Source organism: Acomys russatus, chromosome 12 (assembly GCF_903995435.1).
Source record: "Acomys russatus chromosome 12, mAcoRus1.1, whole genome shotgun sequence".
Classification (NCBI taxonomy): Eukaryota; Metazoa; Chordata; class Mammalia; order Rodentia; family Muridae; genus Acomys; species Acomys russatus.
The window spans coordinates 11,511,602-11,655,780 of record NC_067148.1 but is presented as its reverse complement, the minus strand read 5'-3'; the positions used below and the strand labels follow the sequence as shown (position 1 = coordinate 11,655,780).

The 144,179-nt window shown below is 43.2% G+C and overlaps 4 protein-coding genes and 1 long non-coding RNA gene across 5 annotated transcripts; 1 reads left to right on the top strand and 4 right to left on the bottom strand.

Moving 5' to 3' along the window:
* Window positions 1–36,529: 36,529 nt before the first annotated feature.
* LOC127196674 (uncharacterized) lies at window positions 36,530–37,258 on the bottom strand. The gene has a single exon (XM_051154524.1). The coding sequence runs from the start codon at window positions 37,256–37,258 to the stop codon at window positions 36,530–36,532; it is 729 nt and encodes a 242-aa protein (XP_051010481.1).
* A 16,135-nt stretch (window positions 37,259–53,393) lies between these two features.
* Maip1 (matrix AAA peptidase interacting protein 1) lies at window positions 53,394–61,584 on the bottom strand. Its single transcript, XM_051153841.1, has 5 exons — window positions 60,985–61,584; window positions 57,757–57,828; window positions 57,241–57,367; window positions 55,693–55,840; window positions 53,394–53,718 (listed from the first exon to the last, which is right to left on the bottom strand). The coding sequence occupies exons 1-5, from the start codon at window positions 61,432–61,434 to the stop codon at window positions 53,640–53,642; spliced, it is 876 nt and encodes a 291-aa protein (XP_051009798.1). The 5' UTR covers window positions 61,435–61,584; the 3' UTR covers window positions 53,394–53,639.
* A 37-nt stretch (window positions 61,585–61,621) lies between these two features.
* On the top strand, window positions 61,622–79,527 carry Tyw5 (tRNA-yW synthesizing protein 5). The gene is made up of 8 exons (XM_051153840.1): window positions 61,622–61,850; window positions 66,154–66,308; window positions 70,243–70,312; window positions 73,540–73,584; window positions 74,140–74,277; window positions 76,294–76,381; window positions 77,013–77,129; window positions 79,235–79,527. Exons 1-8 carry the CDS (start codon window positions 61,773–61,775, stop codon window positions 79,489–79,491), a joined length of 948 nt encoding a protein of 315 aa, XP_051009797.1. The 5' UTR covers window positions 61,622–61,772; the 3' UTR covers window positions 79,492–79,527.
* A 4,853-nt stretch (window positions 79,528–84,380) lies between these two features.
* Window positions 84,381–91,570, bottom strand: C12H2orf69 (chromosome 12 C2orf69 homolog). The gene is made up of 2 exons (XM_051153839.1): window positions 91,236–91,570; window positions 84,381–85,490 (listed from the first exon to the last, which is right to left on the bottom strand). The coding sequence occupies exons 1-2, from the start codon at window positions 91,515–91,517 to the stop codon at window positions 84,648–84,650; spliced, it is 1,125 nt and encodes a 374-aa protein (XP_051009796.1). The 5' UTR covers window positions 91,518–91,570; the 3' UTR covers window positions 84,381–84,647.
* On the bottom strand, window positions 86,869–87,571 carry LOC127196283 (uncharacterized). The gene is made up of 4 exons (XR_007831472.1): window positions 87,466–87,571; window positions 87,175–87,238; window positions 87,108–87,139; window positions 86,869–86,979 (listed from the first exon to the last, which is right to left on the bottom strand). It is a non-coding gene; the product is annotated as an uncharacterized LOC127196283 (long non-coding RNA).
* Window positions 91,571–144,179: the final 52,609 nt, after the last annotated feature.

The following is a 144,179-nucleotide window of genomic DNA, read 5'->3' as shown; positions in this document are numbered from 1 at the left end:
TGAAGAATTCCAGAGGTTTCGATCCTCAATGTCACTTTCGAACCATAGATTCTGCTACCCCTGGAGTTTTGTGTTCACTTTTTTTTTTCCTTCTTCCTCACAATCGCTGCCTTTGCTCCTTCTCAAACTAGCAACCCCCTTGCTAACAAGACGAACACAGCAACGCTCACGCAGACCTCGCGGAGAAGTTTCACCACAAAGAAAAGATAAGTTAAACAAAAATATGTCTGTGTTTTTTTTTTGTTGTTGTTGTTGTTTTTAAATTCTTACAGCAATTCTGGCCTGTTCGGGCCCTAGCGTACTACCATCTATTGGAATTTTCTGCTCTCATTCCTAACTAGTAATTCACGCCATGTGATCATGAAGAGCAAGTCAGTTCTCATGGTATGGCCCCTGGACACGTGCAAACGCTCCGGCTGTTGGACACTGGGTCACCCACTCCCATTGCTCTGTAGCGCTGAACCAACGTAAATTTTTTTTTTCAGAAATATCCATCTTACCACTTATCACTGGGGCTTACAAAGGGGAGAGCTTGCTATGACTAGCTTGAATTGCGTAACATTCTTCCTTAGGTTACAACTGCTCCGGAAGAGCTCACCAAGGAGCAGAGGCGACGGGCTCAAGTGCTAACAAAGACTCACAAGGAAGGACCAAGATTTGAACCATGGAGATGCCTTTAATGTGAGTGAGGAACGTAAACCAAAACCGTCCAATCAGGCATCTTTAACCAAATAAAAATGTTTCTATTCCACCAGTCTCCCATACATAATTTCTAAATAAGAAAAAAAAAAGTCCGTTGAAGTACCAAAAAACAAATGAGTGCAGTCCCTCCAAGTAAAGAATTATTGAGAGATACAAGCAGGCAGCCACCCCACACCAAATTGTCTAGCCACGTAATTTTACACAGCTGAAACAGAGCAAGCGAGGACTGTGCGAGCTCACCCTCCAGCTCTATCGCACCCTTGATGTGTCTTTAAAAACAAAAGAGGGGGCTGGCGAGATGGGTTGGAGCCTCCTTCCCTTGCAGAAACTCAAATTAAGTTCCTAGAACCCATGTTTGGTGTCACATTGGTCTATAGCTTTATCCCTGGGCACACACAGGCATGAACACAGACAACACACACACACACACACACACACACACACACACGAGAGAGAGAGAGAGAGAGAGAGAGAGAGAGAGAGAGAGAGACAGAGACAGAGACAGAGACAGAGACAGAGACAGAGACAGAGACAGAGAGGGATGGGGGAATGAAAACAGTTTTTAAATAAAAAATTAAGAGAGAGGAAAGAAGAAATAACAGGCTAGAAACAAGGAAGAGAAGGGAAGGGAAGAAAGAAAGGAAGCACATTTCTGAGCACCAGACTCAGGGACAGCAGCCATGGACAGAACTGGCTGGATGGGATGGGCTCTGGGTAAGGGTGGCTGCTCCAGCCTTGTCCTCAGAATTGCTAGCTGACTGAAATATCAGTCTACCATTTTCCAAATAAATGGAAACTTGAATATGTAGTATCTTCAGGATGGGAGTTGGCATCAGAAAGCCAGGGAAGCCCTGACAATATGTCATCGCTTTTCCATCCCAATGGAAAAAGAAGCAACTTGAGCAGCTACTGTGACACATCTCTCTGCCTTCATCAATTGGCCACAAAAGGTCCAAAGCCTGTGGTTGCTAGGAAAGCCGGGGATTCTCAGCTGGCCTAGGGAAATGAACCTAGCAAACAGTCCAGTTCGATATAGACCTTTAAAGAGGACAACTAGCAACTGTCAATCATTTTAAGGAAACAAACTCAGAGCTGAAGAACTAATTCTTTAAGAAATGGCATTAATAGCCAAGAGTCAGGAACTTTACATCACAAAAAGAACAGATGGCTGTGGGGGACCGTCTACTAGAACTTTTGCAAATTGAAAAAAAAATCACTAAAATTAAATAACAGATGGCCTAAAGAACAAAATTTACATAACATAAGATTGAAGTAGTAAATTAAAATGTGTGGCCAAAGAATTCTCTTAGGGTATAGTAAAAAATAATGAGCTGAAAATAAGTACAAAATCAAGATAGGAAAGACAGATGCAAGAGACCCAACATTCAACTAGTTGGAGTTCTAGAAGAGGAGAAAACCACTGCGCTTCTCTAATTATCAGAGAACCCCAAATCAAAATCCCAGAGACACCATTCCATACAATGTTGGGATAACTGGCTATGATTTATAAAAACAAAATCAAAAATAGAAAATGGCATATGTCTATTCTGACAGTAATACATACAATCTTGATAATTTTGGCTTTATAAACAACTTTACAATCAGATAGCATAAATTTCCCAGATTAGTGTCTTTTAAATGTTTTTAGCCTATTATTCTAAAATTTTAGTATTCTATACACATTTGAGTATGAACTTGACAAGCTCTACACAAAGCATGTTGGTATCTTATTGAAATCACATTGAATTTTTATACCATTTAAGGAAAGTGGCACGAAGTTTCCTCCTTCCTCCTGCCAAAGCTGCCCATACCCTAATTCTTGGAACTTGCAAATATGGCAGGGTATATGGCAAAGAGCAACTTCAGCTTGGTACTCAGCTGTCATGGAGGGTGACCTGGCTCATTCGGTGGGCTCAGAGTTGAGATTTACATCCATTAAATGTAGAAGAAGGAGAGAAAAGAGGAATCTAGAAGGATGCAATACAAAAAGAACTTGTCATGATGTCACTGGCTTGGAAGATGGAGAAGTACGTGAGGAAAAGAATGAGTGCTCTGTGGGAACTAGGAATGGTAAGGAAATTGCTTCATCCCCAGACACCACAGAAGGAATGCGCTCTTGATTTTATGAGGCCCGGATCAGAATTCAACCTACAGAGCTGTAAGATAATAAATGCGTGTTCTTTAAAACCTCTATGTTTATGGTGATTTGTCATGGCAGTCATGAAAGCAGACATAATTGATATCTTTGTGATATTAAAATTTCCAATCTACGACCATGGTGTGGCTCTTCCTTTATCTAGGTGTTCCCCAATTTCCTCTCTGTGGTGTTTTATAGCTGTCAGGCTGGCAGACTTGCGCATCTTTATGAACGTCATTTCTGGGTGCTTCAGATTTCTTGACGCATAGCATAGGTCTGCGTGTTTGAAGCAGAAGTCACTCAAGCTATGAGCTAGAAGAAACCACTTAAATAGCGCTTTGATAAATTGCTAGAGGCCGACTGTGGGCTAGCATGAGCAATTCCTCGGAACCATAGCATGGGAGGGCCCCTCCACCTTCGTAGTTGCTGTCTCCTGGAGTTCTAACAGGACAAAGTCAAGAAAAATCTCCTGGTGGCTGTCAAGGGAGGAGGGGAAGAAGAATAGCTGAAAAACTTGTGCAGAGGTTTCCCTGCAATGATGGCCCACGTGGCAAGGGAAGAGACTTTTTCAGAAACTTATCCCCATTTTAGAAAGGGCATCCATCCTTTCCACCGGAGCACTTGCTAATGTCTTGTATTGCGTACAGGAAGAAAACAGTCACTTGAGATCAAGGTGTCACAGAAATGGATGGGAAATGTTGCAATTGGGAGAAAGAATTGGGGAAAAGAATGAGAGAAAAGTTGTGCCACTGCAAAAACAAACAAACAAAACAAAACAAGACTTGCAAAATTATAGGTTCAAAAAGCCAGTGATTTAATCAGAACAGTGTAGATGACTCCCCACTTGCCACAGTTGACCACACTTTCAGGGTTCTAGTGTAACAATGGTGGACCACAGCTGAAAGAGTGTAAGGCAGTGCCCATTAAGAGAAAATATTTATGGTTACCTGAAGTCAAGACAAGAAAGAAAAACAAAAATACCGGAAGGGTTTGAAACCTCTATCAGCTTTACCTCTAGCAGATGGAATTGTTCAAATCGTGGGGTATCATAGATTCTCAAGTTAATACCCTATTTACCCACCTCCATACCTTAGAGGGCATGTCCAATTTCTCTCAGACCAGTTGTGGGAGGTCAGAGAAAAGAAGGTTGTTGCTTCCCACCCACAGGTCATGTTGTCTTCAAGAATCTCTCAGACTACTGACTATGCTGCCCACCTTCTACCATTGTCACTAGCCCGCCTGGCCCTTCCTCTATGAGGTTTTTCACAGGCCCTTCCCATCAGCCTGCCAATGTCCAGATTGAAGACGTACTCCAGAAGCTTCTGGAACCACTGTTTAGATGCGCATTCTATGTGTAAGGCACTCTTTCATCAGGGTCTCCTTGTGCCTGCCACTCTTCTACCCTCCCCTCTCTGTAACTTTCACATGATTTGAGCTTTTCTGGTATTGCATTAAAAGTGATGCATCTAAGTCCTTTATATCTTAGCTCTCTCCATTGTATTATTCTCTTCTTTTCTATTTCCCCTCATGTTCAGTGTGTTCTAGTTTGCTGTCTGTTGCTGTGATAAACAGCATGACCAAAGGCTACTAGAGTGCAAAGGATTTATTTATTTGTTTCTTTCCAGAGAATCTTTCATCACTGAGGGAATTCAGGGCAAGGACTATGGACAAGCATCTCTTTGTTTCTCTGTCTCTGTCTCTCTGTCTCTCTCTCTGTCTCTCTCTGACTGTCTCTCTTATGCCAACCAGGCCCACTTACCTAGGCATTGTGCTGCCCACAGAAGGCTGGGTCAGCCACATCAATCATCTGTCAGACATTTTTTTTTTGTCTTTCGAGACACTGTTTCTTTGTGTAGCCTTGGCTGTCCTGGACTCTCTTTATAGACCAGGCTGTCCTCGAACTCACCAAGATCTGCCTGCCTGTCTCTTTGAGTGCTGGAATTACAGGTGTGCACCAATTCTTTAGCTGGGGTTTTCTCTTCTGAAGGGACTCTGGGTTGTGTCAGGTGGGCAATATAATTAACCAGCAAGCAATGTTTATACCTTAGCTTGCTAATTGGACACACAATAATTGTTTTCATCATTCAGTGGTTCATGTAAGGGCTCTTGCCTTGGACCATTCACTATTTTCTCTAAGACTTCCTCTTAACAAGCCAAATGGAAGATTTATGCCTCTTACTGCGACATAAACACAGGAATAGACCATCTTTTGGATTCAAGAAGCCTTAAGGTCTAAATGAGAGACGCATGGGAGAACAGCAAAATAAAAGGATCCAGAGGGTCCTAGAAATCTACAAGTAGAACAATATGATAGGCAGATTTGGGCCCAGGGGTCCCGCTCAAACTAAGGCACCAGCCAAGGACAATACAGGAGGTAAACTTTAAACCCCTTCCCAGATCTAGCCAATGGTCAGAATATTCTCCACAGTTGAGTGGAGAGTGGGATATGACTTTCTCACATACTCTGGTGCCTCACATTTGACCATGTCCCCTGGAGGGGGAGACCTGGTGGCACTCAGAGGAAGGACAGCAAGTAGCCAAGAAGAGACTTGATACCCTATGAGAATATATAGGGGGACGTAATCCCCCTCAGGAACAGTCATAGGGGAGGGGAATAATGGGAAAATGGGGGGGGGGGGAGGAATGGGAGGATACAAGGGATGGGATAAACATTGAGATGTAACAAGAATAAATTAATAAAAAAAAAAAAAAAAAAAAAAAAAAAAAAAAAAAGAAGCCTTAAGGCACTGGGCAGTGGTGGTGCATGCTTTTAATTACAGCACTTGGGAGGCAGAGACAGGCGGATCTCCATGAGTTCAAGGCCAACCTCGACTACAAAGCAAGTTCCAGGACAGCCAGCGCTGTTACACAGAGAAACCTTGTCTCGAAAACCAAAACCAAACAAGCAAACAAAAAAGAAGCCTTATGGCTTTCTTTAAGGCTATGGACCATGTGTTTACTCCCTTATTCTACTGTTTTCCTCATTCTTCACCTGCCAATCAAAATCACAATAGATGGAAGGACTTTTCATTTACTAATGATTTTATGTCAAATCAACAACTTTAAAAAGAGACTAATTTAAGATTTCTTGGCCGCTCCTATGGTTTCACTTTTGAGCTGGATCAGCATGGGCCACGTACTAATAGAGCTTCTAAGCCATTTGTCTAAAATGACTTGGGACTTAAGCCAAAGGTATGGGATGGCATTTCTGGTGTCAGGTTTGAAACTCCGGCAAGAAAGTGTAAGTTGTTGCTGTCTTCAGAATTCTTGAAAATTACCATAGTGAACAGTTTAGTCATGCATGGCTACAAGAAAGAAAAAACTCACATACGCTAGATTAATTAAAGAGAGGCTTATTGCAAGGACATCAGAGCAGCTCGAGGAGTCCAGTTTTAGCAAGGACAGCAGAATTGTCCTTATCTGTATTACCAGTAGGCCCAGCTATCAATCAATCAAGACACAGACACTTGTTGTATTTTAAAATAGCCTTAGTTAACCTGGGACAGGACAGATATCAATCCTCTAAACTACCTCCCATAGTGGGACAGGCATGGGATCCCTGCCTCAATCTCATGCCATCTGTTTCTAATAACTTCTATCAAGCTATCTCCCATCCATAATCCCAAATATTTGCTAATGTTCTTCATCTGGGCTGTATTCTCCATCCACTCCGGCCATGTGCTTCTCCTCCATCTAACCCATGGCGGCCTTCCTCTCTTCACTTCAGGCCTCTCTCCTTTCTCCTCGTGATGGTCTCTCTTCTTTCCAGAATCCCTCTCTCCTAGCCCCACCTATCTCCACTGCCCTGCCAAGGTGGGATGGCTTTTTATTAAACAAAAGGTGGGTCACACAGACAGCAAGCAGTAATTAGCATCAAAATACATCAGACCATCCCCCAACACCAGACCATCACCAACATCCCTGTATGTCTGGTCCTGCTTCTCCCTTGTCCTCGCTCCTGGCCCCTGGCCTCTGCTTGTCTGCCCCACTGTGTTGTCACTGGGAACACACACCTTAGTCCTGCTACTTCTGACTACAGGTGCTTTTTTCCAGTCTGCACACCTGAAACCAGGAAAGACAATGTGAGATTGGCTGAGAGTCCAGCTTGGCTCTAATCAGCTCCTGCTGTCAAGCAGGCAAGGACAAATCATCCCAGTTGCCTGTTAGTGCCAAGGATGCCCTTGAATTAGGGGGTGTGGGTCTCAAATGGCAGCTGGACAGACTGTCTCGCCTCTCCAAATCAAGGTTGTGGTAAGCTGATTCATCTACTGATTGCTAATACCAAATTATATCAATAGAGATATAATCTTTGGTTTTGAAAAGTGGGACCAAATTACCTATGGATAGATGACTCATCTCTCCCCCAACTATTAAGAAAAAGTTAGTGTGCGTACATTTTGATTATACTTTCCTCTAAATTTACTTATTTGATGGATATTTTAGAACATAAGTAGATTCCATCCTCTATAAAAACTATCTCCCCGTTTTGGGGTTTTTTTTCCCCCTCTTCTCTTTTTTAAAGATGTATTTCTTTTATTTTCTGTGTATGGCTCCCTTGCCTGCATGCATGTATGTGCACTGTGTGTATTCCTGATGTCTACAGAGGTCAGAGAAGGCATCAGGTCCCCAGGAACTAGAGTTAGAGACAGCTGTGAACCATCACGTGAGAGATGGGAACCAAACTCAGGCCCTCTGCAAGAGCAGTAGAACTCTTTAGCTGTCTCACCAGCCCCATTTCCATTTTTAAGAGAAGGAGGAGCCTGAATAAATGCAGCCCTCAGTGCAGGAATTATGCAGTGAAGTTTCCCACATTTGCGAACTGCCTGGGTCAGAACAAGCCGAGTGCCCTGAGTGAGCCTCACCTTGGGAAAGCTACCTCTGTGGTTCTGTTGTCTCCCTTGCTTAGGTGTCCGTGCCTCAGGAAGATGCTTATTAAAGTCAAAAGATAACTGCTTTCATCTGAATGTATTCTTAGGTTTTGGTAAATCGAAACTAAGGCAGCTTTAGTTTAATAATTCATTGTGTGTCTTTCCCGAGACCTTATCAGTTAAATATGACAATTCTTTATGGATCTCTGAGGAATGATACGTCTTACCTTGATATGTTCTCTTGCCATGCAACATTCCAGTCACTTACTGGTCCTAGTTTTTTCCTTTAGAAGTAAAGGTCCTTACATATTAAAACCTAGAAAGGAGCTAAAGAGACTCTAGTTCCTATGTTCCTTTGTAATTCCCTTCCAGTGTTAACAAATTACCATAAAATTACCATAGAATTCCTCACTCCCTTCCATTTAATCATAAAAATCACAGGCACTGTACAGTTAGTTGGCCCCTAACACAAAGTATATGCTTAAACATAAAAAGCCTCAAGGGTCTGTCTGGAAAGTGCCACTGGTAATTTCCTGTGGCCCCTGGTTAAGCCCAGGCTGGTAAACCACTGCTCACCAACCCACCTGGGCCATCTCTCCCATTGCAGATTAGTGTGTGGCCAAGGGTAGCAAGCCTCTCTGAACAGGAACCCAGGCAGCCCACAATTAGGACAGGGCCACAGGGGAAGGAACTGACTGACTGCAGTCCCAAACCAAAGAGCAATGTGTTTTTCTCTGACCCGTCTGTGGGATTACCTCCACCCTTGCTCCCTTCTACTGGTGCAGGTGACTGGAGGAGTGGGGGGGTGGGGGTGGGAGGTGGGGAGGGGTGGCAGGTTGCAAACTAACTGCAGTTCCTAAAACCAGGAAAATCCATTCTCCTCAGTTTACTCCTTTGCGTATTCTGACCACTACAGAGCGAAGACTCACATTTTCAAAATAAATAAATAAATAAATAAATAAATAAATAAATAATTGTAGGTTATCAAACATGTCTTAAAATTATAAAACTAATTTAATATCATAGATATCATAGAAAAGACAGATTCTCCCATAAGAGACAATATCATCCTGACGTTCTGTGGTTCCCAGCTCTGACCCTGCATGGAAAGTGGGACACAGTTCAAAGCAAAGAAGAGAAAGTAAATACGCTTGGAGAGGCTCCATAATTGCTCATGCCCTGGCTCTTCTCAGCTCCTTGGTAAAAGTATTCACTTTGATCAACTTCAAAGCTTCCAATTACCCTGGGCTAAGACTTACAGACATCAATTTATGATTGTAATTTGGAAACTCCGAGCATTTAAACATAATGCTATACAATGAATGAGAATAATTAATATTGGCACTGCATGTTTATGGTGCTTCCATTTTCATCACTGAGTTCAACTCCCAAGCCCTCCTTTGTCAGGGTCTAGTCTTTTGTCATAAGGATCATATAATGTGCAGTGACTCAGGACATGAGGACTCATTGGCCAGTGCGGGGTGCTGAGCTCCCCAGAGAGCACCACTGACCACACGTCTCTCGTTCCTCATCACCTTTCTTGGAGGTTATAACCTTATTTTCTCAACTTCCTTCCACACACTCTCAGTTCTAGTCAAAATGGTCTTGCTATGGCTTAGCTGTGACCACTGATGTCTTTTTTTTTTTTTTTTTTTTTTTTTTTTTTTTTTGCCAAAAGTCCCTCCTCCTCTCTCAGTCTCTTGAATCTATTGAAATCTGCATTGTTTTAGATCAACATGACTTGAGAGGATTCTAAAGGGTTATAGATCAATGTGCTTAAAGCTTTTTGTGGTTTTCTGCTTTTGTCATTTTCTTCAATTTAATCATTTCCAAGTTGAATTCTACCTTTGCTGAGTGATTCAATTACCATTCCTACTTTTGGCACTTTGTTTGTTTGTTTGTTTGTTGTTTTGTTTCTTTTGTTGTGGAATAGTGTTTCTAGCTCATTAGCAGTTTTGTTTTGTTTTGGTTTTTTTTTTTTTTTTTTTTTTGGTTTTGGAGGGGTGTTTTGTTTGTTTGTTTAGTTTGGTTTGTCGAGACAGGGTTTCTCTGTCTATCCTTGGCTGTCCTGGACTAGCTTTGTAGACCAGGCTGGCCTCCAACTCACAGAGATCCACCTGCCTCTGCCTCCCTGAGTGCTGCGGTCACAGGCATGCACCACCACCGCCCAGCTCTTTAGCACATTTAGCCATTCTCTTTTTCCTCAATGAGTTGACGGTTTTCTAGTGGTTTTCATTATCCGAGAATGAGTAACTATTCTATCTTCTGTCCCTATGAATTTGACTACACTAAGTGCCCCTAACTGGCACCCCATGCCATTTATTGTGTTGCACATGGCTTGTCTCACTGACGCATGTTTTAGAGTTCCCAGTAGCTTCTCAGTGAGTTATTTGGTCTCTCTATAGCTCCACCACTGTTTGCGAGACCCTAGGCAAGTCGGGTTTCCTCTTAGGTGTAGAGAGAGAGAGAGAGAGAGAGAGAGAGAGAGAGAGAGAGAGAGAGAGAGAGAGAGAGTGTGTGTGTGTGTGTGTGTGTGTGTGTGGCGAGGGGTGCTAATAATAACTTCTCCTTAACAGAGCCACCTCGAGGACTGAAAAGTTAACATGTAAAGCTCTTTAATGTGTTTGGTGTGCATGTAACTATTAATATCTTAGAGCTCTCTTGCAGGAAAGAGGGTGAGAGTTCCAAGGTGCAGACATTCGCTATTGTGCAGGTGCTAAGATATTCAAGAAGAGAAAGCTACGCAGACCTTTGAAAACTTTAATCTGCCCATACATTTCTCTGAAAAATGTCATTGTCACTTTTGTGAGGATCCAGCAGAGATGATTTCTATTCAAGGAAGAGGCAGCAGCTCTGAACTCACTGAGGCTGTTTTCAGGAAAATCAAGAGGCTGTGCGTTGTAGAAAGGGTTTCCTTGTCATGCCTACCAAAGTCAATGGCAAAGGATGTCTTGTAGCATCCTTCTCAGACTGAGCCTGCAAAATGAACATTCCGTTGACCAGTTTCCATTGCTGCTGTATCTGCTGGTTTTTTTTTTTTTCCTCAGTTACATAAAGACCAAGTCGACAGGCTATTAGGGCAATGCTGAGCAGTCCATCTGCACTCGCTGGTTCACGCGTCACTTGATCAAAGGGTATGAACACCTTCACCCCACTTTAGACTTGACCAAACACATCCATGAATTGGGCCTCAAAATGACTGCATCACTGCAAGCTACATTAACCTAGGCAGCTTATGTTCGGGGCAGTAGTTTGTCTTTATTCTGAAATTAAACACATTGTCCTAAAAACTTGATATAGATCTCCTTTTTAAAAATGTGATGAGTTCCCTCATCGGATACGGCAGCCCAGAGACATTACTTACTGAAATGGATGCCTCTGTATAATGCACCTTATTGAATCGCAAGTATTTCCCAGTTGATTATTGGATGCATAAATCCAATCAAAATCATCACTGATTGAATTGGAAACAGTAAACTTACAAACCCAAATGGATCACCTAGCAAATCATAAATTCTGCCACAACGTTTACGTATTGGCACCCTGAGTTATTGGGAGAAACGTTAACTCTTTTAGGTGTCCTGGAAAATAGGCGGCAGTGTTCGCTAACATATGGCTCCATACCGCGGGGAACCACCCTGCCTTTACTTTGCAAAGGCACATTTTAAGTCATGGAGGATGGGGAGTCGCCTTCATCCTCCTTGCCCCATCCCTTCTCTGATGGAGCCTGTGACCTCCAGAACTGTCCACAATGCAGCTTTTCTGCTGCGTTTTCAACAAGTAGCATTGGAAGGTAAGCAGACATGCTTGGGTGGACATGAGGACGCTGGTGACGTTCATAGGAATGTAAAGTTGAACCGTCACTAATATGCTGTTGTTGCTTTGCTTTGGGGAGAGAGTTGAGTTTGGGGTTACCAGGAAAATGCAGCACCATCTCCGGAGAGAGGCAACGTGGCTTTTGTGGTATCATTTTACCTTTCAAGTGGCTGGTTGAGGCCTGCGTTACTCTTCTGCTCTGTGTGCCCTATCATGTTTTCTTCTGTGCTTTGTGTACGCTTCCATATGATGTGACCGAGCATCATACCTATACGTAGACACTTTGCTTTCAAACAAGCCATGCCATTTCCCCCATTCTCACATTCATACCAGGCCTCTGTCTTCATTCCCTTGTCATTAAGTGTGGCAGATATCTCACCCCATGGCTATTCTTTGCTATGGTTCCTATGGTAGTTAGCATTCTTCTGGTTGCAAGCGATATAAAGGCTCACTTGCTCAATTAAGTTTTTTTTTTTTTTAAAAAAATGTAATTTATTGAAGGGCTACAGAGGCAGCCTGCAGAAACAAAGAGGAGGCAGCAGCCAGCAAAGCCTCATCTGCAGCATGCCCTCCTCTCCTGGGCGGCATCGTGACGCAGTCAACTCCAAGGGATGCTGTTTTTGCATGCTCAAGTCACAGCTGCGCATTGGAGACTGCTGAGGGAATCTGACTGCTTTCTCCAGTCAGGTGTCCACAGATACAGGCTGAGATGTGGCCACAGAAGATCTCTCCTTTGTTTCATGGGGCAGTTTGCTCCCACAAAAGGTGACAAGAGGCCTCTAAAGCCAAGACCTCTCTCTGTCTACTGCTTTGCACAGAGCCATGCATATAAAGCATTTCCTTTACATTTTGCCATGATACATCCAACAATGACTATGGTTGGCATCTCTTCATTATACTTGTTCTTAAGTCCAAGTATTTCTGTGGCTTCAAAAGCATCATAAAGCTTTTGTCTTGAACAGGAGGGAGAATGCAAAGCAAAGGGTTGTGTTCTGGGTATGGGATGCCCCTGAAGGCTTGTGTGGTGAGTGTGCTGTCCTCAGTGCAATCGATGAGACTTTTGATGATGAGGACTGTGACCTCAGCAAGGCACTAATCTGTGAACAGACCCTTCAGTTGAGACATTATTGGGAGCTGGTGGAAACTGGGATGTATGGCTTCACTGGAGGAGAGAGATCACCTGAGATGAGATTTTAAAGGGTATATCTTGTCCTGGCCACTTCTCTCAGCTCTCTCTTCCCCCTGGGGTAAGGAGCTTGCCTTGGAAAATGTCTTTGCACAGGGATGTCCCCACCTCTCTATAGCCTTAAGACAATGGAGCAAACCAAACTCTGAAACCTTCAGAACTGTTAGCCAAAGTGACTCTTCCTCTCCTAAGGTGTTTTTCTAAGGCGCCCGGTGACAGTGATGAAAAGGTACTGACTGCACCACAGTCTCTCAGTGGGCTAAAATATACCTATGCTGTAACAGCGAATATTTGAAAAGGAAAGCCTCTGTAGCCAAGTAAGATAGATCCATTTCCCAAAAGATATGATTTAGGATGGAAGGAAGAAGGGCGCTTTTAAAATGCCAACTGGTTAGTTTACAGCCTCTATCAGCACCGTGGAGATGGAGAAGGGAGGTGTCAAAAAAGTCAAATAGTAGATTTACTATCTGTGAAAGATTAACAGCTCTGCCGAGCCTAGGCGAGAACAGAGGGAGAACCAAGCAAAATGCTCCCCTTGGACCCACACTGACAAAAAAGGGCTGGTTGAGCAGATTGACCCAACTTCTCTCCACTGTGGAAAAAACCTGTGGTCCATCATGACTGAGTCTCCTCAGGTGAAGGAGGCTTTTGAGGACCCAGATTGCCTGAGGTTCATTCTCTACATATTGAGGGAAACAAATTATTCTTGTTCTAAATAACAACCAAATTCTTTCCTCCTGTCAGCACTAGAGTCAGTCTCATGAAGAATTTATCAAAGTCTCCCTTTACGGCAAAATATTCAGAGGCTGAATTTTGGTGAAGGCAACCACCAGGAGAGGTGATAAAAAACCAAAGCAGTGTGGTGGTTTGAATAAGAACGTCCCCCATAGGCCCGTATATTTGAATGCTTAGTCATCAGAGAGTGGACTTGTTGAAGAAGGATCAGAAAAATTAGAAGGTGTTAGCCGGGCAGTGGTGGCGCACACCTTTAATCCCAGCACTTGCGAGGCAGAGGCAGGTGGATCACTGTGAGTTCGAGGCCAGCCTGGTCTACAAAGCTAGTCCAGGATAGTCAAGGCTACACAGAGAAACCTTGTCTCAAAAAAACCAAAAAAAAAAAAAAAAAGAAAAGAAAGAAAGAAAAGAAAAAATGAAAAATTAGGAGGTGTGGCCTTGTTGTAGGAAGCATGTCACTGGGGGTGGGGCTTTGATACTTCAAAAACCCACACCAGACCCAATCTTACTCTCTCGGCCTGCAGATCAAGATGTAGTTCCCAGCTACTGCTCCAGTGCCATGCATGCCAATATGCTTCCTGCCATGGTGATAACGGACTAAACCTCTGACATTATAAGCAAGGTCCCAATTAAATGCTTTCTTGAAAAAGAGTTACTTTGGTCATTGTGTCTCTTCACAGCAATTGAACAGTGACTAAGACACCCAGGAAAGAATAATTTGGCCAAGATGGGAGGCAAGCCAGAGACTGAGAACTGAGCATAACATAGCTGCCTCACACATGCCGAATCAAGGCCACTGACTGAAATACTCTGAAGTGGCCATACATACATGACTAAACTCTAGAGCAGATTAGAGCAAAAATGAACAAGCAAAGGTCATTCTAAAGCCGTCAAACCTGAGAACACCTTCTTTATTAGTGCCCTGTGAAAAATCTCAGTCTCATGGTTTCTAGAAAACCAGGTATCTGTCCTCCAATGAGAACTCATGTTTCTTTCTGCCAATGACCTTGGCTGCACATCCGCTGGATGAATACTCTTTCTCCTGCTCCATCTGCTCAGCTTCTGCCCTTGAGAGCTGTCTATCCTGTCTCCATCAGTTGTTTACCAAATGCTATCAGACACGTTACCTTTCAGAGCAAGGGTCTGACAGTGCCTCCCTTACTATATTCAGATTAAAGTCGCACAAAGATGGTAGCCCTTACCTTCGCATGTAATGGGCTTTTAAGCAATATGATGCCATAACTTTTGGTTAAAGAAGAAGCAAAAGAAAGGAAATGTCTGACAAAATAATAACACACTCTAATATTCAAACACAATGGCATTTGAAGCCAGAATGAAGTCAGAAGTCCGAATCGCTAAATAGAACTGTTACGATTTCTTCACCGGAATATGTCAACAGATAGGACGTTAGTGCTGGCAAGTCCAGGGCCCCACAAGAGAGCAGAAGGTCTGGGCTTGTGGGAGGAAGTGTATCACTGGAGGTGTGGGCTTTGAGGTTTCAAAGTACACTCCAGGTCCAGTATTGCTCTCTTGGCCTGTGCCTCAGGTTCTCAGCTACTTTTCTAGCACCACGAGGTTCACCATGCTCCTGGCCATACTGCTAATGGATGGAACTTCTGGAACTGTGAGTAAGGCCCCAGTTAAATGCTTTCTCTTATAAGAGTTGCTGTGGTCGTGGTGTCTCTTCACAGCAATAGAACAGTGACTAAGATACATGGATAACTAATTTTGGTTAACTCCCAGGAAAGTAAAAACAATCTCCTTTCTATTTATATTACACTCGTGGAAAGCTCTGCATATATTTAAACTATACTTAGCATTGTTTGTGTTTACAGAGACATGGAGTTGGGCTTTAAGCCCAGAACATGACAAACAGTCTTTCACTGATGTAGATGCCTTTAGGTTGGGGGAAACCCACACGATCATCTCAGTAGATACGGGAAAAGCATTTAACAAAACCCAGCATGCTTCCAATGGTAAAAGTCACAGAAATGTTTGACTAAAGGGAACCTACCTCAGATAACAAAAGACGACATGTGAGAAATGGACCGCCAACACCATCCTAAATGGGGAAAATCCTGAAACAATCTTGCTGATGTTAGGAAGGAAACAGCTGCCCACTATCCCCACTTCTTCTCAATATTGTGCTTAGAGCACAAACTGGGGTGAGAAGTCAAGAGAAGGAAACCAAAGTGGTACAAAGAGGAGAAAAACTCACGCCATGCCTGCTTGCAGGAGACGGGATGCTTCACGTTAGAGATCCTAAGCAGCCTTCCAGAAAGCATCTAGAAATGATAAATTCACCGCAGTGTCAAGATACAGATTCAATTTGCACAAATCAATAGGTTTCAGACACACAGAGGAGACCACGTACATACTCCCATTCATGATAGCATCAGAAGACAAAAATAAAACAACTAGTAATAAACCTAACCAAGGAAGTAATAGAAACACCAACCCTCTGACGAAAGAGAGAGAAAGGTACTTTTTAAAAAAATGGAAAGATACCTCATGCTTATGGACCAGCAGAATTAATATTGTGAAAATGATTGTTTTACCGAAAGCTATTTACAGATTCAGCGCAATCCCACTCAGTATCCCTTACTTATTCTTCACAGAAGTAGTATTTTTTTTTTTTAAATCCTGAAATTCATATGGAACCGAAAAGACCCTGGATAGTCAAAACAATCCTAAGCCAAAAGAATAGTGCCGGAGGCATTACCATTCCAGATCTGAAGATATTTACAAGGCCATGGTAATAAAAACAATATAGTGTTGGCACCGAAACAGATGTGTAGATCAATGGAATGTACTTGAAGACCCAGACATGAGTATATGTAACGTAAGCCATTTAATATCTGACAGAAATGCTGAAACCATATGCTGGGGAGATGAAAGCATCTTCAGCAAGCGGTGCTGGGGAAGCTGGGTGTCCACATGCAGAAGAATGCAGTTAGACCCGCACCCACTGCCCTCCACAGAACCAGCTCGAAACGCACCAGAGACCTGAATATGAAACCTGAAGCTTCTAGGAGAAAATAGGGGCAGTGTCCTATAGAATGCAGGTTTAGGAAAGGATTTTCCAAGTAGGTCTCTGCTTACCCAAGAATTAAAATGTACAACTGGCAAGCAAGACTTCATAAAACCCAAAAGCTTCTTTCAGCCAAAGAAATAATAGGTCGGGTGAGGAGGAAGCCCACAGAATAGAGAAGGATCTTGTTAGCTGTGCATTTGACAGAAGAGTAATATCTGGAATATATAAAGAATTGAAAAAAAAAAGAGTAAAAAATTCAAATGATTCATTTGGGAAAAAAAAAAATAAATGGGCGTGGGACTTGAAAAGAGAGTTCTCAAAAGAAGAAAAACATAGCTTTAAAGATGCTCTTTTTTTCCCTATCAGTTAAGGAAATGCAAATCGACCACCTGAGATTTTATCTTTCCCCAGTCCAAATGATAAAGATCAAACAAAACAGCCTACAAGGAATGCAGGGATGGGTGTGGGGGAAAAGGGAATCCTCATTTGCTCATGGTGGGATTGCAAGCTTGTCTAGCTACTCTGGAAATCAGCGTTGAGAGTTCTGTAGTACATGCAACTCTATATATGAATGTCCATGTAGCTTAAGTAAACATTTCCCATATGGATTGACAATATCCCCTCTAAGAGTCAAAGACCGTGCAACAAAAACTCCGCCATCAAGCGTGAGAAGCCCTCTGTTGAGCTGTTTGTCAAGGCTGCCCAAGAGATTCCCAAAACATTACAAGCTATTAATTGTGTCCTTGGCTGCCCCGCAGGGTAGAGGTAAGTCCCTATTGGTGAAGACAGTATGCCTTTCAGACACAAGGTGCAGAGGGCTTTGAACTGGAATTGACCTGAATGCCTCTTGCCTGCTTTCGTGGTATCAGAAGGTACCATATAAGCTTCCAAAGGTGGAAAGGTGAGGGGGCGGGGGAAGCAACCAACAGCCCTCTCCAGCTATGATGCCTATGGACCACTACAGCAACCAGCATGGCACAATGACCCTAAACATACAGCAGTGGTGCTCATACGTTACTAGTAACCAAGAGTTAAGACTTTCTCAACAAAAGGGAAATCATGTGTGATACTGAAAATCTAGCTCACCACCCAGAGCTAGTGAATTCACTGATCTTGAAGGAGAGCCTCCAACCACCACAATACTAAACCAGCATAGTCCTTAACTGCACTCTAAACATATGTTCTCTGTTGTTGTTGTTGTTGTTGTTGTTGTTGTTGCTGTTTTGTTTTGTTTTTGAGACAGGGTTTCTCTGTCCTGGAACTCACTCCGAAGACCAGGCTGGCCTTGAATTCACAGAGTTCCGCCTGCCTCTGCCTCTGTCCTTATACTCAAAGATAAGTGCAGTCCTCACCGCTCATCAGGGAAACTTCTCTTTGCCACAGACAGAGACCATTGCTGAAAATCACAACCAATCAAAGCATAGTTGTAGATCCCAGTCCCAATGGGTACATCTACAACACAACCCTTGTACCTAAGCTCAGCGATCATTGAGGAAGAGGGGGCGGAAAGACTGTAAGAGCCAGAATATCAGAGAGTTTGTTGTGAGATTGTGTCTTCTAGAGATATCAGAAGCTATGCCCATAGAGTGTCACCAAAGTGGCTGCCAAAATATAAGCATCAGTAGATATGCCAATGAGGATGGAGGCCTCAACCCCATACAAAGAACTATCAGCAACTAAGAGGTATTGAGAGTAGAAGCCAAAATCTTCCTCAGGGAAGAGCACACCACCTGGTTATCAGTACCAAAGGTCAACCCTGGGAACTTACCAACCACCAGCTTTTAACAAAATCTAAGGATGAAAAATGCTCCCTCATTTGGAGTTGCCTCATCTTTCTAATTGGCCACTAACATCATCATGTTAAACACACCATGCCTGTCCTTTCAAAAAAAAATGCTGTTTCTGCAAAACATTTCCACTATTTCTGACATAACTGAGCAGTAAACCCTTATCTGATGTGTTTCCTTACAGTAGCCGGTGAAAGGCCACAGACCGTTGACTACTCCCAGGAAGCAAGGGTCTGATGGTTAGTCTACTTGTAAGTTTTATGAGGTTTGAAGTCACCATGGAAATGGACTTCTGGACACGTCTGTAAGAGAGGTTCTAGACTGGGCTAATTAAGACTTACCCTAACTGTGGGTGTCATCATCCTATGGGCTGGGGTGTTGGACTGAAGAAAGAGGAGAAAGTTGCTTGAGTGCTGACTTCGTCACGCTCTGCTTCCTGGCTGTGGACCTCTGTGACCCCTGCTTCACAGCAGTCTTCTCCACCAGGACGGACTGCATCCTTTCAGGCTGTAAGCTGAAGCAAACTCTTCCTTTTTGAAGATGCTTTTTGCAAGGCGCTTTGTCATGGCAGTGAGACAAGGAAGTGATTAATACAAATGAAGAGCAGTGTGGTTGGAAAAATCAGGGAACAAAACCAAGGCCTTCTCAGGAACGTTTGCTATCTCTACAATGAAAAGCTGGGTGTGGTGGTGCACGCCTTTAATCCCAGCACTCCAGAAGGAGAGGCAGGTGGATCTTTGTGAGTTCGAGGCCAGCCTGGTCTACAAAGCGAGTCCAGAACAGCCAGGGCTCTGTTACACAGAGAAACCTTTTCTCAAACAAACAAACAAACAAACAAACAAACAAAAACACCCTTGCCAAAAAATAAGAAAAGTCTAGCAGCATGTGCCTAGCTGTGTTGAAAAACTGCTGTGAATCATTGACTACTATGTGTTTCCCATTCTCCTTCCTGACACAGGAGAGTGCTGGCTTGCTCTCCCTTTCCCCACATGATGCTGATGTATAGGACATGGAGAGCATTTATCCTTCTTGTCCCCAGACACTCGGCGCATGGGGCGGGGGCTGCTCTGTGAAGAGCGCTAACTGAGGAACCTCACTTAAGCTGGTCCTCAGTTAGACAGAAAACTCCCGCACAACCGAGTCTGGCCTCACAGTAGCATGAAGCTTTTGAGGGGGAGAGGTGGGCTCAACTAGGGCTTCTCAATAATGAAGCTGTTTGGGGGCCACCCACACTCTCGTAGACAACTCCTCATCCGTGCTCCCCCATAGGTAAGCTCCACTGGCTGATCAAGACAGACTTGGATAGAATCACACCCCTGGTCTGTCCGTGGTTCTCCATCTGGGATGAATACATGTTTGTTTGTTTGTTTGTTTTATCTCCCCCCAGCCAATAGGATTCATCACAGATTATTGCTGTGTATTTTTTCTAATGTTCATAGGTGTTTGTTCCTCTGTCGTCTGTACATGAGATGCATGGAGGGCTCTTGGAAGCCAGAAGAAGATGTCTGATCACCTGGAACGGGAGTTACAGAAGGTTGGGAGCCATGTGTGTGCTGGGAATCCAACCCAGACCCCTGGAAGAGCTGCAGGGGCCATTAACCATTTAAGCTCCAGCCTCCAGATTGTTAGTGTTTTAGCTGATAAAGAGAGAGAGAGCAGGTTGTTACACAGGACAGATACGCTGCCACAGTAACGGGACAGCCCAGTCAGACAGCTTCCTCTTCTCAGTCTCACCAAAGGTGCCAGCTTATCTGAAGAAACACAGCCCCTCTGCCTAGTGATGCATTTTACACATCTTTCATTACAATGAGTCTCCAATTTTGCTTATCAGATTCTGAGATAAAAATAAATAAATAAATAAATAAGTAAATAAATAAATAAATAAATAAATATAAATAAAGATAAATAAAAGGCTATCTGTGGCCCAGTACACCTACCTGACAGTTGAAGGCAGTTTCTCTAACTTTAATTTTTACTTTTGGCTTCTGAAATCTTTGGTAATGGATCATTTTGCGCACTGTAAAAGCTTTGGGATGTTAGCAAATTACATGTTTTTAGTTGACCCCTCTGCATTTCTCCCCATTATCCCGGCCAACGGCGAGGTACATGTGATTAAATACCATTAGCCAGCCAGCGCTAAATAAGCCACATGAACAGCCATGACAACCTTTGACCAGGTACAGATCTCAGACCCTTTCAGAAAAGGAAGGCTGGGGCACTCTGTCCACCATTCCGTTCTTGAACTAGATTGGGGTGATGTGGAGTGACGGGGGCACTGGAAGGGAATTAGATGGCTGGGGTTCCCACCCAGACTCTTCTTTCTGTCTGCTGGGGGATCTTGCAGTTAATTTTGTCTCACTAAGCCTAGCTTTTCCTGCCTGCTGATGGAAAGATGAAACCTATCCTGCCTCTCCCCAAAGGGTGAATGTGAGGAAGACCAAGGTAATGCTCTCAAGGGCTCATGGGATTGCAGGCTGGTGTGCACAGGTCAGCAATAGCAGGTGTTGCCTGCCCCCGAGGCTGTCCTTTTGCATGCATGGTCACAATCTGCTGCATCACTGTAGTGACAGGGTTTGTGCTGTGGCAAGAGAGGCAAAAGGCTCTTGCACAAAGCCCCCAAGTTCTGGTGCTCTGGCTGCTGAAGCACTTCTCTCCCACCCAGGCTCTGAGCGGGCTGTGCAGGGCCTCTTCTGTGTGTGTGTATTGTGTGTCCTCGTCCCATCAGGGCTGAAAACAGCATCTCTACACCTGCAGGGTGCACCTGAATAGAAAGGCCTGCTGTGCTCCTTTTATACCGGTAATAAGCGATTGTATAGGCCAGGGCAAGAAGACAAATGAAAACCCACATCCTCTTTACTTCCCAGTAGCGGAAAATATTAAGGATGATGACATATCATAGTCTTGTATCCTGAGCTATATATGGTTCGATGCCTCTTGTACTCCTTGTCTGTGCTCTGTCTACCCTTACGCCCCACAAACGCCCACCCTTTGTCACTGATTAGGCTGGAGAGTACAGAGGAGTGAGGCACATTCCAAACACTCCAGGTCCTGTACACTGGAGTGTGGTCCCAAAAGAAAAGCAGGGGCACAGTTGACTTTGTGCCCTCTGTGTGTTGCCAGTTTGTTGACCCTGACAGGATTCTGAAGACTATAGCTGTCCGATTGTCACCCTCAATCCAGCTTCAAAGTAAGGCATGGTCACAAAAAAGAATAATTTGGCAACTAGAGGTGACATGAAAGGATATTTTTAAATGAGCATGGTGTGTGCTCCATCCAATCACTCAGCCATTCTACAAGTAAAATCTATAAGCCACCTAGAACTGACATTGCCTTGAATCTGGCATTTATCTTCCGCAACTCGCTTCTCTTGCTATACCAGAAAGCTCAGGTATCTCTGCCTGCCTCAGTTAACTGGCTGGGGCTGACACCCTTCTCTGGCCCCAGTGTCTTTGACTGAGGAAGCCCCACAGGACGTCCTTTCCTGGGAGCTGTCCATTCATAGACACGTTCTATATTCTATGGCGGTGTCACTTATCCTATGGCTGCCCCCGCCCTCTGTGTGTTCCCTGGCAGGGTCAGAGTGTACTCTGGAGTTCTTCCACTACTTCCAGCCCTTGTCACTGGGCAGCAATTGGGTCTGCTGGATGGAGATAGATAAGGCTGAAGAAAACAATGAGAAGGGGGGAAGGGAGGCCCTGGTGCGAGCAGGCCCTACACCTGGGCCTCTGCCCTATCTGTTTCCTAGCAGATGCTCACCGTGGTCAGCTTTTGTGGCCAAGCAGAAGTCATGCCCTGACTTTATTTGGTCTGCACTCTAGAACACGTACTTGGAGCATCTGGCTAATCACATTCCTCCAGCCCTAGCTTGGTTTGTCTTTTACACACATACACACACACAAACAGAGAGAGAGAGAGAGAGACAGACAGACAGACAGACAGACAGACAGAGACAGAGAGACAAAAACAGAGACAAAGAGAGACAGAGAGACAGAGGCAGAGGGACAAAAACAGAGACAAAGAGAGACAGAGAGACAGAGGCAGAGGGACAAAAACGGAGACAGAGAGACAGAGGGCGCAAACAAGCAAGCGCCTACACCCCAGACACATATGGAGCATTCTGAGGGGAAGCCCAAACAGAAGCTCACATACCACAAGTCTAAATATTTGAAAGCTATACATTCAGCCAAGATAACGTTAAATAAAACATGTCTTAGTCTTTCTTTGACAAATACACCTTCACAGTGTCCTTGTAGAAATTGTAATCTATTGGATTCTTCCTGGTCTTACGTCAGATTGTGCAGACAGCAGAACTAGCCCCAGCATCCTCACCAAATCGTCCTTGTAAGGAGAGGCAAGAGCAGGCCTAGACAGCTCGCTCCCCACACCCAGATTCTATCCGTGCTCACTAGAAATAGTGGCCCTTGACTAGCCTGTCCTCAGATTGACCAGTCTCGGAAGCAATCTGGGGACCATCTGAACAGCTACCTCCGAGGGTGCTAGGTGCCTAGGTTGTTCTCCTCAAATGCAGAAGGTGGAGCCTTCTGGACAGGGACATTTCCGGCCTCTGGACTTCTTACCTAGGAGATGCCAAAATTCAGTGTGAGTGAAGGTCTCTCTCTAATACTTAACTCCAGATACAGGCTCCAGAGGGAGAGGGAAAGTGACTTTCAGACACACAGAGGACAAGACGCTGGAGAAACCCATGAGGGGTGAGCTGCAGGCCCTTGAGAATAGGAACGGAGTTTGATCAAAGAGCTGCACACAGTAGGAATCTGAGCATTGCAGAGCAAAGGGCAATGGATTAAATGAGGTTTCCTATACCAGCCGGAAGCTAGTAAAGGCAGCAGGGCCTCACAGTGTCCCGAAATCACTGTCTCTCACAGTGCAAATGTTGTTGCTGCTTTGTAATCAGCTGGCTTGTCAGGGGCACACTAGGGACATTTGAAGACACCTAGACAAACATATATATACATATTAGTGATATTTGTGAGTACCAAAAAATATTGGATCACCTGTTTATGTGATAGCAGTTTTAACTACAATCTGATGCCACAAACTTGACTGGCCCAGTCTCCTCCTGTCTGAATGCTATCTTTTATATTGTTTGAATAAAATTTTCTTACCTCATGGCTCAGTGCAGTTGACCAAGTTCCAGCCACCACTTCCATGTTCCAGGCAGCAGGAAAAATTAAGAGTATGTTTTCTCAGAAGTTTCTCTTGGCGGTTCTACGTCCATTTCACGGCCCTGAACTTAGACACATAACAATATCCAAATAGAAGAAGTCTGAAAGATAGAAGTATTATGGTTAGCCAGTATTTCCCTTGAGGATGAAAGATGTTTTCTATTAATATTAAAGAAATAGTGGGAGTTTGAGAGATTGTTCTTTGCCTCCGCCGTAGGTTGGAAGAAGAGTGTAAGAGTTGCCTCTGCTGGATGGTCTCTTGACTCGCCCTGGCCTTTCCCCCCTGTGTAGGAGGGTGTGGCTGAAGCCTTCCTTGCATCTATCTGCCTTTCTTCTCAGGTAAAGCCTGCAGCAGCAGGCCACTCTAGATACTGGGCGAGAGAGTCGCATCTTAATTTGTCCTTGCACAGCTCATCAAAGGCTATTTCTCTCTTTGAATAAGCTGGAGCCATTATGATGCCCGGGAAAGGCTGTGTGAAGTTTCCACGGATCAGCAGTTTCAGTGGTTGACTCTGCCTGATCAGATGTAGAGCAAATCATAAACTATTCACCACCTAAACACTGGAAGATGTGCTTTGCATGGCTAAGTCCTGGGAAGTGTGGGGAGCCCTGAAAGGCTTTAACCCCGCCCAGGAAGTGTGGGGAGCCCTGAGAAGCTTTAACCCCCGCCCAGGAAGTGTGGGGAGCCCTGAGAGGCTTTAACCCCGCCCAGGAAGTGTGGGGAGCCCTGAGAGGCTTTAACCCCTCCCAGACGGCAGTACATCCTGTCAACACAATGGAACAAAACTAGGAAAGAAGGCCCTAAAATAGGAGGAGCAGAGATAATGAGCAAGCTGCCTGCTGCCCATAAGTGAGCTGTGGAGAGAGGATTTCAGGTCTCCTGTCACCCCAAACTTCCTCATTTGGCTAAGTGCCATCTTAGCCCAGATGGCCTGGGTCTGGCCAGTCCAGAGTTGTCAGTTGACAGGCAGTGTAGAAACACCTCAGGGCCCTGACAAGCTCTCTGAGACTATCCACTGAAATCTAATGGCTGAACATAAAAGATTAATCTGTTCTTGAGTCAGAGAAGGATAGAGCTAACCGGAGAGACCCAACTTCTTTTTCTTCAGTGCCCCCCCCCTTTTTTTTCAGCTCAAAGCTCTCCTTGCCTTCTCGTTGGCCTCTTAGTTGGTAATGTCAACACGGACCAGAGCAACCTGCTTGCGCTGACTTCAGTCAACCAGGAGCCTTGACGCATCAGAAATAAAGGAATTTGGTCCTCAGCCTGCCTTGCTGCCTCTGTCTGGCTCAGGCCTCTGCCTAGCTTCCTCCTACTCCGTACAGTGGAGGATGTTTCCTGCAGTCTCCGCTCTGCCAAGCTGCAGCCCCACGCTTTCTGCTTCCCAGGAGACGGACATACTTTACCATATCATCTTGCGTTTAGTAAACGGATGGAAAGCCCAAGCTTTCTCCTGAGCAGACAGTGGGCAGCATCCCCTCAACTCCTACCACATTTCGCAAAACACCTCTGAAAGTGTGTTTTTCTCCTGTCTCTACTTCCTTCTTCCTGTTCAGCCATTACACTGCCCACCTTGCCCAGGTTCCATCCTTTTTTCTCTATTTCAACTGGTTTTTTTTGTTGTGGTGGTTTTTTGTTTGTTTGTTTGTTTGTTTTTAGTTTCTGTAGTTTCTCTTTTTAAAAATTTTTTATTAATTTATTCTTGTTTCATCTCAATGGTTATCCCATCCCTTGTATCCTCCCATTCTTCCCTCCCTCCCATTTTCCCCTTACTCCCCTCCCCTATGACTGTGACTGAGGGGGATTTCCTCCCCCTGTATATGCTCATAGGGTATCAAGTCTCTTCTTGGTAACCTGCTATCCTTCCTCTGTTTTTGTCATAACCCCAACTGTCCCCACACTGACAAGCCAGAGAATGTTTTCTATTTTCACGTTGCCTTTCAGTGTGCTGGTCATCTGTCGTCATTCCTCCAACCTTTTCCTCTCAGCCTGCTGTCTCCGGTCTTCTTCGCTCACCAGCCACCGTCTCTCTCAGTCTCATCTGATAGCATAGCTTCTTCCAAGCAGGCACTAATATTAAAGTCACTCATTGCTCAGCCCACAGGCTTGATGTCCTTCTCCATGCCTTATGAATTATTTACCTTTTCTGATACTGTGAGAAACCCTAAACAAGGAAGTAAAGATTTATTGAACTCAGGGTTCAGCTTATGGTCATCTTGCTCCTTCTTGAGAAGGCAAAACATCATGGCACCAGGAACTCAAGGGGGGAAGAAATCTGCTTAACCACAGTGGCCAGCACGCAGAAAAAGAAAAGGAACGAATACGCTCCAAAGTGGTGTCTCGGTGACCCACTCCTCCAGTTCAGGCTCATCTTCTAATATTCTATTTAGCTATGAACCTATCAATAGATCAGTCAATTGGTGAAACCTTTAAGGCCCAATAGCCCCACCAGCTTTGGGCTATGACTTCAACAAAGGATCCTTTTTGGGGGACATTTTATATCTAAACCATAAGATACTATAAGGGTCCAGATATGATAGATCCATTCTCATGAGTGTAAATATCATTAAATGTCATTTTCTATCTTGTTATTCCTTAATTCTTAAACCTTCTTCTGAGACCCATACTCAACTAATAAAGCTCACCATTGGATGGTTCATGGGTATTTTGAAGTGTTCAAAAATTGATCCTCTTATTCCATTCAAACCATAGTTTTCTTCACTCTTCCTCAGCCTAGCTCACAAAACTGTCGAGCTAGTTGCTCAGTCCAATAGTCATTGATAAATGTAAGCACCACACAACGAGAGTGACGCTGTCTCTGTTTACAATGGTATGTCCCAAACAACTAGAGCAGGGACTCACACATAGTAGACACTCAACACTTAGTTGCTGAATGAATAAGGCTTTTAATTTGTCTCATGCCCCATCCAATTTACCACAAACTCTAATACACTAATATACAACAACTGTTCCCTGCAGTGCCCATCACTCTTTACGTCTATGGCTGTTTTCTGGTCACTTGGCACTTGGATGTGGAGATGGCCTTTCTTACCAACTTGCTGCTTCCACTTCTGCTCCTTGTCGCTCTATTCTTTATAGCACAAAAACGATGTCATTGTAATTTTTAAAGTCCTTCCATCTTCTCTTTGGTCTTAAAAAAAAAAAAACATCCGGGGCATGGTGGGATGAAAACAATTAAATGCTTCTACCCAGCTGCCATGCCTGTGAAGTACAATTACCAGCATGGAAGATACGCCCAGTGGTGAAATAATGGCATCCAAATGCTGATGTTAACCAACAGCTGTGTAATTGAACTTCAGGTCCTGGCAACACCTAGACAGCTTCCTAGGGCTAGTGAGGGCATGACCGTTAGAAAAGAGTCTACCACCACAATTTTGTCAGACAAGCATAACTCCTTACGACATCCTAAATCTTATCTTTAACCCCTCAGATAAATGGAGCTACCACCCCTCATCAAAGAAGCTTTTATTTATAGCAAACAGAGACCGTCCTCCCAGAACTATAGCTGGATACAATAGAGAGATCAACAGACTGCGGGGAGCCCAGCTCTAAGGGACACGTCTATATGACAACTCTGCTGTCTATGGCTCAGGGACCATCTCAGAAGAGTGGGTGGAAAGACTGTAAGAACCAGTATACTAGGAAGTCTGCTCTAAGACAGTCTCCCCCAGAAAGGTCTGCATTAAAAAAAACTGCAGCAATGGCAATAGACATGTTAACCTGGAAAGGGAAAGCATCACAGGGTCTCGCTTCTGGACACGGAACTGCAGACAACCAATGTCTGTTGGGAGAAGAATATGAGTCCCCTTGTTGGTGGTCCAATCCCGAATGGCCAGTCTTGAAATCATATGTGTGTGTGTGTGTGTGTGTGTGTGTGTGTGTGTGTGTGTGTGTACTCACGTATATAAGTAGATGTATGTATGTAACAGAAATAATCAAAGAAAAAGGCTACCAATTTGAGGGTGAAGAGAAGATGGGAGGGGTTCAAGGGTAAGTAGGTGGGAGGGGCTGGATGGAGGAAAGGAATGTAATTCTATTTCTATTAAAAACATCATATAAAAAAATCTAAACTCCAATCCTGACCCAAAAAACCTTGAATACCGTTATCCAACTCAAAATCCTCACTCATGGCCGTTTCTAACTGTTCGATTAAATTTTAGTGATCGGAATCCCATGGACCTCTTTCTCTCTCAGAGCTTTTCCATGTGCCGCTTCCTCCTGGAATGTTCTTTTCTATGCTCACTGAGTGGAGGGTTCTTTCTGAGCCACTAGAGGTCAATAAAATCTTGTGACTTCACTCCCTACCCAAAACATCCCACTGTGGTATTTTCTTTTCTTTTTTTTTTTTTTTTTTTTTTTTTTTTTTTTTTTTTGTTTTGTTTTGTTTTGTTTTGTTTTTTTATTTTTTATTTTTTTATTTTTTTTATTTTTTTTTTATTAATTTATTGTTACATCTCAATGTTTATCCCATCCCTTGTATCCTCCCATTCCTCCCTGCCCCCCATTTTCCCATTATTCCCCTCCCCTATGACTGTTCCTGAGGGGGATTACGTCCCCCTATATATTCTCATAGGGTATCAAGTCTCTTCTTGGCTACTTGCTGTCCTTCCTCTGAGTGCCACCAGGTCTCCCCCTCCAGGGGACTTGGTCAAATGTGAGGCACAGAACTCCATTATCAACATCAAGTAGAAACTATCGTTACTTTCCATTTATGTGATTAAATGTTTATCATCTCTTACCCCTTTTCCTCCTGCCTCCTCCCCGACACTGCCAACTCTATACAGCTAGGGTCCTTTGTCTGTCTTATTTGCTGTCACACCTTACTCCTGGGACATAGCACTTGCTCTTCCTTCATCCAACGAATGATTAAAATAAGCGTCATCCGGACAGTGACATGCGGGTTCCTGGGATTGTCTCGTTCTATCTTACAGGCACGTGAATGCAGACAACCCAGATGTTACAGTTGCCTATTCTTTGAGATTTTCACATAGTGAAACAAAATATCCGATGACCTCCTTGGGATGTGTGTGAATTCTTGGCATCGTAATTTCTCAGAAGTGCTCTGGTTTTGATTTGCTTGCCCTGCAAATTCTTGGTCCTCGTTCACATCTTGACTCATGCAGCTGTTCTCAGCTTCCTGCTCCAACATATGGAGGCCACCCTTTCCCGCCTGTGTTGGCACCAGATGCAGTTGACCAGGCACTTGAGGATAAAACAGCATTCCCTTAAACTGTTGGCACGCTGACAGGGATGGAGAGAAGGCAGCAAGCCAACAGGATGTTCACACCACAACACTAGGAAATCAACAAGTTTTCTCAATATTAAGCATTTCGGCCCTTTAAAAGTCCTTCAGTCCTCACTAGCATTCTGCCACTAGTAACATGGGCTCTTTCCTTCTTCCTGTCCACAAAGCAGTTCCCTGTTCTCTCATACCAGAGATGTGTGCTCAAAAAGAAAGAAAAGAAACATTTACCTTTTAAATAAACATAAAGAAATCTGTTCCTAAGTATCTCAGAGCCTCAGCAGCAGAGGGGAGTTGAGCTGATGTGGCTTTGCTTGTGTTTTTTGTTTGTTGGCTGCTTTTGTTTTTGTTGTTCTGTTTTTTGAGGCAGGGTTTCTCTGTGTAGCCCTGGCTATCCTGGCACTTACTCTATAGACCAGGCTGACCTCCAACCCACAGAGGTTCTCCTGTGTCTGCCTCTGCCTCTTGAGTGAGGGGAATAAAGGTGTGTGCCACCACCACCCTGCTGATGTGGTGTAAATATGGTCTAGCTCTACCTGTGAACCGGTCAACGGAAATATTTTACTGCCCTTACACCAGTGAATTTGGTAGTTTTCCAAAGAATTCTATGGGTAGGCCAGATTCTGGTGGACCCCACTGTTAGTCTAAACAAAAATTCTTCTTGATTGGGTTTCCCACATTCCTTAGCCACATTCCTTAATCCTACATACAGCTTGACTCAGATTGGCCAAGTAGGAATCCTGGTAGAGGCAACGAGAAAAAAGGTTTAAAGTCAGTTATATATGTTCCAAGTATGATCAGAGCCAAAGAAGAAGAATGTTTTCACTTGGATGTAAAGTGTGTAACACCAAGGAGGATGGCCTGACTTGATTGACAAGGATGAGTTTGAGCACATAGAATACTTCCCACATCACAGACACTATAAAAAAGATAATAAAAGAACTGTATTTCTCTGGTGAGAGATGGAGCAATGTGGAAATGTCATGCTTGGGTTACCCAGGGAACATGGCAGATGACTCTCCCGAGCTTAGAGAAAAGTGTGTTCCCAGGCTTCAAGATGACTTTACTCTAAGCTGATCTAAACCATTCAGGCTAGACAAAACAAAACAAGACCATTTGTTTCTAAATACAGAATTGATGCCTTTGGTCTGGTCCATTGCCAGCCTGCTCCAAGTTCAGAGGATGGAATGGGGCTGGAAGGGTCTTTGTCATGTCCCTATAGGTTACTAAGTGAGCTACGAGCCAAGTAGTGCAGAGGGACTGGATCTGGAACTTACTCACTGTCTGTGGCAGGATGGACCCTAAGAGACTACAGTGGTCCTATGGCCTTCCTTCTCTGCATAGCAGAGCTGGCAAGTGAAGCCCCATTCAACCTGTCATGCTCCTTCCGGACAAGTCTCCTTTAGAGGGTCTGTGTGCAATATGCAGGAAGCAAATGGATTCCTTGTTGGAAGGAGGGTGTGCCTACTGGGCCTGGACCCACCCCTCTGCTACAAGCTGTACACTAGCTCTCTGAGTGGCTTTAATTCCAGCTCCCTGGTCTATTCTCCTTTCTATCTTGATTTAAAATTACCTCCCTGGCTGAGGCCTCACTTGGTCAGAGTCCATGACCAGGTGGGTTATTCCGGTTCCTTCTCTTCTCTGCCTTCACTTGACACTTGCTGCAGAGACCCCGAGGTGAGGCTGCAGGACTTCTGCACTACTGACCTTTGTGCTCAATGCATGACCCAAAAAACCCTTCAGCCCAGGGAGTTCGTTTGATTCCTATTTTTTCTTATCCCCCCCCCAAATTCAATACACAGACAAGGAATAGTTAGGTTTCTCTAAGTCTGTCCAGCTCCTCCCTCTACCAACTGTCACAAGCTTGGCCAGTTGCTGCAAGGCCCAATCGACTTTAATGCTACTCTTAAGCTTGTTTTCCACACTAGCCAGAATTATCTTCAAGTGCTCAGAAATTACTTCCATTGTCTGCTTAAGCTGCTCAGACATTGGTAGCTCCAGAGCTCTATGGGGGTTGGAGGTGGGGGCTGTTTGTGATGGACTCCTAAGATAGAAGAAACAGTGAGTAAAGCAAGAGGGCAGAGGAACTGATGGGGATCAGAGAGGTGATGGAGTCTCCAACTCATTTTGAATAAGATACGTTTTCACGGCTTTAAAAGTCAGCATCAGGCTGGAGAGATGGCTCAGAGGTTAAGAGCACCGTCTGATCTTCCAGAGGTCCTGAGTTCAATTCCCAGCAACCATATGACTCACAACCATCTATAGTGTAATCTGATGCCCTCTCCTGGAGTGCAGGTTTACATGCAGGCAGAACACTATATGCATAATAATAAATAAATAAATATTTTTTTAAAAAGTCAGCATCGATCTTTTCTTTTTCTCTGCTTTTGGATAGCCACACTTTCCCTTCACTAGCTGGGGAGTGGCTACAGCAGACCCGTCTAGAAATGGAGCTCAAGGCCTAGGGTTCTGCACACACTCGAACACTGTCAGACTTTGAAGATCTATAACTTTTTGTGGAGGGATCTGTCGTGCACAGGGTGGAAGAAAATTTAGTTGCAACTCTGCCTTCTACCCACTAGATGCCAGGAACACCCAACCTCCACTTGTAAACAGGTAAGTGTCAGCATTGGAAGATGGCTCAGTGGTTAGGAGTATTTGCTGCTCTTTCAGAGGACCTGAGGTTGTGTCTCAGCATCCACACTGGGGCTTACAAACACTGGTAGCTCCAGTTCTAGGGGATCTGACCCTCAGTTCTGATATCTGTGGACTCCTCTGTATATGGGGTGCACACAAATGCACTCAGACACAAACACACAAAAATAAACAAACATTTAAAAAGAAACACCATCAAAAGTGTCTCCATAAACTGCCCAAGATGCCCTGGAGGACAAAGGAATTTTGCCTAAGAGCCATTTGTCTAAAAGAACACTTAGCATCTTTCTGTGGCTTTCATGGTTTGACGGCTCTTAAGAATCAGACAAAAGCCAGGCGCGGTGGCTCACGCCTGTAATGCCAGCACTTGGAGAGGCAAAGACAGGTGGATCTCTGTGAGTTCAAGGCCAGCCTGGTCTACAAAGCAAGTCGAGGACAGCCAAACCCTGTCTCAAAACAAATAAACAACAACAACAACAACAAAAAAACCAAAAGAAAAAGAAAGAAAAGAAAAAAACATCAGATAAAAAGAAGCTAGCTTGGTAACAGGGTATGTTTATTTCCCATTAGGAGCAGCACAAAGTACCTAAGGTCCAATGTGTAATCAATGTACCATATTTTTTGGACTATAAGATGCACCTGATCATAAGACACACCCAGTCTTTAGAGCCGTAAAACAAGAAAAACAGTAAAAACAGCTGTTAGACCATAAAGTGCACCCTCTTCCCCCACACACACTTTTGGGGGGAAGAGTGTGTCTCATGGTCTGAAAAATACACAGCTTTGATGTCAGAAATAGACAAAAGATCTACAGGATGAAGCCTAACGCTCACAGGAGAACGCCAAAGGAAAAAAGGAGGTAAATGAAATATGACTAGATAAAATAATTCATGCAACACTGACAGAATTTAATTACAGGCGACTAGGGTCTACAAATGTAAATCAAAAAAAAGTGCCAAAAGCCAGCCGTGCAATAGCGGCTGAAATGATGCTCACCATGAGTGACTGACTTGTAAACCAGACTTGCTGGGCTAAGGCAGGAGGAGCCGCATCATGCACTGGTCCTAGTCAATAAGCAAGGCTGGGTAAGCAGTTGAGGAGCTGCTCAACTGATGCTATCACTGGCCCATGGCACTGGGCACGAGCGCTTTATAAATCATCTTGACATCCATCCAAGCCCTGGGAAACCCAGCCTGAGGCTTCTGGTCTAGGGTTTGGAAGGCTGTGACAGTGCTCAGATAAATGGAGTAGGGAAAAACGGTAGGGATGAGACAGGAGGAAGATGTTCCCTTGTCATACAAAGCAGATGACGACACTGTATTGCAGGGGTGCAAGGTTAGCCACAGGGAAGGAGCCGGAACGGTTAAGCGACTCAGCCCAGGAGAACTTGGAATGGAAAAATGATTACAGTACAGAGTTTTCCCAAGGAAAACAGGAAGCCTGCTGGAAGGCACAAAGCCTTTCTCAAGCAGACAATCCCATATGGACGTGGAGACTTGAAAGGAGATACAGTGCGACAAACACTCCATAACCACAGAACAGCTGCCTGGTGCAGAGCAGACTCTGTGAATATGTCTTTGAAATTATCAGCAGCAACAGCTGAATAGAGCAGGCGCTGGGAGGGCTCCTGCTCTGTAAAGAGGGAGGTTTTTACGAGAGAGCTGGGGGACTGCGGACTTCATGATTTCAGCAGCGGGGTGAACAGCGCATTGAAGCTCTAAGCCACAGCTTGAACGTAAGATTCTCTAACGAAGTTATGTTTAATTACAAAGAAATCAGTAAAAAAAAAAAAAAAAAAAAAAAAAAATTTCCCCGGTTCGGAAAACCGTCCCTCAAAACCTGTGAAGTTAAACTGCAAATGGATGGAACACCTTTCTGGAAAGTGTTTGACACCATTCTTCATAAAACCCCTAATCGGCAAAAATAGATTCTGGCATTTACAAGGCAAACTATTTTAACTACGACAAGAAAAAAAATCCCACGAATGAGTTTTGATCTAGATCCCACGAATCAGCTTTGAGCTAGGCGACCATGTTACTGACGATATTAGGGCAGGACATGAAGAACACTGAGGCTCATTTCAAACCCTGTGCCCAGCTCCGATAAAAGACATAAATATGGAGAGAGTGGAACAGGAAGTAGCCAAGTGATAAAGAGATCCGTGAAGACCTTCTTTACTTCAGCACGTGTCTAGCAAAATCAGCAACTGTGCTTCACTCGGTCAGCAAAGAAGGGAGTTTATGAGAGAATTTCATTGAGACGTGAAGAAAAAAAAAACACTAAGGGGAATCACAGATCAGAATGCAACAGGGCAGCTTGGCTCTTTGAATGTGAGATCTAGGCCCCCGAAATTCTGTGAACAGCGACAGCAGAACAGTAAGAAGGCTTTCTGTTTGCTGAGGGAGGGTTTGGAGCGTCTGATGTGGGAAAGGGGGCTTGAAGTATTGCTGTGTGGGAAAGAAAGACAGTGAGTAACGCCAGCTCTGTGCAAAGGATAAATAGATCTTCCACCTTGGACATGCATACAAGAACTGTCACTCCCCAGACTGGAGAAAGACGCTATTTACAAATAGGTAGCTGCTTTCTTGGTCCCCCTGGGAGGGGCATTTGTGTAACCACGCTCTAGGACACAGGAATTAGCTTCTTTCACTGATGGAGCATCTACACCACACAAAGTAGGCATCTTCACACTCCCTTTGTCTTCCAGTTCACGTCCAAGCCACCTTCCAAGGTTCAGTCCAAATTCCATCCACTTCCTAGGCCAAGTCTTTGTTGGTTCCCCCAAGTCGTGTGAACTCTTCCAGAACACACTGCCTCTCCTGTTCATTTGGAGCTGTTCAACTGTCAGGAAAAGTCCCCAACTAGATCGTAAGCAGTTTGGGGGCAAGAAAGATATTTTTCATGTTTTCCTTTGATTCCCCTCACTGCACACAAGAATGAGCTGGGTTAAGTTAGTAAAGTGCATGCGAGCATCCTCTAATGACCTCACTATGCTTTCTTTTTTTTTTCTTTTTTTTTTAATTTTTATTTTTTATTAATTTATTCTTGTTACATCTCAATGTTTATCCCATCCCTTGTATCCTCCCATTCCTCCCCAACCCCCCCCCATTTTCTCATTATTCCCCTCCCCTATGACTATTCCTGAGGGGGATTACCTCCCCCTTGGCTTTCACAGTAAGTCAGGCAATGGGCTATGTTGTAATGATGTTAGTTATCTTTTCTTTCTTTCTTTCTTTTTATCTTTTCTTTAAGTAATTTATTCAGATTACATCTAATTTGTTATGCCCTCACCTGTATCTTACCATTTGCCCTTCCTCCCTCTTTCATCCTATTCCCCTCCCCTAGGTCTGTAACAGAAGGAGACCTTGTCCCCTCTATAAGATCACAGCCAATCAGGAATCTTCCTGGTAGCCTGCTTACTTTTCCCCTGAGTGTCACCAGGTCTCCTCACCAAGAGGAAGTGGTCAAAAAGGGGGCACCAGAGTTCATGTCCAAGTCAGTCCCTGCTCTCCACACAATTGTGGAGAATGTGCTGTCCATTGGCTAGATCTGGACAGCACATTGTCCTTGGTTGGTACAGTAGTTTGAGCTGACACACCTGGGTCCAGATCTGCCAGCCTTAATGGTGATCTTGTAGGTTTCTAGGACCCTGTGGATCCTTCTGTTTCCCCATTCTCCCTTACCTCTCTCACCTAGAGTCCCAGTAGGAAGTCCCAGGATCTATCCCAATCTCCGGCTAAGTGAAGACTTTCAGGGGACATCTCTGTTGGGCTAATGTCCAATTATAAGTGAGTATATGCCATGTGTATCTTTCTGGGTCTGGGTTAGCTCACTTATGTATCTACTTTTAATATAGCATGAGTCATACTAAAAGCCAAGAAAATTAGAGAAAGAGGGGGTGGGGCATCTTGAGGGGTGGAACAGGAATGGATTAAATCTGAAAACCTAGGGCCTATTCTAATTAAGACTTGGAAGTACTGGGTTTCCTAAAAAAAAAAAAAAAAGAGTGGTAAAGGGCTGATACATGGCAACATACAGCACACACACACACATAGAGACACACACACTCACACACACACAGCACACACACACTCACACATACACACACACACAACACACACACATGTTTCTGTTTATTTTCTGAGCATAAATGTTTTGCTTGTATGTCACCCCCCCAAAGGTGACAAATAGCTGTGTTACTTTCTCAGCCCAGGGACATTGATACGGTGTGTTGGTGAGCCATGCTGTTAAGCTGTGGTGTGAACTCCACTGATGTTGCAGATGACAGCGATGATTCAAGCCAGTTCCAGCAGCTCAAGCCAGTACTCCCAAGCCACCAGGTAAACCGAGGCAGGGAAGTCACAAATATAAGGTCTGCCTGGACTGCATAGTGAGCTTGAAGCTAGCTTGGGTAACTTAGACTGTAACTCAAAATAAAAACCTAGGGGCTGGGAAGACAGCTCAGTACAAAGGCCCTGTTATCATCAAGGCCTGAGTTCAATCCCCAGGATCTGCTTTTTCAAAAGCTGGGTGTGGTGACAGACTTACATCCCAGCACTGGGGCGGGGGCCGGGGCCTGGTCCCTGGGGCTTGCTGGCCAGCCAGTCTAGTCTCCTTCAAGAATTCCAGGCTAGCGAGAGCCTTTGTCTCAAAAAAGTAGAAGGATGGATGGTACCTGAGGAAAGACAGTTAAGGTTGCTTCACACTTGCACGTGCGTGTGTACCCCTCCCCCACACATAGCAAATTCACATTTTAAAGATGGGCTACAGATATATCTTCTTAATGGTAAAGTACTTGTGTAGCACATCTGAGGCCTTGGATTCACTCCCCACCCCCACATAAATAAATAAATAAGTTATTTAAAAAATAGAAGAGGAGGAGAAAGAATAGGAGAAACAAATTATTGAGAACACGGTCACAACAGTCAGAAAGAGTATCAAAGAAGCTCGACCTAAACCCATTGCTTCTGTGTGTCCAGGTGCGTGGTTTGGTAGAATCTGTTCATGGTGAAGAGCAAAATGTTAATTTCCTACTCTTTCACTAACTTGTCAGTCACATAAAAACCACACAATCACTTATAAATACCCATAAACAAGCACAAACACACACTTAGCATGTGCCAGGGATCAAAGGCTCTGTGTGTATATTAAGTGATTTAACCCTTTCAGAAACCTGTGAGGAACAAAACCATTAAGAAATTCATCACCATCACAAAACAGGCCAGGACTGAGGCCCGCAATCTCATGTTCACCTCATTACCGAGCCTTGCGGCCCACACACTAATGCAGGGCCCCAAAGCCAGGCACCATTCTACATTCATAAAATACAGAAGGAAATAAGGTGGAGGCTCCCTGTCACCTGTGTCCACAGGTGGGCACCCCATGTTATCTCTGTCCACAGCTGGGTACCCCCTGATACCTCTGTCCACAGGTGGGCACCCCATGTCACCTCTGTCCACAGGTGGGCACCCCCTGACACCTCTGTCCACATGTGGGCACCCCCTGACACCTCTGTCCACAGGTGGGCACCCCATGTCACCTCTGTCCACAGGTGGGCACCCCATGTCACCTCTGTCCACAGGTGGGCACCCCATGTCACCTCTGTCCACAGGTGGGCACCCCATGTCACCTCTGTCCACAGGTGGGCACCCCATGTCATCTCTGTCCACAGGTGGGTACCCCCTGATACCTCTGTCCACAGGTGGGCACCCCCTGACACCTCTGTCCACAGGTGGGCACCCCCTGACACCTCTGTCCACAGGTGGGCACCCCCTGTCACCTCTGTCCACAGGTGGGCACCCCATGTTATCTCTGTCCACAGGTGGGCACCCCCTGTCACCTCTGTCCACAGGTGGGCACCCCATGTCACCTCCATCCACAGGTGGGCACCCCATGTCACCTCCGTCCATAGGTGGGCACCCCCTGACACCTCTGTGCACAGGTGGGGACCCAGAGACCAGCAACACTAGACATTCTCAGCCCACTGCTTCCTCCCTGCCAAGAAGTGAAGCGAGGCGACTAGTGTTGCTTGGTGGCCTCTCCTGCAAGGTGCTGGGACTCTGTGAGAGAGCACACATGTTCTGCTCACCCTCTAGAAAGAAAGACTCTCCTACATGGTTGTATGCCCTGGCTGCACAAAGTTAATATAAAACAATATTATATGAAATACTATACAATGCCAGCTCAGCATAGGCTTTTAGTCTCATCACTTATTTTCCAGTTAAGCATTAGGTAGGAATTGGAAAGAAAGGAACCAATAGGTTCTTTGTTTCATTTTTTTCTCCCTCATTTAGGAAAATCTGCTGCTTCTTGTTTGTGCCAGGTAGCTCTCTGGCCATATCCACATTGAATTATAGCCCTGTGTATTAAATTTGGAAGAAGATAACACTTCTTTTTATTGCTCTGCTTTCTCTCGTTTTTATTATATTTCCTGTTCAACTGAAATGTTCGGTCTAGAAGAAGCCTTTGAGATGAGCTAATATTGTCACAGCGGAATGTCAAAAACTTGCCTGAGGACACCCAGCTGGTGAGACCCTGAGCAGCCATCTGAACTATTTGAGCTTCACCTAAAGTGACAAGATTGGGACTGCTATAGCAAACCGTGATCTTGGTGTGGAGCCTCCCCGCCAGGCTCCCCTCCCCCCATATTTTTCCGCAAATGAAAAGCCTACTGTCCGTTTCAACAAGGTAACTTTTGGCAAGCTGGGGATAGGTACACTGCTGTGTGACATGACGTCATCAAGTCTCTGACACTGTTACCACAGTGAGTGAAGTTCACCGTGGTGGGGCATCTCTGAAACCCAGACACCCGAGGGCGGGGCATGTGGTATGGATGAGTAGGGCTGACCTGAGCCAGAAGGACTGGAATGACGTCATATAAGGAGTGTTTCCTTTTATTAGAAATGGCTCAATGGGGCTGGAGAGATGGCTCCATGGTTAAGAGCACTGCTTGCTCTTTCCAGAGATCCTGAGTTCAATTCCCAGCAACCACATGGTGGCTCACAACCATCTCTACTGGGATCTGATGCCCTCTTCTGTAGATAAAGCACTCATACGCAATAAATAAAATAAACAAATCTTTAAAAAAAAAAAAAAGAAAGAAAGAAAGAAAGAAAGAAATGGCCCAGTGAATAGAAAGAATTGTGATCCTGAGCAAAGCGGCAGGCCTGCTCATCCCGAGCACGCGGCTATGTGAGCGCTTTGCGCAGTCACTCTGGCTGATACAACTGCCCCTGATACGATCGCCTGGGAAATAGAACGCTTGCTCTGAAGACGAAATGTTTGCCTGAGAGCAGGCTCTCCGCAGCTCATCTGAACAGCTGTGGATCCTTGCAACTGCCTGACCAGGAGTGAAAGTGAAGAGAGCAAGGCCAGGCACCCCTGAGGCTACAGGAGTTTAGGAGGCTCCTTTCTCCCTTCCCTCCTGCCGGTAAGCAGTAGGTTCTGTGGAAATCCCTTATTCCCTTTGACAACACAGCTACCTCAGGTGACTCCGGGTCTCCTCAGCCCACGACAGCATCACTCCAGCGTCTGCCCTATATTCCTTCTATGTGTCTTCTGCTCTTCTCAAAAGGGCACCAGCCATTGGACTCAGGACTCACCCTATTTTAGAATGCTCTTCTTTCTACGTGATACGTACGCAAAGACCCGAAAGAGATCAGGTTCTCAGTGTCCAGGTGGGTACCAGATTTGGCTGGCATTGCCAATACTCAGTGGTTAAACGATCTCATGCAGGACTTGCTCCCCACCGGTCTTTAGTAAATATGAGGGTATCCTGTGGGTTTTTTGTTACTCTGCCACTCCAGACTCTGTTGATGTCTTTTTAGGGAATTGGAGGCGCAGCAGTTAGAATGAGAATGCATCCCACCCCATCCCAGGTATTTGAATACACAGCCCCCAGCTGGTGGCACTGTGTGGGGAGGCTTAGGAGGTGTGGTCTTGCTCCAGGAAGTATGCCGCTGAGCCTCAGGCAGTTTCCGGTTTCCCTATCTTGATGCTTAAGGTTGCAGTTCCGTGTGTGAGTTTTCAGCTTCCTGTCCCTCCTCCAGCCATGCCTACTGCTTATTGGGTGCCATGGCTCCACTTTGCCTCAGGGACTTTTACCCCTCTGGACTTGCGAACCAAAACAAACTCTTTCCCTTAAGTTACGTTGTTGTTGTTTTGTTTTGTTTTTTGAGACAGGGTTTCTCTGTGTGTAGCCTTGGCTGTCCTGGACTCACTTTGTCAACCAGGCTGGCCTCGAACTCACAGCGATCCACCTGCCTCTGCCTCCGAAGTGCTGGGATTAAAGGCATGCGCCACCACCGTCCTGCTCTCCCTTAAGTTACTTTGGTCACCGTAGTTTATGCAAAAGAAAAAGAAAACAGGTTGGCTTATAGCTGGAATCAGAGAGGCTGGAGAGCAACGGGGGATGGAGACAGTGGAAGACCCAGCTGGGAAAACAGTTCAAAAAGTGTTAGGTAACATTCCTCCAGTGGACTTGTTTGGTTCCTGTGGTCTCCATGACAACCCTCAGGAAAATGGACACTGCCCCTGGCCCCAGGCTGGCTCTGTCCAATTAGAGTGACGTCTCCTACTTGGGAGAAAGGAAACATGACGACAGGAAAGAAACTGTGTGTAAGAACGTGTCTTCCTCTTCGACTGAATGTATTTCAGAATATTTAAGGGGGGGAGGAAGAGAAGATTCCAGAGGCAACACCGCCAGGGTGCTCAGGGCTTCTCGCTGAAAAGGAAGTCATGCTCAGTGATTTTTGGAGATTCCTGGGTCCTGGCAATAAATCAAGCAGAACAGCTGAAAGAGCCGAACCTCTTCCTTCCCAGGGCCAGGATGGCAGGCGTCCTAGACACAAAGAAAGCTTTAGTTAGTAATATGATCTGAATATACCAGACTCTCACCCTGAGGTTAAACTGTATTATGCCAGGCGACATAGCAAACAGTTTGCTGTGGTAAAGATAGAAGGAGAAGAGTTGAGTCAAAATTACTGAGCACACACACACACACAAAATCTTTCACGGTCTCCAGAGACTGTTCTGTTGCCTTGTAGCTGGATGCGCTTGGTCCTGTTTTAAAATTATGGACCTGCTGCCAGACAGAGTGGTGAGGTCTGTGGGCTGCTTTTCATGAAGAATGCTTTAAAGTAAATACACTTAAGAACTAAAACAGTCCGTAACGATTCAAAGCCAGCCAGTGGTATCAAAAGGTAGTTATTAAAATGTCAAAACAAAACCCACAGAATTGTGATATGGTTCTCTGTGTACTTCTTTATTAATGGGCTGAATAACAAGAGGCGGCAGCAGGTTCTACAGCTACTGAAATTTTAAAGCAATGAGGCGCATAAGCAGTATTTCTAGCTATCCGGGGTGGGATCTGCAAATGTCTGTGACTGCTGCCTTCACAATCGAATCAAAATTCTAAATTGCAGCTGGAGGTGTATGCAGACCACCATGATGGTTTCCCCGACTCGAGTTCTCGGAATTCTATCCGCGGAGATTTGTGTCCTGCCCCAGTTTCAAAGCTGCACCATATTAACTTCACGGGCACCCAATTTTTGGTGGGCTTCCGCCAGGTAGAAGAGCGGCAACCATTATCTTAGCAAAGGCTGCCCCCTGCTGGCCAAAAGATTCAGGCTGTTCACTTAATTGGTTGTGTTCGAAAACAATGGGTCAGGCTATTAATTCACTGATTCGCATCAAGAAATGGACCAGGAGGCTACTTGTCAACCCGCCCCATAGCATCCAATCAGTACAGATTTAAAAGCCCCCTTTGGCTTAGCAGGCAAACGCTGATGGCTGGTACTGCCGGCCATTAGCAAAAGGGACAAGATGCCAGCGTGGCAGGCTGTTCCCTGAGGAGCCCGCTTTCCTCAATTCTGATCAGTAACAGTGAAAATACAGATTGCTTAAAGGTTAGATTTCCCAGTGGGCTTGTCCGACCAAGGTCTTTTGGGTCTGCCTGCTTTCAGCGCTTGACGCTTGGAGCCATATGGAGAGGAAGAAAAAGGAATTTAGAACTAGCCGTGTGCCAGACACCACCAGCTAAGTATTTTCACATGTGCTGTTGGTGTTTAATTCCTAACACAGCCCTGGGTGTTACTGTTATGATGAGGACTGAGAGGGATAACCAAGGCTTAGGAAGGCAAGTCCACACCATCATGTGGAATACATGCCTGCATTGGGGAACCTGCTTGCTTCCCAGTTTCTGCGCTAATGGGTAGGTAGGCAAAGATTCACACAGCAGTGCCCACTCCTTAATAGGAATGTTCTGCCTGCAGCCTGTAGCCTGATTCAAATCCCAAACTTTACCAGTGGCCTAAACCTACATAAGTTTGTAAATCGTTCCATGCCCCCCCCCCCTTTCCCATCCCCAAAGCGAAGAGGACAATGACTCCTCTGGAAGGGTGCTTGACGGTAGGCGCTCGGTAAACGGCTACTATTTATTGTAAGACAATTTTGCTTCTAGTGTTGAAAAAAGAGTAATCTCTATGCCACTCAAAGGGACACATGGATAAAGCAGAGTCATTCAGCAAAGTAATTTTATTTATTTATTTATTTTTATTTATTTATTTATTTATTTTGGTTTTTCGAGACAAGGTCTCTCTGTGTTAGCCTTGGCTGTCCTGGAGTCACTTTGTAGACCAGGATGGTCTCGAACTCACAGCAATCCGCCTGCCTCTGCCTCCCGAGTGCTGGGCTTACAGGCATGCGCCACCACGCCCGGCTTTTGTCTTTATCCCCGGAGTAGGTGGTGACTGTCTCAGCACATTGGTAAGGGCTGGGCTTCACTGAAGCTTCTGGCCACCTTGAGAGTGGCCGGCATGGCTCTGGCAGGCCGTGCCCCTCTCCTCTACCCTCTCTGCCTTGCTAGAGCCATTAGATTACATTCCTAAAGCTAGCCACCAAGGTCTGTTAGGCCACATCCCGAGGCTGACCACCAAGGTGCAGCTATCAAAGTATTGATGTCCAGTAATCAAAAGCCCCCTTTGGCTTGCCTAATTAACACGCCCAATTAAAATTAAACACCTCATCCTAACATGGGGTTTCCCATTTTACCTTTATAAGCTTCCATTTGCCTCTCTATCCAGAGTCAGTCCTCTGTGATCCCACACAGATGCTCCTTAACCCTCTCCTTTGTTTCTGTCCCTTCTCCTTTGTCCCTTATCTCCTGTCTTTGTCACTTATCCCTGCCCTCTGTCCTCCAGGAGAAATCAACTTCCTTTGGGTTGAGAACTTGGTCTTGGGGTGTCCTGAGCCAATACTTTTCTCTCTCTTCTTCCCAGCCAGGCATAGTGCTGCAAAGAGGAAGGGGGGAGGGGTGTTGAGGAAACATGGGGCCTTGTTGGGGCTGACCAACTCTGATAGAAAACAAAGTCTTTCTCACACTAGCAGCCACCATAGCAGCTAACTGTTCAGATGAGGGCTTCTTCATGTTTAGCACTGTCTGGACGTTTTGGTTGTCACTAGAAAGGTGTCTAAGGGTCAAAGGCTAGGACAGTGTTAAATATTATACAGAGCTCAGGACAGGACTCCCCACAGCTCCCAGGAAAGAATTACGTATTCTCAAATGTCAGTAACCCTGTCCTGCATGGAACACAGTTAGGTAGAACACGTACAATGAGGTGCTGAAGGGAAACTCTAAGGGGTGCGCAGCAGACAGGGACAGGTGGATAATAATGACCAATAGATGGAAAGTTCCCGAACATGCTAGGGTGCAATGACTGGCGGAGATTGCTTTGTCTTTGGTGGCCAGGAAAGTCTTCTCAGAGGAGGTGGAATGACAGGATGTGACCAGCCCTGGATGACCTGGACAAAGGGCACAGCAAGGAGAACACAGTTCCAGCCAAGGAGCTCGGTAGGGATCCAACTAGGATTGAGGCCCAGGAAGAGGGAGAGGAAAAGTCCAAGATAGATCCAACATGGCCTCATGTGCTGGCTTCCATTGGACAGTGCTTCTGCTTGACAGGGCTGCAAAGGCAAAGCCTACCTCAAAGTACCCCATGCTAAATAAAATATGTGGACTTGGTATCATTTTAAACTGTTTTAAGAGATTTTTTTTTCATTGCTTTCCTTTCGGTTGTTTGTTGTTTTTCTTTAAAAGGCAGTGATCGGAAATGTCTTTCTTAGCTGTGAATTGATTGACAAGGTCAGTTTTTGGACTTGGTTGCTTCTGGCTTGAGGTGAAATCACATCGACACTGTGGTCTAAAAGGGGCTATTCAGACGTTGTGGGATAAGAACATTAAAAAGAGGGGAAAAGAACACAGTCCCGCGTGGACAGCTGGCACATAGGCCCTTTAGCCTTTCTTTCCTTGCCTTGGTTCAACTTCCTGGACTATGAAGCTCTGTCTGCCACTGTGTGCTATGAGGACAGGGTCCTTCCCTAAGAAAGACAGAAAGACGGCGGTGACTTTGTGGATTTGGTACACCAGCCCAATGCATCTCTGCTTGGGACTTGCTCTTGTATCAGAGAATGACGTCTATCTTACTTAAGTCACCATTTTGTGTGTGTCTGTGCACGTGTGTGCACGTGTGTGTGCGTGTGTGTGTGTGGTGTGTGGTGTGGTGCGGTGTGTGTGTGTGGTGTGGTGTGCGGTGTGTGGTGTGGTGTAGTGTGTGTGTGTGTATGTGTGTGTGTGTGTGGAGTGTGTGTATGTGTGTGTGGTGTGGTGTAGTGTGTGTGTGTGTGGTGTGTGTGTGTAGTGTGTGTATGTGTGGTGTGGTGTAGTGTGTGTGTGTGGTGTGTGTGGTGTGTGTGTATAGTGGGTGTGTATGTGTGGTGTGGTGTAGTATCTGTGTGTGGGGGTGTGTGTGGTGTAGTGTAGTGTGCGTGTGTGTGGTGTGGTGTGCGGTGTGTGGTGTGGTGTAGTGTGTGTGCATGTGTGTGTGGTGTGTGTGTATGTGTGTGTGTAGTGTGTGTGTGTGTGTGTGGTGTGTGTGGTGTAGTGTGTGTGTGATGTGTGTGTGTATGTGTGGTGTGTGTGTGGTGTAGTGTGTGTGTGTGTGGTGTGTGTGTGTATGTGTGTGTGTGTGTGGTGTGTGTGTGTATGTGTGTGTGTGTGTGGTGTGTGTGTGTGTGTGTGTGTGTGTATGTGTGTGTGTGGTGTGTGTGGTGTGTGTGTGTGTGTGGTGTATGTGGTATATGGTGTAGTGTATGTGTGTGTGTGTGTGGTGTAATATATGTGTGTGGTGTGTGTGTGTGTGTGTGTGTGTGTGGTGTGTGTGTGTGGTGTGTGTGTGTGTGTGTGGTGTGGTGTAATATATGTGTGTGGTGTGTGTGTGTGTGTGTGGTGTGGTGTAATATATGTGTGTGGTGTGTGTGTGTGTATGTGTGTGTGTGGTAGTGTTTTGAGATCAGGTTTTGCTGTATAACCCTGACTGGCCTCAAATTCATAATGTAGTCCAGGCTGCCCTTGAAGAAGTCATAGCAATGCTGCGCCTCAGCCTCCCACGTTCCAGGAGTGAGGCCCCGGTCTCAGTTTCAGTTGACAGTTTTAAAAGCTTCAGTTTCACAGTCACAATTAACACCAGCCATTTTCACAATCTGTCTATATTATGGGATTAAGTGACCAAGACTAAACATTCATATCAGGTTCTTAAAAATCATTATTTTTAAAACAGTGAACAATTTATAGTCAGACTGACATTGTGTGGTGTGTTATAGGAACAGTTTTGGCATCACACTGTGCTCCCTAATCTAAGGGTGTTTTATTGACCTGGGCATATCTCACTAAACAGGCCTGGGATTCAAGTTGTCTTTGGCCTTTTTCTTCACAGCTTTCGAGTCCTGGCATTACCTACCAGATGAGAAAGTTCCTTTTGTTCCTGAGCCTCCTGCCACCCTGGTGCAGTGGTGGCTTCCCAGGCACGTGATAAACTGTTCTTACTGCATGGCTGACAGGCTGTCCTTTAGTCAGAGTAACTGCTCACGTGAGACCTGTCAGAGTTGTATGTTGTATGTTTCGTGTACTGCAGTGCCGTGCAGTGACTGTCCATTAGCCTGTGATCACAGTGGCAGATAACCACCACTGCACACAGGCCAGAGGTGGCTTCCCAGACAGACAGTATGGGCCCCAAATAAAGATTTACTTTTGCTTTGATCTGTTGCTTTAGGGTTGTTATCATTGTCTGTGTACTGTCCTGATGTACTTTAGAATCCGAAAACAGCCTTCTGAGATGATGGGCAGTGAGAGAGACAGAACGTTGTAGGCTTTATTTCCAGCCAAGGCCACAGAAATGTGAAAAAGCCTCCTCGACTTTGCCTCATGTCAATCTTTTAACGTGACTTTAACTTTCATTTTAATGGAACAATTTGTTACATCTTTGCTACAAAAGTATGGCAATAAGCAAAGCAAGGCTCCCCGCCTTCAGTGACTCCAGAGCCTACCAAGCTTAGTGCCCACACTGAGGACGTTTGGATTCTATGCACAGTTAGCTCCACCATGTGGTTATTTGGAATAAATGACATTTATTACCAATCATAAAAGCAAGGTCACATATCCAACACCATATACTTCCTGAGAAAGGGATTGTACTTAGTTTAAAAAATATTTCATCCAGCTTGCTAGGACATCAAAGGAAGAGTAAGAGGAATGTCTCCTGAATTAGAAAGTTCTGGAGAAGAAAGAGCTACAATGTGCCCTCAGCTTCCGTCTCCTTTGTTCTACCTGCAGGGCCTGGGAAGACATCGGGTGGCATTGTTATAGACCGTGGGATGATAAAGTCAGAGTTAGCGTTCAGGGAGCCATGTGGGAGGGATTGTTCTAAATATAGTTAACAGAAGTAACGTCAGGCTGTCCACCTTGTCCTCTCCAGGGGAGCAATCTCTTACACATTTAAATGATTGAAAATTTTATCCCATTGAAAAGAAGCCAGGGCGCATTAGGGAAATCACCTATTCCAGGTCCGTGACCAAAAAAAAAAACTAGGATGTGGGTTTTTTTTTGTTTTGTTTTGTTTGTTTGTTGGTTTGTTTTAATGCCAGAAAACACAGTACTACTCAAAAGCAAGCAAACACAATGCCAGGTCACATCAACCTTTTAATTTGTGTACAGATAGGTCCCAGCTCCCACTGGAGAGCTAGGAAATACATAAGCATCCACATGAATGACTATAATTAATACTACATTTACTTAAAACCTTCAAAAGTTTTAGCAATAGTGAAAAAAATCAAAATAGGGCCATTTAAAAAGAAGACTGTAGAAAAGAGTGTAGAATTAATGAATCATTATTTTGCGAACAGTAACTGCACACTGATCTTGTATATTGATTTCTCGCTACTGAGGTAACAGACTCTCCCAGTGTGGTCATTTATCAGGACATAAACCTCTCTTTTTGCAGCTCTGGAGGCCACAAGTTCAAACCCGCTTAGCACGCTGCTTCCTTCATGAGGCTCCGGGGACCTTGTTCTTCCTTTCCCTCGACTCTCAACGTCTCACGCCTTTCTAGCCTGTGCCTGGGTCATCGCACGGTCTTCCACCCTGACCCTTTTCCCTCCTCCTTATAAAAACACCACTGCGCACACTGAGGCCACAGACGGGAACCAGGTAACGCGAGAGCGATCATGGGAACACACCTGTAAAGCCTCATTGTTTTCAATGAGAGGAGGAGCCACAGGCCTGAGGAGCAGGCATTGGATGCGGCTGTGTCGTGATAGCATGTGGATGTTAATTTCCCACCACAGCTTTATGGTCCGTCGCTTGTGAGTGGAGTACCTAAAAATATATCGAACTGCTATTTATACGCCTATTGTCAACTGCAAACGAGAAAACTGGCTTTCCCAATTAAGGATTCTCATTGTTAGCACCTCAGAGATGGGATAATGAATTCCATAGCTTAACTTAACTTAATCTAGCGTAAGGTGCACACGTTACATATATTCTTGCCAATTTTTAAAATGTAGCACCTAATCGAGTTAGCTTTAGTTCCAACTTCCAAGTAACAGAAATGGTTTCATAATAAAATGATCATGTGCAGTCATTCGGGAAGTGGAGAAATCTGTAGGCCTACAACCCCAGATTCCTCCTAATTACAAAGAAAAAAAAAGAATAATCTAAATTTGTTAAAAGATCTAAAAGGACATTGTAAGTCATTTTAAAGATAGTATAATTTTAAGTGGCTTAAGTATTACATAATATGGAATTATTACTTTTCTTATGCTATACAGGATATCATCCTTTCTTGGAAAATACAGGTCTAAGTATTCAGAATTAAGGTATTTAACAAGATTCTCTTGAAGTCAGGCAGTAACCAACTGTGAGAAATCCTATTGTCCTGGGAATTTGATCACAGTCTCCTCTAGTTAGCATAGTCTGTTGTAGAAGGAATATCTTGTGTATTGTATGGGTATAGCACCTGTGGATAATAAATGTGGTGGCCTATAGCATAGTCAGGAAAGAGGAGGTGGAACATCCGGCAGGCAGAGGGATTCTGGGATAGAGACAAGTGCAAGAGATTCAGCCAGCAAGATGGGAAGAGGATGGGGACAGGGTACCTGAGCCCAGGTAACCAGCCACATGGCAGAACATAAGTAAGTATAAATGGATTAGTTTAAGTAATGAACTAGTCAGAGAAGAGCCTAGCTATATGGCCTACATATTTGTAAATAATATTTCGAGTCTCATGAGTTATTATTCCGGGAGCTTAAGGTCTAGGGAGGAAAAACCTCCTACTGCAGCCTGCCTTATTTGATCAGCTGGGGATTATAATAGAGACCCCATATGCTATTTTAAAAATATGAGACCATCTTAGTTACTGTTGTATTTATGTGATAAAACATGATGACCAAGGCAACTTACAGAAGAAAGTTAATTCGGGGGCCATGGTTCCAGAGGATTAGAGTCCATGACCGCCATGTCGGGAGCATGGCAGCAGCCATGGAGCTGGAGCAGTAGATGAATGCTTTCGTCCGGTCCAGAAGCAGGAGGCAGAGAGCAAATTGGGAATGATATGAACTTTTGAGATCTTGTAGCCTACCCCAAGGCCACATCTAACTCCTCCCAAACAATTCTACCAGCTGGGACGAAGCGTTCAAACGCATGGACCTATGGGAGCCATTCTTACCCAAGCTAGTAAAGAGACCAAATTCCACAGGGCCAAAGCTACTCTAGATAGTGCCTGACAACGCTTAATGACAACAACACAACAACAGCAACAACAACAACAACAACCACCCATAAAAGGATAAAGCAGAACCACAAGTGACCCTGGCTGATGCAAAATGAATCAAAAATGAAGAAAATGAAAACCGTTGCCAAGTCAAATTAGTCCAGGCTCCTAACAGATGGGTAGAGTCAATATACTGTCTTAGGCTTCTATGCCATGGGTTTGTTATGTGTGGTGGTTATCAGTTTGAGAGGACGTGGAATCTCCTTGGAGACAAGCCTCTGGGGGATCAATGTTGGTAAGTCATTAAGGTGGAAATTCCCACGCTAAAAGTGGGCAGGTCTACTCCCTGGGCTTAGGTCCTGGGCTGAATGAGAAGGAAGTGAGCTGAACACAGGTATCCGTTGCTTGTGGCCTCTTTACTGTGTTTGTAACATGACCAGCTGCTTCAAGCTCTCACGCTAATACCGGTGGCTGTGACAAGGTATCCTGACAAAAGCAACTGAAGGGAGAAAGGGTTTTTTTTTTTTTTTTTTTTTGGGCTCACAGTTCAAGGACATTATCATGGCGGGGCAGCTCCTGGTTACGTTGTATCTGCAGTACGGAAGCGGAGTGCCCATCTCCTTTCCGTGGTACTCAATCTAGGACCCCAGCCCAGGGAACAATGTCTTCTCACCTTCAGTATCCAATCTAGAAACTTCCTGTGCTCCACCATCCTGTCAAGTTCACAATATCACCACCACAAGGGCTTCTTAACCCTGACCAATCTTTATAATGAAATTAGTTGAGTGACTAAAGACTCCCCCAGTTATAAAATGCATGTTCTTGTACGCGGAAGAAACTAGCGGCTTTCAGAAACTGTTGCATCGCTATCTAAGAGGCCCTGGTCTCCCTGCTGCCCACGTTACCTAGCAGCGGCGGTCTCAAGTTGGCTTCTTTGTCTTTTGAATGTTATTCTAGGTACCTTTTATGGTGTTTTTCTCACACAAGACCATTTCCCAGGCTAACCTGATTTTCTACACCCCAAGAGTTTTTTTGGTCCTAAAGGAGATTTAATTTCCTTGAAATCGCAAGACCATGCATGATCTGGCCCGTAGCACTCCCCCAGCCCTGCCTCCAGCTTTACTGAAGTGTATAACTGACAAACAGAAATCCCTGACTGCAACTCACTTTCCTCATCCATTGGAAAACCTCTAGGGATGATGCATCCTGAAACTTGATAGCAAGTGATAATTGGCTGCAATTTTTAGTCCTATCCACCTTAGCTATTATCTTTTCCATTTCATCTGGGTGTACCCCGTCTATGATGTATTAAAGGAAATTACATGAACATTAAATCTAAATATAGAGGGAATATAGATTAGGTTTTTGATACTTTACAAAAATAGAATCACTTTATCTTATTTTTCTAAAAAATATTTTCTTACCATGAACTTTATTTAGTTATAATGAACACAAAATAATATAGCACAATCCTCCCATTTCAAGCTGACTTGAATCATAATTGTATAAAGATATGTTGTAACTACCACTAGCTGAGATACACCATTCTTATTACATCCCCAAACCTCCTTTGGAGACCCCAGCAATCAAAACTCCCCACTTACATCCCCGTGCTCTGATTTGATAATCTAGGGGCACCCACTGAGTTGTCATTTAGAGGCTATCGCTGCTAAAGCTCCTCAGAAACACACAGTGCAGCTGAGCACGCAGTCCTTTGGCTTGGCTCCCCATTTGTTGTACACTTCAGGCCTTTCCCGCCTGAAGGCGCTAAGGTGGGCGGCAACCAAAACTCTGCTGTATCCATGTACAGATCATTACACAGAGGAGAATTTTCTTTCACTCTTCTTGGGTAAATGTCTGAAGATAGAATTGAGTGACCCTGCGTTACTTTTTGTTGTTGTAATTAAACACCATGCCCCACAGAGACTCATGAGAGTTTATTTTGGTTTACAATTTCAGAGGGAGAGTCCGGGAAGCTGCCAAACATTCTTTCAAAGTGCCTGCACTGTTTTTGCCTTCTTATCGGCAATGTACAAGAACTCCGGGCACTCCGTGTCTTCAACAGTTCGTATCAGCAGTTTTGCTGGTTGGCACATAGTTTGAATGCTCCTGTGGGTTGTATGCATGGCAACCTGATCCCTACTGTAACTTACAAAGAGTGGAATTTAACCCTTAGCATTTGGAGGTAGGGTCTTGAATGAGGTCATTGGGGTGGAATCCCAACTGCATGGTGGCTTGTAGAGGATCAGACCAGCACCTGGTGCTCCTGGGTCTGACAGTAGTCCTTTAAGAAGGCATCACTGGAGGCAGCCACTTGTACCTGCAGAAATGACCCAAAAATAAAGCCAGAGGACTTAGCCAGTGTGGCGACTGCAATCAAGAGAAGGACTGAAGTGCAGTGGTCACATGCTAACCTGGTGAGTCTGTAGTGGGCTGTGCCTAACAGGACCAAAGTGCAGTGGCCACACACTAACCTGGTGAGTCTGTAGTGGGCTGTGCCTTATTTCTCTTCCCAACGACTCTGTGCCGCCCCAACTGCTGTAAAGTAATTTACTTCCAATCTTCTGTTCCGTGTCTGTCACACTGTTTAGCATTTCATTACTGAACTGTAAGGGTTCTTTATGCATCCTGGTTAAGGCTTTGTGAGACAGATGTATCTTGTAAGCATTTCCTCACATCCTGTGAACTGCGTTTCAGTTCTTATTGCTGTCTTTCAGAGAGCAATCTCAACTTTATTAAATCTCAGGTTAAGAATTTCTTTTCTGGTTATGTTTACCGCCACAAAATATCTGAATATCCCAAGACAACAAAATTTTGTTTCTTCCTAGAATGTCTACTTTTGGCTTTTTAAATCTATCATCCAATATTTCAATCTGAACTTTACACCAAGATTGTGTGAGAAAAGAGCTTAAGCCCTTTCCTGTATGAACATCAACTGTTCCATTTGCTGGAGTCTTTTCCTTGTTAAATTACTTTGCTGTTTTTGTAAAAATCAGTTGTCCTGGTACGTGTGGTTCAGTTTCTGAACTGTATTTTGTGCAATGGTCCTTAGCAAGTCTGACACGTATCAGTAACACTTGTCTATAGCTTCCCTCGGAGAGCCTTCTGTCCCCGCTTGGTACTCTGTGTCAGTGTTCAAAGATGTTAGCCACTGTTTCCCACTTATTTGAGCAAAGCATCATGTAGGTGCCTCTACCTTGGTTTCTATGTGTGGATACCCACTCCCCAGCCCCCAGCTCTTGCATTCCAGATGTTACTGCAATACTGCCTGGCTTCCGGCTAATCTCATTATCCTATCCATATGAGATTTTTTACACTATCCCCTACATGATGTATACAGGCAACTAAAAAACGCTGAGTGGGAGAAAAGAATCTCCCAGGGAACAGCATACCAACCGATTGTCTAATAGCAAATGGCCAGTCCTGAAAACAAGTAACATTCTACAGACTGCATTTAACAGCAATCAATGAAAAAAAAAAAAAAAAAAGGCCATGGATTTGAAAGAGAGCAAGGAGTTGTATATTGGAGAGTTGAAAGGGGGAAAGGAAAGGGAGAAATGACCTAGGGGAGGGGAATAGGATGAAAGCAGGAGGGAGGGAGGAACGGAAGGCTACAAGGGATGGGATAACAATTGAGATGTAACCTGAATAAATTTAAAAAACAAAAAAAGGTAAAAGTTTTTCTAATTGGTGAAAACTTTATACCAACAGAACCACGAAATTCAACAAGTGAGACAACATGTTTTTAAAATTACTTTTTTCTTTTACTTTTGAGATTATAATGTCTGTGACCTAGGGGGACCTCCTCCCCCACTATATGGCCACAGGTATCAAGTCTCATCCTGCTATCCTTCCTCTGAGTGCCACCAGGCCTCCCCCTAAGGGGAAGTGGTCAAATACAGGGCACCAGAGTTCGTGTCAGAGTCAGTCTCCGCTCTCTACTCAACTGTGGAGAATGACCTGTCCATTGGGTAGATTTGAGTAGGGGTTCGATGTTTACTGCATGTATTGTCCTTGGTGCAGTAGTTTGAGCAGAACCCCTGGGTCCATCATGATGTTCTTCTACCATTTTTTTTTTTCTCTTAACATTCTGTTTTTGTCTCCCTGACCAACATTTAGGAAGATGACCATCTTCACACAGTTGACTGAACCACTGTCCCATTCCTGATTCATTGTGTTTTCCTATGGTCAAGTTGGCTTTTTAAAATTAATTTGAGACATCAAGTGCTTAGTTCCATTAGGCGTTCTCACACATACACATCACGGCACTTTATTCATACTCATGTCCCCCCCCCCCCCCGCGTCTCCCTACCCTAGGCCCTCCCCAGCCCTTCTCCCCAACTTAAACTTCCCTTTCAGTTTCACATCACACGGGGTCTGTTATCCTCTTCCCCTTTCAGTACCCTTTCTATTTTCATGGCCTAGCCCAACACACACACATTTAAATCTAGACTCTGCAATATAAAACACTGCGAGTCTGACTTATTTCACTCAACACCATGATCTGCAATTCCATTCCTTTTCTTCAAATGTCATTTCTTTACAGCCAAAGAAAATCTCACTGTACGTATGTGCCACATTTTCTGCATGTATTCAACTGTCGATGGACATCCAGGCTGGCTCCATTTCTTTGCTGTTGTGGACAGTGAATAAACATGGATGGCCTACAAAGATCAAGCGGCTGTAGATCTACCCAGTCCTTCCTATCTGGACAGTGATTAAAATGCTCTAGGCTCAGTGGCTTGTAAAAGAAATCTTACAGAAACCTGGATCATTAGTTCAGAGATATATAGTAGTTTCAATAATTCACATCTATAAAACGAGTCTGTGACATATATACATATGTAACATTAGAATGACACTATGCAGGACACCAATGTGGTGCTGTGTTCTGTGCTTTACATATATACATATGTAGCGCTAGAGTGACATTAAACATTGGCACTATTGTGGTGTTGTATTTCGTATTTTACTTTGACCTCCTTTAAAGAACACTAGCAATCTGTGGAAAATGCTTTATTGTACCACGTCAATATACTGCAAGGAATATTTCCAAATAATACAAAAGTAATCCACAGACTTAATTGAATGAAAATCAAATCATCCAGAAACTTTTCTTCCTTAGTTTTTCACAGCAATTATTAACAGTTCACACCTGATTCCTTTCCAAGAAAGATTATTCTAGTAACTTTGAGTGTTCAATCCGTGCAATAGTCCAGTCAGGTTTTACTCCTTGAGTAAATTCCCTCTGAAATCTAGGAAAAACATTATAAGTATTTGATTTTCCATCATACAAATATACTCAGATAACTAGAAGTGACAAGCATAAATTAGAAAGAGTCTTAACAAGAATTATTCAATGGTTATGGTAGTCAAAATGTTTGCTCTTCAATCAGAACAATACCGTAAATACTACAGTACGCTCTTACCTATGGCACTTTCAATGCTTTGACCTACACTCAACAGCACTAGCCCTCAAGAGAAATTTGATCTTGTTATTAAATACTCACTAAAGCACATGCTTAATATGAGCAAAAGTGAGCTGGACTCTGTAACACGATCAGCACTTTAGATGCATGCAGCAAAGTCTGCTTAACAAATCAGTTACTGCTGTAGTGAAAACAGCGGGACTTGGTTCAGTCCATATATTAAATTAATCTTTAAAGCATAAGGCTCTAAAAAGGATGTGTCTGTGTGTGTGCATGTGCATGTGCGTGTGTGTGTGTAAGTGTGCATGTGAACGTGGGTGCTCACAGAGGTCAGAGACATTAGCCCTCCCCACAGCTGGGTCACAGGTGGCTCTGGGATCTTCTGTGAGAGCAGTATGTCCCCTTAACCACTGACCCATCTCCCCAGCAGCAAGGCCTGGTATTTTTGAATAAGCTTGGTCTTATCAAGAATATTAAGAGACAAAATTTAGTACTGATGATATAGATTTTTAAAAGAAGCAATTAATAGGTTTAAATTAAACAAGTATTTAATATCTAGAGGAAAATTTGGATAATTATAACCAAAGCATAAAAACAAAACAACAAAACATTTCTCAGGCCAGGCATGGTGGCATACTACTTTAATCAGAGACAGAGGCAGGTAGATCACTGGGAGTGCAGATCAGTCTGGTCTACACAGTGAGTTCTGGACAGTCATAGTGAGAATACATAGTGATTCCCTGTCTCCCAATAAACTAACAAACAAAAAACTTTTAGACAAATGAAAAGAAAATGCGTTCTTATATAACTAAGTGAAACAATATATTTTTCTCCTCAGGACTTTTTGGCATTTGTTTTGTTAATTTAAAATAAATTTATATATTACTAACAAAATAACAGTAGCATTCTCTTAAAGAGTGTATCTCCACTGACTTGTTTTAGCTGCTCACCTTTCCAAAAATTACAAAACAATAAAATAATAATAAAAATGTTTCTTGTAAATTTCTTTAAGGGCAGGCAGTGTCCCTTCCCTTGCATCTGACCTGGAATGATTAGCACATGAAAGATTAGAAACTGGTCTTCAAAATGGGGACTTAGGGTGTCTCTAGACACGCACTAACCCCTACAAATCCTATGACTGTTTTGTCAGCAAACTATAGCATAATAACGTTGCTTAGTTCTCTTTATGGGCTCATCAGTTTCCAAGTTCTTGGCATCCAGTCACCAGGCAAATGGTGTCACAAGTTAAACTAAGGCTGCAAGCCAAGCCTCAAAGTCCTAGAGAAAGAGATGCCAGGGAGGGCCAAGATGCCACACATGACAGCTGGTGCCACTGTGGGAACGATTCCTCTTGTCCCTGAGACCCTTGCTGATGGCAAGTGAGGCAGAGGAAGGCCTGGTTGAGCTTCCATAACTCAAGGTAGGGAACCACGGAAAAGCAATGACTGTTCAAAGCCGCTGATGTGGGGTTTCTGTTTTTTTCCCTTTCTGAAACAGGGTCTCTGTAGCTCGGGAACTCACTGTGTAGGCACGTTGGCTTTAGAATCACAGATCAGCCTGCCTCTCCCTCCTGAGGGTAGGATGAAAAGTCTGAGTTACCACGCCCAGCAGACGTACTACCACTTTGAAATTTTAACTCTCCTATCTCATATTCCATGTATCTTTATGACTTTTTTCTTCATAAATAGCTTAACAAATTTCAATTCTTTTGTTCCTAAAGCTCTCTGTAGTTTTCATACGTTGAGTCCACCTTCCTTCCATGTGCTGGACAAAGGAAACTAAATGCAGGGTCATACTTACTCATAACTTGCGCTAAGCAGTTGCTTAGTTTGTACATTCTGATCTCCCAGCTTCACCTGGAACACGCTGGCTCCACTTAAAGATTCACTGGGGATGTTGGCACTAGTCAGATACCAAAAGCACATCAGGATGTTAACGAACTTCCTTCCTTAGAAAGAAAACACACACATAAGCCAATCAGAATCACCTGTCAGCACGGGGACAAAATACAAGCAGAAACTTGTTGCAGATCAGACTTTGTGCGCACTCCAGTGTAGCTTAAAATACATGAATTAATATGCCTGTTTTCATTCCTGATAATTCTCCTAGGGCTTCTGCCCTCTTTGCAACCCAGTAACCAATGTACTGTGTGTTGAACATACACTTTACAGAGTGAGCCACATGGTGATTCTCAACTTACACCATTTCCTAAAATTAAAACAATCTTAAGCAAATCCTGTTGGGGGGAAAAGAGCCACATCTACAATTTTGCCCCCACTTCAACTGTTCTGAAGAAAAGCCTTTGTTCTTCTACCCGATTCTACTCTGTTGCCTCAAGTCTCCTAAAGCACATGTAGCTCAGCTGACAGCCGTGGAGCGAGGATGGAATGTGAAATGTTAGGGAAGAAGAAGTGATCACCACGGCACCTTCCAAGTAGTTCAGATGAACTTGCGTGTGAAATAGCTAGTGGAAGTCCTCCGCTGCCGCTGCCTTAAGGGATATAAGCAGAGGCTGCCTTTCCTGTGTGCCCGCCTTGTCATTCGTGCATACAAAAATCTGTAGATGGATTGATTCATCAGTGGACTTTCAGGTGTGCTGTTGGAAAATTCAGGCACTAGAAAAGAACCAGACAACCCCCAGCTCCTGCCAGCTTTACCACTGCTGCCTGACTCCGCCGAGGCAGTGTGTAATCGTTTTCCTTATCTGTCTTTATCGGATCCTCTCTGCTTTGGTTTTCTTTTATATTTTATTCCCTCCGTGTAACACACAGCTAGAAATATAACATGTCCAAGTGTTTCTTACACTTTAGGAAATCTGAAACATAAATATTTTTATGTAAGACATGGGAGCAGCCTGTCCTCAACAACTCATTTTCATCAAAACATGTGAGGAATTTCTTTCCTCTTGCTTTCTTTTCTTCTTTCTTTCTTTTCTTCTTCTTTTTTTTCTTTTTTTTGTGATAGGGTTTCTTTATGTAATACTGGCTGGCCTTGAACTCAGACATCCTCTTGCCTCTGCTGCAATTAAAGGCCTGAACCACTGTCCCTGAGCTTGGATTTTCCTGCTGTACAAACAGTAACCAGGCAAAGATCTACTACCAGGCACCAACTACATCAGGGTTAGATCTTTAAAACAGCAAATACAACACAGTATTTTTTTCTTTCTTTTCAAGTGCACATTTTTTATTACGTATACTGGGTTGATTTTGCAAACTAGCAAAGTGATACAGGCTGTGGAGGGCTACAAACATTGCTCACAGACATAATAAGTGCTCTGTCCTATGGTACTCACTGCTTTGGTTCACTTGAACAATTACTGGTTATGTAAGTTGCCTTGGCCAGAGTTACCTTTCTCATCATAGTAAATTGAGATGTCGCCTGTTGACGTGTAGACAATTTCATCTATGTCCGCAGCAAGTGCATTTTTATGGTTATCAGACAGTGAAGTGACCTTTTCTTTTAATACCTGAAGCACCTGAGTTGGGAAAAGAAACGCAGCAGTTTACTACTCACTCAGGTTTTAAAAAGCATTTTAAAAAGTGGTGTTTATCATGGAATTTTTTAAGACCTATTTTAAAAATACTTTACTTACCTAATAATCCTCAAAAATAAAACTGAAAGGCATCTAGTTATTCAGCGAGGTAACTCCTAGTAGAACATTATACGTAAAAACAACTGGAATGCATAACATTTACTTATCTATGCCGTTAAACGGCAGGAACCATGCCAACTTTTATGACTCAAAGTACCGTAAGGACAGACACTCTCTGCTGGCACACAGACTGTTTGAAAGCGTAAGGAAACTCTGCATATATCATTCTGCTGCAAGACCCACACACTTTTTAAGTTAAAGGAACACTTTACCTCTTTGGCTACAAGTTCTTCCAATAGATCGAATTTACACTGTGACAGCAACTTGGATACATGAGCAAAAGCCTTTGAAAAAAATACGAGGGTAAAGATGAAAGTTATCTCAAAAGACCATATAAAATACCATACAACATTCAGACTTCAATGGTTAGTGTAGCAAAGGTCTACTTTATTGTAGACATGATATCAAAAACTATTACAATAATGTTGGGCATGACTGCTTTTAAGTTGATTGACCTTTCTCAGCTGGGTTGGCCACAGATATAGTTGCAAACGAGCCAACTACTAATTATGAATCCGTTTTTAGGTCCTGGAACCTGACAGTATGTGGCATCTGGCCTGGATGCCTCACTTGTGTTTTAAAATGATGATGTGAACGACTGTAATGTGCCTCTTTATCCCTGACAGACAGCAGGCAGAGAGTAAGGCACCCTGGAGTCCAGACTGCACTGGAAGCCTGGAGACCTGGGGCATAGACGGAAGCTCTCTCGGATATGTAAGCTAGGGTTAGGAAAGTGGGCGAAAAAAGAGAGTTTTTAATCTGCAATGGCGAATCTCAGCCTGGAGTATGAGGCCTTATTTTAAGGAGAGGAAGAGAAACCACAAGTCTCCACAGCCAGCAATGACAAAAAGGCTGGTATACTCAGATCCCGCTTGCATTTTAGGAGCTTTCAGTCGGCTGAGGAACAGGTTCAAGACTTATTAGAGGATAAGAGCAGAAGGATATAAGAATCACACAGACCAGCTGTATACTCTTATCATGGAGGACCACAGAGGGCTCCCTAAAGTAGCTGAAACTTGAAAAACTGGCAGGAGAAAGAAGCTACCCAGGCCGGTGAGACAGAGAACCCTGCAGATTATTATTAGTTGAAGTGCCTTTCTGCCAGGCTCATGCTGATGCCCTAAACTCAAGGGCCTTACAGCAGGACTCCATGTAGAGACACCACCTTTAAAGAAGCGAGAAAATTAAAATGAGGTGGTCAGTGTCAGTCCTAATCCAGTATCACTGGCACCTTTGTGGCAGGAGGGGATGTGTAGAGATGCTACACATAAACATGTGCAGGGGCCTCAGAGAAAGCAAATCTTCTGATACCTAGCTATTGCAACACCTCTGTTCAAGCTATGCAGTCTGAGGCCCTCTGCTGTAATAGCTCTAGCAAATTACAATACAATGCAGATGACTTTTGAGAAAATGCACAGCTGGGTGATGGTGGTGCACACCTTCAATCCCAGCACTTGGGAGGCAGAGGCAGGTGGATCTCTAAGTTGGAGGCCAGCCTTGTCTACAAAGTGAGTCCAGGACAGCCAAGGCTACAAAAAGAAACCCTGTCCATGCCCTCACCCCCAAAAAGTGCTCAGGTCTCCCTGAACACTACAGAGGTACTCGGGGTCAGGGATCTTGTGTGTTTGGTAAGTTCCACCACGCAGTGTGAGTGGTGATCGGACAAGAGGAACCATAGCCATTATGCACAGGCCTCACCTCTAGTTTGTGTGGTCAAGATCATACCAGAGGAAACTGCCCTTGAAAGCAGGAACCATTCACAACGAGGCTACCTGGTGAGATCTCAGTAACACAAGAAAAGTCCATCTCAAGACACTTCTAGAAACAGCCCTCTTTTTCACAGAAAATACTGAACAACTTTACAAGAAAGCTCTAAGAAACAAGGGTAGTAAGAAGGCAAGTTAGACATACCACCGGGAAGTGCGGTCTGTAGTGCACTGTGTTTTGGTCGCATGTATGTCTGTATAGCACATGAGCACAGTGTGCCTTCTGAGGTCAGAAGACAGACTGAGATCCTCTGGAACTAGCTAGTTATGAGCTACCATGTAGGTGCTAGGAATCGAACTTAGGACCTATGGAAGAGCAGCCTGTGTTCTTTAGTCATTGAGCCATCTCTCCAGCATACTTTTCAACAGTGTGGTTACCAGCACACTAAGTTGAACCTCACAAAACTTGACTTCATCATGTCTAAACAAGGACTGGCCAGGGGCCCTTTCCGTTTTATGCTATATGATGATTTCCATTCAGGACACACACATGAACTAGTGTATCATGTATGAAAGATGATGTGGACTCACATATGGGCACTGCACAGTAGGTAGCAGGGTCACACCAACTACCTCTCCATGCACAAGCAACATAGAGGACAAAGACACTAGCAAGTTCACCCCAGCATGATTCTGAGGCAGGCATTGTCACTCAAGCGTGCTCCTTTTATTTTTGTGCAAACACATACATTAGCCAAGAGTTGACTCAAGGGATCAGGAGTTAACACTGACACTGATAACATGAGGTTGAAAACACTACTTTATAACAATTACATCCCATGACTTGGGTATAAATGGCTAGAATCTGGGAAAGAATCTGAATAAGTCAGGAGTAAAATTACACATACCAGGCAACATTGTTAAAGTGTTATGCTGATGGTCTACAGCAGCATGAATTTGACAATGAAGTATGACTTCCACTTTTTGTATCACTCAATAGTTCTGAAATGCTAGGGGTTGACAAACTAAGAGAATTGAAAGAAACATGAAAATACCGTTTCACCCTAGAAAAATGCATGTATGCACATCGTCTGTCAAGCATCTCAGGACTCAAGAGTGAGCATTCTAAGGGCTATCACTGCCCTTCAGAAAGAGCAAGATGGGGGCAAGTCAGAGTTAGGGACCACCAAAGCCCAGGTATCCCCAGGCGCCCCAGTCTGGGCACCTCACAGAGCAGCAGCCTCAGCAAACTCTTTGAAAAGGTGGAATTGTTCATTCCCAACTCTATTCTCACAGTCCTTGAAGGAATACAGGCGTAGAGATGGGGGGCAATGCGGCTCTGTCAAACAGCTAGTAGGAAGCTCTGCCTTTGTACCTGACATGGTATCTTATTTCCACTCTATTTATTCAACAAATACATATGAAGTGTCTACTATGTGTTCCTGGCACGGCCTTCTGAAAATTTCTAATTCTGGAAAAACCAGACCTACAAAAAGGCTAAATAGCTTTAAAACAGCAGGAACAAACAGGCTTGGAACTTAGGCCTTCACCCTAGTTTCTTAATTGAATCTCTCCTCCTTGACGGCCACGCAAGCACACCTAGATGCTTATTAGAAAGATTCGGTGTCTAGGTCACTACCAGCGTTGTTTAACTTGGATCGCAAATGCTAAACACTTGAGCATGTACGAGCTGACTGCACGGGGCGGACAGGTCAGTTAGGGAAGCGAACAAACCTGCTTTGCCCCCTCAGAGAACTCAGCGATACTGAACTCCTTGTCGAAATAGGCCCAGATAAGGAAGGCGTAAATTCGAGTCCGGACCCAGTTGATGGGATTGGAAAATCCCAGAATGATCATTCTGGTTTTCTGCCGTGGCTGGGGCTGCTCCTCGGTGCTGTAGCGGCGGCAGGGACCAGAGGGTAAGGAAGCGAGGGCTGGAGGAACTTCAGACCGGCCGAGCAGGGGCCGCCGGGGGCCCCAGGAACGCAGCGCCGGGCGTCCCCAGCCCCAAGTGCAGCGAGGAAGCGGGGCCGCGCTGGAGCCCAGGCGGCGGCGGCACAAGCAGCAAACTTCAGTCAGCGGCAGCCTCATCTCGGGGGAACCAAGAGTCCGGAGTCGGGTGATCTGGCCCGGTAGCGGCCGAGAAAGCAGGGGGAGAGGAAGGAGACGGGCGGCCAGCGCCATGTTTGTGACCTTTCACCTCGACTGGCTGTGCAGTACCGAAAGGAGGCCGGCGGGAAACCAGTTCGGCGGCGGCGGAGAAACGGAGCAAAAGCCGCCTGCTGCTGCCACCTCTGGCGAGTCCGCCATATCCCTGCTGTCGCAGCACGCTGCCCGGGCAGAAAGCCCGCGCTTCGGACCGGCCGCCCTCGGGGGCCCGTCACCTCCGCGGGCCTTTTCTTCCTGGGTGGTGTTTACGCGCGGACCTTTTCTTCCTGGGTGGTGTTTACGGAGGGGGGTGGCATCAGGCGTGGACGAACTCATCCAACTTCCCAGGCCTGTGACATCTAACCTGAGCCACCATGGCGGAGCAGCGCCTTCCGGTACCCCGGCTTCGGGGCGTCTCGCGGGAGCAGTTCATGGAGCATCTTTACCCACAGGTGAGGAGGTTTGCGGCGGGAAGCCAGGAGAGACATCCCGGAACCTTCTGGCGACCCGGAGAGTGGGGGGAAGAGACCGCAGACAGCCGCTGCACACTGGGCGGCTCGCTGCCAGAGAAGAGGGCGGAAGGGAATTAAACGCGCTGGAGGAAACGGCCCCGCGTTTCTGGGGAGCAGGATGACCCGAGAAAGCTAGCCTGGCACGAAGCGTTTTGCCAAAGCTCGCTGAGAAGGCGGCCTCGGCGGGAATCTTAACGCGTGTGGCTTTGCTGGTCTCGCGTCCTCCTCTTCTACGAGTTTTCCTAAAATTTAGTTCAAAATCCCTCGCCCCTCTATAGGTCCTGACAGCTCCTGACTGTTTCAAGATACTAGAGTTTTGAGGTTAAATATTTCGGTTTAAAGAGGGATTACAAGAGGGAAACCAATGGGAAACTTCCCGTACGTTTCCTCTCGTACACGTTTTGGATTTAAACCTCGATCATAATTAAGACTTAACAAATCCTTTCTTTTAAAAAGAGAAAGAAAGAAAAAGAAAAAGAAAACTAGCAGGAAGTAGTTAAATTTAAGAAAAGAAAAAAAGTTTCCTTTTAGGACTTTTTAAGAGAGTCCAAGCTTCAGAATAACAGCGGACGGATTCTGGCGAATATTTGAAAGGAAAAGGCCTCCAAGGTTGTGTTACTGGTAGTAGGGTGGGGTTCGTACATCATGTTGCTGGAGCGGCCTGAAGGTCCCTTTGAGAGACCTCTGCTCACAAGCCCTACAGAGGAGAATTTCCAGTCGAGTTTATTAAGAGTTTTTAAGTTCCTGCTTCCATAGAGAGATGCTTTGGCTAATATTGTAGTTGCATCAGGTAAAACTGTAGGTCTTTTTGCAAGCCAACAATCAGGAGGCATGAGTTGGAGGCCAGCCTGATCTACAGAGCAAGTCCCAGGACAGCTAAGGGGACACAGAGAAACCCTGTCTCAAAACAAAAACAAACCGAAAGTATAAAAAGCTGTGTCTTTTACTGCAGGTGGAGCTTTAGTCTTGCTCTTGAGAATCCTAGAGAATAAACTGGTTTGGAGGTTCAAGAAAAGAGAGAAGCCATACCTGGTTATGTACGTTTGGCCTTAGGACATGGTTTGTTGCTATTAGAATATTCTTATTTGCTTTATAAAAAGCAATATTATCTCATGTAGGCAAACTCCCACCAAAATTTGTTAATTGTGCTGGAATTCCTTTCTTTCTTTCTTTCTTTCTTTTTTGGTTTTCAGAGAGAGGGTTTCTCTGTGTAGCCCTGGCTGTCCTCTGTAGGCCAGGCTGGTCTGGAACTTAGAGCTCCACCTGCCTCTACTTCCCCACAGCTGGGATTAAAGGCTTGTGGCACTAACCCCCTACTAGTTGTGCTAAATTCTTAACTCTCAGCTGCTGAGAGACTTCAGACTATAGCATGAGGCTCTCCTCTCCCCTCCCACGCCATTCCCTGTCTTTCTGCCTCCGTTACAGGAAGTCTGTTTGACATAGAACAGATCAACAGGAAAACACAGCAGGTTTTCATCAGTACGAACCAGACAGGGTCACTCCTACACTGAGATCATTGATTCTTGCCCAAGATTGAAACAGCAGCCAACTTATACCACGTGATTTCACTCTTGGTACAGCGCACAAACTGCCTTTGTTTACTTTATAACTGAGGAATTTTTCATTCACTGGCAGCTTCGTCGATAGATGTAATAAATTCTGCTCATTTTCACTCCCAGGCTTCACCCTGATCCCCTCGCTCTCCTGTTGAAGTCCCTCTTGTCTCTTGTCTCACCTACGTTCATGTCTGTGTGCATGACTGTGTTGCTTATTTATTCTTTGCTATATAAAGCTATAAAAAAGAATAGCGTTGGAACTGATAGCAATAATTTTCAAAGTATATGTTTTTAAAGAAACATAAAAAGAAAATATATAGTTTTTTTTTTTTTCCCTCAAAGACAGGGTTTCTCTGTGTAGCCTTGGCTGTCTTGGACTCACTCTATAGACCAGGCTGGCCTCGAACTCACAGAGATCCATCTGCTCTGCTTCAGTTGATAAGGCTTCAGACCTTGAGTCTGAAGGTTCTGGGTTCAATTCCCTGCTATCTCTTTTTTGGCTGGGTGTGGTGGTGCATGCCTTTTTTTTTTTTTTTTTTTTTTTTTTTTAAAGCAAGCCTGCCACAGAGGCCCACTCCTGTAATTCCAGCATAGGGGAGACAGAGGCAAGCAGATCCCTTTGAGGCCAGCCTGATCTACAAATTGAGTCCAGGAAAGCCAAGACTACAAGGGGAAATCCTGTGTTGAAAACAAAAGAAAAACCAGAAAGAACAACCAAATGTGTGTTTGCGGGCACTCTGAATAAAAGAGTTACAGGAATGGTAGTTAAGAAATGAACTGCCTGTCTCTAGAGCATAAGTGAGCATTAGCTGGAAGAATGTGCTGAGAGAGCTGGCTTTTGGAGGAATAGAATTAATATTTCACATTCTAAAATAATTGTTAGAAAAAAAGAAACCAGGGAGGTTTGGGAAGAGGCCGTGGATTTCCGTGAGTTTGTGGCTAACTTTGTCTACATAGTGAGCTCTAGGCTAGCCAGGGCTACCTAGTGAGACTCTGTCTCAAACAAAACAGACACAAAATGTCAACAGAAGTGAGAGAGGATTTAAAAACAAAACAACCCTAAAGTAAAAGAAAAATAAGAAGTGTTATGGGGAGAGGAAAAGTAACCTGAGTTACCCAATGAACTAGCAGTTCTGAAAGTGTTTTCTGGAAATTCTAGAATTTTGCAAATGATTAAATATTGATGGTGGGAAATAAGTTTTTCACTGTTGAATAAAAAAGTTGCAAAAATACAAACAATAAAGGCTAGATTTAACTTTGACATATGTATTATTCATATAATGCATTATATTTATATATGTGTACGTATGGTACATATATGGTAAGAAATAAAGATGTGTAATTGCACATCTAGATTTGTGTGTTTTTATGTTTCTTGCTCTTACCGTTAAGAAGGCAGAAGTTATGATACAGCAGTAAAAGAGCCCTTTAGGGTAGATGGATGTAATAAAAATACATTACACACACACATTAAAATGTCAAGAAAAGTTCCCAGTTAGAAGAAACTAGAGTTTCTTAAAGAAATGATGGATTTTAGGGCTGGGCAGGGAAAATAAAAAAGATAACTATATCATCTTATTTTGCTATAAAGTAAGGAAATGTTTAGTTTTAAAAGTCACAGAAACCAACCCGAAGAGACCTACTTGTCCCATCTGCAATAATTTGAGCATTAAAATTACACCAACAAATCTGGAGGCTGAGAGACTGGGTAAGTGTTGGGGCCGAGGAGCGTGTCCCACCTGATGTGTCCTGGGAGCTTTACAGCATTCCTTCTGTGGAACATTCCTCACTCAAATTGTGCAGCCCAAACTCCAATCATGGAGAAACTAGATCGACCCAAATCCAAGGGCATTCAACAAAATAATTGGCCTCTGTGCTCAGAAATCTTAAGGTCATAGAAGACAATAGAGCTAATGAGCCATCCCAGATGGGCACACATCAGACTCATCATCACCGCATCTGCTGTGGCATCTCAGCCTGAGTTCTGGGTCAGGGAAAGCACACTAAGGGAAATGACTGGGAAGGTGAGCGAGATTCCCGTGTGCTTGGAGGGCTCCATCATAACACGTCAGTGTGGGTACCACTTTGAAAGCTGCTCTGTAGGAGAGGAGGGCTGCAGCATAACATGTCACTGTGGGTACCACTTTGAAAGCTGCTCTGTAGGAGAGGAGCTCTGTTTTCAGATGATATGCTTAAGGTTCAGAGATACGAGGACACGATGTGGACAGTTCATCTGTGGTCTAGAAAAATTAGGTTTAATAATTTATGTCTTTATCCACTAAATTTGTAAGTGAGTAATAACACAAATGGTAGTACATTTGAAAAGTTGGTGAATGAGTAGAGATCATATGGAAATTCTTATGTTCTTATATTTTTAGAAAGCTTAAAGTGATATCAAAATTAAAAGTTACAAAAAACAGTGTAAAATTGAATTATGCTTTTGCTGTAAATAACACAAAAATACTTTAGTATTTGAATTTCCTTTCTTTGTTGATGAGGCCTAACCTTAAGTCTGTCCTAGGGATATGACGTAGGTCATCTGTATGTTTTGGTAACAGCACACACTGTTGGATGCTTGCGTTGGAGCATTCTAGGCTCAGATCCAAGCCACACTCTGATACCAAGGCAGCGTTTATTTGATGCAGTGTTGGGTTTCACAGTTGCTGTGTATTTCACCTTCATTGCAGAGAAAGCCTCTTGTGTTGGAAGGACTCGACTTGGGACCTTGCACGAGCAAATGGACAGTGGATTACCTGAGCCAAGCTGGAGGCACGAAAGAAGTGAAGATTCACGTTGCTGCAGTTGCACAGATGGACTTCATTAGTAAGAACTTTGTGTATAGGTATTTTCTTCTGAGGTTACTCTGGGGGTACAAATTACTTTTTTAAACCTTTAAAAATATTTTTACATCATTATATAAAGACCATACTGCATTTCATCTTTAGTCTAATTTATGTAACCATGGAATAGCTTATTCCTTTTTAATGAGTGCCTTAAAAGACAAGGATTCTGAGTTTATATAATTGTACAGAGATATTTCCACAGACTTATTTTTTAAATATAGGGTGCTCCTTGTATTCTGTGGAGTCATGGAACAGAGAATTTCTATTCTTGGAGCTAGGTTGCCTCTAAAGTTGTGTGCTGTGTTCCCTCAGTCTTTACTGACCCATTTCTGCTGCCATTACGCAGGGTGGGAAGTTTTCTTGAAGGCTGGTGTTTCTTTCTGCCTCGCAGAAAGCACAAGGCCGCCTGTATTTGGTGTGTGCTGTCTTGGTTTGGTAGCATTTACAGCCCAGTTATCTCCTGCTGCAAGGGCCTTGACGCTGATAGCTTCTTTCCTGCTTGCCGTGTGCAGGGCGGTGTCTGACAGCTAAGTCGGCTGCTGAGTGTCTAGGCTCGAGACCTCACAGCTCTCCAGTGCTGTTGATTGCCATGCTACTCGTTAACAATGTCAGATTGAAAGACGGCTTTCACATTCTGAGCCTGTGCAGTTCCCAGCAAAGTATATCTATTGAAAGACCCTGTTGTTCACGGTGGATTTGAGTTTAGAGATGAGCTAAATGGTTTCCGATGTCCGGGCCCTGTTCCTCTCGCCAGTGCTTTCCAAGCTTGGGCAGTCGTGGCCACAGCGCTTCTCAGTTTCCGATTGAGTAGTCACCATTATAGCTCTGGGTTACGTCACAAGCCACAGGCTGAATTTAATTGCCATAAGTTTTTCCAAGGCCAAGAACTTGGCACTTTTTATTCAGTCAAAAAAGTGGAAGAAAGTACTGGAACGATGAGAGCTTTTCAGCCTGTGGTTAATATTACTTATTTTCCAGAGTCTAACACCATAACAAATGTGTATTGAAACTTCATCTTGAATAGTTTTTATGTTTTTCATGTCTTTTAAACTTTTTAAAACTTTCTTTTCAAACACATACATTATGTAATAGTTTCTATTCTAGCTTCTTCAAAGCCTTTCACTGGAGCTACTAAAAACCTGAAAAATTATTTTTGTGCAAGGAACAAAAGTAGACTTTCAGTGTTTTGTTTTAGCAGTAACAAGGCTGTAGGAAGGAAGGACGGGGTTTAATCTAGAGAAACTGAAACATAGTAAGCCCTATAGCTACACATCACGCTGCGATAGAGTCACGTTGGCTTGAGCTGCTTTTCTCAGGTGTCTAGAGACCTGTGAGTTAGCATGCATTAGCATGTATGTTGTCTTGTTTGCTACTCCTGGTCCTCCGTAGGAGGGGCACTGAGTAGGAGCGCCTGCAAGGTGAGAGCGGTCACTGCGTAAGCCTCATTAACTCTGTCTTCGCCCTGTTCTTGTCTCATACACCTGGTGTTGCTCTCGGAAAGCAGCCATTTCAGACACAGAACTGGCTGATGAGCTGAGGTTCTTTGTTTTTAATATTCACTGCTTGTGTGTTGCTAAGGGCACATCGCTGCTATTGTCACTGTTTTAGGTACTGTGCCAACACTAGATTATGTTTCCCGTTTAAACTATAAGATACTCTGAAGTAGATGTGGCTTGTGACGATTTTACAGATGAGAAGGTTTAATAAAAGTAGCTGGTGAACCTCATGAGATGGCTCAGTGGATAGGGTGCCTGTTGCAACCCTGAGAACCTAAGTTTGATGGCCCAGACACACATGGTAGAAGAACCATCTCCTGCAAATTGTCCTGTGACCTCCACACACATGCCGTAGTGTAAACACATCTACCCACAGCCACCCCCTCACACACATATGTACTAATTTTTAATTAAAATTAAATGATTTGTCTAAGATCATGTAGCTTAAAATAATAAAAGCCAGGGTATATATTCAAGATTTGCTTGTCACAGACCCCAGGAGCGTCTGATAGTCTCTGATAGTCTCCCCTACTGTTCTGTGTGCTGGTCCAGAGAAAAGGCACTGTAATAGAAGACGTTTTAGAGCCTTGCTGGCAGAGGAAGCCTAAGGCTGGGGAACTTCCCAACTGCTGTGTAGGGAAAGGCTGTGGACAGGCTGAGGTTCTGCTTCTCTGGATGGACCTGCTCTGTCTCACTCCTGCAGGGTCACTGGTCAGCCCAGCTTCAGGTTAGAAGCATCTCTTTGTTCTCCCTCGTAAGGAGGCTAAGCATGGGCAGTCACGCTAGTTACACGGGTAGCTGAGGCCACATCAGCCTCCTCAGATCGCAGGAGATGATTTGGCAGGGATGATGAGATGCATGTCATGAGACCCTGACACGGATGCGCTGACCAAGAGTGCCAACCAAGTCTGGGAAAGTAGAGCAGACGCTGCAGCAGGAGCTGCCTTGGGCTGAGGAGGTGGGAAGCAGACGCCGTTCCTTCCGCTGTGCCCACTCTATACCATTCCCAGCAATAGCTCCAGCTCAGATTGGCACTCACACTCACAGGACCCACACTACATAGTGGGACAGAAAATTGACTTAGGTTTTCAAAAGAATACGAGGCTGGAAACAACATATTAACAGAATGTTATCGGTGAATTGTATAAATCCAAGAGTTATTTTTGACCAACCAGTGACAGCTTAGCCATGACAGAACAAGACTATGATACTGAAACTTACCCCAGCTTAGGTTAGTGTCCCCAGAGCCTTTAAGGGCCTATTCACACACTGTAACCAGGAAAACTACGTTCTGGGAAACAGTGTTGTCTGATATCATAGCGGGCACAGAGCCTTTTCTATGTTTCTTGGAAAACAACAATACTGGGAAAAAGTAAGCTAGCTCCAGGTCATGATCTCATAGAGGAGAGTCTATAACTCTCCTCCGAATCTTTCCCTTGCACATGCGTGTCATGAGACTGGCAGACTTCCGGTGGGGATTGGAGGACAAACTTCAGGATTGATAAGGTAGTCTTTTCAGGACTGGGAAATGCTTTGATTTTTAAAATAGGGTTAGGACCAGGGTCTGGTGAAAGCTGCTGAGTCCATCTGGGAAGCGCTTTTGGTTTTGGAAGATGCTAGGGTGACTGGAGCAAAGATAACCCTCTGACAAAGAGTATGGTGTGATGGAAACAAATGTCCTTTCTAAGATGGCTAACCATTTTCTCTAGAAGCCGTAACATGGCAGGTGGAGCAGGAGGGTGAGAGCAGCACTGTGCCCAGGTGGTACCAAGAAGCGGGGGAGGCCAGGCAGCTTCACTAGTGACCTTCCTCCTAGTGTGACAGTAGCCATTTGTCCCATTCACAAGACTTGTCTGGCCACGGCACAGGGTGACAGGTGGCAGTCAGGGCCTCAAAGATTGTGTACTTGTTAAACTTTATTTTGATTGTATGAGTTGCCTGCGTGTATCTGAGTGCTCTGCATGTATGTCTGGTGCCGTGGAGGCCAGAAGCGGCCATCGGATGCTCCAGCTCTGGATGGTTGTGAGCCACACACTTGGGAGCTGGGAACTGGACTCAGGTTGCTCTCAAGAGTAGCCAGTGCTCTTCAACACTAAGCCCTCTCTCCAGCCCCCGTTTGTGTATTTTCAAAGTGCCCTGATACCATGGAACCATCTCTCTCAGTAACTTGAACAGTAGGAAGTGACCTTTGACAACCTTTAAATATAAAAGATTTTACATTTTAAAATCTTTTAGTCTAAAACTTCAGATAAAGGTCAAATTTATATAATGCTAAATGACTTTTGAATATTCAGAATTGCATCCATGTGGATTATACTAACAACTGGATATTTCAAAGCATGTGACACTCAACTGTGCTAAGGCTGTGTGCATGGTGATGACATTACTAGTTCGTATGTTATTTTTATATCTAAGGATTCTGTTATGTTTATTTCAGAACCTTACCTTTTAACAAGTTGGTCCAGAGAGCAGCTGAAGAAACACATAAAGAATTCTTCATATCAGAGGTAATTTCTCTTAGAAATAATTAATAGCCATAAGAAATGGATTTTTGCATATGTGTGGAGGCCGGAGGTTTACATGGAGTGTCTTTATCAGTCACTCTCTACCTTATTTTGTATGAGGAAAGGTCTCTTGAAACCTGGAAGGCTAGCTAATCAGTAGGCTCCAGGGAGTCAGTCTTTGTCCCCGGCACATACTGCACATGCAGCTGTTTCTACATGGTGCTGGTATTGAACTCAGATCCTCATGTTCACCCAGCAGGCACTTTCTCCATTGAGCCATCTCTCCAGGCTTCCCTGAGTGGACTTCCTTGTAAAGGAGCACTGGGTTGTTTTATACAGAAGATCAAAAATGATGACATATGTACAAGAGCTCTAATCTCTGGTAGCCATTATTATTATTTATATGGTTTTTGTTTTGTTTTTCAAGACAGGGTTTCTCTGGTTGGCCTGGCTGTCCTGGATTTGCTTTGTAAACCAGGCTGGCCTCGAACTCAGAGGATCGCCTGCCTCTCTCCCGAGTGCTGGGATTAAAGGCGTGCGCCACCACCGCCCAGCATGATAGCCATTCTTAAACTTTGGTTGGATATTCTACAGGCTGTATCTCTGCTATTTTTTAGCTCTCAAACCTTGACCAAATTATTTTTTATTTAAATAACTTATTTCTATGTGAAGATTAAAAACTACTTATTACATAAGGTCTCTGTAAGGACTAACTGAATAAAATAATCCGTACTTAGCAGTGTCAGCAGTGTGCCTGCCACAGAAACTACTCATCACCTATTTATCATTAATCCTGCTTCCTCTTAAAATAGCCTGCTGTCATACACCAGACTCAGATGTTAGTAGAAAACTATTTTCATATCTTCCGTTAAAATTTCCATATTTTGGTCTGGAGAGATGGCTCAGAGGTTAAGAGCACTGACTACTCTTCCAGAGGTTATGAGTTCAATTCCCAGCAACCACATGGTGGCTCACAACCATCTATAATGTGATCTAGAGCAATGTATACATAATAATAAATAGATAAATCTTTTTTTTTAATTCTATATTTTATTGTTACACTATTTCTTTTTTCTCTTCCTTATTTGGGGGGGGGGGGATGGTTTTTTTTGGTTTTTGTGTAGCCCTAGCTGTCCTTGACTCACTTTGTAGACCAGGCTGGCCTTGGACTCAGAGTGATCAGCCTGCCTCTGCCTCCCTGAGTGTGAGCCACCACACTAGGCTACCAGTACTGTTTCTTTTATCTGTGTAACACTTGTTCAAGATTAAAGCAGGATTCTTACATTATAGCGTAGCTCTGAGTAATTTCCATATTTAGACCTTTTGGTCAGGCTTACCTGTAGAGTTCTAAGCTGTGTTGGAGTTGGAGTGATGCCTCAGTTGGTAAAGCTGCACAGCAAGCCTGAGGATGCAGGTTGGTCCCCAGCACAGGTGTGAGGATGCTGGTGTCCTGGCACACACTTGTAATTGTAGTGCTAGGAGGCAGGGACAAGAGGATCCTGGGCCTCACTGGCCACCAGCATAGCCAGATTGCTGAGCTGTCTCAGAAAATGACGTGTTGACTTCCATCCTGACCATGATCAGAATGTCTCTTAAAACCAGTCTTCATTAGTTACTCCTAAATACAGTAGCTGTTCTTTGGTTGTCTGTCTTCATTGCTTTTAGAGATTTTTTTTTCCCCTATCAAAAGTCTGTGAATGGCACAGATTTAAATAGCCATGAAACATGCCGTAAAAGAAAACAGAGACAAAGTAAAGGGATAAGTCTAAAAGTTACGGAACAGATCAACATGGATTCCCAGTGAAGTCAGATGGAAAATTGACACTGAGATGGAGTAAGTACTGCCTGTGGCAGGGAAGAAGAGGAAGCAGGAGAGGAGTTGGGGTGTGTGGTGGGGAGCCATCAGACAACTACACAGCTGGCAGCCGACCAGTTCTCTGTGAAACCCTGTGCAAAGGCTGTTCATCAGAGGGGCCTCCATAGCTGGCAATGTCTAGACTTCTTTGGTTGTTGCTCAAATGCTGAGGTAAACCTGAAGAAGTTAACAGCTAGCAGCCCAAGGCAAATGCAACAAGCACGGACCCTTCCTTGATGGAGAACTGAGCGACGCCCCTTCACTAAATGACAGTTCAAATTGTGAAGAACATACTCTGAAGCCTATTTAAAGAATAGTTTCAATGTGGCACTAAAAATATTTAAACAGCTAAGTTATAAATCGATGGTTGTAGATTTATAGTTTAAGGCTGAATGAGATACACTTTGAAGTTTATAAAACTGAACTGCTTTTTGGAAGGCAGCGTTCTTAGGTTGGACTCTGCCTCTGCTTGGTCTCGGGTTTCTGCTCTCCAAGAAAGTGCACAGCACAGGGTTGGTGTTGGTGTTTTCCGCTCTCCTAGCAACTGCACAGCACAGGGTTGGTGTTGGTGTTTGTGGTGCTGGGAACAGAATCCAGGCTGTTGTAGATGCTGGGCCAGTGTCGGAACAGACTCAGAGCCCAGCCCTACAGTGACTGTTAAGAGTCAGGTCTTATTTAACTACTCAGGTAGTCAGAGCTGTAAATGATAACTTGAAACCACTTGTGTAATTTTTTTATAAAATGATGCATGTCTGAGTCGTGCGTGATCTGACTCCTCAGAGGGACCTGGTGTGAGAATGCAGGTTGTTGGATAGGCACAGTTTGGCACAAAGTAGTTTCCTGTTTTGGGAGTTTTTGTTTTTGTTTTTTCTGAGACGGTTTCTCTGTGTAGCCTTGGCTGTACTGGACTCATTTTATAGACCAGGCTGGCCTCAAACTCACAGCAGTCCACCTGCCTCTGCCTCCTGAGTGCTAGGTTTAAAGGGGTGTGCCACTGCACCCGGCTCAGTCTCCTGTTTTTTTAATGTGATAAAGGATAAGGTTATTTATCTCATTTTACAGTTGCATTAAGATGTTTGCTGTTAAACTCACATTTTATTGATCAAATGTTCAAACAGTGTAAGTGACGCATAAGTTAATCAGGGTTTTAGGCGCTTGTGCTGCCTTAGGACTTCTTTATTTACTGTCTGGTGGATCCAGCCATGAGCAACTCTAAAGACATTTCTTTATGTGGCCACCAGGGAGCATCAGCAGAAAGGGTAAGATAACTGAACTTTTTACATGACTTAACTAGGTCATTTTTTAAGATTTGCTCCTTTCTTGTTTCTTTTTGTTTTTAATAACCGCTGGCGTACTTTTCTTTGGGGTGTTTAAGGATGAGAAGTACTACTTACGGTCACTTGGAGAAGACCCGAGGAAGGTAAGGACTGTGGATTTAAAGCAGCTACTTAAAATGTCAGCAAGCATTTTCACACAGCACTGTAAAGTAGGCCTACATCACTGTTAGGCATGCAACCCCTTTCATTGTCTTCTGTTTCTTCCGATGATTTGTTCCGCAGAATGAGAAATCTTTAGTTATTCAGAGCTACAGAATCTTAGAGTCATCTAAATAATACACAGTAAGAGTCCCTATTGCTAACTATGTACAAACGGTACTTCAGCTAAACTGATGATGTATTAGATGAGACTTTATGTGTATTTAAAGCCAAACTATTAAGGCTAGATAGATACAAATGGTATGACTTGCTGAGAGTAGGCAGATTCTGTTAGTGCGTATATTAGAGTTGACCGCAGTTCCTCCTTCACTGGAAAGGTTAAGTGTGCCAGTGGGCTTTTCACACCACGGCCTTCACAGCGCCTAACAGACTTGCCTCTTTCCTCTTTGCTATTTTATGTGTTGGTGCCTAACAGTGGTCGTTCTGCCAGTGTTGTGCTTATTAGTTTTTCATTTGAGTATTTTTGTCTGTCGATTCAGGATGTTGCAGATATCCGACAGCAGTTTCCATCATTAGGAGACGATATTAAGTTTCCTGTGTTCTTCACAGAGGAGCAGTTCTTTTCCAGTGTCTTTCGAATTAGTTCACCTGGATTGCAGCTCTGGACTCACTATGACGTACGTTACAAGAGAAGAAATGTGAAGGCTCAGAGATCTACTGCGCCTCCAGGCCTGACGTTGATAGCTTACGCTTACAGGCTAGTGTAGACATTGTGCCACGCCATTGGCTGAGACGTGGAGCTGTGAGCATAAGGGCAGGGACAGTAGTAATGCGGAGTCAGCCTGGAGTAAAGCCTAGTTTCTTACATGATTCTCTGTGCTCTGGTTTTTAATTCTTCATCACAAACACGACAAATTATAGGTGCGGAGGGAGTGGGGACTGCCTCTAACATAAACCATGGTGCCCACGATTTGATCACTGCCCCTTGGTGTGATGACCTTGCGGGCACACAGAGGAAGGGACTGCAGGCCACCCTGGTGACACCTGATAGGCTGAGGTCAGGTGGGGAAGGAACCGCCTCACCCTCCATCCCCCACCCCACAGAAGTCTAAGGGGGGTGAATAGGGCAGAAGAGGGAGGGGATAACAATTGGGATGAAATGTAAATAAATTATAATAAATGAAAAAAATATAGATAAAAGGGAGTTGTGGTTCACTGGCTGTCATTATTTAGGGGAAAGTAGAGCTATGGGGAAGGATTTGCAAGAATAAGAATTTGTGGTATCTGAAGGTGTTAGGAGATACATCTATATCTACATGTATAGCTAATCTATATCTCCCTTAAGAATGTCAGATGTTCCCTGATTTGTGCACACACACGGTGTGTAGACTTTGATCTCACTGGTTTTATTTGCTGAAATATATATATGTAGATATAGTAAGCATATTTTAAATGCTGTTGTATGTAGTTTGGTGTTGGCAGCTGGAGAAGCAAAAAGTTAATGCAAACCTAGTATATTCCCAGGTCCTTTTGGTGTTTTGAAATAGGAGTCTCATTTTGAATCCCTGATTGGACTTGACCTTAGATCTTTCTTTCTCTGCCTCCAACTGGCAGGAGTTGAGGATTGTGGCAGCACGCCGCACTGCTATTCCATGTATGTGGACATTCTAATTCGTCCTAAAATTCCCAGGGGATTTCACCACAGCAACTCTATAAATAGATGAGACAGACATGACAGCATATTTTCAAAGTTGTATTTGAATGGTGAGGAAATGATGTGCCTCATACATTTTTAACTTACAGATTATGCTTTAAGTAGTTCCTTTGACCTTGTATTACAAGAGAATATATAATGTTTTTCTTGAAAATAAGTGAGAGGAGCAGTAGTTATAGTTACAGAGTAAGGTTTGCTAAGTAAAGGGTTAGTGCTGAAAGAAGACTGCGTCAGTAGCGATGCTATGTGAATGGCCAGCCATGCGTGTCCCGCTCAGGGTATGTCTTAGTTCTTTACCTGAATCATGTGCCACTGCCTGTTAGCATTTTTCACATTCTGTAGCAAGAGAAGCTTTGTATACACAGGGAAAGTTAACAGTGCATCCCTGAAAAGCATGCTACGGGAACGTGTCTGATTGTAGTCCTTTGCAAATAGACCTTGTTGTGGGTGGCATGTGTGCAGTTTTCAACAGTAGCTATGTTGGTGCTTCCTGCTCAGGCCAGGGCAGCCCTCGACAACTTAGTAAGATAATATTAAGCAAGGGCAACCTTGGGTGAGCTTTCATTGTATTCTCACTTCCTGACTTTGTAACTTGCTGGTCCTCCCCATGTTAAGAAGCACGGGAAGAGTGCCTTCAGTAAAGACAGCTGTATATGCAATACACACTTGCAATGTTAGGGCTGAACTATGATTGTAAGAGTTCTGTGTAAGTCAGATCTCACAAAAGGAACAGGGTTTAGGTAACGGACACATAGTGACACATACCTGTGATCCCACCTGAGCTGGGGCAGGAGCATCAGAAGGCCAGTGTGGGCAGCACAGTGAGACCCTGTGAACAGTCCCTGAGAGAGAGAGAGACAGACAGACAGACAGGCAGGCAGGCAGGCAGGCAGGCAGACAGACAGACAGAGAGTGGTGATGAAGAGGGTTTGAATGGAGTTTTAGATACTGCTTGCTCATACTTCTTACCGTTCTTTAGGTAATGGATAACTTTTTAATACAAGTGACAGGAAAGAAGCGGATCACACTGTTCAATCCTCGAGACTCAGAATATTTATACTTATCAGGTATGATTTAATTTTATGTTTCTAGAGTTTATTTGGCATTTTTAAATGATATGGGAAGGCCGCATTGTAGGATACTTCTTCCTAAGTATGCACTGTCCTTCCCACTGTGCGTGTGAGTGATGATCGGCTGTATAAAAAGTGACTTTTCAAGGCTGGGCGCAGAGGCACACCCCTTTAATGCCAGTCCCGGGGAGGCAGAGGCAGGTTCTTGAGTTCAAGGCCAGCCTAGGCTACAGAGTAAGTTCCAGGACAGCTAGAGCTACACAGAGAAACCCTGTGCCAAAAACAAAATACCAAACCCAGAGAGGATCAGAAGTTTAAGGCAGTCTGTCCTCAGCTGCAGAGTTTACCGTCAGCCTGGACTATGTGAGAAGCTGTCTCCAAAAACCAAAAAGCCAAAACAACAGCAAAAACAAAACTTTTAAGATTATCTTACTGCATTTCAAGGATGATAGGTGTCAGTTGCCATGTTTAAAGAATGGTCATTGACAATTATGTTAGGTTTCAGAAGAATAGTTCTCACAGTGTGAACACAGTAACTGAAAAGAATTAAGTTCCAAGCTTACGTTTGTGATTACTCTGTAGAATGCTACCTTGGTTCAGTCTGTGTGGTCTCTCTTGGACTTCTCAGGTTCTAAATCGGAAGTGCTGAATATCGACAGCCCAGACCTGGCTAAGTACCCGCTCTTCCCCAAGGCGAGGCGGTATGAGTGCTCCCTCGAGGCTGGCGATGTCCTGTTTATTCCCGGTAAGGTATTTTTTCTGTGTGCATCTGTGTCTAGCTATGCAGGAACACTGTGTCACAGCTGCCTGTAGTTTTCAGGACAGTGAGCTGTTGTGCAAGCTTATCCCTCCTAACAGTGGGCTGTACCCTTTAGTCTAGGGATGTACGCGGCCGCTCCAGCTGTGCTATGGACACCACTGTATTCTCAGAGTGTATTTCTGTCATGAAGCAATCCATAACTTGTTAAGACAGTATTCTGAGTTATTTTACTAGATAACATGAACTAATTATCCGCATATCTGGGAAAAGATTATACCTGGTTGTTTTTTAAAATTATTTTATTTCTAAAATATGTAGGCAGTTTAGAAACAGCAAATTTTGTCTGCCATTTCTAAAGAAGGTTATATGTTTTTATTGAATATCAAGATGTTATACCAACATATGAAAATTTTTTTGTACATGGTTTCTGTGTCCAGTATTAAATAAGCATTAGTTTGGATGCTCATGACATTTCCATGCTGTGAGTAACTACGGTGCTATGATTAATATCTATTAATACTTAGGTGAATACTTGAAGATTATAAAGAACAAAAGTACGGGGCTTATTGACCAGTTTTATGTGTGTGATTCTATTTGCTGTAGTTCATAAACTATTGATAGCTTTATTGAGTGCTAGAATTAGCTTCTGAAACATATATAAAAGATAAAAATCAGGTGACATACTTGAAGTTAGATTGTAAATTCCTTGAGCAAAAGAAACCATGCTCTTGTTAATTTTTATATTCCCTAGAAAGCAACACCCTTCATACAGCTGATAGAAAATTATGCATTATTGATTTATTACTGTACTTTTTTTCAGCAACTACTCCTTCATCTTAAATCAGCGGCTATTCCTTTATCTTTAATCAATTGCCATTTTGTAAATTTTTGGTGCTTTTTTTTTTTCTGAGACGGGGTTTCTTTGTGTAATAGCCCTGGCTGTCCTGGACTTGATTTGTAGAACAGGCTGGCCTTGAACTCACAGAGATTGTCCTTCCTCTGCCTCCTGAGTGCTGGGATCAAAGGTGTGCACCCAGCCTTGTAAATTAAATTTTTGGCTTTCATGTCTTTAGACCATGATTAGAGCTATGTAGTTGTCTCTTACAGTTTATCTGGAAATTATTTACATATTTTTTAATACAAAAGCAAGAGTGTCATCTTTAAATTTAATTATAAGAATGATTGGCTTGTCTTGTTATATTAATAAGTGAAAAAAGATTCTGAAAGACCTTATAAAGCAAAACTGTTGAAGACTACTTTATACATAAGTGCTGTTTTTCCATGAGCACTTTCAGTATGTGTGTGCCTCTAAGATTTAAACCCTCCTTTCACAAGACTAACCAGTTTTTGGCGTGATTAGCATTCCATCTGTTCCATTGAGGTGTTCTTTAATATTCTTCCAGCACTTACATTTTTAAAATGTTAGTTGAAAACGATAAACTTTTTAGTGAAAATGAAAAAATAGCTAAATAATGTTATCACATTTCTGCTTTCCCACCACTACCACCAAACGGTTTGCTGTAGCTTTTCATAATTACGGTAAAAGGGCTGGAAAAAAAAAAAAGAGGATGGATCTAAGCTTTAGAAATATAAAGACTGAAGCTATAATGCATGCTAGCGTAGGTTAGGGAGCCGGCTTGCCACTGGAACAGGAAGTGATTGAGAACAAGTGCCGTACTGAATCACAAAGGACCAGGCATAGTCTTCAGATAATTAAGCTGTTATGTGTGCAAAACATTCCATGTTCTGTTGTGGTTGTGTGAGTCAGGAAGTGTAAATGTGTAACACAAAAGACTGCTCTGAATCAGAGAATCACAAAGCAAATACAACTTGATTATGTCTTTCAAGCTAGATGGGAAAGTGACAATTCCTAAGGGGTTTAGAACAAGGGCTGTGCTCCTGACACTGAGCTAGCTGCCGTTCAGAAGTGAGTGACTGGAAAACAGGGAGTATGCAGGCGGCAGGAGCTTGCTACGAAGACTGATTCTTACACTGGTTTTATGCAACCCGTGATACTTCACTGACATTTGTTGTTGTTGTTTAACTGTAGGGTTTATTTTTAACTTTTTGTTTTTTTTAACTTTCTACAGCTTTATGGTTCCATAATGTAATTTCTGAAGAGTTTGGAGTGGGAGTGAACATCTTTTGGAAGCACCTTCCATCGGAATGCTATGACAAAACAGATACCTATGGCAACAAAGACCCTGTAGCAGCCTCCAGAGCTGTGCAGATCTTAGACAGAGCCTTGAAAACACTGGCTGAGTTACCAGAGGAATACAGGGATTTCTATGCACGCCAAATGGTCTTACGTATTCAAGACAAAGCCTACAGCAAGAACTCGGAGTAAAAAATGAACTAAACATAGTAAAATTTAAAAATAAATCAGCTCAAGTATTTGAAAACTATATTTAAAGATGCTTTTTAAAAATAGGAAAGATGTCTCAGATTTGTGATATAAAAGGAGATGCTTATCTTTTTTTCTACATGGTAGATTGAGAATGCTTAGTGGGCCCATTCTTTAGCTCTAAGAAGTAAATAACTAATATTCCAGCATAATAGAAAATACCTTGAATCACACTACCTAAAGTCTACTAATGGAACGACCTCTGGTCTTTCCAGCGACTCAGTAGTGCCACCAAAAGCTCGCTCACCCCACCCCCACCCCACTCTCTTTCAACCACAGGATTGGCATCATCATAGGTTGCTACCCTCGTGGTCATGGGATGGTTGCCAGTAGCAGCTGGAGCCTTGTGTGTCTTCATTTGTATGCAGTGGAAGGAGTCTGGCTGCAGGCCACAGGCACTGTCTTACATAAAGCCACTTTCCAGAGTTCCCTTAGCCAAAACTCTGAGATGGCTTAGGCCCTGTCCATCAGTTGTCATCACATGCTAGAAAATTACACACAAGAGTGGGATGTTCTTCCTTGAGGCACAGGACGTGTATGAGAGAGCAGAATGGTTTAGATATTAAAGCTTACAGGGTACTTTGAGGTGTCAGGACTAAGAATAAGTAGAGTATCATGGATCTATCCAAAGCAAATGTCTCATCTGATCTGGACCTTTTCCTGCTATCAAATGTTGTCTGCCTCTTTTTAGTTAATACTTACATACTTATTTCCCATCAAATAAGTCTCTAATATTTCTTCTAGTTTTTCAAAGAAATACTTTTTTTTTAAGATGAGAAATCCCACTAATGTAATCTTTGATGACAGTAAGGCATGTGTGTATGTGTATGCTCTGTACCTAATCACACTTAGTAACACTGGAAAACAACTATCTTTACTGAGCATGTGTTCACCCATTTAATCTTTTTTTTTTTTTTCTTTTTAAGATTTATTATGTATACAGTGCTCTGCCTGCATATACACCTACAGGCCAGAAGAGGGCATCAGATCACATTAGAGATGGTTGTGAGCCACCATGTGGTTGCTGGGAACTAAACTCTGGACCTCTGGGAGAGCTGACAGTGCTCTTAACCGCTGAGCCATCTCTCCAGCCCCATTTAATACATCTTAATTAAGAGGAAATATTTACTCTTAAGGATAGTAACTCATTCATTCATGTCCTGTTTAGAATTGGATTAATCTAATTTCAGGCATTGAAAGGAAATTATAGATAAGAAAAAGTATTTAAGAATTATGACTTTTCCTAGGCATCTTTGGACTGAAATTATTGAGATGAACAAAGGTCAAATGTTTATTGGAAAGATTTTTAAATACGCTAGCCAGGTCTAAATATCGGATGTTTAAAAATCTTTACTTCTTAGCCTGAACAAAGCACTTAATTTTTCTCTTAGAAAGGGAAATGTTGGATGTTCTTATTTCTAATCCGGAGTCACATAGAGGCCTGGGAACACAGTGGTTGGTAGAGCACTTACTTAGCATGGGTAACTGGATTCAGACCCCAGGAGCAAAAGAGAAGGTTCCATGGAACAGTTAGAATTCCAGCTAAGTTGACCTACACAGTCCTCACCTTCAGTAGCACAGAAGGAAACTGGAGGGTCTGTTTCTTTCCTTCATCTTGAAAATGTAACCAATACAACACACTACAGGAGCCAGCCACCGACAAGTACCTAGTGCCTGGTGCTGTTTACTTTGTATTTTCTCTCTAAGACTCCTTAACGCTTGCAGTGTATCTGCCGCACTGCAGGGAATCCTTTAAAATGTTTTAAGACAGTCTTCCTGGTCATACTTTGAAATAAAAATATTTTAACCTTAGTTTAACACCAAATGAATAAAGTATACATTAACTGTAACTCATTGGATTTGAGATATCTTATTGCTGAGAAACAGATCTGAGGAATTACCTAATCACCTTGGGTTGCATAGATGGTTCTGGTTTGCCAAGCTGTGACAGAAACCGAGATTACAGTGGTGGTGACCATATTAATCAGAGCCCATTCTTTCAGCTAATTGAGGGCTTAACAAATTAGTTTTCTCCCAGCAAAATGTACTGCTTGCTTACTCTACACAGACATGGATGAAAAGTAAAAGTAGTAATGGGAGACGATGGCAGAATAGGATATAAAATAGGCAACCGAGGCAGTTATGAGCATTGGCATACAACTTGTCCACTGTAATTACATAAAAACTAAAACTGCGGCTGTTTGTACAGTATGTTCTGTGTAAATCTTTATGTAGAATGAGCTCTCCTAGGTACACAACCAACCCAGCCACAGCAACTGCCTCTGTAGCTTCATGTATTTTGTGCTCAAACACTATTAGCTTTCATGATATGATGCTAACAATACTTGGCGTTTCTTTACAGGATTTATTCCATAATTTCAGAATGTATGAAATACCAAGAGACAGTAAGCAAAGCTAAATTTCTTTTGTAGCAGCCATATGAACACTCGCATATGTTCTAATAGCAAGGTCTATCTCATGCCTATAAAAAGTTAAATGTGTGGAGTAGGGGAGGTGAAGGGCAGGCTGTGATAAGATCTGGGACTGTGCTAACAACACTCCTTTCTCCAGTGCTGGGAAACAGATGGGGCAGGAGGAACCACAGGGCAGCATGCTGGTGTTAACCTTTCTTCAATGGTACAAGTCATCACCAGGTGTCTTAAAACATGCCTGGGGACACTAAATGACTCCTGAGTACCTGTTTCATCACTGACTCAACAGCTGGCCCACTCCTCAGTTAACGCCTGAGGCACATGAAACCACTTAGCCCCTAATTTGTTTTCTCTGAAGGCTTCGAATGAGACGCAATACTGTTTGAGACATACCATCCTAAGCTCTAGGCTGTTCCAGCTTTCCCACTGACACACTGGCACTCAGTGTCAGATCTTTGTGGCTTAGATTCTTCTTATACTAGGTGGGTGTTTGGCTGCTGCATAAATGAAATGAGACAACCACACCATGTTCCCACGATCTTTATGGGGATGAAGGAGCACAAGACAGCCACGATGGTCAGCAAAGAAAAGGGAGAGCTTTTTAAGGATTTTCTCTAGGAACCCAGTAGGTATACTGAATAATTAACAAGAGGCGTACTCAATGAAAAGGAAAGTTGTTCACTGAAAAAGGCAGGAAAGTAAAAACAGACACCCCAAATGGCAAGGTGAAGAGTTTTCCTTTCAAATGATCTGAGTGAAGATAAACACATCCAAATACTATTTCTGTGGATTATTATTTTTAATATAATTATACATTCATGCTGTAGTGGTAGCAACATTCACATTTGTAGGACCATTTCTCTCAGTGACTCTTTACAAAGGCACAATCAAGTAGGACGTATGTTTACAATAACAAATTTAATATAGACAGTTGAAGCAGATGTGGAATTGGACCAACATGAAGTATTAAATCCCTGTGTGTGGGTTAACTCAATCACTTCCACTTCAAAGTATTTGTACTCTTCAGCCCTATCTCCAGAGGTGATGGCAGTTCTAGTGTCCACCGGAGCAACACCCACTTTAACATGTCACACTGAACGGCCATTTGCATGGAGAGGTGAAGGAACTAACTCGGATTTTAAAAATGAATTCTTATACAAAACCCAAAAAAACTTCTCTTTCCACTTCGGCTAATCCTGTGAAAACTGAAGCCTTTTTCCTGTGTGGCCACTCAGTAATTCAGCTATTTTACATTAAATGGTACATTTGAGGATTAATCAAATTGAAGACAGCCATCCAATCACGGTGCTTAAAGTTAAGGAAATAGAATAAGTTAGAAACCAGGTGAATTGTTTCTACAATGGGAAGTATTGGTCTCAAAGGAACAGGTTTTCGCCGAAAGCAGAACAATATAAAACTAGTTTACTTATTTAAAAATGCACACACTCTTCTTTAGTTGATGGACTCATGTTCATTTTTAAACGTCTGGTATGAAGGAGTCCTTTATGAGTGAGCATCTGGAATATATAGGTTGACTGAAATGTAATTTTCAGAGAAACCAAAAACTTAACACTCACCTTGTTGTTTAGTAATAGATTCTCTGGGCCCTTAAGATACTTTAGTATTGATTTTCTTTTCAACCCCAAAACAGCGTGTTACTTCCCTGCTTGGTCACGTCATGACCTACAGAGCCATTTATTCATAGACACAAAGTGCCTGGCCACCTCTCACAGCCACACAGCTATGCGCCAATATTGTTTGAGATTCCTTAGATCTAGGCTTCTTAAAATGCATTTATCTAGTAAAGAAAAATGGGCAGAAGGAAACTTCACCCAAATTATGTAGCAGTGTTAAGCAAATTCAGTTTCTGGGCCAAAATTTAAATTATTTGTGTCTTCAAACTTTCCTTTGTAACCTTTCTTATCTCAATGTAATTTTATATTTGGCCAAAGAAAGCTATTTTCTCTTGGCAGACAAGCTATGCTTCTGAAGCAACGCTGATTTAGGTCTGTGGAATCTGTCTCCTTTGAGAGCACACTAACAGATAATTAAAAACTATCAATTAAGAAGTAAGTTCCAGTGCTGAGCATAGTATGTTTTAAAAACCAACTGCAATTCTATGATCTGCGATATGAGGGGATAGATATATTTTGACTTTAAAAAACAAAACACTTGGTGGAACATTGAGAATGAATACAGAGGTTCAAAACAAACAAACAAACAAAGACAACCCAGGAGTCATCAGGATGCAGGGTGCAAGTGCCCCCCCAGAGCCTGGGACACAGAGAGAAGTGAAATGTCAACAGCTGAATGTGGTTAGTACCAGTTAGTTTAAAACAGGTCTCAGAATGTCAGCTATATCCTATGCCAATTGTGTTACTTAAAACAAAAACAAAAACAAAAACAAAAAACCCCTAACATCAAGTGTCTTTCATTTTAAAGGTCATAGAATGATCACAAACTACATTTTTAGATTTTAAATTAATTCTAGTCCGATCAAAATTTAAAACTGTCCACATTTACAAGCAAGGAATCTTACTGTATTTGACATTCACAGTTTTGGAATGTGCATTTTCTTAGCCCACCAACAGACAATGTATCTAATTAATCTAGCATCTCGTCGTCGGTATTCGGTATTTATAACACTCTAAGTACTTAGTTCTTCCGCTAAGGAGCACACTCGTAGTCTCGGAACACTTCATGAACCCTGAAGTGATTCTCTATGGAAGGAGTTTCCTTTGCAAAATGGATTTGGCTAGTCACCTGCACACCCAAATCCCCGAGGATCTGAACAAACTTCCTGTGCTCCTTCCCAATCCAGGATCTCATTGGATCGTGTACTTGATAAGGTGTTACATGAGTGTAAACAGTAATCCCTGTTTGAGCAAATTCTTTCAAGACGTCTGGATACGTGACCCAGGTATTGCTTCCTCCAGAATGCCCTCCATCCAGCCAGTACATCGCTCGTATGCTTCTGATGAAGGCATCTACATTCTTGTCCTTCTTGGCCTCCTTCAACTCAAACAGTAACTGATTCAAAACAACGCAGCCTTTGCTGAACCCAATCAAAGTAAAGGATGCGCCATTCAAGGACAGTGGAGCAAGCCTCACGGCAGAGTCCTCAGCGTTGTCACAGGTCCTCTCTTTTTCCTCCGGGCCACCATTAGTGGGAGTAGAATTAGACTGACAGTTAGATGCTTTACAATCCTTATTCCAAACACTACTGTTCTTGGACAGCAAACCATTCTGACTTAATTTGAAAGCATTAACTAATAACATATACAAGTGCTTAAAGGCTCCAAAGTCTGGATTGTGTTCTGGTGCACCAAACATGTTGCTTTTCACAAAATTGTCATAGCAGCTGAATTTGTGCAAATGCATTCGGGAACACTTTATTACCCAAATATAACTATTGGGAAAACGGCGGGCTAAAATGGTGGCAACATTTTCTAGACTCCAATTTTCCCATTGGTAATTCTCAGGATGTCGGGTCATAATTTCATGGTAATTCTGAAAAGAAAGATGATATGAGCATTAAATATGTATTTACTTATAAAATAGGAAGTTTTTATGACTTACATTAATGTACTAGAAATAAAACCTAAAAACCTGTTGTTACTTTTTGGCTATAAGATTTTGAATGAAACACTTCACTCTCAGCCTAAAGTTCATTAAGAGACAGGGTAATGAAATATACTTACACTGAGTATTGATAATTTCTGAATGAAAGAGTTTAGAAAGATAAATTTGTTTTACAAATTATAATTTTTATTTAACACACATGTTCAACTGAAAATATAAATTTGCTTCATTAAAGACCTTTTGATCAAGACATAATTTAAAAATATGTCCTTCTCGATGAGCTGTCATCCTGTACATCTATAAAATCCATCCCAGGTCAGGAACCTGGCTGCTCTGCCTAGCTTCAATGTACTTGTTGCAAAGCTGCAATGGCATCACAGAACTACAGTTACACAACTGTTACTATAGTCTAAAATTCCTAGAGGTAGAAAAACTAGGTTTGGTGATAGACTACAGAATTGCTTTCCATGGTTTTCTTTTTAATTTGTTCAATTTCACGTGTCTGGAATAACTCAATTTTGTTTAAAAATTAGAATGATGTTGAAGCTTTGTTCATTTATTTATTACCCTTTGCCCTTTTGTATACAGGCTTTATTTGTTTAGATGCATTCTACATAAAGTGATATATATTTGTTTTGGCTGTACAATAAATATGTATTTTACCTTCCTTTTATTTTTATTAATGCTGATGCTTGTTCTTTTTAAGATGGGTCATATGACATGGCCCAGGCTGTGATTCTCCTGTCTCAGCTCCCTGGAAACTGAGGTAATATAGAGTCCTAGGTGTCTGGAGGTAATGAGGTAAGAGAACTTTTGACTTTATAACCTTCTGTAGTTTGAATATTGAGTGATATGCATATCTTCTTGTTGAAAAAATAGATTACTACAAAAATTAAATCTATCTACAAAGATAAAAAGAAAAATTCCTAAATTTACTAGTATGAAAAAAATTAAAATTTAGGTGGCTAACAGTTCAGTTCTCTCCAGTACACAAACACATATGTAATTACGTATACAAAAAAACCAAAAAAATAAAATATTCTTTCCTTCTTTATTAAGCAACCATAAGATTGGATATAATTTTCCCTTAAAGTATGCTAAAAGGCATAAATTTGCATACATTTTTAGACATTAAAATGCCCCTTGAAGAAACAGTAACACCTGCACTAGACATGTACAAGAAACAGCAACACCTGCACTAGAAATGCACAAGAAACAGCAACACCTGCACTACAAATGCACAAGAAACAGCAACACCTGCACTACAAATTCACAAGAAACAGCAACACCTGCACTACAAATTCACAAGAAACAGCAACACCTGCACTAGAAATGCACAAGAAACAGCAACACCTGCACTAGAAATGCACAAGAAACAGCAACACCTGCACTAGAAATGCACAAGAAACAGCAACACCTGCACTACAAATGCACAAGAAACAGCAACACCTGCACTACAAATTCACAAGAAACAGCAACACCTGCACTACAAATTCACAAGAAACAGCAACACCTGCACTACAAATGCACAAGAAACAGCAACACCTGCACTAGAAATGCACAAGAAACAGCAACACCTGCACTAGAAATGCACAAGAAACAGCAACAACACCTGCACTAGAAATGCACAAGAAACAGCAACACCTGCACTAGAAATGCACAAGAAACAGCAACACCTGCACTAGAAATGCACAAGAAACAGCAACAACACCTGCACTAGAAATGTACAAGAAACAGCAACACCTGCACTAGAAATGCACAAGAAACAGCAACACCTGCACTACAAATTCACAAGAAACAGCAACACCTGCACTACAAATTCACAAGAAACAGCAACACCTGCACTACAAATTCACAAGAAACAGCAACACCTGCACTACAAATGCACAAGAAACAGCAACACCTGCACTAGAAATGCACAAGAAACAGCAACACCTGCACTAGAAATGCACAAGAAACAGCAACACCTGCACTAGAAATGCACAAGAAACAGCAACACCTGCACTAGAAATGCACAAGAAACAGCAACAACACCTGCACTAGAAATGCACAAGAAACAGCAACACCTGCACTAGAAATGCACAAGAAACAGCAACACCTGCACTAGAAATGCACAAGAATGCACTGTTTGCCGCACTGCAACTTAACTTCAATGCTAATAATAGTTAATTTACAAAAATCCGGGTAGGATAAGATTATACAATGATTTACTTTGCATATTTAATTTCAAATCAAGCTAAACATTTCTATCTGCTGGCAATTTTAGTTTTTACTTTTGTTAACTATGTTTGTGTCCTTTGCTAATTTTCTCATTATGATGTTCAACTCCTTAACAGTTCTATTTCATAAATAGATTGTCATATATGTCGATTAGTAGCTTGCTTGCTACTAATGGTTTAAACATGGTTTAAACATATTCCAGGAAGATCTTAAGTTGACTTTTAATGGATTTTGTAATTACCTTCTGCACATCCAGGTTTATCATGCAAAGATTGTCATAAAACTATGGCAGTTTAGATCTGGAAAGGCTTTCTGTTACTTGTTATTGTTTTTAAATATTATTTTTGTGTGTGCCGGCGTGTGTGGAGGTCAGCGCACGGCCTGCAGGAGTGGTTCTCTCCTCCTCCCATGTGCATCTTGGGAACCAAACTCAGGTTGCTCGGTGTAGCAGCAAGCACCCTTACTCACTAAGCCATCTTGGTGGCTTGTAAAATTGTTTCTTTTGAGACAAGCAAGGTAGCCTATGCTGCCTTTGAACTCATTATGTAGCTGAGAAAAACACTGAGCTGGTTTTCCTGCTTCCTGCCTCATTCATTTTTTATAAGCTAGGTGTGGTAGCACATGCTGTAATCTTAGCACTTAGGAGGCTGAGCCAAGGATTCAGAATTCAAGAGCAGCCTGGGTTGTACACAGTGAAACTACTTGAAATAATAAATAAATAAGCAAGTTTATTATAATTGAGGACCCCAAAGTCCTGAAGCTATACAATTACTTACATAAATTACTCAATGAACCCTAGTGAAGCAGATCTTATGACTCTCAGTTTAAGTTGTACCTCACAGAAGGTGCTGTAAATCTAAACATCACCCCCCACCATTAGCCCTAGACTACATGATCAGAAAGGAAGAAATTGTTAACAGTGAGGAACTGAGCAGCAAAATGGAACTGGGATTCTTACTGCTATATCAAAGCTCAGGCTCAAGAACCATGGATAAGGACTTCCACACCCTCAGATGAGGAGCAGACCCCCATCTCCCACCCCCACCGCCCCAGTCAAACTGAGTCTGCAAACCAGCTCTTAACAGCCTACCTACTGAAAGTGGCTTGCTTTGGAGTGTGTATCTTACTGGGGATATAATGCTTTCACTATGCTTGTAGGCTGTGTCTCTACTCATCCCCAGGGAGGCAGGCGAAAAGAGAGTCCCTTGCAGAGCCCAAGGAGTGCTTCGCCAAGTTAAATGCTTGCTGACCTGCCGAAACTCAGAGGTCCATCCCACACCACACTCAACTTGGTTCAAAAGAATCTTGTCAGAAGGCGTCATGTTTGCAAGAGTTTAGAAAGATTCATGATAAGGACTTAAAGTAGATGGATACCCTTTGAACAGACTAAAGATAATGGGCAGAGCTACACTTCTCTCAAAAAATGCACCAAGGGAACAGCTTTAGATAGCATAAAGTACACAGCCCAACTGAGCAGTAAGCAGGGGTCCCAAGAATGGCCCAAGGAAGTGCAGGAAGACCCAGAGAAGGAGACCAAGACGGCACGGACCCTCGTGGTCACTTACAAAGCAAGACGAGAAGTCATTGGGAATCCTAGCACTTGAGAGGATGCTGACTCTTACTGTTGGGGGTCAGGGAGCCCCGGGATGGTTTGGAAGACCTTCGCTTTAGTTCTATCACTTTCGATGCAGAGAGGCAGAGGCACTGCATGTTGCTGGATTAGAGGTGAGGTATAAAAGAGACCTACAGGTGACTTCAGGTCTCTAAGCTGAGGGACTAAATAGGTTTTTTCATTAACTTGGATGAGGAAGGCTGCTGCTCTTCCAAAAGACCCGGGTTCAATTCCCAGCACCCACACAGCAGCTCACAACTGTCTGTAACTCCAAGATCTGATACCCTCACCCCAACAAACATAAATTAAATTTAAAAGAAAGAAAGAAAGCAAGCTGCTAAATACTTAAAGGAAGTAATGGGCTCACATCTGGTGAATCCATAAACATGCAGCATACGTCTAAACTAAAGAAGGGTCAAGGGTCATCAGGGTAAAACAGAGAGGCATCACTGAAAGGGTAGAGAAAAGGTCCAGGAATGGCGCACTCGGGCACTTGAAAGTGTGAAGACACTGGAACTCAATGAGTTATGCCAGTGTTTAGCCTTGATGGATGATGCCCTTTCAAGTATTATCGCCACTGTGTGCCTGAAGCACTTCATTAGCGAGACTGACCAGCTGCGCACACTTCCCAGCTTCAAAGTACAGACTGGAATGTTAAATCGAGGCAATTCGGCCTTGGCAGTCTTGTGATGCACTCCCTTCCATTTCTTTTCCTGAAGACCGAGTACTCTTAAAAACTCCCCAGTCTGCACAAATTACCACTGCGCCACGGTCCAAAAAGCTAATGGAATAGATGCTGGTGAAAGGAAAGATGATAATCCAACTATATCTAGACACTTTAGGCCCCGCTTGAAGACAGGTAGATGTTCTGTCTGGCACACATCTACAGCAGGAAGTACCCAGCCGCCATCACCGCAGGAAGGCATGAAGCAACTGGTCACAAGTCTCTCTGAGTTAGTGTCAAAGCGGCAGGCTTGTTTTCCATACTGGGTACAATGGCACCAACTGAGTAGATGTTTTTCCATTAGCAGCCAACTAGTCAACTGGTTTGAGAGCAAGAGAAAATATTAACTACCACTATGATTTTTAAGTGTATCATTTTTAAAGCGCCAATTTCAAAAAAATAAACTAATAGTTTTCTAGCATGAGGGAAACATCTAGCTATATTCTAACTTGCATGTCGACCCTAGGCGCTAACAGAACTTACTGGGATGACTGATTCTCTGCAGAAATGCTCTCTCTGCGCTGTCCGACGGGGTACACACAAGTCACCTGTAGTGGTGACTCAACACTTGGCAATACAATTAGGCAGCAAACCCTGCCTTTTCATATTAACTAATTCAGATACTCTCACGTGGCTCAAGCACCCATCACACAATGCGATTTCACATTAAAACCCAGCTTCCCAGGCGGCTCCGGCAGAGTCGTTTGTCCGCAGCTGTTACACCAGAACCAGGAAGCACACAGGTGTGCTGAATTCAAAGGGGTCCCACTCCCACTAGCATTCCTAGCATTTACATTCCTTCCACTACGGTGCTGTAGGGTTGGTTACTGGTCACATGTTAGCAATGGTTGCGTTCTAGTTAGTCAGCGTTTTTAAACAGTGTCCTGTCATACACAGCGTCCTCCGAGACCATGCTGGGGCTGTGCCTGCACGTCCACTGTCGCGCCACTCCTTCTACTCAGCTGCACCGGGATTGACAGTTGCTCTCTGCAGACCTTGCCCTGAGCTGTCCAAGGCCCCCTTCCCGGGCGGGGCTCCGGCAGTAACGACAACGCCCCCCACCCACCCGCGTATGAGAACCCGCGTGGGCGTGTCGCGGACACCGGGCCCGAGTTACCTGCACATCCCCGGGGAAATAGAGGACGTGGTGCCGCGGCCCCGGGGCGGCTCCCTCCCCGTCCATCAGCAGGAGCAGTTCGTTGCAGCGCTGCGGGTCGGAGCCCGGCACGGTGGAGCGCTGCAAACGGTGGCTGACCTCCCGGGAGCCCCGTGCGCCGCCGCCGCCGCCCGGGTTCATGGCTCGGGCCTGCGGGCGGGACGCCGAGTCTCCGGAAGCGAGCAGCGGCCGCAGGAGCAGCAGCACCACCGCCGGGGACCACGGCAACCCGAACCCCTTCATGGGGTCGAGCCGCGAGGGCCGCGCACCAGGCGGCGGGGGCGGGGCCTCAGCTGTCCAACGGCCCCCGATCGCCGCTAACGTCAGCGCGTAGCGTGCGTCAGGAGCGGGGGGTGGGGGTGGGGGGTGAACGGAAGGCGCGGGCGCGAAGAAGGACGTTTGTAGTTGGTGGACTGAGCGGTGGCGGGGAAGCTCGAAGGGGAAGCCTGGGAGCCAAAAGATCGCAGATGCTCAGGGTCCTGCTTTCATCAGGTTCTGTGTAAAAAGCCCTGGTGGGTTCATCTTCACGGTGAGGTTTATCTAGTCAAAAACAAAGTAGAGTCATTCTGGAGGCCTTGTCCTTGCCCTGAGTCTCCTATTCCTGAAGTTACCCAATTAGGGAATTCGTGGTTCCAAGTCAAGTCTGGTTTCTGGTTGGTAGCAGGAGCAGGGCACATGGCCTAGGGAAGGTGGAGGGCCGCCTTGCTTGTACCCACATTTACTGTTGGGAGTATTTGCAGCTTCTAAGATTTCCTATTTAGGGTTTTGAAACCAGTTTGAAAAGTATAGAAAAATCACGAGACGTCTTAAGTATAATTCTCTAGGAATAGAACAGGGCCAAATTTATGCTAAAGATGGAGAAAGTAAATGTTATTTTATCGTGTGTGTGTGTGTGTGTGTGTGTGTGTGTGTGCATACGTACATACTGCGGACATGCACATGCATTTGTTTGCTGGTGTCAGACGACACCTTTGAAATTTATTAACTTAGCTTCCACCAGCCCAGAAGCTAAGAATGTTACTAGATCCCATCTGGGGCCTATAGCACATATTTTTCCATTTGATATTTCCACCAATGTATACAAAAGGTCTTAATTTATATAATATTTTCTATTCTGGTGCTGTAAAACATCAGCTCACTCGTATTTGGCTCACCTTTGAGGCGAGAGCAGTTTCTTATTTAGCAGTGCATCCCTCACTGTATGTCTTTTTAATTTTTTTATTTACTTATTTATTTTTTGTTAGCATCTCGTTAAACCTGGAGCTCGTGGACTAGGGTTGGTCAAGAAGCCGCAGGGATTTGCCCGGTTCTGCCTTCCCAGCTCTGGGATTAGAGACGTAGGCTGCTGGGTCCTGGGGATCCAATTCAGGTCCCCATGCTTTGGGGAAAGAGGCAGTCAGTCACCTTACCAACTAAGCCATGTCCCCAGCCTTATTCTAACTGAAACATTCTTGTTTTCTGTTTTGTTATAGTTTTGGTTTTTTGTTGTTGTTTTTTTTTTTTTTTACAAATAATGAAATATAATTGCTTTATGCATTTTCTTAGTGGCTTCCTAGAGCTATGATTTGCTAATCTACTTTGATATAAACTATTGGATTCCATCTGACATCATGAACATAACTGAGGTGTTTTCAATGAGAATGACCCCCATAGACTCATATTTGAATACAGAGTCCCCAGTTGGTGGGACTGTTTGAGAAGGATTATGCTGTATAGACAGAATCCTATACAGCATGGATTGGAGGAGGTTTATCACCGCGGTGGTTTGGGGTCTCGAAAGCCCACACCACTCTCAGTTTGCCCTCTGCTCCATGCCTGTGCATCAGCTACTGTGCTAGCACCACGCCTTCCTGCTGTCCTGCTCCCCACCATGATGGCCATGGACGCTAACCCTCTGGAACCGTGAACCCAAATTAAACGCTGTCTTTTATAAGTTGCCTTGGTCATGGTGTTTTCACACAGCTATAGGAAAGTAACTAAGCTAGAAACCAAGAAACAATTATTCCTGCCACAAAGTAGGTTGATTGCTTTATAAAAATAATGTTAAGAAGCAGAGGTTAACTGTACAATAATTAGTGTATTGTTTTGCAGATCACATTTAACTTCCACTAGGGCAAGGACTATTAAGCTGTAGTCTGCAAGTCCAAGTCCAGACATATATATATTGCTAATGTAGCTTTTGATTCTCACGGTTTTGTTTTTCAGGTTGACCAAAGAATGAAATAATCATATGTTGAAGGGAACAGGAAGTGCTTGTGTTTAGAAAGAAAATTAACTGTAACAAGTGATAAATATTTCACAGCCGTCTGGGTATCTCCAAGATAACTGAGGCCTTTGAAAATACAAAAGAAGAGCCAAAGAACAAAGAAACAAGCTGAAGTAAGCAGAGCCCCACCCCCACCCCCCACCCCTCAACCCCCAACCCCAACCCCACCCTCTACCCCCCACCTCCCACAGTCAGAGAATTCCCTGGGAAAGGAGCAGCTCTTTCTCAGCTCGTTCTTAGAGATATGTATGTTGTTTATATGCTATGTCATGGACTTTGTAGACTTCTTATATGTCTGCTTTTTATTACTGTACCTACTTTTCTCTCATCTCCATCTCCCACAAAGTCAATGGTGCTAATTCCAATTTTCCTACAACCGTCCATACAAATGGACTATTTAATTCTCTTTCAGGACTAGACTTTTTAATCTCAGTAGGAAGTCTTACAAGAACAAAAGTGACTGTATCCAGTTGAGTGGAACTTTCTCTTTCCTGGCTCTTTGTGATCTTCAGTGCCCATGTCTATCTTCTTCTCAGTTCCCAAAAGGTGTCCTGATGAGTCCTCAGAACTTTTGTTATGCTACTCAATAGACTAGAAGAAAGTCTAAGCTTGTAGAAGGAATCCGAGAAAGGCTAATTATACAATAAAGGACAATAGTGAGAGCATGAACCCAGGTACCAACAGAAGCCATGTGTAGTCATCAGTAGTAAATCTGGCCGTATCTCATGCAACAGGAAGTGGCAAAGGCTGAAAAACTAAAGGCATCTATCACAATTGAGGGAAGTCATTCTTGAAGATGAAGGCAGTGCTCTGCCAGCATTTCAAGTCTTTATCTGGAGAAATCACTTACACAGATGCTAGCCTATAAATGTTAGTATGTAATTAAACTTATTTTTGTATCAAATTAAATATCTGCACAGGTCAGATTTGCCCTGTAGGCTACAAATATTCAACTTCTCTTCTAAAAGAGATGGTTTGGTCTTACAAATGGATATGTGACAAGCTCTTTAAATATGGCTTCCTCTAAGAGATAGAAAAAGAAAAAAAAAAAAAATGGGAAGATAAATCCTTGGGACTTAATTGGATCCCGGTTGATGTTCTATCAAATACTTAATTTTAAAAATTACTCTTTGTGGTGGTGGTAGGGTGTGTGTGTGTGTGTGTGTGTGTGTGTGTGTGTGTGTGTGTGTGTGTGAAATAGCCTCTATGCTGAAACTAGACCTTGGGAAAAACAGACAATAAATGAGCCATGTCACTCTTGCATATGCATTTTCCCCAAACATTCTAGATGAAGTGAGGATACAGAATGAGTCCATTTAGGGATTTGGAAGCTTATTTTGTCAAGTTTTGTTAGCTAAAATGACATTTTATACTCTGCTTTCCTGTAGCATGAGTTGAACACACACTTCAGCAAAAATATAAACCCTGAGCAGTCAGATTATATAGATTAGCACTCAGTGGGACCTCCTGCAATATTTGTATACATTATCCTTTACTTGCTGTTAAAAGATAAAAAAAAAAAAATAGTCAATTAAAAACTACTCTCATCAGGTGAAATCCAACAATCTGTAAGGAGAGTTCTGCGTGGGTTGGTAGCTGGGCATGGTGGTGCACACTGTTCTGCGTGGGTTGGTAGCTGGGCATGGTGGTGCACACTGTTCTGCGTGGGTTGGTAGCTGGGCATGGTGGTGCACACTGTTCTGCGTGGGTTGATAGCTGGGCATGGTGGTGCACACTGTTCTGCGTGGGTTGGTAGCTGGGCATGGTGGTGCACACTGTTCTGCGTGGGTTGGTAGCTGGGCGTGGTGGTGCACACTGTTCTGCGTGGGTTGATAGCTGGGCATGGTGGTGCACACTGTTCTGCGTGGGTTGGTAGCTGGGCATGGTGGTGCACACTGTTCTGCGTGGGTTGGTAGCTGGGCGTGGTGGTGCACACTGTGACCCCAGTGTCCGGGAGGTCGAGGGAGGGAGAATATGATGGCTTTGAGGCCAGCCAGGCTACATAGTAAAACCTGTCTTAAGAAGACAGCAACAAAGAGGTTGCTTCCTGGATTCCTTATTTTTGTTCTAGGAATCTAAAATTGGTTTTACATCTGAAAACCAACATTCTATGCCATATGAATGTCATAAAACTAAAAATACCATAGACATCTTAATAGACACACAAAAAGTATTGGCAAAATCTAGCATCCTTTCATGATGAAGACCATTCAGCAAACTAGGAACTAGGAGTCAGGAATATTCTACAACTCACGTAATACTTGATGGCCGGAAAATTAAGTATTTTCACCCTGAAAACAGAGCGAGGTGAAATGCTACTCTTTCAGCCTCTGATCAGTACTACGGGAGAAGTTTCCGCCAGAACAATTAGAAAAGAAGACAGGCATCCGGATTGCACAGGAAGACATAAATCATGCAGATACCTTGATACTGTGTATGGGAAAATCCTTTAGGAACCCACTGAAAACAATAAATGAGTTGGCCAAGGTTATAAAATCAATATCTAACAATTGTCTTTCACTTATTGGTAACAGTCCAAAAATAAACTAATAACAATTTTACTTACTTAAATATATTTATGAATACATTTAATGAAAGAAATATAGAACGTGCATGCTCCAAAGCTGTTTAAAAATTAAAGAAAATATGAAGAGAAAGAAATCCAACGTCTACAGGTCAGAAAAGGTTATATTGTTAAAGCTGCTACTTCTTTCACAATTAATCTGTTAGTTCAGTGCAACCTACATTAAATATCTTTATTTTGCTGATCCTGAGATGCGCATTAAAGGCTGGGGGTTCAAAATACAAATCCTTCTTAAGAAAAATAACAGAAGTTGGAAGACTCACAATTTTCCATTTCAAAACTGTAATGTTGTGTTGATCAAAGTGGTATCTGTAGTAATAACGGTGGAAACACGTAGCAGTGAAATGGGATGCAAAGTCTAGAAGCCAGCCTTATCTCAATGGTCAATTGATTTTCAACAAAGATGGCAAAATAATTCAGTGAGAAAGTTTTTATTTTTGAGACAGAGTTTCTTTGTGTAGCCTTGACTGTCTTGGACTGCCTTTGTAGACCAAGCTGGTATCGAACTCACAGAGATCCACCTGCTGCTACCTCCCAGAGTGCTGGCATTACAGGTGTGCACCAACACAGCTAGCTAAGAAAAGTTTTGGGGTTTTTTGTTTTGATTTTTTTTTTTTTTTTTTTGAGATTTACTTATTTGTTATATATAGTGTTCTGCCTATATGTACACATACACACCAGAAGAGGGCATCAGATCCCTTTATAGCTGGTTGTGAGCCACCATGTGGTTGCTGGGAATTGAACTCAAGACCTCTGGGAGAGCAGTCAGCTCTTAACCTCTGAGCCATCTCTCCAGCCCAAGAAAAAATATTTTAATGACTGGTGTTGGGATATCGGAATAGACACATGCAAAATATGGAAGTCCTGCCCATTCCAGACTACATACAAAACAACAAATAAGAGTTAGACTTTAAATGTATGAGCTAAAAAAATTCATAGAAGAAAAAATAGGACTACTTTTCATGGAATAACAATCATAATAATTAGCCAGTGCTTTTCAAACAATACTAAGTGAAAAGGTTAAAAAAGGAAAATAGACAAACTTAATTTTAGCTAAATAAAACAACTTGTTATTTCCAAGGGTGCTACTAGTTGTACATGAAAAAGACAATCCCCAGAATGAATGAAAGTATAGTATTGGAAAATCACATACCTGGTAAGAAATGCATAAAACTGCATTAGAAACTCCTAGCACTTTGTAATGAAGATAGGCAAGGTAAAAAAAAAAAAAAAAAAAAAAAAAAAAAAGCAAAGGCCATACACACACACACTTCACAGAAGATGTACGCGGGCACAAAACATTAGTCATTAGGGAGACACAAATCAAAACCCTTACACATTTCACTTCACATTTACTAGTAGGGCTAAAGCTGAAAAACAGCATAATAACAAGTGTTGACAGTGATGTGAGAAGGTCGGGAAGCTCCTGCATTGCTGATAAGTGATGTAGCTGATTTTGATGGCATTTGATAGTTTTTTAAAATCTTGAACAGATTCCCACATGTAGTAACGACAGCATACCTAACAGAAGAAACTCACGGACAGAAAGGTGTATTCTGGCTCACAGTTTTAAGAGCTACAGTCCCTCAAGGTGATGTAGGCCAGCAGCAGGAGTCTGATCCAGTTGGTTACAGAAGAAATGCATAGGGAGGGGCCCAGCGTATAACGTGTCAGAGCCCTCCCAAACAGGTCACTTCTTCCACCAAGGCTCACATCTCCTAAGGTTTCCACAAGCTTTCAAAAACAGCACCACCAGTTGAGATCCCAGTGTTCAAACACGCACATTCAAACCAGAGCATTCTAGCCCTGGTCCCCAGTGGTGTACAGCCATCTGGCAATATAAAATGTGTTCATTACAGCTTCCAAAGTCTGCATGGTCTCACAACCTGATCTCTGATCAAAGGCCCAAAGGCTCTCTTGAGACTCAGGTAACCTCTCTGAGCCCTGGTTTAAAAGTGACATACCCCCAATGTCTGTTGGCATAACATAAACATCCCCATTCCAAAAGGGAACCATAGGGGCAGAGCAAAGAACACTGATCAAAGCAGACTGACATGAAACAGCAAATAGCACACTCCGCGGTTCTGTTCCTGACATCTGGGGCATGTAGCAGAATCATTTGAGGCCCCATGGCCATGTGAAGTCCCGCTCCTTCAGCTTTGCCACCCACGGTCCGAGTAATCTCTCTTAGTCTGGCTCCATAGCGTGTGTGCATCTTTCCTCAGTGGACGTTTATGTTGCTGGCATTGCAAATATCCTGGAGTCTACATCACAGCTTAGGTTTCATCTTCCTGGCTTCATACAGCTGGTTCTCGGGGTCTGCTTGCAGAGAACCCACCCCTGATAGCATAGTGCATACCCTCGTTTGCTTTGCGTTGGCCTCTCTTACCCTCTCGCTCTTGGCTCTTTTGTGTCTGCAGAACATGGCCAACACTGCAGAGTTCTGACCTCCACCAGCCTCTATGCCTTCTAGGAGATCTGGGGAAATCCGTCTCCAGGAAGCTATTGTTGAGAAGGGGGCCCCCTCAGCAGCATTCTCAGTTTAGTGTCTCCTTTGAAATGATGGGTGATGGTGGTCCTCACAGTATCTTTCCTGTTGTCCTAGTGCACTAATCCCCTTAACAATTGCAAACACTTTTGACCCCACCTCATCTGTGACCTCACACTTGCCATGCCCCTTTCTTCCTTTCCAAGCTGTAGTCTCAGATATCTGTACTTCCCATAAACCTGGGCAAGAGCAGTGAACAGCAGCCATGACACCACTTGAATGCTGTGCTGTCCCAAAACTTCCTCTACTAAAAAATTAGTATGGTACCTTAAAAATAGTGGTGTGTGTGTGTGCGTGTGTGTGTGTGTGTGTGTGTGTGTGTCTGTGTTAGAGATTTATGTATACTGGCACAGGTGCACACATGCCAGATTTACACGTAGAGGTCAGAAGACAGCTCCTAGAGTTGTTCTCTCTGTCCCCCATGTTGGCTCTGTTTTTTAACAATTAAATTTTATTATACAACCCAACTGTCTTACACAAGAGGGCAAAAAGGTTAAAGGGAAACAAGAGTGAACCTTTTGGTATCTGTTCCAAGGGGCGGGTCCCTAGGTGTCTCTGACCTGCGCGCTGGTCCAGCCTGTTCCCTGATCCTTTTCCTGATTCACACGTCCTCGAGCTGGGTCTGAACCCACTGCTCCTCTCATCCTTGCAGCCTGCCTGTCTCCTCCTCCCATGGAGGGTTGATTAGAAACACAATAATCCAGGTGGGGTCCCCAGATCAGCTTCCTGAATTCCAGGCCCAGGATGGCTCCACCCAGTCTATTTTAAGGTTAATCTCAGGGAATATCTGTGGTGCGTCCAAGGGCAAAGCCCGCCAAGACTGCTTTCACCTGTGACAAAGCTTACAGTCCTTCCCACACCTCCAAGTATAACAGAGATTGAAGTCACATAGCCAGCCCCGTGCATTGGCTAACCAAGCCACCGTCAAACCCGCAGTGCATTCCTTCTGAGCCAAACCCACACTCTAGGGACACAGGCAGAATGGTGCTCTTGGGCCAAAATGTAACACAAATAGCTTCTCTCCCACTTCCTAATACAGTTCTTTGTATATTTTGCCCATTTTAAAATTTGGGTTGTCTGTTCTTTTGTTTCAGCTTAAGAGTTCTTAAGTTTTTGGATACCAGTCTTCTACCAGAAAGCGTCTTGCAGGGACTTTGTCTAAGTGTCAAGTACTTTAACTCTTTCTTTCTTCCATGCATCCTCTCTGGACACTGTACTAAAAGCATGTCACCAAGCCAAAGGTTTTTTTGAATTTTCTTCCTAGCGTCTTCCATAAATTTTGTAATTTTGCATTTTGTATTTAAGCCTATGTATGATAAATTGAGTTACTATTTGTGAAGTTTTTATGTCCTGTGTCTACATTTATTCTTATGACTACACAGCCAGCTGTTGTAGATGTGTCTGTGGGGAACAACTTTATTCCCTTGTATTGTCCTGTTCCTTTATCAAAGATCAGTCTGGGCCTATATTTCTGTTTTGTTCCATTGACATAGTCCATAGTCTGTTAACAATTATTTATGCTAATGTGGTCTGGATATTTATTTCTTGCAACTCAATTATTTGAGCACTGAAAATTTCATTATAGAAATTTAATAAATGAGGAACTATAGACTTAGCAAGGTTAAACAACATGTTCAAGATCATCTCACTAATAACTAACAGAGCCAACATTTGAACCCCAGTCTGCTTGCACGCCTACATGTTACTGACATGAAAGGTGAAAAATGACCTGTTTTTCCTTACCTGGACTGGCACTATTATTGAAATAATCTTCTCCTAATTACTCCCCTTCATCCTGCTGGAGTTCCTTCTCAATTAAATATCTCCTTAGCCAGCATTTAATTCTAGCTTGCATGGTCAGCTTTCCCCAGTACTCTATTACACGCCCAGTGGGGCTGCTCTCTAGTCTTGTATTACACTCCGTTTTATACGATCAGTATTGGAGCCTACACTCATCCTTCAACTTGGAGCATCTCTAAATATTGAAATCCCACTTGTTAGTTTTTCTCAATTGCCATGTTTTTCTTTAACTTTTCTCAATTGTATGTCCCCATTATATCCTAAAACTGGAATTAAGCATTCTTTCCTTAAAATATCAACGAAAAGCCCTAAAGTTCTTTACGGCATATCCTGTGCCTTCTATTTTGCTTATATGTACTTGGTTTACCCAGGGTGTCTTCTCCTCAATCGATGCACCACATGGAACCTAGCTTTTATTTTTTAAAATGTTGACCATATAATATTTACACCAAACGTTTTCTAGGTGTTTGGAGTTTCAAAGATAAAAGGCAGCCATTGCCTTAGTAATAGCTTCCAAGCTGGTGGGTCCGGCCAGGGAACAGTCCCTTCCTGCAGCTCCTCCTGAACTATAATTACAGAACACAGAGCACAGCACACCTGATGCTGTTTGAGTGTTGCAAAGGGAAATGAGTGTGACTAGTCAACCCAGCAGTCTGTGCACTAGCCAGAAGGCCTAAGGGAACGTAGCGGATTAAACCTCCAACGTTTACAGTACTTTGGTCTTGTGATTTGAAAACATTTTAAGGAATGTGACCGGAAAGGTAGGATGGAGCTGCACCTATAAGAAACGTTTGTTGGCAGAGGACTTTGCAGTCCTTAAGCAAGTAAATTTCCTAATGTTCATAATAATCCCACGATGGCTAGAAATTCTGTGGAGGCAGTGTTTATCCTGAGAGTCACCAGAAAAACCAACTGGGGCCACCATTAGGGTCCAAAATTAAGCCAAGCTTTATTGACTATGAAATACTGACCAAGAGATCTACTTTGGTCAGGACCATTTTCTAGAATTCCCCACCTGAGAATGGCCTTGGGCCAAGGTCTGTAGGGGTGGGAGTGAGGGTTAGGGTAGGGGTGGGGGTGGAGGTGGATTATAAAGAAACCTATCAGCCGTGGCTTTGTTATTTCCCAAGAACTACAATTCTCAGCATTCCAGGAGGTTACTTGGTTCCTGTGCAGATGGAGCTCACAGGTTAATTTTGGGTATTATAGCTGAATTCCTAATGCAGCAGCTGGACAATGGGAGAAGCCCCGCCCATAGTTGGTGTTGGTGGATTGGTCTAGGGAGACTTAAGCTTTAAGGTGATCAAGCTTGTTGTATCCGTATTCTTAGGGAATCTGGGTTTCCCTATCTTCTTTCAATAAACTGCTGTGCACTCAGTCAAAAGAGCTTGCATTGCAGATCTTTAGCAAGTAAATCTCATAATGCCTTGCTTAAATGACCAGCAGCTCAGGGACAATGAGGTACCACTAACTGTGACTGACAGCAGAAAAAGAGACCCGCTAGCAGCATATAAAGGTGGTTGAGGAAAATGGGATTAGGATCTGAATAGGCCCCAAAGGAAAAACAACATATTTGAAAGATGTTTAGGAAATGAGATGTCTAAGACACTGTGCCTTATTCATTATGAAAAGATGAATTGTGGGTGGTACATAGGTTTGTGTTACCATCAAAACCACTGCTTTTAGTAAAGAAGGCAGTAGGGGAACTATCTAGATCACGAGTTAGTGGTTTCTCTTTGAGATTTTTAAATAAAATTGTCAAGCACAAAGGTAGAATAGTGTTGCGTGTGAGGCAGCACACTAAAGAAGCCGCTGACACCAAGGCTCCTTGCAGTGGAGTGTTAAGCACATTCCACTGCAGTGTGCAGAAGAGGAAGAAACTATGCAGAGGTGTCTGGGAGAGTCCAGAGCAGAGAGAACAGAAAAGCAGACTGCCCATGGCCCGGGCTAGGGAAGCCAGAGAATAGGAGAGAGTAGTGCTGAGAGAGAGACTAGAGCATCCAAGAGAGCGAGAGGGCAGCATGAGACAGGTAGAGGGAAGGAGGGAGGGCAGCAAGAGGCAGAGGGAAGGAGGGAGGGCAGCAAGAGACAGAGGGAAGGAGGGAGGGCAGCAAGAGACAGAGGGAAGGAGGGAGGGCAGCAAGAGACAGAGGGAAGGAGGGAGGGCAGCAAGCAAGAGAGGATGTGGGTGGGCAAATCATGCAGATGATAAGGAAGATGAGGATCTGGGGGGTGGGAAGGGCCAGGATACTAATGAGAACTCTAAAATGTGTAACAGGTACTTCCTGTGCTGAGGGGGCTGGAGGCCAGCTTGGGCTTTGATATGCTGACAGGCACCACAGGTAACCATGTTTCTCCTCTGCCAGAGCTGAGGGAGCTGTAGCTCTCTTCCTTTTGATGTTAATTTGTGAGGCTCAGTGCTGCTCAGACTTTTGCCATATTTGCATCCCTTGTCCCATCTATGCCTTTTCTCTTCTTTTTTCAGCGCCTCCCCCTCCATTTGTGGAATTCAAAGCAATCCCAGACATCACATGTCATATCCTTTCTGTACTTCAAAGTCCAGTTTATTAGCGCATTCCGTATTCACCTGCTTGCTCCCTTGTAAGGTCATTTAATTGGCTCTGTATTCTCCCACATGTGAACCGTAAGAGCACTCTATATATCTCCTTGCATTTATATGACCTGTTAAAGCATAGTCCAGGGTACAGGTGTTGAGTTGCCTGGCCTCCCGGGTATATGGAAAAGCGTCTTTTGGAATGTGTCGATGGGGTTGTTTCTGGATGAGACTGACATTTGTATTGGTGACTGAGAGAAACAGGTCGCTGTTTTCAGCGTGGGTAGATTTCATCCAGTCTTTTGCTCTCTCTGCTTGTGTTTGAGCCAGCACATTGTGTCCTGTCTTCAGATATGGGCCTAGACTGGAATTTCCAGCATTAGCCTCCCTGACTTTCAGACTTTAAGGGTCGGACTGGAACTGTCAGCTCTTTATCTCATGTGTGGCCGATAGATCTTGAGATTTCTTGGCTTGCTTGACGGTGTAAGCCAATTCTTTATCATTTCAATCTCTCCTCTCCAATATATGGATATATGGATATATTACACATAAACACATATATATATCCTATTAGTTCTCTTGGAAATGCTAATATAAATGGCTATGGCTTATATTAGTTCAGTAAGTATGAGCATAATACGCTATATAATAATGTATGCCTTCTTTTCAGATAGCTTCTTATGTATATACAATATTGTTTTTAAATTGATGTTACACTGTTTTGCTATTTCTACAATTTTCTTATTCAAAAGTTTATATTTGAAAAATAACATAAGGACAACAGTAATGTTCCTTATTTTCCATATAGAGAAATGCTTAAAGTTTAAGTTGAAACCTTTAAGTGTCCTTCTGGGCCTAGTGCTACAGGCAGGTCTGTAACACAGAGGGTACAGGCAGGAGGATCGCGTTCAAGTCCTGCCTGGGCTGCATAGCGAGTTTGAGGGTATTCTTGGAAATATAAGGAACCCTTGGGCCCCCAAACAAAGCGAAACATTTCCAACAGGTTCTCTCAACAGCAGATTTATGAACTCAGTATGCAATTTGATAACATAGAGCATAGCTTCAAGAGTCCAGATTCTCTGCAGCTGGGAATGCAGCTAGGCTGCTACTTGCTGGTCCCCGCGTGAGTCATCAAGACCCATCTTCTTTCTTACCAACAGCTACCTTGCTGAGAGAACCTCTGCTGCCTGAGGAACTGGCCAGGCGCTTCTGCCCTTTATCAGAGGTTTTAACGCTGCCAGCAGAGAAGAGAAGCTGTCTCACTCTCATGCTAAAATCGGGAGAGATGTGCTTCCAAATGGAACTTGGAATTTTCTCAGAAACTGTTGAAAGGTATGCGTCTTAGGCACATCTTGTATTAAATGGCTTCTCTTTGTCCTGTTCTGAGACCCTATGTGGCACTTCAGTGACAAGTTCTAAGTGATATCAACTTCTTTTGATGCTGCCTCCGCCTCCTCCTCTTCCTCCTCCTCCTTCCCCCTCCCCACTCCTCCTCCTCCAATGGTGGTGTAGCAATCGTGATGGCAATACTAGGAATGGAATTAGACCCAGGGCTTTGTGTTTTGTAGGCAAGTTACCAGTGAGCTACATCCCCAGCCTACAAACCCCCAAGGCTTTTTTGAGGACTTCTTACATGCCCTGGTGAACCAAAAACGGGGAGCAGCTCACCCCAGAAGGGGGACCTGCTTTGCTGCTCACGTGGGTCAGTGTCTCTGCTTCACCACAAGACTACACAGCAGGCCTGTTTAGTCTGCTCTGTAGCTGCGTTTACGTTTTCCTGCAGATGATACACATCTTGTTTCATCTCCCAAAGCTGATGCATCTGCACCACGCTCCACTGCCTAGCATCCCACCACCTCTGCGTGAATTATAGATGGGGAAACAGAATTTAGACTTACCTGCAAAAATAACAAGAGTGTGAAAGGAAATGTCCAGGATATGAACCTTCGTCCTCCAGTTTACCAACAAAACGACGTGGAACCAGTAAATAGCTTTTCTGAGCCTCAGCCTTCCTATCTTCAAAATCGTTGCAGTGTCTGGTTTGTGACTATCGAAAACTGTGATTTAAAGCAATGATGCTTAACTTGTAGTCTTAAGCAAAGTGATTCTTTGCGGTTATGAGCATCTTAACATGTTCTAGTATCCAAGATTTTAAACATGTGTTTTCCTTTGTTTATGGAATTCTAAACATACATAAAGCAATGGTGAATTGTCAACTTGATAGAATCTAGCATGGCGGAGTGGGAGGAGGATTGGCGGTGGGTGGGTGGGTGGGATCATATTGACTTTGTGGGGGTGGGCAGCCCTGCTCACTGTGGGTGGCACCCTTTCCCGCCTTGGCTCCTGGACTGTGTAAGTGGGGAGAGTGAACACAGGCATGTGAGACTCCATCTTTCCTGAGTGTGAAGCAGTTGCTTCCATCAAGCTCCTGTTGTCTCGCCTTCCACACCAAGGTGGCCTGTGCCTTCCTTGAGCAGAGAGCGGTACCACAGGCTGCTTTTGTCAGGATGTGCTATCACAGTAACGAGCAAAGGAAAGAGACACACTGCGCATTGCTTCCTTGAGGAGAACCCTAAAATGGTTTCCAGACTGCCAAACAAGGGTGCAGATCTGTGGCCTTGGCTTCACCTGCAGGTGGTGATCTGGATGTTATTAGCTTAAGGGAGGAAGACTGGTTTAAAAAAAAAAAAAAACAGCTTGTGTTAAAGGCACCTGGTAAGGCTGAAGTCCTAATGCAGTAGCAGCGGCCAGAGTTAGTGTTAGTGGGTTGGTAGTGATGGCGACTCTCACTGGCCAGGTCTAGAGAGACTTACGCTTTAAGGTGATCAAGCTTGTGGCATCACTGTTTGTGCTTTCCAGAGGCTCTCTGGGTTTCCTTATCTTCTTTCAATAAACTGCTGAGCACTCAATCAAAATAGGTTCTGTTATGTGTAACAGGCTAAGAAATTATCAAATAACCCTAGTGGAAATAATATGTGGTACTAAAATGGTTTCCCAAGTCTCTTTTCCTCTGGTAGAATTAAAAGTGGGATACTTGAACTTGAATGTTCCCCATGAATCCAGTGTCTAAAATTAAAAATACTAATAAATCAATCCCTGGATATCGATTCTGCACAAAAGTTCCCAGTGAGTTTATCAATTCAAGTCAAAGCCAGGGTAAAAATAAATCAGCGTATTTAATATAGCGTATTAAATTTCTGGAGCTCAGCTCAGCCCTTAACCTCTCAGGGCCATCAACTGCGTGGCAGCTCTCGCTCATCGCAGTGAGGAAATAACAAAGCAAAATTGCCGCTGCCAAATGAAGCACATCGGCACATTTCCATCCGCTGCATTATACTTGCCGAGCCTCCCGGGAGCCGGGCGGACGTGGGGAAGGCTTTCAAAGTGCATCCAGATGTCAGCGATCAATATTGCATCGCTTTAATTATCAGCAAACAAAGGCAGAGCTCCTTAGGTGCACTCCAGGCAGGTGTTCCTTCCCAGAACAGAGAGGCGCTGAGGAAGCAGCCATGGCATTAGGTCTACTCCAAGTCTAAGTGGGAAAACAACAACCTGAATAAGCGACGGCCCAGAGGGCCCAGAAATCCACAGCTATACAAGTTTGCACACACTATTCTGTACTGCAGGGTGAGTGGTTAATATTAATTACTCCATTTTGCAGATAGGAAAACTGAGGGCCTGTGTTGTCACAATTTCTAACCCAGTGTTGTCAGCAATGAATTTATTTTATAAGATCCTCTAAGCTATATATAGAATAGAATATTTTGAGCAGTCATACATTTTAATATAGTTAATTTTCATTGAGTGCATTAATAAGGAAAACTTTAGACTACATTTACCAAATCCTAATTGTATCTATTTATTATTATTTTATTTTTATTTTTATTTTTTATACTTTTTCAAGACAGGGTAGTATGTGACTATTCTGCAATTGACTCTGTAGACCAGACTGGCCTTGAACTCACAGAGATCTGTCTCTGCCTCCTGAATGTTGGAATCAAAGGCATGTGCCACCACTGCCTGATCCAAATCCTACTTTTTATATCAACAGATTTTTAAAACAGACACATTATTAGGCTTTTAGGATCTGTGAGGCTCAGACACTAAGCTAAAAACGGCTGTAGTTTTCCAAACGAGTCTGCTGACTGGTCAGCCTGTTCTCAGGGCTCTGTCATTAAACCTGTGAGTCGTTTGGACCTCACCTCTGTGGCTGGAAGATTAGCATCTGTGATTGCATACATGTCACACCCTGGGAAGGCAGCCTCTGCCCAATGTGCTAAGTGGGCCCACCCCAGTAATAATTTCCAGGATTTGTGTTGGCTTTTGCAGGGTCCTGCAGAATTATACAATGTTATAGAAAGTGATTTTCTTTTTCTGTCGTTTACTGTTTGCGTCTCTGTGACGAGTGGCCGGTGGTGGGTGAGAGGGATGGAGGCACTTGTGCATCTCATGTCAATGGAGATGTAGCAAACCCCATGAAGTACCCACACGAGGCAGCAGAGTCGGGGCAGTGCTGACGAAAGCTGGAACCCAGATTTACCTGACAGTAAAGGGGACACAGAAAGGAGCTGTAGGAGGAAGGAGAGACCTGCAAGTAAGAACTTTGTGAGTCCCTGGGAGGGAATTAGGGGAGCCCTCCTTCTCAGAATAGAAGAAAGGAACTAGCCAGACAAGGAGAAAATGGAGAGACACCTTTGTGGTGAAAAATATATAGGTATATATTGTTTGATGGATTACGCTGTTCACTCACAATTTTCCAACACAAAGCACTGTGGGCAGACAGATGTGTTCTGCATATGAACTTTCAGCTCAAAGTTTTCATAGTGTAGTCGAGGAGGTGTGCATATGAAGTTGCAGGGATGGGGATGGGGATGGGACGCCTCCAGGACCAATCTGGTGGAGGTGGCTAGGAAGCAGTTGAGCGTGGTAGCCAAATGGGCTTCAGTGCCGAATCCGGTTAGCCGTTACCCTGCAGACGAGAGAAGAAGGGCAATGCAGGAGAGGGGGCAGACACAAGGCCCTGTGGCGGGGGACAAAGTGTGGCATGGGTGGAGAGAGCCAGGCAAACTGACATGCCGAGGAAATGTGGTTAGGTGAGCGGACGCTCATGGCGACACTGGGTTCTGCAGCTCCAGCTGCGGGCATGGAAAGGGAAGGGATTAACTAGAGAGATGGCTCAGTATCGAAAGCCTCAAGACTCAACACCCTTGCTTCTCAGTGCTGGAGGCTGAGCTCGGCTTCGAGCGTGTCGGGCAAATGCTTTAATGCTGAGGGGCCCCCTTGGCCCCAAGACCCACATCTCTTGAAAACTGCCTGCCCCGGTGCTGTGGTGTCCACAACCTGGCACTGACAGCTTCCACTTAGAACCAAGGCCAACCTTCTCAGGGAGACCAGACCTACCAAGCTTCCCAGGCCCCCTTGCCTGCCCACTTCATTCACACAAGCTTTCAGGAATGCAGATTCGCCTCTGGGACACCATGTTGAGGAATCTGCTTCACCATCCTCCAGTGTCTTTGTCTTTTCAGGGTCTCTCCCCGCATGCCTCACTCTGTGCCAGCACACAGCCCTGTGACTTTGTCTAAGCTCTGATATCCTCACTATATTATGGCCTTTCCCTATGGACACTGCTGTTTTCTTTCTCACACCCAGAATAACTCAGGGTTTCAGGGGGCAGCTGTTGCTTTCAAGTCATTTTGCACTCTTCTGTGGTCTTCAAAACTCATGTTCTTCCATTACTAATATTTAATGTCCTTCCTCCCTCCCATACACTGAAGATTAGTTTTGAGTATTTTTTTCCTACTTTCTCCCCTTCCTCGTCCTTAGAATTCGATTCTCCACATAGAATAACCCATTCTAGGTCTGCCTTCGCCTTCCTTGTTCTTTGTCCCACCATTCTCACTCCAGCACAGTCGATCCTATAGTCAGTTCTCAAATGACCAGGACCTGAATTTGCATTACTTCTGAAAAATTGCCTTCCCTGTCCTTACTCTTCCTCCGTGCAACGTACCTGATCCGATCGGTCGGTACACTTCGATTTGGATGCTCTCAGAACGTTGACCTGACTCAAAGTTAGTGTCAGTCTCTCCTCCTTCCTGATACCATCTTCTTTGGTTTAGATTGTGTGGTGAGAGTTGCAGTGGCTCCTTTGACCACACAGAGCCTTGCTTCCCTGTGCATTCTGCCTGATGGGATCTCACTGGAAAGGTCTTAGAATATTCTGGGCATGCTCAGCTCCACTCCTTTTAAACTTGCTAACTTACAGAGAGCACACATTTGCTGGGGATCCCTCTAGTGGCCAGCTCTGTGCAGACCTGGGACTGGACTGTGAATGGGGGTGTGCTAGTTACTGGGGCGCAATGTTAGCAATGTCATTCACAGGAAAAGTGAATATGTTAATACACCAACTTGACAAAGCTTGCAGTTTGGCTTCTTATTGCTTTGACTAATATCTCAGTTCTGAAGTCTAGTAAATAAGGAAATAATTTGGTTTTCTTAAAGACCTCAAATTATAATTTTCTCACCTCTCTATGTACCATTAATAGAATTTTGTACAGCACTGAGTTTTTCTATACTTTGTTCCATTCATTCAGAAATTACTCTTAGTCTTCAGCATCAAAAAGGCTTACTTATTTATTTTCATGGGAGTGTGGTAATTCATTACATAATTATCTCCCAAAATGTATCCAGCTCTTTAGTGCCAAGTATTATTGTTTTCTCTCATTTGATAACAGTACAGTTGTAATTATTACAAATAATAGCTGTGCTATCCTCTTTCCTTTCTGAATACTCCGCAGGTGTCTTCCTCGGCACCATGCTCTTTGGGCCCCCCAGTTTCTTCCTCAGCGCCATGCTCCCTGGGTCCCCCAGCCACCTGACTAACCATGTCATGTTCCCTGGGTCCCCCAGCCACCTGACTAACCGTGCCATGCTCTCTGGGCCCCAGCCACCAGACTGGCCATTCTTACAGGGCTCTGTTAGCCTTCTGTGCTCACCTTGAACACTGGATGTGGGTCACCTCCAGGCTCACTCACTCTTCCACACTTCCCCAGAGTAGACGCAGGCATTGCCAATGCTTTGATTCCTGCTTATGAGCTGGCAGCTCTCAAGTTTATGGGTTGAGCTGAGAACTTTACACACACACACACACACACACACACACACACACATCACTGCTTAGAGGAATTATATCATATAAGAACTTAATGCATTGCTGACTTGGAATCCTTTCCCTAGAGCAGAAACATAACTTTACCTAATATATTACCAAGGCACACCACTGACAATTTGGCGTTGTTTTGATTTGGGTTTGGGGGTTTTTCCGTTTGTTTTGTTTTGTTGTTGTTGAGATAGGGCCTCATGTAGCCCTGACTAGACTCAAAGCCCTAGTCCTCCTACCTCCGTCTCTCAATCAATATATCAACATATCTTTGTTTACCCCCGTCTTCCTCAACTACTCTACCATTTTCCCAAATTCTGGCTCCTACATATCTCACTGTGATATATTGTTTGCAATTCATTACCTAAGTATTATATGACCTACAGGCTTGTCTGTCTTTCCGTATTTTTTCTCATTTTGACGCCAGCCATCATGGTCCTTAATTTTTTTTTTTTCAGTGCATCCCAACTCTTACAGTTCCAGGGATTTTTGTCTTTCTCTGCCTAATTCTCTCTTTCTTCTGCTCTTTCTTTAGCTAGTCCCTTACTGCTTTCAAGTCTTAAGTTGCACCTTTCTAAAGAAGACTAACTCGACTTTCTCTATAAAAGGTGAATGATGTATGCACCCTGAGGAGAGACTGGAGAGCCAGCGTTGGCTTTTCTTCTGTAGTTGGCTTCATCAAGTTCATCTTAGCTTAGTTCCTTATGGAGTTTAATGCAAATGTAAGTAAATATTGATCTAGAGCAAAGAAGGGGCAGCATGTGCTAATGGGGAACATGGGTGTGAGCCCAAGGAACTGGGGAGCAGGTGACAGGAAATTGAGAATTTCTGTGAAGTCAGGAGCCGGGTCAGTGACTGAGCATGAGAATAGGGCTTCATCATGATAGCAGTTGAGAAGTTTGTAGTGTTTGTGATGCTCTGCAGGGTAGAAGACTTTTCACCAGAGGCTGGTACCAAAACTACAAACTATTCCTTACGGCTGCCGTTGAGAGCAATGGGAATCTTTGCCCATAGGGTCACATCTACAACCAATAACACATTGGCTTTTAAAAAGCCAGTCGAAATGCCATTAAGATGTAGCTCTTCCTCACTCGTGGATGAGATGTCCAAACCCCCTCCTGGAGCTGTGCAAAAGCCACTGTGTTGTGCATCCTCCCAAAGATACCTACATGCAAGCTCTCAGCTCGCATGCTTAGTGCTAGAATAGCCTTGCCAGTAACTGCTGGCTGCTTGAAGAGTGGAAACCTGTTGCTGATTGACCAGCCTTGGCTTGCAGTTCTGTCTTCTGCACTCGCTCTGATATCTTACCGCAACCTTGGTGCTGACATTCTGGGGCCTGGTAACCTCTGTACTTTCCCAGTTAGTGATGCAGTGCAAGTATGAACTTGAGACTGGAGAGGCAGTCAGAAAACAAGGCTTAATCATTGTTTTGAGTCAGTTTGAAGATAGCCATAGAGGTTCAAAGCAAATTAGCCCAAATAGTTAACCTCAATGTGGCCAGGAATCTTTCTTATTTTCCTGAGTTAGGGAATTCAGGTTTGAAAATATTTACGTTACAAGGTTGGAAAATGTGAAATTTGAAAGCTGCTATCAATGTCTGATGTCGGCTTAAGCATATTGCAAAGCAGAAGCCTGCTGTGGTGAACAAAAGCCAGCCACCCATCTCTTGAGATCTTCTCACTGAACAGTGGGTGAGGTCTACACCCTCAGTCCTAGAGTCTAAGCAGGACTTTACTTGTTTGTCCAGCAACATGGAGGAAAGAATGTTCTGGAATTTTGGAGACATTTCTAGCCTTTGTCTGGTCTTTAAAATATCTCCCTTTTGGGATCCTAAGCAACAGTCATTTCAGTAGTTTGAGTGTCATGCAGGAGAGAGCACACGAAAGAGTTCTGTCCAAACTCAGCCCTCTAAACTGACGCGTGAAGGAAAAGTGCTCCGCTGTTGCATACCTAGCCCAAGCTAGGCCCAGACGCCCACTGAATAACACACTGCCTTTGTTAAAGCCAGGGCAGGAGTAAGTTTCACCTGGTCAGTCTCTGCTTGTTACTCTGACTTGAAGATGAGTCATAGTAAAATACTTGTTTTAAGCTACTAGGTTTTGTGGAAACTTGTTATGCAGTATTAAATTTAAACAGTGCAGCTGGGCACTGGTGGTGCACGCCTTTAATCTAGAATTCCAGAAGCAGAGGCAAGCAGATCTCTGAGTTCAAGGCCAGCCTGGTCTACAGAATGAGTTCCAGGACAGCCTAGGCTACACAGAGAAACCCTGTCTTGAAAACTGACCAACCAACCAACCAACCAAGCAAAACAAAATCACAGAAATGTTCAGGTCGTGATTTGATGCACTTTTTAACTCAGCAATTCAAATACTAATAATTCCTATTAGCTTTATAAATCAATTTAAAGCACCACAGGCTATTTTGTTAGCGTTAGTAGCCAGGGGATCGCCTCTCACACATGTTTGTTTAAAGTTTATGCATGGGCTATTGCTGAAAGTCAGTCTTTCATCCTAGTTTCTAGTGAATGAGGAGCCCTAAGTTATCCCAGTGCCTCTGTAATTGAATTTCGTCTAACTAAATCCTTGTGTAGGCATTTGCTGCCTTAAAAGAAACATCTCCAACTACAAATTGCCCTTTAGGTCCTGGGTTCTGTGCTCTTCCCTTCAGGAATTCTGCTTTGCTCTTGCCCTTCAGCAGATTTTTTCCCCACATGGATTCTAAGGAAATAATTAAGCAAGATACAAATTCCAGAACTCCTCTTAATTTCCTCTCCAGCATTTGACATTTAGTTCTCACATTCTGTCTCACTGTTCTCTGTGTAACCTTTGCTACTTTGCCTTCTAGCTCTTTCCCTTGCCTAGCAAGCACACCTGGCTTGTTTAGAATGCCTGGCATGTCTAGCACACCTGGCTTGTCTAGCATACCTGGCTTGTCTAGCACACCTGGCTAGTCTAGCACACCTGGCATGTCTAGGACACCTGGCTTGTCTAGCACACCTGGCTTATCTAGAATGCTTGGCTTGTCTAGCACACCTGGATTTGTCGAGCACACCTGGCTTGTCTAGCATGCCTGGCTTGTCTGTCTAGCACACCTGGCTTATCCTGTTTTGTTGGCTCTAGTTTTGTTTTGTTTTTTTTTTTTCTTTTTTTAACAATTAGACTTTATTATACGACTCAGCTATCCTATACAGGAAGGAAAAAAGGTTAAAGAGAAACAAGAATAAACTTTCTGGGCATCACTTCCATGGGACAAATCCCTAGGTGTCTCCAGGCCTGCACGCTGATCCTCTCCCGATACAAGCATCCGCACCCTCATGGTCCGAGCCTGCAGCCTTCTCCTCTCCTCTCTGCCTGCATCTCTCTCTGTTAGAAAATCCCTTTATCATTAAATGCCATATTCTGTGGACCTCTGAAGAATTTGAAGACTACCTCTCTATTTATTCTTACAGTTATCAATCTATTCCTTTGAAGATATATAGAAGAAACTAAATAAACCTTTATCAAGTAAATTAGTATCTAGTAAGATTTATAGGTAACTAAATGTCATTTTTTATCTCCTATCTTCCTGAACAGGTTATTAGTAGTTTTCATAAGACATTAATTACCTTTTTGAATGAATTTCACATGAATAATACATTAACATTGAACAAAATGATGTTAAGTTTCTACTAATACAATATACAATAAATTTTTACCAACATATAACATAAAATACATAAGGCAAAAGTTGAATAACAATATACAATTTAAGTTTTTATCAATATGAAGCAAAAGTTGAATAAAATAGCCTTAAATTTCCATCAATCAAGATAGTCTTAAATTTTCATCAACCTACAATACCAATGTAAGATATTTGAGGCTAGTAGATTCAATAATTACCTTTTGTTCTATAAATCTATGTCCTCCCTTCCTTCCCCCTTTTTGTTCTATAAATCAATATCCTCCCTTCCTTCCCCTTGTTTTCATAAATTTCTATTTTAAATCATAAAGCATTCAAAATCAAGCGGTAAATGCTGTGTTCTGAATATGCCTTGAAAGTGAGAAAGGAAATTTTTTTTTGGGAAAATTTTTATTTAGGTATTTTGACTGTAAATATATGTTTAGAACAATAAAAACATGAGTATTACAGAAAAAAATGTATGTCACTGAAAAACCTTTTGCATTGTTTCTAGTGAACCCTCCAGTGTCATTATCAAGGTTTAACCCCGTTTGTTATCTTTGAGATGTTTTAGAGCTATTTATCGAATGTTGATGATTGCTAAGGTTATACATCTGTAAAGGTGACTTTTTCTCCATTGCCCATCACAGTCCTCAATTTTGTATTCATTTTTAATTTATTTCACTATTCCTTAAACCATATGAATATGTATATGGCTCTAAAAATAATTATAATACCTACCAATTTACACGTATGATTTTATTTGATATGGTTTCATTTTGTTTCTGACAAAAAACTTTATTATTATTATTATTACAGCAGTAATTTTTATATTTTGCTGATAATAATCTTTTACAGCTTTGAAAATACAGTCAGGAGATATGATGGTTTTCCCACCCACTGGAGCCAGATAAGCATGGTTGCCAAGGAAGTGCACAGCAGGGCTGGTTACAGCCAAGGAAGTGCACAGCAGAGCTGGTTACAGCCACGGCACATCTTTTCTTGGTCATAAGGGCTAAGTCCAAATTGACGAGAGAACTCTGTTATTGTCATTTGTATTTTGCTCTAGGCTGACTTTAGTTTTGGTTTCTGTGCAGCCAATTTAGTTATTCCCCAGAGGGGACCTGGGTTTTACAGTCAGAGTGGGTGATCTCTGTAAATGTTTGTTTAGGGACAGATGGTAAAATATCTGCTCATTCGTCTTTGTTATTTGTCTATTTAAGTTCAAACTGATCATTGCACTCATGAAGAAGAGACTAGTACTTTGTATAGACTGGTGAGTGGCTTTACTTTGTTATACATACCATAGGTACAATTTTAAAACCGAAGCCATAAGTTATATTCGTGTCTATATATCTGTCTCCAAGGTTGGAAAGACCTGTGACCTTTCGTGTGAAGTTGTAATTCTTTCTACCTCTGAATTATATGAATTAAAACTAATTATAGCATCTCTGTAAGAAGCCTTATTCTGCTGCACCTATCAGTACATTTTATCTTGATTGAACATTCCTAAAATTCCAGAAAATAATGAAGTTGCACTAATATTTCAATATGCTGGATTTGTTTTGGATAAACACGTGAGGTATTGTTGTTTCTGATATATTCTTTTAAGCATGCGAACATTAACAGTATTAAACTGTGCTGACAGAGCAAGGCATACGGGGGACATCTGTCACTGGACTTGGACGCAGGAGGTGGCGTATGAGCGTCATGAGTTCAGACGTAGCCCTGACGAGTTACTGACATCTAAGACAGACTGCAATACAAGCCACATCTCAAGTGTGTTCATGAGGGTAGGAAAACCAAAACCAGTAACTACCCTGCTGCTGCCTTCTCACATTCACCCTTACCAGAAAGCTATACGACGTGCTGCAAGACTGAGATGAAGTAAACACTGCCTTCAATCTCCTTCTCCATAGGGCTCAGGGAACGCTGTGGGAGACAGGGTGGAAAGATTGTAAGGACCAGAGTTAGAAATGCTACACAGTGGTGTCTGTAGTGGAAGCTTTGGTTCTTTAGAAGGTCAGTTATGTAAGAATGGTTTTGTTTTAATCCCAAGTGTGGGATATGGGGCTGCCTTAGTTTATCCACAGGTGTTAACTGTAATCGCTCCGTGTTGGAGGTGTGGTCTTTGCCAGCTGATAACGGCCTCACGGGGCTCAGAGAGGGGCATGGTCTTTGACAGCTGAGCTAGCTGAACTTGTAGGACTCGGAGAGGGCATAAGTAGCAGAGCCCAGGGAGAGGGGCGGGGGAAGGGATTCTTTGAAAGAGAGAGGAACATTTTGAGAGACAGTTGGAAGAGAAAGAAGGTTGCTGGTTTCCTGGACTGCTGGATATCCTAATGACCAAGATTGGTATTTCCCCAAAGAACCTGAGGGCCCTAACAAGCCAGAAATAGTGAAGAGACCGGCGTTCCCTGTCCCTTCAAATCTTTCTTTCTTACCTACTGTTGGGTTGAAAAGGAGGTAGACACCTAAGAAACCCAAATGAAATAGAGTTAAAAAAGGAGCACGAAGAGGTGTCTGATGGACACATCAGGGATGTTGCACATGAATTCACAGTTGCTATGGTTACCTGCACAAGACATACACAAAATCCCAGGAGGAAGGATCAAGTGGGGAGGAGGCAACCTGCTGTCCTTCCTCTGAGCATATACAGGGGGAGGTAATCCCCCTTAGGAACAGTCATAGGGGAAGGGAATAATGGGAAAATGGGAGGGAGGGAAGAATGGGAGGATACAAGGAATGGGATAAACATTGAGATGTAACAAGAATAAATTAATAAAAAAATTGTGAATTAGTTACAATAAAAAAAGGGGGGGGAGGATAGAGAGAGTGTGTCGAGTGAGAGAACTGGAATTAGTGGTGATGGCGGGGGCATCTCTGAGATGAGCTGAAAACCTAGGACAATGGAAACTCCCAGGAGTCTATGAGGCTGACCCTAACTAAGACTCCTAGCAATGTAGGATATGGACCCTGAACAGGCCATCTACTATAACCAGGCAAGACTTTCAATGGAGGGACTAAAACACCAGCCCAGCCACAAAACCTTAGACCCGTAATTGGTCCAGTCAACAAGATATGCAGTTGTAAAGATGGAGCTGAAATTGAGGGAATGACCAACCAATGACTGGCCCAGCTTAAGACCCATGCTGGGGGGCGGGGGGAGAGACTACCACTGACACTATTAATGATATTCTGCTATATACTTTCCAGAGAGGCACTATTGTAACTGTCATCTGAGAGGTTTCACCCAGAAACTGATGGAAACTGATGCAGAGACCCACAGTCAAACATTAGGTGAGGCTTGAGGCATTCCATGGGAGAGGAGGATGAAGGAGCCAGAGAGGTCAAAGGACAGGCTTGCAGACTTACTCCTAGCCGAGGAGCCTGCAGTTGATGGCTGCTAGAGTGCCCAAATTTGGCTTCTCTTAGAGAAGTGGTTTCTGTTAAGAATTGAGGCTCCCTTGGGCGGCCCCATACCTGTGCACATAAGGACTGCATTGATTGGGCTCAGTGAGCCGTGAAAGGAGGACATGAATGTGGGGTGTGGTGGGGCTGGGGGCGGGAGGAGTTGCCCCGGAAATCTGAGACTGATATGATTTAAAAAAATTAATACATTGTACTTTTCTATGAAATTACCAAAGAAGAAATAAAAATAAGTACAACAAAAACATTCTGCTCTTTCTACTAGTTCTTATATGTTGTATAGAGACAATAAACTGTAGCTGGGTACACGTGTAATTCAGTGCCTCCGAGGTAGAGGCAGATGACTCAGGAATTTATGGTTATCCTCAACTACATAGTGAGTTTGAAATGGGGAGAGGAAAAAGGACAGGAGACAAAGGGGCGTCGGGAACACAGCTAGCTGTACAGCCTTGCCTTGCCTATGCTGCAAAACTTGAGAAACGTCAAGTGCTGATGCCCCTTCTCTGCGACAGAAAAGTGACCCGCTGAAAATTAAAACTGCCGTATGTAAATGAGACTCTAAAAGCAGTAGTTTTAGAGAGCTGTGGCTCTGGTTCCCTGTCTGTCAAGGAAAGGGTGGTTTGGTCTTCTCGGTTCATTGCAAGCTTAGCTATGCTGATGATGCTCTGTGTTTTCAGAGACCGAGTTTCTCCCTGGAATCAGAATTCCGATTCCTGTCTGTCCCCCAGTTAAATGTTTCAGTGTCACTTTAAAAATGAGTAGACAAGCATTCTCCATAGGCACTGAGGACTAGGCTTCTATCTTAAACGGTAAAACCTTCTGATTATTAAGTCTTCGATTCTCACAATGGAATTCAAAATGTAAAGGCATCTAAAATACAATTTGCTATATATTTTCTTTTGCACCTGGAACTGCCTCTAAGATACTCTCAACGGTTCCTAGAAAGATCAGCTTTGTCCTTTTACCTCGTAAGGGAGGCACTAGAAATATCTTGGCTTTTTGGCATGTGTCTGTCAGTAATCTGCATGTGAATACTTGTCAAAACAGAAGAGATGGTCAGTGTCCACAATTAATATAAACTTCATAAGTTCCTTTATGAGAAATTCCTAGAGTCCATGTCATGTTGCTGTCAACTAGAATCTTGCTACTACTTTGCTGGGAATTATAAAACTTAGGTTGTCATCAGTCATAGTATATGCTGTCAGTCAGTCAGTCAGTCAGTCAGTCATAGTATAGACTGTCAGTCATTGCATAGATGGTCAGTCATTGTTTCAGTTATTTTAAAACTTCTAACTCAGTTCCATCTCTCTCCCTCTCTGTCTCTGTCTTTGTCTCTGTCTCTGTCTCTCTCTCTCCCCGCACCTGCCCACACTAACATGCAAAAAGGCCCATGTATGAACCAAGCAACCTCACTACACCTGTGTACACCACTACCCAGATATAACGAGACCAATCTAATCTAGTTTTGTAATCAGGGAAAATGTTTCTTGAGATTACTTTTGCCACAAGGGTGAAGAGTGTAGAGAAAATCGGCCTCGGTGAGAAGCTGCCTCCTGCACTGTGCCCCCTTCTGAGGTTCGGATTCTAGGTCTCTCCATAGACTTTGAGATACTTTACAACTCCATTAACTGTTGGTAATTGCTAGATATGTAAATTGTACCTTGCCGTGCATTAATTTTCTCTTCCTCTCCCAATAAAGCTATTTTGTTTTATCTGTAATTCATCTCAACATTTTTCTACTCTCAAAGTTCTGCTGTTTGGCTTCTTCTTTGAACGAGTAAAAACATCTGCCTGAGTCCTTTATATGATAAGTAAAATCAAATCTTTAACACGTGTTTCTTTTTTATAGCGCCATGGAAGTTACAACTTTATCTTTTCCCAAAATTATCATTTTGTAGTAGGAAGTGTAAAATCAAGAACAATGACAAAAGAATTAAAAATTATGAACATGTTAACTGTGTTACAGAACGGTGGTCACACCCTGGTCATAAACCCTGTAGTGCAGAGTTCGAGGTGCGCTCTCTCCCCTCCCCTCCTTTACCTGACTCTGAATACAAAGTGGTACTTAGGGCAATTAACTCGACTCACGGGTTGGAAGTAAGACGCGGAGTGTGATAGAACTGAGCCTTGGTATACGCTGGTACTACTGGCGCTGAACCACTTTCTGAGCTTGCTTTGTTTCTGAGACGTGGTCTGGCCATGCGGCTATCTGTGGCCTGAACTCGCCCTCCTCCGGCTGCCATTGCCACAGTGCTTGTGGCATCATGCCCAGCTAGCTGCTACTCTCTGTATTGCATAAGACAAAAAACATTCTTAGCCTACAAAGTGCTGTAATGTGAGGTTTAATATCTCTCGCTATTAAAACTAATCCCAGGCAGCAATTTTTTTTAACTAAAAATGAGGTTAGTATTTAATTTTAATGATTTGTGTGAGTTCATAAAGTGGTATGTGACATCATTCTAAAGCGTACGTCAATCAGCAAATATTTTAATGGCAGCTAGTGGGTATGTCACCACGAGGTTCTCCAGTCTGTCTTGTGATTAGCAGTGTAGTGTAATAATTGCTCAAAGATGGGGATGGAAAGATGGCTCAGTGGTTAACAGCACTGGCTACTCTTCCAGAGGACCTGTGTGCAATTCCCACCACCCTCATGGCAGCTCACAACTGTCTGTAACTACAGTACCAGAGGATTTGGCACCCTCACCCAAAACAAAACAAAACAGCAACAAAAAGACAACGCACATAAAAAACAAACAAATGGTTTAAATAAAAAAGAATTGTTTAAGTTAAAGACTATAACAGGGGCCCATTGCTAAAATAACTGCTTCTGGCTTCATGGCAAGCTTCAATATGTCAAAATTAGAACGCACACCTTGACGATGAGTCGTGCGTGGAGGAAGCAGGAGAATAGTATTCCTGTCAGCTTTGTGACTTTCTTTTCCTGAGCCACATGGCCCTATCCACGGTTCTTTAGCAGATCTAGGAGTGGGGTCTCAAAACCCCGCTGCAGTGCTGGCTGCCACCAGGGGAATGACAGGAAACAGGAACTCACCACAGGTCAAGTGTCAGCTGACCTAGGCCTGGGGTGTGGCTTACTATTGGAGTAGGAGTGTGGAGGAAACGAATGAGCGGGAACTCCGTCCCCCGTTCTAAAATATGACTCATCCTATTTATTCCCAAGTCTTAAACGATTTCCTGTACTCTCTTCTGCTATGTGTGGTTTTGTTTGTATTTTCAGGGGGTGAGGAAGAGAAGACATGCAGAACCAAATAGGGGAATTCTGTGACTCAGTAACTTTACGAAAACAAGGTCCAAGGAAAAGTTCTCTTTCTCGTCAATGGCTTTGAGTGAACAGGTCCCAGGCAGGGAATTTAGAAGTGATTTTCAGTGAACTATGTGCAAGAGGAAATCTCTGCATTTAGAATACATACTTAGGTTTACCCTAATGCTCAGAGTTTTAAAAGAAATAAATCTATCTTCAAGTTTTAAAATTTTATTGCATCACATCTAACTCTTCTGAGAATACAGAGGCCCCCGAAATCACCACGCAGGTTTCCAGTTACCACCGCCCAGTACCACCTCCCACACAGGGCAAGTTCGTGAAAGCTCCGTTTCTAATTTTCCTCCTACACAAAGCCAGAAACCAAAGTGACCCTGCTGGGATTTGATCCTTTAACTCTGTGGTTTCCCACCTGAGATCTGGACCATTTAATTGATCTAGAGATGTTTCTGCAAGGCATCCTGGGCTGCATTTCCAATCAGAAAACACAAGACAGAAGTTGCCCTTAAGGTGTTTGACTTCACCTCCGTGGTCTCTGTTTCCTTTTATGGAGCATGATCTTGATAAATTGGTGGTTTTGGAGGAGACATTTTTACTGCAAAATGTACAATCGAGCAGGTTCTGAAGGTTCTTGGTCCGGTTGAACATGGACCAGGTCTGGATAGCCTCGTTTCATACTGTAGCAATTTCCACCCTACACCTAAGGATTACAGCATCTAAGCAAAGTGCAAAGCAGGCACATGGCTGTGGAGTACAAGTTCCACAGCGTGACAACAACAGTCAGGGTAGAGGGAGCAGCCTTGGCTCCTATGGGGGCTCTTTTCTCAGAAGGAGCAATTCTGATGGCAGCTATTGAAAGGAGTCACTAGACCCACCAGCTGACTGTTAATCCTGGGACTCAGCCACGAGCTGGCCAGGGGCTAGCAGCGCTGCTACCTACAGGCAGATGCTTACAAAACCACACTGGCTTTGTTTTGGTCTTCTGTCAAGGACTGTATTGTTTTAGTCTCTAAGAACTTGGGAACTCACCTGTCCCTCCTTTTCTATTTTTTCTTTTCTTTTCAGGTTGATGGTCATGTTAGAGGATTTTAGAACGGCTTTATAATTATTGAGAACAGACCTCAGATTCTTATTTAAAAATAAAGTTAATGGCATGCTTAAAGTCATGGAGAAATTTGAAAGTGGTGTTTAAAATAGAAATGTAGACTAGACTACTGACTTGAAATCGCATGCCCTGACCACTAGACCGCATGCCCGCCCAAGGGTCTTGACAATTGCAGCTGGCTTCTTCTTTGTAATTAGACAGTGATTAGACTCCTTTTTGCATTACTCTGCATTTTTCTTTTAAGTTAGGGTTGTGTAAGCCACACAGGGCACTGTCCCTTACAAAACTAAACAAGAGAATTTCAGTTGTGCAATACAATCTCTTGATATTTGTTTATAGGTTTCACACATCAAAAAAACAATGAAATCTGTAATTTTTCAAATTACAATCTTCTCGTTCTCTAAGTTATGCGCCTATGAGAATTTGTGAGTCTTTTGAAGAGAATGTAATATTTATGCTTACAAAATGTAGGCTTTCATATTTGGGTACAATTACAAATCAAGGCCTTTCCCCCATAATAATCAGTTTCTCGGGCTTGTGGGTTTTTCTCATTTGAAAATAAGTTAATGGGAATTTTAAAGCATAATTCATCTAGCTATTAAATCTTTGAATCTTTAAAATTAGAAACCACTTATATTCTCCACTGCCAACAAAGCAATGACAGAAAATGTATTATAGGACATTGTAATTTAAGCTTTTGATTGGGGAAATAAGCAGCTAAAACAGTTTAAAGTAAAAAAAAATTCATACTTCTTAAAAGCAACATATTGTTTTATATTTTTCCCATTAATGGTGTATAGTGTATGACTTAAAATATTGAGTTTATTTCAACCAACTATCAAGAAGAGTCAGTTTTGAAGCATCTAAAACTTGGATTGCTACAGATGGCTTTCAAAAGAATTTGAATTAGTACTCAGTGCTGCAAAAACAACAATTATCTTTTTAGCGTTCCAAACATCAGCTTTTAAATTGGAGACTGATTTAGAAGGAAGCTAATCTCATATGATCATTTATTTTAAGATAACATGTAAAAATATAATATGTGATAGTCACTAAATATATACAATAGTTTTGCATAGAGATGTGGATGCCACCAGTGTTATCTAACTTAGAGACCATGCCCTCCGTGCTGAGTTTGGATGGCTGGTTGTCTGTTTTTGTTAATCCTTCTCTTAGGGATAAAACTGTGGTGCTTTGCATTTTCTCAGACTCACCAGGAGTCATCTGTTCCACGGAGAGTTTGCTTTGGGGGAATGAGGCGGCATGAAAGACTCATGAAACTTGTTAGCTACCATGAACACGTGGACTTGAAAACATTTACTATTGTTTTATGTACTTCTGCTTCAGTGCTATAGACTTTTGGTTTTCTAGAGAGGGGGCTGGTGGGGAAAGGGGGAATCCAGAACAAAATCACCATACGAAGAGGTAATGAAAAGATACTTCTGCATGTAATAAAGGACTCTTGATCTCAACCTTAGTCAGCAAGCTTCGGGGGGTGGGGAGTGGGAGGTGGGTTGGGTGGGGAGTGGCAGGCTTCTTGTTTAACTTACTCAACAGTAGACTGCCATTTCTAGAACAATAAAGAGTGAATGTATGACTATTGGTCCCATGAAAGTTTGTAAACCAAGTCCTCAAATTAGTATACCCACGAGCAAACTGTAGGCAACATCACGCACACCCGTGAACTAGGATTAGGGGTTTACATGTAAAATGGAGCCAGGGCTGTGGGCAGAGGTTCTGCAGCATAAATGGCTGTTTGACAGAGACTATTTGGGTAACCTAAACTCTTCCAAAACAGACATAAGTCATGTGAAGATCAGAGATGTTTATTTTACAAATGACCCCTGAAATTTTTGGGTGGAATATGGCAGCTGGCCTTGCTTTGAAGGGCAGAGTGAATGGGATAGGCCATGCATACACCTGTCCAAATGAAATAAAGTTGGCCACCTGCATTAGTAATTTTTGAGGATAGGCACCCAGGGATTATTATGCAACTCTTTCTGCTTTTGCACTGGAAATTTCCATAATAAAAAGTCAATAAATATTGTTACAGGTAGGAGCCCAGTACATTGAACATTTGTACTGCTTAATGTATATAAACCAGCTAGAAATCCCTTCTTATAAGTGGTATGTGATTTTTTTTTTTTCTTTACGAGAACTTTGCTCATTAGACAAACTATTACTTTTTACACTTGGCAATGATTTATGATGGAACTTGACACAGTATCACTGATACCAGGGGTTTGTGTGTGTGTGTGTGTGTGTGTGTGTGTGTGTGTGTGTGTTTTCTTTTTGTTTTTTGTTTTTGTTTTTTGATGATCTTGGGGTAAAGCCAAAGATCTATGAATATTCCTTATAAACATAAACAACTTTCCCCTCAGACAAAGATCAAACAAAACAACAGGGAAAGTGACCAGATACTGAGGCACACATCAACAACACATCTGCTGCCACCCACCTGCTGAAAGTAGTTCTGTGTGGCACTGTCATCACATAGCGGAACTGCCAGTCCCTAACGTCTGTGTGACACTGGTTGGTTGATCACGGCACGTTGATCTTGGATTCTGGCTGAGCACCTCTTTCAGGGTCTTCTATTTCTCCAGACAGCTACTTCCTTACTTGGGGACACATCACTGTCTTAGCACTTCAGAGGGATTTTTTTCCCCCAGATCTTCTTCAGCTCAGTGATCTGTGACTTCATCCATAAACATTAGCCTAACATATTAAGTAACTAATGTGAAATGAGTTAGAATTCTCAGTCGATTGTGAAATGCCATGGGGACTGAAGGGATTCAATGATGAGTGTACAGGAAGGATTTTTCTACTCAGTCCCATACTCCTTCACTCAGAGGACAGCTTTAGACAGACTTCTGAACATTTCCATAAAAGCCTTTTTATAAAAAGACTTTTTTTTTTTACATGCAGGGAAAATGGCAGGAATTATCTCTCTTCAAATACATTTTTACCCAATGGACTTTGCAGCATAATAGGCCCCAATACCTTACTTTACAGTTACCAATATCATGACCACCACTCCTCACCAGTCTGATGTGAAAATGAAGGATTTCAATTTATAATCCTGTTAGTCTGAAATTGTTGAAAACCACTGTTTTTATTGAATTAAAGTATTAAAAAAAAAATGTCATCGGTACCAAGATGAAAACTAACTTTAAAGATAAGGTCAAAATTAAATTAGCTCCTTACTTAAAACTATTCTCTAACCCTAGAATCCATGCAGCATGTTTTACCGTTTGCAGCTGGTGCCCCCAACCTGAAATCTGTCTCCTCGCAGAAAGGGGGGGTTTCTGATCGGAATGTTGTAGGAGGAGGAAATCTAATTTTGACCTCAAGTCAAGTAGATGCCAAAGCGAATTTTTGGTTTTCTTTGCTGTATAAGCTGTAATTGCAAATACAGTTTCCTTCGTCTAAAACAACCATTCCACCCTGAAATTTTCAAACAAAAATAGTTTGGAGAAACATTGGTAAAGGCTTCTTCAAAAGGAAGCATGGATTAAAGGAAACGGACAGACACTGGGGATTTCACAAGGCATTATATCTTTCCAATATTTTGAAGGAAATGCTTTATAGAAGTCTTCTTTCAGTAAACTTTAAACGTAGACTAGTAATTTAGATGGGCTTCATCTTTAAATAAGATAAAAAATAACATTGCATGTAAGTTTAAGAGAAAAATCACAGTGATGTGAAAAAATCTTTCCCTGCAATGTTAAATTGAAACAAAATTGTCATCAGTCGGTGACATACACTAACACACACACCTCTGATAAAACTAATAAGGATATCCTGATGGCTTAAAATCCAATTTCCGAACGTTTTCTGGCTATTTTTATCAAAGTACCCGATACTATAAGCCTTGGCAAGCTTAGATTTTAACTGGCTATTCACCTTTGCCCCAGTACTGGCTGAGTGTCAGCTCAGGGCACATGGGATTGCAGTTCCACAGTCAGTACTGTGTTCCCTGAGGGAGGAGGTCTAGGCAAATCACAGGCTTAGCAGCAGGTGGAGGCGCCATGGCTGTCCCAGCCTTTGCATTGGCTCTTCTTGTGTGCTTCTACCTATCCAAGAAATCCTCCCATTCAATTGCTTTCAACTCCACCGATTATTAAACAGGTTTTTTTCTTATTGTAAAAACTTGTCTGAACCCAGCAGCACAAGAAAACCTACTAGTGTGCTTTTGAACATTTTTACCTTCCTTTGTTGAGCATATCAGACTCAGAAATGGCAGCCAGAGTCCTAAGAGCAGATGTCTCGCTCATGCAAAGTACTGGGCTGAGGTGGCTCTTTTTGGTGGGTAAGTGGTCACTCTGCTGCTCAAAAGAAAGTCCCCGGGCCCTTAGTATATTGTTGTATGATCAAATACAGTGAAAATAAGAGAATTTGACAAGAAATCCCGAGAAAGCATGGGTCCCAAGAGTGGCCTCTATGCCAGGGCAGGCTTAAGCATAGACTTAAAGCTAATGTTATTTCCTGAAGTTAAAAAAAAAAAAAAATGCCACTAAAGGGAAACTGCCCACCTAAGCCAAAACTTTCTGAAAATACAAATAAACATGGCCTCCAGAACCATCAGAATGCGACAGCTACTGTGGATACCTAAGAAGGCAGTGAATTATATAGTGAGGCCCAACACTGCTATTTGGGTTTGGGGCACGGGAAGGAATCAATATTCTCTGGGCCCATTTCAGGAAAAGGCTGCTTAATAAAGTCTGAGTGATGAGAGTGTTCACATTATAAAAGCTTCGGAGACTTAGAGCCTTGATTTGGGAAGAGTAGATCTAGAAGGTGCCCTCAGATACCACAAGAAAACATTTTCAAGTGAAAGGAATAGTTCCTGATGTGTGTGTGGGAGAAAAAAAAAAAATAGTATTAGGGAAAGTGAAAAACCTTAGCAGATAGACCTTCCGCCTTTGAACACGAAGCAGGGCCAGGGCCGTCGTGGGAGGTCCCTAGGCTATGTAACGCACGCCACGCAAACCCATCTGTGGGAGCTAATCACAGAATTCACATGTTGAAGTTAAGCTATGTTCCTACTCAGGAGCACGGCTCATAGAATCTATCTATCAAACCATAAGTATTAAAGAGGCTAGCGTCCACAGTCCCCTCCCCCATACTGTTAAAGGTACGGGAGCTGAGGTGCAGAAAGGAGGAGCCATTGGTCCCATGGTACAAGCTTGGTGACAGGCTGTGACAGAGACACGCCTCCTTGATGTTCAGTCTAAAGTTCCTTCCACTAAACCAACCAGGGACTTTCCTACGCATCTCAAAGATCCAAGCACGCCCTTCACAGCCGTGATTGTCTTCTTACAGAGGCAGCGAGACCTAAACAGGGCCAGATAACACCGTAGCCACCCTCAGTGAGAAGATCCGTTCTCTGGAGCTGTTACCAAGCACACAGACCAAAGAAACAGTTAACTGCCACGTAACGCAAACTAGTTCACCGCGTGGTCAGAACAACGGGGTGGCGTCCTTGCGGGGAAAGTACTATTGTCAGTCTAGATTCCTACTTATGAATTTAACAGTTCAAAGGTTTGTTTTTTTTCGTCACAGTACGAGCGAGTTCACAATCCTCCTCAGGCTCTTCCAGTGTTTCTAGCGCGCGAGAACATTATTCGTTCTCAGTTGTGTCAGTATATTCACAACAACTGTTCAGGGATCAAAAGGTGCATCAGGGTGACCTTCGCTGTTGGAACAGTGACTCACACAGGTGAGATGACTATGATGACCCGGCTATGTGGTTGGTTGACTTTCCACAGGCCAAAGAAAAGCATAGTAGAAGCCAAATGCTGGATGTTGGCTGAACACCAAACTCGAGGTCAAATTCCACTGTGCCCTATATTCGGAGTCAAGAAGGACATTTAAAGAAGCAAAAAAAAATTTTTTTCAAGGACGCGATTTCTCTATTCTCCTTTATTCATTTTCTGGGGAAAGAAAAAATAACTGTCCATTTTAATCAGAAATTGGTAAATTCCTGTAAGAGCCACAAGATGGCGCTATGAAGTGGCATTTGGAAAAGAACTTCAAAAGCTGCTGGGAATACGTTTTAGACAGGGTCAAGTATCACATAACTGCCTACAGGCGAACTATGTTTTTAAATGGCATTGGTGAACTGGGTGAGTTTTTATAAATGGGCATACCTCTATTCCTCACGCTATTTTTAAATATCGGATTCATTATACTTCCATGTTACTTTTAGCTTCAGGTTTTAAGAATATTTTGTGAGAAATCTTAAGAGTTGAATTTGAATGTTGGCAAGGCTAAATCACAAATGAAAAAGAACTGGGTGGAAGCAGACAAGTGTCAGACTCACAGTATCTACCGGGATCTCTGCAGCTGGTCCCCTGCCCTTCTACTTTAGGAATTCTTGGGCCCCTGGGGTACTGACCGATGTCTGCAGATATTTTTCATTGTTACCGTCAGCTGGGGGAGTGAGGGGCTGCACCCCAGTGGGCAGAAGTGAGAAGTGCTGCGGACACTAATAAGGAATTGTCCCACACCAGAGCATTAATAACGACGAGGCGCGGCTTGGAGATATGAACATGATTAAGAACACCTGTTCTTTCCCAGCACCCCACAGGGTGGCTCACAATTGCCTGTAACTTCAGTCTCAGGGGGCCCAATGCCCTCTTTTGTTCTCCTCATGCACCTGGAACATATACATGTTATACAGACATACATGCAGGCAAACATTCATACGCATAAAATAAAAACCTTTAAAAAAGCCGGGCGTGGTGGCGCACGCCTTTAATCCCAGCACTCGGAAGGCAGAGGCAGGTGGATCTTTGTAGTTAGAGGCCAGCCTGGTCAACAAAGCAAGTCTAGGACAGCCAAGGCTGCACAGAGAAACCTGTCTCGAAAGAAAAAAAAAAAAAAAAGATAGCTTTAAAAAAATGACAAGACTAAGAGATTTCGCACATTTATTTACTGCTTCATGGGTTCATGTATTCATCCACGTATTCACTTACGTATGCAGTCATCTTCTCTTTAGCCTATTGATTTGTTATTTGCATGTGTAACAAGTTTTCAAAGTGTCACTGTGATTCAGCACTGGACTAAGTACAAGCGATAAGATACAAATTGCCTCATTTGTACTCAGTCTGCCAGGAGAAATGCTTGATTACAAAATAATATAGTAACAGGGCAGGATTGGTTCTCATTCCTAAGTGTGAGAATTCTGGCAACAGGGAAGCCATATAAGAAGCCGTGTTGGCTGGGCACTGGTGGTGCACGTCTGTAATCCCAGCACTCAGGGAGGCAGAGGCAGGCAGACCTCTGTGAGTTCAAGGCCAGCCCAGTCTACAAAGTGAGTCCAGGACATCCAAGGCTACATAGAGAAACCCTGTCTGGAAAAACCAAAAAACAAACAAACAAAAAAAGGTATTGTGTTGAAGATTGTAGCAGAAGGGCTTCACTAATTGGGGATTGCATGTGGGGCAGGGATGAAGTCATAGAATGAAATTTTGGGCAAACAACAGCACAGGCACACAACAGGCAAAGGTATTTGGTGAGTATGTGCTGTTAAGAAATCAAGGACTGGAGAGATGGCTCAGAGGTTAAGAGCACTGCCTGCTCTTCCAAACTTTCTGAGTTCAATTCCCAGCAACCACATGGTGGCTCACAACCATCTATATTGAGATCTGGTGCCGCCTTCTGGTGTGCAGATGTACATGCAGGCAAAACATTGTATACATAATAAATAAATCTAAAAAAGAAAAAAAAATACGAAGTCAATGAAAAGAGTTGGAAAACCATAGTGTGCTACCTAGTTTTCTGTTAACATGACTCAAGCTTGAGACTCTTAGAGCAGTGGTTCTCAACCTGTGGGTCGTGACCCCCTTGGGGTAACAAAAGGGGTCACATATTATCCTGGATATCAGATATTTACATTATGATTTATAACAGTAGCAAAATTATAGTTATGAAGTAGCAACTAAAATAATTTTATGGTTGGGGGGTCACTACAACATTAAGAACTGTATTAAAATGTCACAGATTAAGAAGATTGAGAACAACTCTCTTTCTGGAAAGAATCTCAATTGAGAAAATGTCTCAATAAGATCAAGCTGTGGGGAAACCTGTGAGGCATTTTCTTAGTCGTTGAAGAGGGAGGACTCCGCCCATTGTGGGTGGAGCCATCCCTGGGCTGGTGGTCCTGGATTCTATAAGAAAGCAGGCTGAGCAAGCCTTGAGGAGCAAGCCAGTGAGCAGCACCCCTCCATGGCTTCTGTATCAGCTCCTGCCTCCAGGTTCCTGCCCTTCTTTACTTCCTGTCCTGACTTCCTTAGATGATGAGCTGTGATGTGGACGCCTAAGCCAAACAAACCCTTTCCTGGCCAAGTTGCCTTTGGTCATGACTCTTTCCCGCAGCAATGGTGACCCTGCCTAGGACACATGGACTCTGAAAGCACAGAGCAGGACTCCTCTCGGCAGGATCTAGGCATTTTAATTTTAAAATTAAAAAAAATAAATAACTTGAGACAATGATTTACTACTTCCTTACCTCTGGCTCCACACACTTAAAAAAACGTTTGAGGAATCCATGTCAGGTGTTTCTTTTAGTTTTAAATTGCTTTGTAATTGCAGAGTCAATCTAATAGGGAAACGATATATTTATATTATAATTATCAGTAAAAGTCACATCTATAAAGATATATCTTTTGTTACTGAGGGAGGATGTCATTGTATCCCTGTGCCTGGGAAGTTTAGACCAGACTGCACTTGAATTTGCAGTAATCCTCCTGTCTCTGCCTCACGGATGCTGGAATTACATGTGTACACCATCATGCCTGTCAGAAATAGCTTTTCATTAGCAAAAATTGCATTGTTGTGTTATTTACTTTCATTATAATAATAAGGGCTGAGGCAATGGCTCCACTTGCCCCACGGCTTGTGAGGACTGGTACTCTTACCCTCGGAATCCATACTAAAAAAAAAAAAAAAAAAGCAGGTGGGCATGGCAGCGAGCCTCTAATCCCTGCCACAGGAGGCAAAGACAGGAATCCCTGAGCAGTCTGGCCAGCCAGACTGGGCAGAAAGGGAGCCTTGGGTTCAGTAGGAGACCTGGCCTCAGTGTGTAAAGTGTATAAAGTGTATAAAGTGTGCAAAGTGGAGAGCAACTGAAGAGGACCCCTGATGCATCAGCCTCAGGCCTCCATGTGCACGTGCGCATGTGCAAGTGTATGCTCCCCGTGTGGCCTAATAAGCATGCAAATACGAGCATACACACCACGCATATCCTTATGCAGAAATACATATGTAATGTCCCACATGTTTATTCAAGTAATGGCGTTTGTTGTAAGCCTGGACCACTTGAGAAGATGAGCTACTCTGTGGAACGCAGTCTTCCAGTTGGCTTATGGCTGAGTATGTAAATCGTTAAGTGAGGCCGTCGTCCTGCCAAATAAATTCCGTTTTTAAACATTTTATTATTTGTTTAGTGTGTATGAGCGTTTGGCCTGCATGTATACTTGTGTACCATGTGTGTGCCTGGTGCCCTTAGAGAGAGGAAGAGAGCAACAGATCCCTTAGAACTGGGTTGCAATAGTTGTGAGCTGCGCTGTGCGTGCTGGGCATCGAACCTGAGTTCTCTGGAAGAGCTGCCAGTGCTCTGAACCATTGAGCCATCTCTCCAGCCCTCTGAATAAAGCTTAGTATATACTAAGTATATTTACTAAGTGTATTTTACTCAACCTTTTATACTTCTTATACTTTTATCAGTGCTTTAGGCAATCTAACCCAAATAATTTAAAATATGTTCCATAATTTCAGTATACTTCAAAAATATTAACTTAGAGAAATAAGTTGTATCTCCTAATAATAAATAAATAAATAAGCCCTGAAAAGTAAATGTAAAATTTTAGTAAAATCAGTAGCAATCAAGTAAATATTTGATACATTTGTTTCTGACTTACAAAAATTATTATCATTAGATATTTTAGTAGGTGTCATTATATTTTTATTTAAGCTAGGTTTTAAAATGTGGATGGCTGAAACCACTGCTGAGGAAACCTCTGTGGCATTCAGGATTCATGATCATAGGGCAAATGCTGTAACTTGTGATAAAAATAAGAAAAAATGGACTGGGTACATAACACAAAAACAGACCATATCTAAAATCAATACAGAAACCCCAAAGTCACCCTCAAGTAATGTTGCAATCCTTTTACCCAAAATAGAGGAATAAAAATACGAGCATTAAAAGTGACAGGGGCCCTGGGCAGGGCAGGGCTGTTACAGTTTTCCCAACTAGTTAATGACACAGTAACTAAAGCACTTTCTTCCTTGCCTGATGTCTAAGCTCTAATTGTCTGCTCTGTTTGATTGCGTGTTTTGACTCCTTATTCTTCCTTCCCCACATTTTCATCCTTCTGGGTTCTGAAACCACTTTTCTTTGAGTATTAATTAAAATCTTTGATGGATCATTCTGCGTTTGTATTTATTTTCCTCCATATTAACTCTTACAATAGCTTACAAAGTTACAGTCTTACAACAGCTTACAAAGTTACAAAGTCGTGTTTTGAGATCACACCATGGCTGCCCTTTCAAATACAGACCTATCTTCAAAAGTAAGAGCCTTGTTGCTATGAAACAGTTTTCAAGCCTGAGAAAGGTTAGTTGGGAACTGATTCCTGCTTTTATTTATTTATTTTTAATTTTTTATCTATAATGTCATATTTATTTTGGCAGTTGAAAACATGTAGCAAATTGCTTCAAAAACTGAAACGTAAGATGCAATTCACTGTCTTTTGAAAACATTTTGGAGTGGCACAAATCATTAGTGTATACTTCTGGGGTACACTGTATGTTTTGATTTGGGTGTGCATCCATAAGAGTTCAGTCATCACCTAAAGCTGTCGTCATTTCTCTGTGTTGAGGGCAAAACCCTCTTTTTTTTTTCAATGTTAATGAAGGAACAACATACCCAAATTTGTGGGACACATTGATTCCTGCTTTTAAAAGACACCTTGGGCCTTAGACAAGAACAGCCAGGGACCGTGCTATCCTGCGAGGGCCCTTCTGTGCACCCCCTCAGAGGCCCTGATGCACTTCTCCGTATCTCCTTCTAGGTGACCATTTCAAAGGGATTTGAGGCAGTGCCAGATGAACTCAACACATCCCTTTTGCTCTGAATGCCTAGGGGGAATGTTTTCATTCAAATGGTTTCCGCAGGCCTTGGCCTGTAAGTAAGCACAGGAGCGGAAGTAGGGACAGGAGGATCTTGAGTTCAAGGCCAACCTGGGCCTTGTACCACTTTCGGCTTGAAAGTCTAACTCATGCAGACCTTACTTTGCCAAAAGAGGCACAAGGAACAATGAAGAAACCATCATAAGTAGCAGCACCAAAAATCCATCTGCTCCACTTCTTCCTAAAAACGTACCTGTGATGAAAGAGCACATTTAGAAAAATCAAAATTTCATCACCCGCTGAGCTGCACAGTAAAGGACAAGCCAGCAGGGAAGCCATTAAGGTTTCTGCCTGAATGTCTTGCAGTCAGAGCTTGGAGGTCTGCCCACGAGCAGCAGAGCTGACGCGCTCCACAAAGCATCTCTTTCCATCCGTGCGACACCTCTGGACACACACTGGGGTCAGGAGGTAGAAAGCATCAGACCCTCACTTCTGTTTCTGTTCCTGATTCTCAGGCAGACAGGACTTTACTTTCTTGGCATCGACAGGGTTAACGTTCATTTGCACACAGAGGCATTAAGTGAGCTGTGGATAAAGGTAAGGGCAATCACACAGAGGAGCCTGCAAGTGCGGAGGTGACTGGTTGCTGCTGGCCTGACCCCAGCCTGAGGCTGCACTGGCCACTCACTGCTGGGACTCTAAAAAGTTCTTACGGACAAAAACCACAGGAGGTACCAACAGCCATTCCTGTTAGGCAGGGATAAGTGTGTCTATGCACTTTGTGTAGTTTTCTGAATACAGTGATACACTGTGGAATCGTAACAGCCTTGGAAACAATCTAGTTCCTTAAGTTATCAGAAATTCTGTTTTCATCAGTACTCTAACCGATAGAAATGAAAACATATTGGAGAGAGGGTGCAGAAAATGCTTTATATTTCTAACTTCTATAACAATCTCTACATGCTATGCAGCACTGAGGAGCATAAAAGAGCAAGAAATAAATAAGAGGCTGGTGGAGCATAGACTTGGGCACTTTCAGCTCATTGCATATGACTTGATGGCTCTTGATGAGTCAGATGCTCAAATGTTTTTTATTTCAGCTAATAACTGCATTGCTATTCTGCCAGTCCTCATCACAAAGAGAGCAGATGACCAAAAATCTTATGTAAACAAACAAACAAGCAAACCACCCACATGTCTAGACTATTAAGGTGAAATAAATAGTTAATTCTGGGCATTTCATGATGGTTCTTTCATTTTGTTATTAAGACCAGAATGATTAGGAACCGTTTAACTAACCAAGGTGCTGCTATGTAGATGATGGATGTGTATTATCAGGTGTAACATCAGTCTGGACATCAAGATTTTATCTTAATATTTTATTTTTGTAGTCCGTGAGCGCCTCCTGAGTCTACAAAGGGGCAACTTAGAGCTAGAGTTACAGGCAGCTTTGAGCTACTAGGTGTCGGTGCTGGGGACAGAACTCCTTCAAGAATTCTTCTTCAAGAGCAACAAGTATTTGGGTTTTTTCTTTCTTTGTTTGTTTTTGTTTTTGTTTTTTTTTTTGAGATAGGGTTTCTCTGTGTAAGAAGAGTCCTGGCTGTCCTGGACTCACTTTGTAGACCAGGCTGGCCTCGAACCCTGTCTCTGTCTCTAGAGTTTTGGGATTAAAAGAATGTGCCGCCACCACCCAGCAGCAGCAAATATTTTTACTACATCACCTCCCCAGTTCAATACCCTCTTCTGACCTCCACTGGCAGCACACATTTGTGTGTGCAGACAAGCATTCTCATAAAACAAAAATAAATCCTATAAAAAAATAAGGTGAGTTAAAATTAATTTGCTATTTAGTTAATGACTAATAGGATGCACATTCCATAACAAGACATGGTGCAAATAGCTTAAAATTCACTTTCGAAACAGTTTTTTGGTTACTATCCTAGAACAATAACTAAGAGAAAGAAACAAAATATTCCATTCTGTGAAGAGGCAGGAAGTCAGGATGAAATATGAATTAGCACAAACAAACAGACGTGAAAGGAAAAGTTCCAAAGACAAAGGTGCAATGAGGAATTGAATTTCTGTCTTGCAGAGGGAAATTGTCCACATGGCTTTCTTGGGCTCTGCAAACAACAGTAAATTAGAAAATGGATGTCCAGTGGGTGATGCTTATATTCATTTTCAACTTGACTTCCCAGAGGGGTTGTCTGGACTAAGGTTAGCTTTTGAGAAGGTGTGTGGAGATTGTCTTGACTAATTTAATTGATGGTGGGAGACCCATTGTAGTTGAGACCACTCTCTAAGCAGGAGAGCCTGGACCATATGAAATATCAAGAAAATCTCTTGCGCTGGAGAGATGGCTCAGTGATTAAGAACACTGACTACTCATCCGAAGGTCTTGAGTTCAATTCCCCAGTAACCACGTGGTGCCTCACAACCACCTATAACGGAATCTGATGCCTTCTTCTGTCATGCAGGCATACATGAAATAGAATGCTTACATATACATAAATAAATAAATCTTTAAAAAAAGAAAAGAAAAGAAAAAAATCTCATCATTGGCAGATGTGCTGCAGTCCAGTGCTCTCTACCTAACTGGATGCTGTGTGGCCAGCTCATCCAAACCCTGCTGCTGCAACTTTCCTGCAATTATGAGTCAAAACAAACTCCATTGCTCTTAAGTTGCCTTTGCTTTTTTGTCACAGCCACAGAAAAGAGAATAAGATACAGTATTAGTGAGACTGTCCTTTAAAATATTTCAAAAATTTTAAGCATAACAGGACACCTAATAACACTGCACCCTAGCATCACCTCTGGGCTTAGGTAGATCCATGGAGCCACAGCGGGGGCTGTCTCCCCTTATCCTCTTCAGCTCACGTGGGCCAAGAAAGTCTCTTATAGGATCTAAGCTATGCTTTCACTTGTAAAAGTGAAGGCAGAGTGATGAGCCCTCCATCTGTCATCTAAAGGGCTTGGGCATTTCAGTTGTCTTCTATTCCAGGGCTGGTTTGTTTGAGGACATAAGTCACAAGCCAAAGCGCCAATGCCAGCAGGTGGACTGAGCAACAGAAGCAAAGACTCAGGACATAGGAGATACCCTTGCAAAGAATGCTAAAGTGAAAAAAAAGAGACTTGAGGAGCCTACAGCACCTGTAAACAGGGAAACGGGTAAGATCATCCCTGCAGAGCCTCATGTAAGCCAACGGCACCTTTCTGTGCTTTCAGTCTTCCTACTGACCTCCTTGAGGACCCATGTCCATGGTCAGTGGTGAGAGTACAAGCAGGGTGGGCAGCTCCCCAGAGCACACTGGGTCTGGACCCACTTTCCCTTCGTTTGGGTTTGGAGCCGGTGATGTGAAGATTTACCCCCAGGGTGTTGTTTTGCTTTGTGTCCCAGTGGCCCTTCCTGTAAGAGAGATCTTCACCGAGAGGTCTAGAGGATGCAGGGAGCCATCTTCTTCTGGTAAGTTGCTGCAGACCCAGTCCTGACAACCTTAGGTGTCACCTTGTGCCCTCTGGAAATGTGCACGTGGAATATGCGGACACTGTCTCCTTCCACCATCATCAGGCATTCAAGGGCAGTGAAAGGCAGTGGTTCTCCACCTGTGGGTTGCAAGCATCCAAAAACACGCATCACTGATGCTCTTAGAAACCTGCACCAATAAATTTATTTTTGCCGTTACGTCATCAGCTGTGATTTTTGCTACTAAGTGGTGTCTCAGTTCCTAAGACCATTGGCAGTGTGTGTTTTCCCGATGGTCAAGGCCCATAGGTTGAGAACCGTTATTCAGAGACGCCTGGGGCCTTAATTCTTGGTTCTACCATGGAAGAAACTTTGGGCATTGCAAGACTTTTTGGAAAACAAAACCAAAGCTGCAAGTAACAAAGGTTCTCAACGAAACAGACAAGGGACCGGAAGAATGAAAGTGTAGCTTAAAAGCAGTCAAGCCTGATGAGTGCTGAGGCCAGGTACGTATTGATCTTCAAACATTAAAATGGATATGTATCTATTCATGCATTTCTGTGCAGATTCAATATATATATATATATATATATATATATATATATATATATATATGTATGTATGTATGTATCTCACCTAAGTATATGTTCAATTCCATAAGATCCCAGAACACTTTGGGGATTTAAACTGAGAAGCCAACCTCAAAGGGACTGATTCTTGTGACTAAAACACAGACACCTCAGGGGCGAAATGTGGCACCACTTTGACAGGCATAGCAGTAGGCTAGAAAGGATTCATCCAATTAAAATTATGGGATGAATTTTGGCTGGCAGAACGTAATTACCAGCCTTGGACTGGGTCCAGGATCCTGAGGTTAACACCCTCCTCTTGCCAACAAGCTTCCTACCTGCCAACACTCCGAGATGGAGGAGGCTGGGTCTGACATAATCGCACATAATACTGTTGTGACATCTAAGCACAATGATGAGGATGTGAGAAGCATCGTGAACCTGGTTTTTTTTTTTTTTTAACACTCATTATGTTACTTATTTTTATGCCACATTAGGCTAGAAACCAAATGTCCACGTAAATGTTAATTTCCTCCAAACCGCGTTTAAAAATTATAATTAGAAAATTAAAAATAGATTTAAAAAAATTAATTTATCCCGTCAAAGTAGTTATTTAGTGATTATTTCACTTCAGTAGTGAAACTAGATAAAAATGGTGACATTAAATCCTTGTTACGTTAAAAGAAAAACAACAACAACAACAACCAAAAACACGTCCTGATTTTTTTGTTTGCTTTGTGTGTGTGTGTGTGTGTGTGTGTGTGTGTGTGTGTGTGTGTGTGTGTGTGTGTGTGTGTAACGTGTTCTCAAGGTTGACTGGCCTGGAGGGATGGAGAATGATATGTGTAAGTATCCTCCACATTCTTGGGAAATCGACTAAATGAGGATGTGTAAGTGCTGCCTTTTCTAGGTGCCATCCATTTACCCTGCTCCTAGGCGGATCCCTCCACTGGTGCACAGCCAAAGGGTAAAGGCCTTCTCTGGAGATTCTAAGTCCCCACAAGCATGGAAAGGCAGAGGCAGCTCCGTGAGGGAGGGGTTGGGAGCTCAAGTCCGGCTGGATGGAGGAGCCTGCTTGGCTCTGTGGTCCCAAAGCACCCTATGCCTGTTGTGTGTAGTCCCCTTAGGGCCTGGTAGCTGCAGTCATTGGGTGACTGAAATCTGGGAGTAAGGGAACACTGAGCCATCTGTGGCCCCACACCACGCCTCAGTGCTCTGACTCCAGACCGCCTCCAGAGACAGATTTTTGGTCTATCGGGCTGAAGCCATCCAAGGGTGACTGGATGGGTTGGCGATATGGGATCTTCCTGTCCCAAATCACTAGGAAGAACGGGGCTTTGCTTTAGGCCTCCTTCTAAGAGCAAAGGGTGTGCGGTGTGTCAGCGTTTGTTGGGAGGGTAAAGCTCTGGGAAGGTAGAGCTCTCTAACACCATCTTTGTGTGATTTAGCTTGTCCATGGGGAATCAGAATGTGGAATGAGTGAATAAAACTAACCCTCTCTTCTGCACTGTTAGGGGTTGCCATAAACACCATTTGTTAAAAAGCATAATTACGTTGGGAAAGTGCCTGATGACACAATTAAGCTACATAAACACACTGAAAACAAATGAAAACCAGGAGACACCCACACCAGTTGTGCAAAGTGATTTTTTTTATTTACACAGAACAGAGAGGTCTGAGTTGCTTTATTGCAATGCTATTAATGTCTAGAAAAACCCAGCATTTATATTTTTCTGAATTTTCAGTGATAGGACAATATAACACCTTCCTGTAAGCCTGAAACTAGCTGTGAAACTGGAGGCACAGCTGCAGTATGCGGCGACCGGCCTTAGCCATTTTAGCCGACATTATTGTTTGAAGTCTGATTTCCTGCACTACCCTCCACTTGGAGAATGTTCCCAGACACAGTGTCCCTCTTTAAATGTTTGTGGGATGAATTCACCAGGGCCTCGGTCATTTTTAGTTGTGATATTAAAACAGCCTACAAATAGGAGGCCTGATCCTGAATTATTTTCTCGTATTTTGATTCATTTAGATTATAATGCTGTTTAAGGCATGGGGAGATGGGTTGCCAAATGCCCCCTGGTGCTCAAAAAACGAACTAATGAAATCAAGTGTGTGCGATTAATTCACTTGTGACAAAGGAGTAAATCGAAGTTTTGGCATTATTGAGTAACATATATGAGAATAGAAGTCTCTGAGTTCAAGAAATAATATGAAAAGATTTATTTTAAGTTGATGTAGGAAATTTGGATATTAAAGGACAAGGAAGAGCTTAGAAGACCTGTCTGTCTGTCTGTCTGTCTATTATCTATTATATATTTGTCTGTCTGTCTGTCTGCCTATTTATTATCTATCTATCTATCTATCTATCTATCTATCTGTCTGTCTGTCTGTCTATCTGTCTGCCTGTCTATCTATTATCTATCTATCTATCTATCTATCTGTCTGTCTGTCTGTCTGTCTAACGCAGGAGGTTTTGTTTGTTTTTTAGATAAGAACATCAGCATATTACAGCCTCTCTCTGCACACCTTTCTGTGTTTCCCCAAGAACTTAGTTTAACAAAACGATCGTGTCTACTTGTTAAATAGAGGCCCAGAGAGTAGGAGGAGTTAAGCTGGGGAGGCCCATGCCCAGAGGAGGACAGCATGAGCTCACTAGAAAGTTCCGCTCACCTCACACACAGGCACGGTAATTTACCAGGTATTAACAGTGTTGTTCCTACATTTCTACATCCCGTGTACATGACCACGCACATCCAGAATACTGTTGCAGCCAATCTGATGACTTTTCCTACAGATCTTCTCTAGGAGCTATGAAGTATTCCAGTCACGATGTCCTGCAGTCCAGGAAGGTAAGGTTCTCGTGATTAAAGAACATGAAAATAACCCCAAACTACAGAGACTGCCGCCAATAATCATTTTTCTTTCATTCTTTCTTCTGCCTCTAGCCTGGGGCTCCCTTTGGTGCCTGCTCACACAACACCAGAAATCAGCAGAGAAGACACTGAGATCACAGCAAAGCAGGTCTTGGCGAAAGTGGTGTGAACAACCATGGCTGCCCCCCCGCCCCACACACACACACTGCATCTATAGACACTCTCCACCAGCCCCAACCAAGTGGTTTCTGGTCCTGAGACATCACAGCTCCCTCTGCAGCAGACCGAGGCAGCACTGAGATAGGCCACGTACTCTGCTGTGCACGCTTGGTCTTTTCAAATGCCCTTGCTAGCTTAGATGTGCAACTTTGCACACAGGTGTATGAGTGACTCTCTGAGAAGCAGCTTGTTCAAGGTACCACCAGTAGGCTCCAGAGAAGGTTCTATTTACCCTAAAAATGTACTGTTTCCTCCATGGGCCAAAAATCCTTATTTGATCATTGATAGAATAATCACCATACATAACACATCATAGTTTTTATTCTGAGAGTTAGATGAAAAATAAGCTATCCAAATGCCAAGGCATTTTTAAAGCACTCTTGCCAGAGCAGCGCCCCCATCATTATGGCGTTATTGCTCCTACATTTTCTTTGTGCAAGGACTATAGGGCAATTACATTGAAACGATGTGCACAGGGTCACCTGGTAATTCAGGGGAGACTGGGATTCAGCCGCTTTCCTCCCTTGGCCAGCACTACTGAGAAACGCTGTTCTGTGTTTGTCGCTCTCCACAAAAAACATCCCTGTGGTGATACATAGTTTAAATATCATTTGCTTTTACAGTCAGGCACACATAAAACATAGGGTATCTGCAGACTTAAAGTCATTTACATAGAAACCCTTTGTTACTAAGTCAGTAGCTTTGTGTCCCTGGGTGAGCATTAGGGTGTTGGCCTTACATCACCCAAACTGTATATCTTAACTCTGTCATTCTTTACAGCTTTCATGTCAAAGAAGAGCTTACCCCAGTGCACCTCTACGTAGAAACACATTTACGTTGCTGTCTTCCAACTTGGATATGTTTGTGAAATTCTCAGTAACTACTGATTTTTTTAGACTAGCCAGCCTGGTCTACAGAGTGAGTTCCAGGACGGTCAAGGCTACACAGAGAAACCCTGTCTTGAAAAACCAACGAGAAAAAAAGGACCTTCCACAGTGAGTCACCATGCAGCCAGCTCTTCATTTGTTCTTTGTAGGAAGAGCTGGCTTGGGCCCAGTGTCAGACTTGGGACATCCAATGCGGTTGGGCCACCTGTCTGTGATTGAATGAATTTGCAGAGACTTTTGTAGAAGATACACACTGATGCATTCCTGGGTCTCAACTCATAGTTTTTATCAGCTTATTAGTGGCAGCTGCTCAAAAGGGACTATGACCATTATGCTCCATTACAAATACCAAACAATTTACTTCTGCTGAGCTTCCCACCGAAAGCGTCTCCTGCCGGCGCTCATTCTCTCTCCTACACGCCTGCTTAAGAAATTACAGGCGAGCGAGTGTCATTCTTTGAGCACTTGGGTCTATTGAATCATATGAAACTGCGAATAAAAGCTTTTCAGAAGATTTAGGCAAAAAAAAAAAAAAAAAAAAAAAAAAAAAAAAAAAAAAAAAAGTGATCATATCTCTTTTTTCCCCAGGAGCTAGAATGTGTTGAGAAACTAGGTAAAATAGGAAATTGCTTTTGCTCCTCTTCCTTCTTTTGTAGTTTGAAAAGTGCAGGGAGGGTTGGTTGCACAAATTAAGAAAAGTGAGTCTGCTTTACAAACAATGGAAAGGAATGTATGTTTAAGTGGGTGGAATATAAAAGGATATCAATCGTATTTTTTTTTTTCTAATTAGGCAAAGTAGACACACTTAACTGGCCTAATAGGACTTCAGTACAAGAGGCTGACTTACTACTGTCTGACCTACATGAGGGCCCCATAGATGCTCCTTTGACTGTGAGCATGTGACATATTTTTATCTCCTCACACTGGCAATATTAATAATGTGGGGCTGTAGTAAGCTCTACAGTTCCTGGCTCCAGCGTCTTTTTCCTCCAGCCCTGAAAAGATCTGTTGTTGAGTTGCCAGCAGACAGAGGCATAATAGCATCACTAAAGGCTTAATTACCACCCAAACCCTTTAGCCTTTCACTTTGAATTTGCTTTTGTAGGATTAAGGGGGACTTTTAAGGAGGCTGGACCAGGCTTGTAAACTTCAAAAATAACTTTGGGGTTATGTACGATGGCCACAGCAGGGTATAGCAGCTTTCTCCTCCAGGTTACACAAGTGACTCATAAGGTACCCAAGCTGGAAGTCATTTGCATCTGACTGTTGGTGGCCCTTCAAGGAAGATGGTAGAGTCAAAACAGTTTCAAATGGACAGGTGTGCGCATACCCTAAACCTCTTATGGTACGTACTAATTGCCTTTCCCTAGTTGGGGTCTTTTTTTTTTTTTTTTTTTTTTTTTTTTTTTTTCTTTTTTTTTTCTTTTTTTGAGTTCAGAGCTTGCTCAGGGAAATTTGATGTTTGTTTCTTGCAAGGAAACATTGACAATAATAAGGAGATGAGATTGCTAAGACACAAAATATAAAGTAATACAATTTTTGTTGTTGTTTTGGATTCTTTTGAGACAGGATCATACTCTGTAGGCCAATCTGGCCTTAAACTCATGATCCTCTTGTCTTAGCCTCTCGCACTAAAAGATTGTGGTCATCCAATAGCTTAGTTGGCTTAGAGTGATACAATTGGACCATTGAATAACAGGCTTCACTTGGACTAAGTTAAGAGAACTTTGGTGATTTCAGTAATAAGTCCCCAAGGTCTCCTATAAACATCTAATGCTTACATCTGAGCCAAGCTCTCTGGCCATCTGCACCTACACATGCTGTGGGAAGTGCGCATCCCTGCATATGAATGTCATGGTTGGTGTCACTTTCAAAAGCCACAACCTAGAATTTTTCTATCAAATTAAATTTAATTACACGAGAAGAAATTAAGTATTAAGCTTTCACCACAGAGAAAATAACCCTTGTGTTTTTGTGATTCATTCTTTCTTTCCTTCTTCTTCTTCTCCTCCTCCTCCTCCTCCTCTTCTGCTTCCTCCTCCTCCTCCTCCTTCTTCTTCTTCGCTTTTTAGAGACAGAGATTCTCTGTGTAGCCTTGGCTGTCCTGAACTCACTTTGTAGACCAGGCTGGCCTTGAACTCACAGCGACCCACTTGCCTCTGCCTCCCAAGTGCTGGGATTAAAGACGTGCACCACCACTGATAATTCTTCGAATAAAAGATACACACATATAATGCATTTTGATCACGTTTACTTCCTTACCTCCCCTAAACTTCCAGATCCACTCCCGACCACCCCACCTACTCCCAATTTTGTGCTCTCTGCTTTTACTTTAAACCTACCAAGTCCCCTTTGTGCTATCTATTTACTCATGGATGTGGGGCTACCCACCGGAGGAACATGGCCAACCTATAAGATTCCACACCCTGAAAGAAAACTGACTCTTCCTCCCAAAGAAGTCATCAGCTATCAAGAGCTCTCCTCAGGCAGGGGCAGGCTCTCCTTAGCCCCAGCCCTTCCATGCAGGCTTGTCTGGCTTGATCTGTGGAGGTCTTAGACAAGGAGCCATAGCTGCTGTGGGTTCATAGGTGCAATGGTCCCATCCCATCCAGAAAACACTATTTCAGTCTAGTCCTTTCTGACCTTCAGGTCTTATAATATATCACTCTCTCTTCCTTCACCATCACTGAGTCTTGGAGACTGAGGGGGCAGGCATGACTCACACGACTGACGTATGGCTTAAGCACTTTATAGACATCTATTCTTTGTACTGTTGGCCACTGCCTACTGCACAAAAACCCTTCTCTGATGAGGTCTAAGTGCTGAACTAAGTTACAGGTATAGAAATAACTATTTCGATATGTGATATTATGTCTATTTAGCAAGGTTAATTAAAAAAAAAGGTCATTGGTTCCCCTCTGGGGCCTATCAACTACCCAACCATGGCTTCTTGGTTAGATTTACAGTACTAAGAATAGGCTTCCTCCTGTGAAGTGGGCCCTGACTCCAATTAGAAAGTGGTTGGTTGCCCCTATACCATTCATGCCATTATGTTTTCAGCAATAAGGTCTTAATACTTTGGATATGGTGGGTAACCAAGAGCAATGTCAAAAGTCTGAATTGTTTTGGGTTCTCTGGAGTTTCTATGACCAGTAGCTTGCAAGGAGCTAATCCACACCAGGCACTGAGGCTTTCTTGTCTGTCACACACACAAACTCGCAGCAGCGGTAGGCACCTGCACAAGATCAACACAATTTAAAATCACAGCTCAGAGCCGAGAGTGGTGCCCAAAGCGCCACACCTAACTGAGGAGCCATGGGCAGCTATGGCTTCTGGGAGAGGGAGAATCAATTTCCCCTTGGGGGTTGACTAC

Excerpts from the sequence above, each read along its gene's own strand:
- C12H2orf69 (XM_051153839.1), bottom strand. The coding sequence starts at position 91,517 with ATGAAGGGGTTCGGGTTGCCGTGGTCCCCGGCGGTGGTGCTGCTGCTC. Across the intron at positions 85,491-91,235 it reads ATTTCCCCGGGGATGTGCAG|AATTACCATGAAATTATGAC; the intron begins GTAACTCGGGCC and ends CTTTCTTTTCAG.
- Tyw5 (XM_051153840.1), top strand. The coding sequence starts at position 61,773 with ATGGCGGAGCAGCGCCTTCCGGTACCCCGGCTTCGGGGCGTCTCGCGG. Across the intron at positions 61,851-66,153 it reads TGGAGCATCTTTACCCACAG|AGAAAGCCTCTTGTGTTGGA; the intron begins GTGAGGAGGTTT and ends CCTTCATTGCAG. Across the intron at positions 73,585-74,139 it reads TTGGAGAAGACCCGAGGAAG|GATGTTGCAGATATCCGACA; the intron begins GTAAGGACTGTG and ends CTGTCGATTCAG.
- LOC127196674 (XM_051154524.1), bottom strand. The coding sequence starts at position 37,258 with ATGGGGTGCCCACCTGTGGATGGAGGTGACATGGGGTGCCCACCTGTG.
- Maip1 (XM_051153841.1), bottom strand. The coding sequence starts at position 61,434 with ATGGCGCTGGCCGCCCGTCTCCTTCCTCTCCCCCTGCTTTCTCGGCCG. Across the intron at positions 55,841-57,240 it reads AATTTACTATGATGAGAAAG|GAAGGAAGTTCGTTAACATC; the intron begins GTAACTCTGGCC and ends TTTCTTTCTAAG. Across the intron at positions 53,719-55,692 it reads CTGCTTAGCGCAAGTTATGA|ATTTCAGAGGGAATTTACTC; the intron begins GTAAGTATGACC and ends TGTTTTTCCTAG.